We start from the raw sequence: 144,179 nt of genomic DNA on the forward strand, positions 1-144,179 counted from the left end.
CTGGGGTTATTTTCTTATTATTCCGAATGGGTCCCCAACTACTCCGACAAAGCCCGCCCCCTCTTGAAAGCATCCTCTTTCCCGCTCTCTGCTGAGGCCCACGCCGCCTTCAAAAGCATTAAGCAGGATATTGAGCGGGCCACGCTACAGGCAGTGGACGAGAACACTCCATTTCAAGTGGAAAGTGATGCGTTTGACTTCGCCTTGGCGGCCACCCTCAACCAGGTGGGGCGGCCCGTAGCTTTCTTCTCGAGGACCCACCAAGGGCCCGAGATCAGACACTCCTCCGTGGAAAAGGAGGCCCAAGCCATCGTGGAGGCAGTGCGCCACTGGCGCCACTACCTAGCCGGCAAACGCTTCACCCTACTTACCGACCAGCGGTCGGTAGCGTTTATGTTCAATAATAAACAGAGGGGGAAGATTAAAAATGATAAGATTCTTAGGTGGCGGATCGAGCTCTCCACCTTCGAGTACGACATCATTTACCGGCCAGGGGCCCTTAACGAATCCCCTGACGCCCTCTCACGAGGGATGTGTGCCAGCGCCACCGGGGATCGGCTACAGACCCTCCACAATGACCTCTGCCACCCAGGGGTCACGCGGCTGTTCCACTTCATAAAGTCCCGTAACTTACCCTACTCGATTGAGGAAGTTCGGTCCCTGACCAGGAACTGCCGCACTTGCGCTGAGTGCAAGCCTCGGTTCTACCGCCCAGATAGAGCCCACTTAATCAAAGCTACACGGCCCTTTGAGCGGCTCAGCTTAGATTTCAAGGGCCCCCTCCCGTCCGTCGACCGCAATGTTTACTTCCTGAACATTGTGGACGAATACTCCCGGTTCCCATTCGCCTTCCCCTGCCCAGACATGACCAGCGCCACGGTCATTAAATGCCTCAACAGCCTGTTCTGCCTGTTCGGTATGCCGAGCTACATCCATACGGATAGGGGGGCGTCCTTCATGAGTGAAGAGCTACGCCAGTACATGCTGTCCAGGGGGATCGCCATGAGCCGTACCACCAGCTACAACCCCCGGGGTAACGGCCAAGTGGAGCGAGAGAACGGGACAGTATGGAAAGCAGCCACTCTACCTCTAAGGACCAAGGGCCTCCCTATCTCCCGCTGGCAGGAAGTCCTCTCGGATGTGCTCCATTCGATACGGTCGCTATTGTGTACGGCCACTAATACCACGCCCCATGAATGAATGTTTGTCTTTCCCCGGAAATCCACCTCAGGCGTATCCATGCCGTCATGGCTCTCCACCCCAGGTCCGGTACTCGTGCGAAGGCATGTGAGGGGCCACAAGACGGACCCTCTCGTGGAGCCAGTACACCTACTCCACGCCAACCCCCAATACACATATGTCCGGCACGCCGACGGAAGGGAGGACACCGTGTCCATAAAAGACGTCGCCCCAGCCGGCATCGACAACAAACACGGCAATAGCGGCAACGACGATCACAGCAACTCTTACCCACCCACTACTCTTTCATCACCCCCGGAAGAACACCGACCAACGGCATCCCCACCAACTACCCCTTCAACAACCCTGGCGGCACCCCCGGCAGAGACCCAGGAGGCTACCGGGGACACCCAGCCGACACCCGCGGCACCGCAACAGCCACGTCGGTCGCAGAGGACTATCAAACCCCCGAACAGACTAAATCTATAGAAGGGGTGAATGTGATGAAATATTCATCATCATCACTGCCTGTGACTGAGATCGGTTTCAGTGCCATTTCCCTTCCCCCAGACCTCATTGTATTGTGTACTGGAATGTGCTGTATTGTATACTGGAATGTGCTGGAATGTGCTGTGTGTAGGGCTCCGCCCATACCTGGCCCCGTTTGTAGGCTGGCTCAGTCTGGCCTCAGCCTCCAGAAGGAAGACATCTCTCTCGCTTACGTGTTACGTTCTAAGTTAATAAAAGCCTTGTTTTGTTCTGCTAACTTCGAGTCTCGGAATTATTGAGGCACATCACTCCTCTTCCTTCTCCTCCCCTCCTCCTCTTCCTTCTCCTCCCCCTCCTCCTCTTCCTTCTCTTCCCCTCCTCCCCCTCCTCCTCTTCCTTCTCCTCCCCCTCCTCGTCCTTCTCCTCCTCCACTCCCTCCACCCGCTTCTCCCCTCCTCCTCTCCCCTTCCACTCCTCCACTCCTCCTCTCCCCTTCCACTCCTCCACTCCTCTTCTCCCCTTCCCCTCCTCATCCTCCATCTCCCCTCCTCCTTCTCCCCCACCTCCTTCCTCCTCCCACTCCTCCCTTTCCTCCTTCTCCTCCTCCCCTCCTCCTTACCCTCCCCATTCTTCCCTCCTCCCTCCTTCTCCCCTCCTCTGTCCTTTGCCTCCTTCTCATCCTCCTTATCCACACCTCCTCCTTCTGCCCTTTCTACTTCCTTCTCGCCCTCACCCTCCACCTCCTCAAATACAAATCAATCGTGAGGCCATAGAAGAATAAAGCAATCATTAGGTGAATTGTAAATCCAGTCAGGGACACACAGTGGCCGATGAGAGAGGATACAATTATATCATCGAGAGTCTTGAATCACTGCAATCTGGAGTAGTAGAAAGTTACATGAAGTGTACAGCACAGGAACAGGCCATTCGGCCCAACTGGTCTGTGCCAGTGTTTATGATTTCCACGATCCTCCTCCCACATTACCTCATCTCGTCCCATCATTATATCCTTCTATTCCTTTCTCCCTCATGTACTTATCTAGCTTCCCCTTAAATGCATCTATGCTATCTTTCTTTTTTAATTCATTTTTTTATGAGATGTTGGCGATGCTGGCAAGGCCAGCATTTATTGCCCATCCCTAATTGCCCTTGAGAAGGTGGTGGTGAGCCGCCTTCTTGAACCACTGCAGTCCGTGTGGTGAAGGTACTCCCACAGTGCTGTTAGGGAGGGAGTTCCAGGATTTTGACCCAGTGATGAAGAAGGATCGGCGATATATTTCTAAGTCAGGATGGTGTGTGACTTGGAGGGGACCTTGGAGGTGGTGGTGTTCCCATGCGCCTGCTGCCCTTGTCCTTCTAGGTGGAAGAGATTGCAGGTTTGGGAGGTGCTGCCGAAGAAGCCTTGACGAGTTGCTGCAGTGCATCTTGTAGATGGTACACACTGCAGCCACGGTACGCCGGTGGTGGAGGGAGTGAATGTTTAAGGTGGTGGATGGGGTGCCAATCAAGTGGGCTGCTTTGCCTTGATGGTGTTGAGCTTCTTGAGTATTATTGGAGTTGCACTCATCCAGGCAAGTGGAGAGTATTCCATCACTCTCCTTACTTGTGCCTTGTAGATGGTGGAAAGGCTTTGGGGAGTCAGGAGGTGAGACTCTTGCGACAGAATAAATAGCCTCTGACCTGCTCTTGTAGCCACAGTATTTATGTGGCTGGTCCAGTTAAGTTTCTGGTCAATGGTGACCCCCAGGATGTTGATGGTGGAGGATTCAGCGATGGTAATGCTGTTGAATGTCAAGGGTGGTGGTTAGACTCTCGCTTGTTGGAGATAGTCATTGCCTGGCACTTGTGTGGCGCAAATGTTAGCTGCCACTTATCAGCCCAAGCCTGGACATTGTCCAGGTCTTGTTGCATGCGGGCATGGACTGCTTCATTATCTGAGGAATTGTGAAAGGCACTGAACACTGTGCAGTCATCAGTGAACATTCCGATTTCTGACCTTATGTTGGAGGGAATGTCATTGATGAAGCAGCTGAAGATGGGTGGGCCTAGTACACTGCCCTGAGGGGTGTTGAGCTTCTTGAGTATTGTTCCATATTCTCTGTTATAAATCTCATCATTCAAGAAACTACTCGTGAACTAACGCTGGACGACCAGCTGATGGCACCGTCCAAGGACTATAAATACTCGGGCGTCGGCCCAGCTTCCCAGGGACATTTTGTAAGACAAGGAACTAGTGAAGTACAACTAGACCTCCATGTTCTGAAACAAGTTGATTAAAGCCTTGCTTTATACTCAAACCAAGTGTGTAGTGAGTTTTATCACATCATTCTCACCACTCTTTGGGTAAAGAAGGTTCTCCTGAATTACTTATTGGATTTTTTGTGACTTTTGTGTTACCATGGCAAATAGTTAAAAAAAAGTATATTAAAATAACAAAATACAGAATAAGAATCTTTTTTATTTGTTTATAGGATGTGGGCGTCGCTGGCAAGACCAGCATTTATTGCCCGTCACTAATTGCCCTCGAGAAGGTGGTGGTGAGCCGCCTTCTTGAACTGCTGCAGTCTGTGTGGTGAAGGTACTCCCACAATGCTGTTAGGGAGGGAGTCCCAGGATTTTGACCCAGCGACAATGAAGGATTGTCGATATACCTCAAAGTCAGGATGGTGTGTGACTTGGAGGGGAACTTGGAGGTGGTGGTGTTCCCCTGCACCTGCTGCCCTTGTCCTGCTAGGTGGAAGAGGTTGCGGGTTTGGGAGGTGCTGTCCAATCTTCCGTTACCTTGGTAAGTAGTTAAGAGTCAAAGGGAAAACATCTCACGTTACCATGATAAACACATGCGTCAAGGTAAATTAAGGAAATGTTTCCTAAGTTGGCAAAGTAAATAATGAATAAACTAAAGTTTTATGGTAAGTACTTGAGAATCTAGGCAATCCAATATAAAAAAAGAATGATGGGATATGTGTACGACTCTTTTTTCCCCAGATACTGAGCTTTTGTTTATTTTCCAAGAAAATGTCAAGTTAGGAGCAGGAATCAATATTATATGTTACTGCTGCCAACGAGGACGGAAATTTTATATTACAAACTGTCAGCAACATCTTTTACACACTTGTGTCACTTTCTCTCATTTATTGGTGATGCAATTTTCAAAAATCTACTTTTCTACTTTTATTTCATTTATCCGGTTATATATGTGTTTTCTAATAAAAAAAAACTTGCATTTATATTGCGCCTTTCACGGCCTCAGGACATCCCAAAGCGCTTTACAGCCAATGAATTACATAGGATTCCATCGGATATACAGCACAGAAACAGGCCATTCGGCCCAACCAGTCCATGCCGGTGTTTATGCTCCACTCGAGCCTCCTCCCGTCTTTTCTCATCTAACTCTATCAGCATAACCCTCTATTCCCTTCTCCCTCATATGTTTGTCCAGCCTCCCCTTATATGCATCCATTACTATTCGCTTCAACCACTCCCTGTGGTAGCGAGTTCCACATTCTCACCACTCTCTGGGTAAACAAGTTTCTTCTGAATTCCCTATTGGATTTCTTGGTGACTATCTTATATTGATGGCCTCTAGTTATGCTCATCCCAACTTTTGAAGTGTAATCACTGTTATAATGTAGGAAATGCGGCAGTCACTTTGAGGTCCCACAAACATTAATGTGACAACAACCAGATAATCTGATCTATTGATAAATATTGGCCAGGACACCAGAGAGAACTCCCCTGCTCTTCTTCGAATAGTGCCCCGGGATCTTTTACGTCCACCTGAGAGAGCAGACGGGGACCTCGGTTTAACGTCTCATCCGAAATACAGCACCTCCGACAGTATGGCACTCCCTCAGCACTGCACTGGGAGTGTCAGCCTAGATTGTGTGCTCGAGTGTGCACTTTCACAGAATTCACAGAATCACAGAGCAGATAGAGGCCATTTCGGCCCATCGAGCCTGCACCGACACATATCCCACCCGATCCCCATAACCCCACATATTTAATCCCCCTAACACTAAGGGTCAATTTATCATAGCCAATCAACCTAACCCGCACATCTTTGGACTGTGGGAGGAAACCGGAGCACCCGGAGAAAACCCACGCAAACACGGGGAGAATGTGCAAACTCCACACAGACAGTCACCTGAGGCCGGATTCGAACCCGGGTCCCTGGCGCTGTGAGGCAACAGTGCTAACCACTATACCACCGTGCTGCCCTGTGGGAGTACTTTAAAAAAAATTCATTTATGGGATGTGGGCGTCGCTGGCAAGGCCAGCATTTATTGCCCATCCCTAGTTGCCCTTGAGAAGGTGGTGGTGAGCTGCCTTCTTGAACCGCTGCAGTCCGTGCGGTGAAGGTGCTCCCACAGTGCTGTTAGGGAGGGAGTTCCAGGATTTTGACCCAGCGACGATGAAGTCGCGGGTTTGGGAGGTGCTGCCGAAGACAATCACCACACGGACTGCAGTGGTTCAAGAAGGTGGTTCACCACCACCTTCTCGAGGGCAATTAGGGATGGGCAATAAATGCTGGGCCTTGCTGGTGACGCCCAACATCCCCATGAACGAATGAAAGAAAAAGTCTCTGGAGTGGGGCTTGAACCAACTCAGAGGCCGGAGTGCTACCCACTGAGCCACACCTTGTGCTGGTTTAATGGTATACGGGGATGAGACAATTGGAATTGGAATAAGCAGCTGAAGGAAGTACAGAGGAGTAAATTTCCCGAGACTCACTAAAATCGCAAGCTATCAAGAAATCATACAGATTTGCAGGTATGTCAGCATTAAAGAGAAGCCCAGCCACAAATGATTAGGAATGTTTCTAAAATCTGTGAATTTTTCAGCAAAATCTGACAACGAAGAACTTTATATTTGTGACACACAACAGCAACAACAGCAACATGAACAATATTCTCATTCATATATAGCTCATTTAACGTAATAAAACGTTCCCAGGGCACTTCACCAGAGCGTCCATCAAACAGAATTCAGCACCGAGCCACTTAAGCAGATATTAGGACAGGCTTGGTCAAAGAGGTAGGCTTTAAGGAGTGTCTTAAAGGAGGAGAGAGAGGTAGAGAGGCGGAGAGGTTCAGGGAGGGAATTCCAGAGTTTAGGGCCTAGGCAGCTGAAGGCATGGCCACCAATGGTGGAGTGATGAAAATTGTAAGATGCACAAGAGGCCAGAATTGGAGGAGCTCGGAGATCTTGGAGGGTTCTAGGGCTGGAGGAGGTTACAGAGATAGGGAGGGCTGAGGCCTTGGAGGGATCTGAAAAACCAAGGATGAGAGTTTTAAAATTGAGGCGTTGCCGGATCGGGAGCCAATGTAGGTCAGCGAGCACAGGGGGTGATGGGTGAACGGGACTTGGTGCCAGTTAGGACACGGGGTCAGCGAGTACAGGGGGTGATGGGTGAACGGGACTTGGTGCCAGTTAGGACACAGGCAGCAGAGTTTCGGATGAGCTCAAGTTTACGGAGGGTGGAATGTGGGAGGGCGGCCAGGAGAGCGTTGGAATAGTCAAGTCTAGAGTTAACAAAGGCATGAGGTAACACGAGGGTTTCAGCAGCAGATGAAGCACAGGGAAACCCAAGGGGCAGCCACGAGTCTGCAGACAACTGAGAAATCAGCCAGGCATCCTTCGCGCAGTCTGATGGCTGATTAGGTGGTGCCATGGGAGATGATTGCAAGGACGAGATAGTCCACTGCACCATCGCCTTAGGTCCGCATTGAGCCTTGTCTGCAAGGAGGGGCCGAATGGCCTACTCCTGCTCCTATCTTCTATGTTCCTATGTTTCTATGCGATGGAGCTGAGTTTCAGGCCACAGCTGACTATTATGGTCACTGGATACATCAGCCTATCGTAGCCCGGTAGCAAAGCGGGCAAAACCTTCATATTAAAGCTAGGCCATTCAGGGGTAATGTCAGGAAATACATCTTCACACAAAGGCTAGTGGAGATGTGGAACTCTCCTCCCCATAAAGCTGCTGAGGCTGGGGGGTCAATTGAATATTTCAAAACTGAGATTGATTTTTGTTAGGCAAGGTCAGGTTACACAACCAAGGCGTGAAGATGGAGTTAAGATACAGATTAGCCACGATCTAATTGAATGGCCCGAGGGGCGGAATGGCCTCCTCATGTTCCTATGTTCCTAACATAGTAACAGGGCAAGTACTTCAAGTCCATCAATACTGCTCATTCAATTATCGCATTCCTTCCTGGTCCGGTATCCTTATATATTATTTATAAAAATTAGCAGCCATGAATCCCTTTAGCAGCAAGGAACAAGTCTATTTCCTTTAGGAGGTGGAGCTGAGTTTCAGGCCACAGCTGACTATTATAGTCACTGGATGCACCAGCCCATTGCTGGTCGCCAAAACCACTCGGCTCCAGACCTCATTACAGCCTTGGTCCAAACATGGACAAAGGAGCTGAATTCCAGAGGTGAGGTGAGAGCGACTGCCCTTGACATCAAGGCAGCATTTGACCAAGTGTGGCATCAAGGAGCCTTAGTAAAACTGAAGTCAATGGGAATCAGGGGAAAAATTCTCCGCTGGCAGGAGTCATACCTAGCACAAAGGAAGATGGTTGTGGTGGTTGGAGCTCAATCATCACAGCCCCAGGACATCGCTGCAGGAGTTCCTCAGGACATCTTCAGCTGCTTCATCAATGACCTTCCCTCCATCATAAGGTCAGAAATGGGGATGTTCACTGATGACTGCACAGTGTTCAATGCCATTCGCAACTCCTCAGATAATGAAGCAGCCCATGCCCGCATGCAACAAGACCTGGACGACATTCAGGCTTGGGCTGATAAGTGGCAGGTAACATTCACACCACACAAGTGCCAGGCAATGACTACCTCCAACAAGCGAAAGTCTAACCATCGCCCCTTGTCATTCAATGGCATTACCATCACCGACTCCCCCACCATCAACATCCTGGGGGTCACCATTGACCAGAAACTTAACTAGATCAGCCACATAAATACTGTGGCAACAAGAGCAGGTCAGAGGCTGGGTATTCTGCGGCGAGTGTCTCACCTCCTGACTCCCCAAAGCCTTTCCACCATCTACAAGGCACAAGTAAGGAGTGTGATGGAATACTCTCCACTTGCCTGGATGAGTGCAGCTCCAAAAACACTCAAGAAGCTCGACACCATCCAGGACAAAGCTGCCCACTTGATTGGCACCCCTCCACCGCCTTAAACATTCACTCCCTCCACCACCGGCATACCATGGCTGCAGAGTGTACCATCTACAAGATGCACTGCAGCAACTCGCCAAGGCTTCTTCGCAGCATCTCCCAAACCCGTGACCTTTTCCACCTAGAAGGACAAGGGCAGCAGGCGCATGGGAACACCACCACCTCCAGATTCCCCTCCAAGTCACACACCATCCTGACTTGGAAGTAGGTCGCCGATCCTTCATCGTCGCTGGGTCAACATCCTGGAACTCCCTCCCTAACAGCACTGTGGGAGTACCTTCACCATACGGACTGCAGCGGTTCAAGAAGGCGGCTCACCACCACCTTCTCAAGGGCAATTAGGGATGGGCAATATAATGCCGGCCTTGCCACATCCCGAGAATGAATACATTTTTTTTTTAAATGGTGAATGAACAGACCGTGACTTTCCATCCACGGGATACGGTCCATGACTTCCCGAGGTTCACTTGCTGCAAGGGCTTCTTCCCAGTTCAGGTGAACATCCTGTCCTATCCCTAGAAAGCCATTGAGTCCTTTGGATCTTACCCTTCCTGAATACCATTCTATCATTACAGAATCCAGTGCTGACTCTCACAAATATCCCTGTGTTGAATCAAGAGCGGGAATATTGGGATAATTGAAGTTTCAGTGCAGCAGGAATCAAGCATCAACGCAGAGCAGAGTCTCAGCTTGGCGCTGCTGAATCTCTGTCTGAACCTATTAGAATTTTCATTAAAATTTACCCTGCGCCTGCTGATCTCTACTGGACATCTTATATTTGCTGGGTAGCCTCAGCCGACTTTTAACCAATTTGTTTTTTTTCCACTGCATAGAGAATTCCAGAACCAGGGATCATATATACAAGATAAACATAGAAACATAGAAACATAGAAGATAGGAGCAGGAGTCGGCCATTCGGCCCCTCGAGCCTGCTCCGCCATTCAGTGCGATCATGGCTGATCATCCAAATTCAGTACCCGGTCCCTGCCTTCTCCCCATATCCCTTGATCCCTTTAGCCTTAAGAAATATATCCAACTCCTTCTTGAATATATTTAATGAATTGTCCTCTACTGCCTTCTGTGGTAGAGAATTCCACAGGTTCACCACTCTCTGGGTGAAGAAATTCCTCCTCATTTCTGTCCTAAATGGCTTACCCCTTATCCTTAGACTGTGACCCCTGGTTCTGGACTCCCCGACCATCGGGAACATCCTTCCTGCATCTAGTCTGTCCAGTCCTGTTAGAATTTTTAAAGTTTCAATGAGATCCCCTCTCATTCTTCTAAACTCCAGCGAGTATAAGCCCAATCGACCCAATCTCCCCTCATACGTCATTCCTGCCATCCCAGGTATCAGCCTGGTGAATCTTCGCTGAACTCCTTCCATGGCAAGAACATCCTTCATCAGATAAGGCGACCAAAACTGCACACAATACTCAAGATGTGGTCTCACCAAGGCCCTGTACAACTGCAACAAGACATCCTTGTTCCTGTACTCAAACCCTCTCGCTACGAAGGCCATCATACCATTTGCTTTCTTAACCACCTGCTGCACCTGCATGCTTACCTTCAGCGACTGGTGCACAAGGACACCCAGGTCTCGTTGCACTTCCCCTTCTCCCAATCTATTGCCATTCAGATAATAATCTGCCTTCCTGCTTTTGCCACCAAATTGGATAACCTCACATTTATCCACGTTATATTGCATCTGCCATGCTTCTGCCCAATCACCCAACCTGTCCAAATCATCCTGGAGTTTCTCAGCATCCTCCTCACATCACACATGCCCACCCAGCTTTGTGTCGTCTGCAAATTTGGAGATATTACATCTAGCTCCCTTGTCTAGATCATTAATATATATTGTGAATAGCTGGGGTCCAAGGACCGATCCCTGCGGTACCCCACTAGTCACTGCCTGCCACTCGGAAAAAGACCCGTTTATTCCAACTCTTTGCTTTCTGTCTGCCAACCAGTTCTCTATCCAAGTCAATACCTTGCCCCCAATCCCATGTGCCTTAATTTTACACGCTAATCTCTTATGCGGGACCTTATCGAAAGCCTTCTGAAAGTCCAAATAAACCACATCCACTGGTTCTCCCTTATCTTATAAGAAAAGCTAAACTTCCGCGCCCAGAGAGTGCTTGGAATGTTGGAACTCACTACCACACAGAGTAGTTGAGGCAAAAAGCGTAGATGCATTTAAGGGGCAGCTGGCAATGTTCGCTTTAAGTGGCGTGGCCGTACAGCGCTCCAGGGGTCCCGTGCAGCCAGTGAGCCAGCTTTTTAAATTGAAGAAACCTTTAATGCGCTGCGCGGCCCCAAAGAAAATTGCGGGGAACATGGTAGCTAGATAAGTACAGGAGGGAGAAAGGAATAGAAGGATGTGCTTTCGTGGAGCGTAAACACCGGCATGGAATATAAGAACATAAGAAACAGAAGCAGGAGTAGGCCAATCGGCTCCTCGAGCCTGCTCCGCCATTCAATAAGATCACAGCTGATCTGATCTTGGACTCAATGCCACTTTCCCGCTCTCTCCCCATAACTTTTGACTCCCCTATAGTTCAAAAATCTGTCTATCTCCGCCTTGAATATATTCAATGACTCCGCCTCCACAGCTCTCTGGGGTAGAGAATTCCAAAGGTTCACGACCCTCTGAGAGAAGAAATTCCTCCTCATCTCTGTTTTAAATGGGCGGCCCGTTATTCTGAGACTATGCCCCCTCGTTCTAGATTCCCCCACAAGGGGAAACATCCTCTCAGCATCTACTCTGTCCAGCCCCCTCAGAATCTTATATGTTTCAATATGATCACCTCTCATTCTTCTAAACTCCAATGAGTATAGGCCCAACCTGCATAGACCTCCCACCACTCTCTGGGTGAAAAAGTTTCTCCTCAACTGCCCTCTAATCCTTCTACTTTAAATCTGTGCCCCCTGGTTATTGGCCTGGATGGTGTCGAGCTTCTTGAGTGTTGTTGCAGCTGCACCCATCCAGGCAAGTGCGGAGTATTCCATCACACTCCTGACTTGTGCCTTGTTTCTGGAGATGTTCTTCCGCTGAGCAACACTCCTTGCTGGCAAAGCCTGGATCGTGGGATAAAGAAAGAAAAGAAAGAAAACTTGCATTTCTATAGCGCCTTTCATGACTTCCGGAGCGCTTTACAGCCAATGAAGTACTTTTTGAAGTGGAGTCTGTTGTGATGTGGGAAACGCGGCAGCCAATTTATGCACAGCAAGCTCCCACAAGCAGCAATGTGATAATGATCGGATAATCTGTTTTTGTTATGTTGTTTGAGGGATAAATATTGGCCCCAGGACACCGGGGATAACTGCACCTGCTCTTCTTCGAAATAGTGCCCTGGGATCCTTTACGTCCACTTGACAGAGCAGACGGGGCCTCGGTTTAACGTCTCATCCAAAAGACGGCACCTCTGACAGTGCAGCACTCCCTCAGCACTTCACTGGGAGCGTCAGCCCAGCTTTATGTGGTCAAGTCCCTGGAGTGGGACTCGAACCCCCAACCTTCTGAAAGCAAACTAAAATGCAATTGAGTGTTTTCGATTTGTTTTACACGTGACTCGAGGTTCCTGATCCAACGGGACAGCTGTTGCTATCTGGACGTCGAGCCTTGGTATTTAACGTCAGGCCAGGAAAGCAACGCGCGTCGGAGCTTTGGACCAGGAAACTGGCTGCCAACAACGTTTCAAGAAATTGTTACTTTAAATGAAAAACAATATGCGAGTCAATGCACACATTGGGAACTTGATCCGGTTATCTAAAAGGACCAATCAGAAGCTAAACAATCAGTGTGCCAGACTAAATATAGGGGAACAAAGGCAAAATTCTGCAGATGCTGGAGATCTGAAATATAAACAGTAAATGCTGTAAATACTCAGCAGGTCAGGCAGTGTTGGTGGAGAGAGAAACAGTTAACGTTTCAGGTCTATGACAAAAGGTCAATGACCTGAAACGTTAATTCTAAATATAGGGGAACCATTAATTATCTGCAAAGGGAGAGAGGGAAACAGCACTCCTTTACGACATAAAATTATGTTGAATTTACAGCACAGAAACAGGCCATTCAGCCCAACAGGTCCATGCCGGTGTTTATGCTCCTCACGAGCCTCCTCCCACCTTTCTCCATCTCACTCTATCAACATATCCTTGTATTGCTTTTCCCGCGTACTTATCCATCTTTCGGATGAGACGTTAAACTGAGGCCCCGTCTGCTCTCTCAGGTGGACGTAAAAGATCCCACAGCACTATTTCGAAGAAGAGCAGGGGAACTCTCCCCAGTGTCCTGGCCAATATTTGTCTCTCAATCAACATCAGTAAAAAAACACAGATGATCTGGTCATTATCGCATTGCTGTTGGTGGGAGCTTGCTGTGCGTAAATTGGCTGCCGTGTTTCCTACATTACAAACAGTGAGTACACTTCAAAAAGTACTTCATTGGCTGTAAAACGCTTTGGGATGTCCTGAGGTTGTGAAAGGCACTATATAAATGTAAGTCTTTCTTTTTCTTTTATCTAGCTTGCCCTTAAATGCATCTAATTTGCCTCAACCACTCCCTGCGGTAGCGAGTATGTGTGAGTCTTATATATAGCCTACCTGTTGGTCTTATTCTAATTGTGACGAGTATTTCACACACTCAGATTATAAATTAGGCTTCTTTTGGTGTTTCTCGATAGAAGCAACCGAGAATCTTATTCCGAATGAGAAATAAGCCCCTGATTTGCTGTGTTGCAGGTGCTGTATTATTTTTAGTGCATGATAGCAAACAGCGGTACTGCACACACTGTGCACTCAGTGATATGATCAAAGCTAAAATCGAGTGCATAATCATCACTACAATTCCTCCGCTCTGCAATCTTACAGAATGTTTTTAAAGGCTGCAGATGACCAGCTCTGTGAGAACTATCAGATTTTTGCACTAAAATGAAAAAAGAATTCAAAAATGAGGGGGGGGGCAGTCCCAGGGTTTCAGTGCTGTCATGTGCTGACATACTACATTTGGGGAGTGTTGGTGGTGCAAGTTCCACTCTGCCATTTCCCACACGGTGTATTACATCGAATGTACGGCACAGAAACAGGCCATTCGGCCCAACTGGTCCATGCCGGTGTTTATGCTCCACACCAGCCTCCTCCCACCCCTACTTCAGCTCACCCCATCAACAGAACCTTCTATTCCTTACCCCCTCATGTAATTATCCAGCTTCCCCTTAAATGCATCTATGCTATTCACCTCAACTACTCCATGTGATAGCACGTTGCACATTGTAAACACATTCTGGGTAAAGAAATTTCTCCTGAATTCCCTATCGGATTTATTAGTGACTATCTTATATTGATGGCCCCTAGTTCTGGTCTCACCTGTAAGTGGAAACATCTTCTCTCCGTCTACCCTATCGAACCCTTTAATAATCTTAAAGACCTCTAGCAAGTCACCCCTCAGTCTTCTCTTTTCTAGAAAAATGTGCCCCAGCCTGTTCAATCTTCCCTGATAGGTATAGCCTCTTAGTTCTGGTACCAGTCTAGTAAATCTTTTTTGCCAATGACTCTATTTTTTTTTATAATATGGAGTCCAGAACCGTTCACAGTTCTCCAAGTATGGTCTAACCAAAGGTCTATACACGTTTAATATAACTTCTCTACTTTGCAGTTCTATCCCTCTAGACATAAACCCTTGGTTTGCAATTTAATGGCCTTATTGACCTGCATCGCTACTTTTAGTAATTTGTGTATCTGCACCCCCAGATCCCCCTGTTCCTCTACCCCATTTAGACACTATCCAAGGAGTGTGTGCCCCCTTCTTCTTCCTACCAATATGTACCACCTCACACTTATCTATATTGAAGTTAATTTGCCAATTACACGCCCATTCTGCAAGTTTATGAATGTCTTCCTGTATTTTGTCGCTGTCCTCCTCTGTATTAACTACACCTCCCAATTTGGTGTCAGCCGCAAATATTGAAATTGTACTTCCTGTGTGTGATATTCGAGGTAAAGTCACACGGCCTAAAGTGGTGTAGAACAGAATGGACGCATTGCTTCCTGAGAAGTAGAAGGAATAAACAAGGAGAATGAGTCAATCACCTTTGTTCTGCCTCATCTACTAGAACAGCAATAAAAGCCTGGAAGAGGTTTGTAGAATCATCGAATGATACAGCATGGAAGGAGTCCTGTGCTGGCTCTTTGAAAGGGCTATCCAATTAGTCCCACTCCCCCCTGCTAGTTCCCCATAGCCCTGAAAATGTCCCCCCTTCAAATCTGTATTCAATTCCCTTTTGAAAGTTACTATTGAATCTGCTTCCACCACCCTTTCAGGCAGCGCATTCCAGATCAAAACAATTCGCTGCGTAAAACAAATTCTCCTCATGTCGCCTCTGGTTCTTTTGCCAAATAACTTAAATCTGTGTCCTCTGGTTACCGACCCTCCTGCCACTGGAAACAGTTTCTCCTTATTTACTCTATCAAAACCCTTCACGATTGTGAACACCTCTATTAAATCTCCCCTTAACCTTCTCTGCTTTAAAGAGAACAACCCCAGATTCTCCAGATTATCTCCAGATAACTAAAGTCCCTCATCCCTGGTTGCCTGCCTATCCTGGTCACAAAGCATTCCACACGGGAAGGACAACCTAAAAGCACACAAGGAAACCATTCATGGGGAAGGGAGGGGCACAATATCAATGAAATATTGGCCCAGAAAATCGGGTCGGAAGCTTCCCATGGGTGCAAGCCTCCGACCTGCACTTACCTTGCACGCCGGCCGTTGTGCTGTGGGCCCGCGTGGGATTCTGATCCTGGGCCTCCTCCAACTGCCGGCGCGCAGTGCTTGCGTATCCCAGGGGCGCAGTTAGTTCAAAGCGTCCCCTGGGATCGTGTGGGCTACGGAGAGCCAATGGTAGCAGGGAATCTGTATTCATAGATTTGACAGGAAGAGCTGTCAAACCTATGAATACAATTCAGCCCCAAAACATCACCAAAACTTCAAATAAATTTTTAAAAAACCCACATTTTTAAAATAACTATAAATTACATAAAATAACTATTTTAAACAATAATTTAAATATTTGAAAAAATTAATTACAGTTTCTAACGGGGCTAAAAATAAACTTACCTTTCTTTAAAGTATTTAAAAATAATAAACCTGTGGAAAAAATGTTTTAATTTAACTTAATTCACCACTTAACTTGTTAAAAGCAGGCCTTGTGATTGCTTTTTACAAGCGTAGCTCCTGGAGACTTACCCTCCCGAAGAAACCTGCAAAAAAAACAGAAGTTCCAGGCGTACGCGCTGCCTCTCCGGCGCACGCGTTCGACCTGTGAACCCCTTCCTTTAAGGGAACGGAAGTTCCGGTTTCCCGCGCATGTGCAGTGCATGCACGAAACTGGCACTTTCGTTGGGCCTACGCGTGAGTACCCAGCGCGTACTCACCCGTGGGGACCTGAATTTCTGGCCCATTATTTGTTAGTAAAATCAAGGTGAAATAATATTTAGTTATTGTTGTTACTTCTCCAATCCTACTATATTGTGTGACATTTAAAATTGATGTGTTTGATTGTAAATATGGAAAAGAAAAAGAAATACCATCACAGGACGTGGTGAGATGTTGTGACCTGGAATGCCTGAAAGGGCGGTGGAAGCAGATTCAATAGTAACTTTCGAAAGGGAAATGGATAAATACTTGAAAAGGAGAAATTTGCAGGGCTTTGGGGGAAAGAGCAGGGCGAGTGGGACTAACTGGAGAGCTCTTTCAAAGAGCCGGCACAGGCACGATGGGCCGAATGGCTTCCTCCTGTGCGCCGTATCGTTCACAGGTTTGCAGTTTGCCAAGTGCGATAGGTTTACAGATGCTTATCTGTTGCTGCTGCACTCCTTGCTTTTTCCTGGTCTGTGCATCCATCAGATCTGATACTTCTCAAAGAGGCAAGCAAACGAGGTTTCCTAATTGCAGATTATTTATAGCATGGAGCGTGGCAGCTGTTTGAGCATTTGATAACAGGCTGATTGACTTTAACCTCCTTCTTTGCCCCTAGCAAAAAGTTAATTACAAAAACGTATGATTCTGTTACCACTACCTGATCCAGAGCACTTTCAGCGACACAGACGGTACATCTGAGTTCTTCCGGTGGGGCCGATTTAACAGAACCCAGTTCCAGCTAGACCTTAATAAAATAGCAAAAATACTGCGGATGCTGGAATTCCAAAATAACAACAGAAAATGCTGGAAAAACTCAGCAGGCCAGGGCAGCATCCGTGGAGAGAGAAACTGAGTTAACGTTTCAGGTCGAAGACCCTTCGTCGGAACTGGAAAAAAAAGCAGGAAAAGGGATAGATTTTAAAGCAAGTGGGGGGCTGGGAAAAGGGGGAGCCTTTCCTGACTCTAAGACGCTCCTTAAAACCTATCTCTTTGACCCTCAGCTCTGCAATTCCCTCCCTAAACCTCTCCACCTCTCTCTCCTCCTTTTAAGGCACTCCTTATAATCTACCTCTTTGGCCAAGCTTTTGTCCCAATATCTCCTTATGTGGCTCGGCATCAGATTGTGTTTGATAACCGCTCCCGCGAAATGCCCTGGGACTACGCTAAAGGCGTTATATGAATGCACATTGCTGCTGTTAGGATAAGAGGGAGAGAATTCTCAGGGGTAAAGTAAAGGGGTGTCCCTTGTGGGTGATGGGGGCATGACACATGTAATGAATTGAGCCGTCACATTATAAAGGTAATTCTAATGAGTTTAAACAATAGGCAGTCTGGATTCAGCAAGATTAGCAGGCATGTTTGTGTTGCTGGAATTTAAACAGGAGAAATAATATAATTACCGGTTCGCAACAAGGTTAATAATCAGTAATTAAACTATTTCTCCTGTTTAATAATCAGCATCAGCATTAAAGTAGAATTACTAACAATGCTCTTAAATCTTAAAGACCTATTATAGAACGTAAATTTAATTAAATATTCATACAGCCAGATACAGAAGCTAAACAGTCAAAGGTTTACTGTGGATTTTTTAATAAGCCTACCAACATGGCAACATAGAGCTAATTCATAACTACTGAAATCTGATCGCTATAAATCTGCACCAACTTTGTTTAAAGAGTTCCATAGGATTACTTTCATAGGCTTTTAAATAATGACCGTATTGGTTGATTCCCCGAAGCAACTCATCACTTCATCTACTCAATGTTCTTTTTCTCCTGTGTTTACACCTTCTCTTTGCTCCTGAAGGCACTGACTCACGCTGGGAAACTGGGGGTGAAATTGGTATTCAGCAGTGGTCCTGGCTCAGTTGAAAGCACCCTCACCTCTGAGCCCTGTAGGGGGTGGCGGGTGGCGCGTGCGCCCAGTCAGTTGTGCCCCTGACTGTTGGTGAGTGGTTCGAATCGCTCCCACGCCCCTGGGTTCCAGACACCGACTTAGGTGCAGGCGGCGATACAGAAAAATCGAGTAGACAAGTGGTTTGGTGTAAGAAAACCAAGATTTTATTAAAACAGAAAATAAAAACACAGTCTTATGAGAAATTACTGGTAAACGATTACAGGCATAAACAAATAACTATACTTAAGCAGGGAATGGGGAACACACGGCACATCGAGGGAAAAACAATTACTTTAACAATCCCCTTATCCTTATCCCACCTCCTGTACCTAACTAGATTAAGCTATGAGGGGCCAGGAATTCATGCTCACCAATTCAAGGCCTGTTGCTTTAACAGTTGCGAGTATTGAGGTTTAGTCTCCTGTCCTTTGGGGTGCTCCATCACCACATGGTCTCAGGGCGCGGTGCTGGAGCTGTTGCTGCGGCACACCTTTCCTCTCCTCGGCTACCGTCGTCGTCTCGTCGCGATAGGTTCTCTTCTTCTTCTCCCTCGGGAGGTCGTCAGTGGTAACGTTGCGTTGGCAGTCTTTACTGCTTAGATTTTTCTACCCAAGCGTTAAAACGCCAGCATGTTCATATAGATTCTTCCCCAAGTGCCAGCTTATAACTCGGCGCTCGGTCTTTATCAATGCGTCTTTGCTGCCCTTCTCTGCTCTTGTCGGGTCTCTACCTTGTTCTTCATCTCGTTTTGTTTCGCCTCGTTTCTTCTGCCCTCTTTCGTGGCCCGGGTGTCCTGGGTAACTTTGGACTCGGGTCTCGTTCCCCTCTCCGCGATTGGTATGGATGTCCTTGGTTGTTAAACAAATGCGGAGAGCGAGAAGAGAACCCGCCACGAGGCCAGGGCACGAGTACGGGCAGCAGCAGCCCAAGAGGTCAGAGCAGAACAAGAGACAAGAGTCAAGCGTCAAGAGAGCGATTGTCACTAAGGGCCTACAGTTATACTCCTTCGGATGGCCCTTAATCTGCGCACCAAATCAGGTCAGTCCATTGTTGAACTTTTGGCAGGCTGTTTTAATCTAAACTAACTGGCTTTAGATGGCCGTTTATCGCACCTGATGGCCCCGATGTCCGAGTTGTATTGTCATTAATGCATTTTAATCGGCCTGTCCAGCCTTGGTGGCTCCCTTAAGCTGTTTCCGATTATTTATGTGGACAAACTAATGGTCTTATGCTTAGGCTTAACTGGGTTGATCTGTTCCAATCTGACGAAATGCATATTCAGTGTTTGCCTAGCTGTCTGGTCTTTCAAACACAAAGTCCCTTTCACAGAAATGCATTTTAAGTTTCGATTTCCCAAACTGCCTGGTCTGTGCTGCAGAGTCCAAGCTTTTAAAAGTCTTACAGGCTTTTGGTCATGAGGTGCGGACGCCATCTTTTGGGTACCCTTTTTAAAATTGTCCATGCAGGGTCCCTTTATTAATAACCTTGGGGGAATGTGGGAATTTTGCGAATCTTATAGACTTGAGCACAAAAATCTAGGCTGACACTCCCAGTGCAGTGCTGAGGGAGTGCTGCACTGTCGGCGGTGCCGTCTTTTGGATGAGACGTTAAACCGAGGCCCCGTCTGCCCTCTCAGGTGAACGTAAAAGATCCGACGGAACTATTTCAAAGAAGAGCAGGGTGGGGGGGGGGAGTTCTCCCCGGTGCCCTGACCAATATTTATCCCTCAATCAACATCACTAAAAAACAGATTATCTGGTCATTATCACATTGCTGTTTGTGGGAGCTTGCTGTGCGCAAATTGGCTGCTGTGTTTCCCACATTACAACAGTGACTACACTTCTAAGAAGTACTGGCTGTAAAGCGCTATGGGACGTCCGGTGGTCGTGAAAGGCGCTATATAAATGCAAGTCTCTCTTCTTTTTCGCGCGATCGCGAGTTGGTAGCCAGTTTTACACCCCGCCTGATTTGAAGTCAATGGAGAAGAAAATGGGACTGGGTGTAAAACTCTCTGCCGACTCATGATCGCTCGATTTGCGCTACTGCTGAAGACCAATTTCACCCCCACTGGTACTTTGCCTGACTGGCCACTCTCCGTCTGTGAGTGAGGGCTTAGATTGTCCCCTTGTAATCAGTGGCGGGAATTGGAGCATCATGTTAGACGCTTTCACACTTTTGAGCCCACCCAGCATGATTTCTGGCAGCCAGATGAAGCACTGACTAATTTTGGATGGAGGCAATGCAGATGAGGCAGTAATAATGTGTTGTTGTCCCATCACTTCTGCCCACTCATAAACAGCATCCAGGACTACTGGACTGTACCGTAAAGGCAGAAGTAAGTTACTGCACTGGGGTGTCAGCCTAGATTTTCTGCGCAAGTTCCTGGAGTGGGGCTTGAGTCCGCAATCGCCTGACCCAGACATGAGAGCACTGAACACTGAGCCACACTCTGAATGACTCAACTCTTAAAAACTAATGCTGTGCTTCTGCTAGGTACCAACTGAGCAGCAAGAGGAAGTGAGGAGGCTTTCTGTTGCGTTCCTCTGTGAACCTCTTGAGACTGAAGTGGCCCTTTTCTCCTGGAAACAAAGTCCTGTAGGCTACATTTCTTGTGCAGGCGCATGGGGCTGCTGGTCAGGCATTGGATTGGAGGTGGCTGCGGTCTGTGTTTACATCCAATGAAAATGACAATCGGGAGAGATGTGAAACGGGCTGCCGACTCGTTATCACGCGTTTTACACTATCGCACAAAGTCAAGATAGAATATACAGCACAGAAACAGGCCATTCGGCCCAACTATTCTGTGCTGGTATTTATGCTCCGCATGAGACTCCTGCCATTCTATTCGCCTCGTCTCAGCCTTTCAGCATATCTTTCTATTCCCTTTTCTCTCGTGTGCTCGTCCAGTTTCCTTTTGAAACCATCTAAGCTATCTATCCCTTTGGAGTGAAAAAACACTTCCAGGTGAAGGCTGCAGATGTACAGGGCATCACACAGTCTCCTGGGCATTGATCATATTCAATTCAAGACATTTGGACAGAATGTGAGGGAGGGAGAGACAATTTTCAGTGGTGGGCATGCCTGGTATCGTGCATTCTAGGCAGATGTGACTGGCTCCTTCCACCTTGCCTGCCTGATGGTACTGAGACGCTGTGTGTGGTCATGGTCAAGTTGGCACTGACTGCCCCGGCCATCTTCTACCATCCCTCCTGCGCTGGTAGTCTTGGGGCCCACATTGCGCCGTGCAAACGATCCCTCCCACCTCTGCCTAACTTCAAGTCAAAGCACTTTTACACCTTCAACCGTGGACCGTGGGGTATTTCTTCTGGTGCTTTTGAAGAGTCAAACTCAGAAGCAGAAGAGCTAACATAACACGTGAGAGAAATTTGGCACAATACCACAGCAGGGTAGATCTTCACTTTGGGTAGGCTTCGGCCAGCCAGCTGGATGTGCTGTGGTGCCATCTGCCCAAAGTCCCCTTGCAGAGATGCCCAAGACCGCCCCCGCCCCACCCCCCTTTGAGGTCCGGGCCTCATTTCCAAAATGGCGGTAAGCTGCGGGCACCACTCAGACGCTCACAGCAGCTTGCTGGTCGGAGAGGGGGGGGGCGAGGGACAGGAATTGTGGCCGCGCAGCTGGGCTGGAGACCACCGTGTGGGGGAGGCTTGGCCCAGACGGACTGGCAAGCATTGTTCAGCTACACAGGAAAAGCATTCTTTTCACAGGAAAAGCCTCCACATTCAACGCATCATCCTCCGCCATTTCCGCCACCTCCAACGTGATCCCACCACCAAACGCATCTTCCCCTCCCCTCCCCTTTCAGCATTCCGTAGGGACCGCTCCCTCCGAGACACCATAGTCCACTCCTCTATCACCCCCAACACCCCTTCCCCTTCACCCGGCACCTTCCCGTGCAAGCGCAGGAGATGCAACACCTGCCCTTATAGCTCTCCCCTTCCCACTGTCCAGGGCCCCAAACACCCCTTCCAGGTGAAACAGCGATTTACTTGTACTTCTTGCAATCTAGTATACTGTATTCGCTGCTCACGATGTGGTCTCCTCTACATTGGGGAGACCAAACGCAGATTGGGTGACCGCTTTGCGGAACACCTCCGTTCAGTCCGTAAGGGTGACCCCGAGCTTCCGGTCGCCTGTCATTTTAATTCACCGCTCCATTCCCACTCGGCCCTCACTGTCCTTGGCCTCTTGCATTGTTCCACGGAAGCTCAGCGTAAGCTCGAGGAACAGCACCTCATCTTTCGATTAGTCACATTACAGCCTTCCAGACTCAATATCGAGTTCAACAATTTCAGATCATAACCTCGGCCCCTATCATATTTTTACGTATTTTTTATCCACACCTTTCGTTTGTGCCTTTTCCTTTTTTTCTCTCCCACATGGCAGCTGTCTCTCATTCTGCCAGCGTATTTCACACTTCATCTAGAGCCATCCTTTGTTTCTCTACCTGCCCTATTACCATCTCATCTCGCCTTGAATATCTCTTAATGTCTCTTCACCTCTCCCAGACCTTCCACTTTGTTCTTTCATCCCTTCCCCCATTTCCCAGCCCCCAAACTTGCTTTTTCATCCGTTTCATTTCCTGCTTTTTTCTCAGTTCTGACGAAGGGTCTTCGACCTGAAACGTTGATTCTGTTTCTCTCTCTCCATGGATGTTGCCTGGCCTGCTGAGTTTTTCCAGCGTTTTCTGTTTTGTTATAAAAGCATTCTTTTGTTCGGTGCTTCCTTTTAACATGCGTTTCTGAATTGACATGAAATACCAAAGCTAGAAGTCTTCACAAACGCACTGGCCGTGCTGCTCACATGGTGACCGTGTGAATTCTTACCCTCCTAGTTTTTCTCAGTGCTCATTCAAGTTTATTATTAAAAAGAAAAATACTGACTATCGTTTGTCTCTCACCAAAGTTCTCCTCCAGATGGCCTTCCCTTCCCTTCCCTCCTCTCCTGAACATGTTGGCTTCTTCCTGGGGTCGCTATGGTTCCACGAGAGCTGTTACTCTGATATCTCGCCCCCGTGCCCCATTATCCATGTGTGAGTTTCCACGTCGAGGCCGAATGTTTCTCTCTGGTTTGGCACCATTTCTGGGGGGGAAGAGAGAGCAAGATTGGTCACAGTTGGTGGCCTCTCCTTCCTCTAACGTCCCAACCCTATGAGGACAAAGCCACGGATCTCCTGCGGGAGACTGACAGCAGGAGGCAACCGGGAGTGAGTGGCTCACCATCAGCACGTTCATCACGACTTTCTGCTGCTCTTCCTTCCTGACGTAAGAAAACTACTAGGCACTTGGTCTAAGCATTAAACAAAGCTTTAATCAACTGTTTTACAACATGGAGGTCTAGTTGTGTCCTTCACTAGTTTCTGTAAAAGAATGTCCTGAGTAAGCTGGGCCCATGCCCGAGTATTTATACTCTCCCTGGACAGCGCCACCAGCAGACCACCCAGTATTATTTCTTAAGTCATTTCCACATGAATGGCTGATTCATGTCACTTCCCACGCCACGGGATCCCCCCTGTCAGAAAGTTATGGCATAAACCAGATGAGGAGAAAGATCTGCCAGGACCCTCCTGCTTCAAGCTCCGTTGTGCACTTTCTCACATGCCAAACCTTAGCCCAGAGATGTCCGCCCAAGGGGCATCGGAACCATGAGCCCGAGAGGAATACAAAAGGGTGACGCACAGAGCACAAGTTTTTCTTTTGGGCGATTTATTTGGTGTACGAATGCGGGTGATTGTTTTTAGAATGGAATGGCTTTCTAGGCTATTTTAGAGTTGTACTTGGAGGGGTAGAGCTTCCGCTCTGGGTGCAATCGGGAAATAGTGCCCAAAATGCGCTTGACATTGCGCTGGTTAGGTTAGAATCAGAGAATGGTTACAGCACAGAAGGAGGCCATTCGGCCCGTCGAGCCCGTGCCGGCTCTCTGCAAGAGCACTTCAGCTAGTCCCGCTCCCCCGCCCTTTCCCTGCATCCCTGCAAATGTACTTATCCAACTCCCTTTTGAAAGCCGCGTTGGAATCTGCCTCCATCACCCTTTCAGACAGTGCATTCCAGATCCTAACCACTCGCTGCGTGAAAAAGTTTTTCCTCACATCGCCTTTGGTTCTTCTGCCAGTCGCCTTAAATCTGTGTCCTCTGGGTCTAGACTCCCCATTATTCTGCAAAAATTCATTTGCATCTTCACAAATGTAAAATCTTCCTTGAACCAGCGTAATCGGGCAGCGTAATGGGACGCAATCCTTTCTTTTTTTTTCTTTCCACTAAAAAGTATTCCTGGAGGTGTTTAAAAGCGGTGAGCAATGTCCCCCGAGGGGAGCAATGTCCCCCGCGGGGAGTAATGTCCCCCGAGGGGAGCAATGTCCCCCGAGGGGAGCAATGTCCCCCGCGGGGAGTAATGTCCCCCGCGGGGAGTAATGTCCCCCGAGGGGAGTAATGTCCCCCGAGGTGAACAATGTCCCCCGAGGGGAGTAATGTACCCCGCGGGGAGTAATGTCCCCCGAGGGGAGTAATGTCCCCCGCGGGGAGCAATGTCCCTCGAGGGGAGTAATGTCCCCCGAGGGGAGTAATGTCCCCTGCGGGGAGTAATGTCCCCCGAGGGGAGTAATGTCCCCCGCGGGGAGCAATGTCCCTCGAGGGGAGTAATGTCCCCCGAGGGGAACAATGTCCCCCGAGGGGAGTAATGTCCCCCGAGGGGATTAATGTCCCCCGCGGGGAGTAATGTCCCCCGCGGTGAGCAATGTCCCCCAAGGGGAGTAATGTCCCCCGAGGGGAGTAATGTCCCCCGCGGGGAGTAATGTCCCCCGAGGGGAGTAATGTCCCCCGCGGGGAGTAATGTCCCCCGCGGTGAGCAATGTCCCCCAAGGGGAGTAATGTCCCCCGAGGGGAGTAATGTCCCCCGAGGGGAGTAATGTCCCCCGCGGGGAGCAATGTCCCTCGAGGGGAGTAATGTCCCCCGCGGGGAGCAATGTCCCTCGAGGGGAGTAATGTCCCCCGCGGGGAGCAATGTCCCTCGAGGGGAGTAATGTCCCCCGAGGGGAGTAATGTCCCCCGAGGGGAGTAATGTAACCCGCGGGGAGTAATGTCCCCCGAGGGGAGTAATGTCCCCCGCGGGGAGTAATGTCCCCCGAGGGGAGTAATGTCCCCCGCGGGGAGCAATGTCCCTCGAGGGGAGTAATGTCCCCCGAGGGGAACAATGTCCCCCGAGGGGAGTAATGTCCCCCGCGGGGAGCAATGTCCCTCGAGGGGAGTAATGTCCCCCGAGGGGAACAATGTCCCCCGAGGGGAGTAATGTCCCCCGAGGGGAGTAATGTCCCCCGCGGGGAGTAATGTCCCCCGAGGGGAGTAATGTCCCCCGCGGGGAGCAATGTCCCTCGAGGGGAGTAATGTCCCCCGAGGGGAACAATGTCCCCCGAGGGGAACAATGTCCCCCGCGGGGAGCAATGTCCCTCGAGGGGAGTAATGTCCCCCGAGGGGAGCAATGTCCCCCGAGGGGAGTAATGTCCCCCGCGGGGAGCAATGTCCCTCGAGGGGAGTAATGTCCCTCGAGGGGAGTAATGTCCCCCGAGGGGAGCAATGTCCCCCGAGGGGAGTAATGTCCGCCGAGGGGAACAATGTCCCCCGTGGGGAGCAATGTCCCCCGAGGGGAACAATGTCCCCCGCGGGGAGCAATGTCCCCCGAGGGGAGCAATGTCCCCCGAGGGGAGCAATGTCCCCCGAGGGGAGCAATGTCCCCCGCGGGGAGCAATGTCCCTCGAGGGGAGTAATGTCCCCCGCGGGGAGCAATGTCCCTCGAGGGGAGTAATGTCCCCCGGGGGGAGCAATGTCCCTCGAGGGGAGCAATGTCCCTCGAGGGGAGTAATGTCCCCCGAGGGGAACAAAGTCCCCCGCGCGGAGCAATGTCCCCCGAGGGGAGTAATGTCCCCCGGGGGGAGCAATGTCCCTCGAGGGGAGTAATGTCCCCCGAGGGGAGCAATGTCCCTCGAGGGGAGCAATGTCCCCCGCGCGGAGCAATGTCCCCCGAGGGGAGTAATGTCCCCCGAGGGGAGCAATGTCCCCCGAGGGGAGTAATGTCCCCTGAGGGGAACAATGTCCCCCGCGGGGAGTAATGTCCCCCGAGGGGAGCAATGTCCCCCGAGGGGAGTAATGTCCCCCGAGGGGAGCAATGTCCCCCGAGGGGAGTAATGTCCCCCGAGGGGAGCAATGTCCCTCGAGGGGAGTAATGTCCCCCGCGGGGAGCAATGTCCCTCGAGGGGAGTAATGTCCCCCGAGGGGAGCAATGTCCCCCGAGGGGAGTAATGTCCCCCGAGGGGATTAATGTCCCCCGCGGGGAGCAATGTCCCTCGAGGGGAGTAATGTCCCCCGCGGGGAGCAATGTCCCTCGAGGGGAGTAATGTCCCCCGAGGGGAGCAATGTCCCCCGAGGGGAGCAATGTCCCCCGCGGGGAGCAATGTCCCCCGAGGGTAGCAATGTCCCCCGAGGGGAGCAATGTCCCTCGAGGGGAGCGATGTCCCTCGAGGGGAGCGATGTCCCCCGAGGGGAGCGATGTCCCCCGAGGGGAGCGATGTCCCCCGGGGGGAGCGATGTCCCCCGCGGGGAGCGATGTCCCCCGAGGGGAGCGATGTCCCCCGAGGGGAGCGATGTCCCCCGCGGGGAGCGATGTCCCCCGAGGGGAGCGATGTCCCCCGCGGGGAGCGATGTCCCCCGAGGGGAGCGATGTCCCCCGGGGGGAGCGATGTCCCCCGAGGGGAGCGATGTCCCCCGCGGGGAGCTATGTCCCCCGGGGGGAGCAATGTCCCTCGAGGGGAGCAATGTCCCCCGCGGGGAGCAATGTCCCCCGAGGGGAGCAATGTCCCCCGGGGGGAGCAATGTCCCCCGAGGGGAGCAATGTCCCCCGGGGGGAGCAATGTCCCTCGAGGGGAGCAATGTCCCCCGCGGGGAGCAATGTCCCCCGCGGGGAGCAATGTCCCCCGAGGGGAGCAATGTCCCCCGAGGGGAGCAATGTCCCCCGCGGGGAGCAATGTCCCCCGCGGGGAGCAATGTCCCCCGAGGGGAGCAATGTCCCCCGGGGGGAGCAATGTCCCCCGCGGGGAGCAATGTCCCCCGAGGGGAGCGATGTCCCCCGAGGTGAGCGATGTCCCCCGAGGGGAGCGATGTCCCCCGAGGGGAGCGATGTCCCCCGAGGTGAGCGATGTCCCCCGAGGGGAGCGATGTCCTCCGAGGGGAGCGATGTCCCCCGCGGGGAGCGATGTCCCCCGCGGGGAGCGATGTCCCCCGCGGGGAGCGATGTCCCCCGAGGGGAGCGATGTCCCCCGAGGGGAGCGATGTCCCCCGCGGGGAGCGATGTCCCCCGAGGGGAGCGATGTCCCCCGGGGGGAGCGATGTCCCCCGAGGGGAGCGATGTCCCCCGCGGGGAGCGATGTCCCCCGCGGGGAGCGATGTCCCCCGAGGGGAGCGATGTCCCCCGAGGGGAGCGATGTCCCCCGCGGGGAGCGATGTCCCCCGCGGGGAGCAATGTCCCCCGAGGGGAGCAATGTCCCCCGAGGGGAGCAATGTCCCCCGCAGGGAGCAATGTCCCCCGAGGGGAGCAATGTCCCCCGGGGGGAGCAATGTCCCCCGAGGGGAGCAATGTCCCCCGCGGGGAGCAATGTCCCCCGAGGGGAGCGATGTCCCCCGAGGTGAGCGATGTCCCCTGAGGGGAGCGATGTCCCCCGAGGGGAGCGATGTCCACCGAGGGGAGTAATGTCCGCCGAGGGGACGCGGCTGCGCATCAACCGGGAGGTCCAGCGCAGGCCGCTCACAAGCTGCGGCCGCTGGAAGATACTGCACCTGCGTGTCCACGCAACAACTTTAAAGGGACTGCGCACGGAAAAAAATTAGAGGGAACATTGGTGGCTACCTAATGCAATTTTATTGATACAGCTGAACATGGATTTATCACCAAAAATTAGCACTTTTAATAACAGTCTACCACCTGTGAGTAACCCGATTTAAAATGACAGAAAATGACTTTTAAAAAAACCCATCCTGAACCGTTTAATAGTTTCATTGGTGTGCACTGGTCAGTTTCTTAGTAAAGGTTCACTAATGTCCTTTAGGGAAGGAAATCTACCGTCCTTACCCGGTCTGGCCTATAAGTGACTCCAGATCCACAGCATCGTGGTTGACTCTTAACTGCCCTCTGAAATGGACCAGCAAGTCACTCAAGGGCAATTAGGGATGGGGCAATAAATGCCGGCCTTGCCAGCAATGCCCACATCCCGTGAACGAATTTTTAAAAATATAATACTTATTGATATGAAAAAAAATGTTTAAAACGTGCCGACTGGAACCTGTGCGCCTCAGACAATGAGCGCAATTTGTAGAGCCTTCCCGAACCAGCGCTATCGGCGGAATCTCGCAATGTCCGCCTGGTGGGGGGTGGCGTGACCGGTTCTGTGGGCGGAGCCTGATCCGGGCGAATTGTAGGTTGAACCAGCGGAAAAGGTCGCAGAAAACACAGGCATCAGTGGTTTTGGGCGTAACTCACTCACGTTTCAAATTCGCTGGTGTGGCCGGTTCCGCCTGGATTGAGCTGATTCAACAAGCGGAAACGAGCAGAAACTTGAACCCTGTATTCCTGACTATTTGATGAGGTGGGTGGAGGGGGGGGGTGGGGGCGTCACAACGGAGGCAGGTCCATTCTCACTATGTGTCCACTTTCCAGCAGGCTTCACTGTTTTTGCAGTTAGGCCTAATTTGTCACTTCCTGCTACTTGCCAATTCACATAGAAACATAGAAGATAGGAGCAGGAGTAGGCCATTCGGCCCCTCGAGCCTGCTCCGCCATTCAATGAGATCATGGCTGATCATTCAAATTCAGTACCCTGTCCCTGCTTTCTCCCCATATCCCTTCATTCCTTTAGCCTTAAGAAATATATCTAACTCCTTCTTGAATATATTTAATGAATTGGCCTCTACTGCCTTCTGTGGTAGAGAATTCCACAGGTTCACCACTCTCTGGGCAAAGAAATTCCTCCTCATCTCTGTCCTAAATGGCTTACCCCTTATCCTTGGACTATGACCCCTGGTTCTGGACTCCCCCGCCATCGGAAACATCCTTCCTGCATCTAGTCTGTCTAGTCCTGTTAGAATTTTATAAGTTTCAATGAGATGAATCAATTTGAATCGCAAATTTGTCAACAACCAAGGATATATTTCGGTCAAGCTTGATTGGGTTTCCAAGTGAACTTTAGCTTTAGGTTCTTTCAACAGAAAATGCTGGAAATACTCAGCAGGCCAGGCAGCATCTGTGGAGAGAGAAACAGAGTTACCGGCTGGAATTTTCCGGGGTGGTAGCGGGCCCGATCGGTGGCGGGTCGGGTGGGAAAGTTGTTCCTTTTTGACAGTGGGTCGGGAACCCGCGATCATCTCGCTCTCATGTGCATTTCCCCCAGGCATGTCTGTGATCGCACAGCCGACCCGACCGGCAGCAGCGGGCGACCCAACTGAAATCATTATCAGGTAGTTTACAGGCATTTAAGAGCACCGATACAGTCATCAATGTACCAGAAAAAGAGGTGAGGGAGGGAACCTGAGTAGGACTGGAACAAAGAATGTTCCACATATCCCACAAAAAGGCAGGCTCCCTCCACGACACATTGGTCTAGTCCTCTATCAATCCCAACACCCCTTCCCCTTCACCCGGCACCTTCACGTGCAAGTGCAGGAGATGTAACACCTGCCCTTTAACCTCCTCCCTTCCCACTGTCCAGGGCCCCAAACACCCTTTCCAGGTGAAACAGCGATTTACTTGTACTTCTTGCAATCTAGTATACTGTATTCGCTGCTCACGATGTGGTCTCCTCTACATTGGGGAGACCAAATGCAGATTGGGTGACAGCTTTGTGGAACACCTCCGTTCAGTCCGTAAGGGTGACCCCGAGCTTCCCGTCGCCTGTCACTTTAATTCTCCGCTCCGCTCCACTCCCACTCAGATCTCTCCGTCCTCGGTCACTTACACTGTTCCAATGAAGCTCAATGTAAGCTCGAGGAACAGCACCTCATCTTTCGATTAGGCACTTTACAGCCTTCTGGACTCAACATTGAGTTCAACAATTTCAGACCATAACTTCTGCCCCAATCTTTTAAAAAAAAAAAATTCTCTCTCCCACATGACAGCTGTCGATCATTCTGCCATTCCCATTTACACTTCATCTAGACTCATCTTTTGTTCCTTAACTTGTCCCATTACCATCTCCTTTTGCCTCACACCATCATCCCTTTTGCTGTGGGGGAGGGTTTAAACTAAAATGGAAGGGGGTTGGGAACCTGAGCAGGGAGACAGAGGAAAGGAAAACAAGGATAAAAGCAAAAGATAGGAAGGAGAAAAACAAAAGTGGCAGTCAGAGAAATCAACGGTTTAAATCAAACGTGGCCACAGTAAATAATAATCCTAATAGGTCTAAGAGCTTTAAAAAAACAAGCCTGAAGGCTTTGTGTCTTAATGCAAGGAGCATTTGTAATAAGGTGGATGAATTGGCTGCGCAAATAGAGGTAAACGAATATGATTTGGTTGGGATTACGGAAACGTGGCTCAAGGACGGCCAAGACTGGGAACTCAACATCCAGGGGTATTCGATATTCAGGAAAGATAGGCAAAAAGGAAAGGGAGGAGGGGTAGCATTACTGGTTAAAGAAGGGATTAACACAATTGTAATGAAGGATATTAGCTCTGTGAGGTGGAATCTGTATGGGTAGAATTGAGAAATACTAAGGGGAAAAAAACATTAGTGGAAGTGGTATATAGACCTCCAAACAGTAAGGTGGAGGTTGGGGATGGCATTAAAAGGGAAATTAAAGAAGCGTGCAATAAGGGCACAGCAGTCATCATGGGTGACTTTAATCTACATATAGATTGGGCTAACCAAATTAGTAACAATACTGTGGAGGAGGAATTCCTGGAGTGTTTACGGGATGGATTCCTGGACCAATATGTCGAGGAACCAACCAGAGATCAGGCCATCTTAGACTGGGTATTATGTAACGAGAAAGGATTAATTAGCAATCTTGTTGTACGAGGCCCCTTGGGTCGGAGCAATCATAATATGATTGAATTCTTCATTAAGATGGAGAATGAAGTAGTTGACTCGGAAACTAGGGTCCTCAATTTAAATAAAGGAAACTACGATGGTCTGAGGAGCAAGTTGGGTAGGATTGATTGGGGAATGGCACTCAAAAGGTTGACGGTGGATAGGCAATGGCAAACATTCAAAGACCGAATGGATAAATTACAGAAGTTGTTCATCCCAGTTTGGCATAAAAATAAAACAAAAAAGGTGACTCAACCGTGGCTAACAAGGGAAATTAGGGATAGCATAAGATCCAAGGAGAGGACATACAAATTGGCCAGAAAAAGCAATAATCCTGAGGATTGGGAGCAGTTTAGGATTCAACAAAGGAGGACAAAGGGATTAATTAAGAAAGGGAAAATAGAATATGAGAGTTAGCTTGCAGGGAACATAAAAACTGACTGTAAAAGCTTTTATAGATATGTAAAGAGGAAAAGATTGGTGAAGTCAAGCGTAGGTCCCTTGCAGTCAGAATCGGGGGAATTTATAATGGGGAGCAAAGAAGAGGCAGACCAACTAAATACATATCAACTACTCATAAAAGACGGAGCGTTAGGAGAGTAACTAAAAGGCTTTTATTAGCAAAGAACAGAGCATGCCTCTCGTGGTTGACTGGGTTCCAAGAAGGCAGGGGGCTGCAGAGCGGTCACCTTTATACCTGGGCCTGTGGGTGGAGCCAGCGGCGGAGCCAGCAGAGACATGCTGAGGCATGCATAGGTACAACAGTGTGCAACAACAACAACGGTGAACAACAATAACAGTGGTTTACCACATTCACCCCTTGTTTAAAATTGAGTCCGGCGGGGTGGAGTGTACTAAAGGTTCATGTAAGTAAGTCTATCAGGTGGCCTTGTATGCCGCCTGATCGTCGTGGTGGCGGCGGTGATGGTGTAGCATCCAACGTTGAATCTGGCATCTCATTGAGTGGTTGGGTGGTCAATGACGGGTCCTGGGGCTGCGGCATGCCGTCTAGCGGGGTTGGGTTGTGGGTAGTGGTGGATGGCAATGGTAGTGTTTCAGGGGCACCCGAAGGTGCGAGACCTCGTGTGGAGGCTGTGTCCTCCCGCCCGTCCGGGTACGCTACGTAAGCGTACTGGGGGTAGGCGTGGGTAGTGGTGGGTGGCGAGGGAGGTGTTTCGAGAGCACCCGAAGGTGCGAGGTCTCGTATGGAGACGGTGTCCTCCCGCCCGTCCGGGTACGCCACATAAGCATACTGAGGGTTGGCATGGAGGAGGCTCACCCTCTCGACCAGGGGGTCCGCCTTATGGGACCTCACGTGCTTCCGCAGTAGGACGGGTCCTGGAGAAGTCAGCCATGTCGGTAACGAGATCCCCGATGTGGACTTCCTGGGGAAGGAGAACATTCTCTCGTGAGGGGTAGCATTGGTGGCTGTACAGAGCAGTGACCGAATGGAATGGAGCGCCGCAGGGAGGACCTCCTGCCAGCGAGAGGTCGGAAGGCCCTTAGATTTCAAGTTTAAAAGGACTGCCTTCCAGACCGTCGCATTCTCCCTTTCCACCTGACCATTCCCCCGGGGGTTGTAGCTGGTGGTCCTGCTTGTAGCAATACCTCTCGCGAGCAGGTACTGCCGAAGTTCGTCGCTCATAAAGGATGAGCCCCTGTCGCTATGAATATAGCTAGGGAAACCGAACAAGGCGAAGAGGTCATTCAGACATTTAATGACCGTGGTACTGGTCATGTCTGAGCAAGGGATGGCAAACGGGAAACGGGAGTACCCGTCAATTATGTTGAGGAAGTACACATTGCGGTCGGAGGAGGGGAGGGGCCCTTTAAAATCGACGCTCAGCCGTTCAAAGGGGCGCGTGGCTTTGATCAGGCTTGCTCTGTCTGGCCTATAAAAATGCGGTTTGCACTCGGCACAGATTTGGCAGTTCCTGGTCATGGTCCTGACCTCCTCGATGGAGTAGGGCAGGTTACGGGATTTGATGAAGTGAAAAAACCTGGTGACCCCCGGGTGGCAGAGGTCATTGTGGAGGGTCTTCAGTCTATCAACCTGCGCATTGTCGCATGTACCACGTGATAGGGCATCTGAGGACTCATTGAGTTTCCCGGGCCGGTACAAGATATCGTAATTGTAGGTGGAGAGTTCGATTCTCCACCTCAAGATCTTGTCATTCTTGATTTTGCCCCTCTGCTTATTATTAAACATAAAAGCTACTGAACGCTGGTCAGTGAGCAGGGTAAATCGTTTTCCGGCCAGGTAATGCCTCCAATGTCGCACAGCTTCCACAATGGCCTGGGCCTCCTTTTCGACAGAGGAGTGTCGAATCTCGGGGCCCTGGAGGGTCCTTGAGAAAAAGACCACTGGTCTCCCCGCCTGGTTAAGGGTTGCAGCTAGGGCAAAGTCGGATGCGTCGCTCTCCACTTGGAAAGTGATGGACTCATCCACTGCGTGCATCGTGGCCTTTGCAATATCTCTTTTTATGAGAGTGAAGGCTGCACAGGCCTCTGCTGTCAGGGGGAAGGAGGTGGACTTGATGAGGGGTCTGGCTTTGTCTGCATAGTTGGGCACCCACTGAGCATAGTACGAGAAAAACCCTAGGCATCTCTTCAGTGCCTTTTGGCAGTGGGGGAGGGGGAGCTCCATAAGGGGATGCATTCTGTCGGGGTCGGGGCCGATGACTCCGTTCTCCACTACACAGCCAAGAATGGCAAGGCGCATGGTACGAAACATACACTTGTCCTTGTATGTTAGGTTCAGCCGCTGGGCCATACGGAGGAATTTCTCTAGATTAACATCATGGTCCTGCTGGTCGTGGCCGCAGATGGTGACGTTGTCTAGATAGGGGAAAGTGGCCTGGAGCACGTTCTGGTCAACCATCCGGTCCATCTCCCGTTGGAAGACTGAAACCCCGTTGGTGACGCCGAAGGGAACTCTGAGGAAGTGGTAGAGACGACCGTCAGCTTCAAAAGCTGTGTACTGGCGGTCCTCAGCCCTGATGGGGAGCTGGTGGTATGCCGACTTCAGATCAATCGTCGAGAACACCCGGTATTGTGCTATCTGATTGACCATGTCAGATATGCGGGGGAGTGGGTATGCATCTAGCTGGGTGTAGCGATTGATCGTCTGGCTGTAGTCAATAACTAGGCGCTGTTTTTCGCCAGTCTTCACTACCACCACTTGTGCTCACCATGGGCTGGTGCTACTTTCAATAATCCCTTCCTTCAGGAGTCTCGCTACCTCGGATTTAATGAAGCTCCTATCCCCGGCACTGTAACACCTGCTTTTGGTAGCGATGGGCTTACAGTCGCGGGTGAGGTTAGCGAACAAGGAGGGGGGGGGACTTTAAGGGTGGAGAGGCTGCAAATGGTGCGCGGCGGGCGATTTAAAAGCTGCTGGCTGCAGACTGTGAGTGGGGGGAGGGGTCCGTCGCATGCTAATGTGACACTCTTAAGGTGGCACTGAAAATCCAACCCCAGTAGAACGGCAGCGCAGAGATGTGGCATGACCAGAAGTTTAAAATTTTTGTCTTCTGTGCCCCGTACTGAAAGGGTCACTACACAGTAGCCAACGACGTCCGCTGACTGGGCTTTGGAAGCCAAAGAGATCCGATGGCGCGTCGGCAGGACCGGGAGAGAGTAACTGCGCACCGTGTCGGGGTGGATAAAGCTCTCCGTGCTCCCGCTGTCAAAAAGGCAGGTAGTGGCGCGGCCGTTTACCTTAATGTCCATCATGGACCTGGACAGTTGATGAGGGAGAGATTGGCCCAGCGTCATGGAGGCCAGCGTATGGTCGAGCGAGTCGATGTGGTCATCAGATGAGGCGGTGGTTGAGTCCGGGTCCCCCGTGGTTGAAGTTGGAGACGTCCAAGATGGCGGACAAAATGGCGGCGCCCATGATCCCGATCCCCACGCGGCTGGGGGAGCCCAAGATGGCGGACAAGATGGCTGCCCCCACGGTTCGCACGCGGCGCTGCTGGCGTTAGCGGTTTTACCTTTGCAGGCGCTGACATAGTGTCCTTTCTTCCCGCAGCCGGAGCAGGTAGCGTTTCTCGCCGGGCAGCGTGCTCTGGGGTGTTTTGCCTGGCCAGAAAAATAACATTTCTGTGCCTTGGACATCGCAGCAGCAGTTGAAGGTGGCGGTCCCATGACCCAAGGTTGTGGCATCCACGTTGCGGAGCGGTTAGGGGAGAAGGCGTCCATATTCCTGTGGGCCGCGTCGAGCGAGAGCGCGAGGGACACTGCCTTTCTCAGGTCCATTTCTCCCTTTTCCAACAGTCTCTGCCGGGGGTAGTCGGACCTTAGACCCGCGACGAAAGCATCTCGGATCAGTCCCTCCGTGTGTGCTGCGGCTGATACTTCTTTGCAATCGCAGCCTCGGCCGAGTATCCGTAGTGCCCGTAGGAAGGCCTCCACCGATTCCCCGGGCTGCTGTCTGCGGGATCTTAAGAGGTGCCGGGCATAGACCGTATTTACCGGGCGTGCGTATTGCCCTTTTAGCAGATCGATAGCCGCCGCATAGGTCGTCGCGTCCTGGATTATTGTATAAACTTGGTGGCTCACCTTTGAGGCCAGGATTTCCAGCTTGTTTTCGTCCAGGGTCACAGTTGAGGCTTGCAGGTAGGCCTCGAAGCAACGCAGCCAATGCGCGAATTTGGTAGCCGAACACGCTTCTTGGGGGTCTAGGTCCAGGCATGTTGGTCTGAGGGCTCACAGCAGCTCCTGCTGCTCAGCGTTTGGTGCAGCAGGCTGCTGCTCAGCGTTTGTTGTCGACATTTTGTTTTTGCTAATAAAATTGATGCGCTATCAATTACTCATAAAAGACGGAGAGTTAGGAGAGTAACTAAAAGGCTTTTATTAGCAAAGAACAGAGCATGCCTCTCGTGGTTGACTGGGTTCCAAGAAGGCAGGGGGCTGCAGAGCGGTCACCTTTATACCTGGGCCTGTGGGTGGAGCCAGGGGCGGAGCCAGCAGAGTCATGCTGAGGCATGCATAGGTACAACAGTGTGCAACAACAACAACAACGGTGAACAACAATAACAGTGGTTTACCACAGTTCTGTCTTCACAAAGGAGGACATAAATAACCTCCCAGAAATACCGTGGAACATAGGGTCTGATGAAAGGGTGGAACTGAAAGATATCAGTATTTGTAGGGAAATGGTGTTAGGAAAATTGATGGGACTGAAGGCCGATAAATCCCCAGGGCCTGATAATCTACATCCCAGGGTACTTAAGGAAGTGGTCCTAGAAATAGTAGATGCATTGCTGGTCATCTTCCAGAACTCAATAGACTCTGGAACAGTACCCATGGATTGGAGGGTAGCTAATGTTACCCCACTATTCAAAAAAGGTGGCAGAGAAAAAGCGGGGAATTATAGACCGGTAAGCCTGACATCGGTAGTGGGGAAAATGCTAGAGTCCATTATAAAAGATGTAATAGCAGAGTACTTGGAAAGCAGTGACAGGATCGGACAAAGTCAACATGGATTTACAAAAGGTAAATCATGCTTGACTAATCTACTGGAATTTTTTGAGGATGTAACTGGTAAAATAGATAAGGGAGAACCAGTGGATGTGGTGTATTTGGACTTTCAGAAGGCTTTCGATAAGGTCCCGCATAAGAGGTTAGCGTGCAAAATTAAGGCACATGGGATTGGGGGCAAGGTATTGACTTGGATAGAGAACTGGTTGGCGGACAGAAAGCAAAGAGTCGGAATAAACGGGTCGTTTTCCGAGTGGCAGGCAGTGACTAGTGGGGTACCGCAAGGATCGGTCCTAGGACCCCAGCTGTTCACAATATATATTAATGATCTGGATGAGGGAATTGGATGTAATATCTCCAAATTTGCAGACGACACAAAGCTGGGTGGGAGGGTATGCTGTGAGGAGGATGTCATGAAACTCCAGTACGATTTGGACAGGTTGGGTGATTGGGCAGAAACATGGCAAATGCACTATAATGTGGATAAATGTGAGGTTATCCACTTTGGTGGCAAAAACAGGAAGGCAGATTATTATTTGAATGGCAATAGATTGGGAGAAGGGGAAGTGCAAAGAGACCTGGGTGTTCTTGTGCACCAGTCGCTGAAGGTAAGCATGCAGGTGCAGCAGGTGGTTAAGAAGGCAAATGGTATGTTGGCCTTCGTAGCAAGAGGGTTCGAGTACAAGAACAAGGATGTCTTGCTGCAGTTGTACAGGGCCTTGGTGAGACTGCACCTTGAGTATTGTGTGCAGTTTTGGTCACCTTACCTGAGGAAGGACGTTCTTGCCATGGAGGGAGTGCAGCGAAGATTCACCAGGCTGATACCTGGGATGGCAGGAATGACGTACGAGGAGAGATTGTGTCAATTGGGCTTATGCTCACTGGAGTTTAGAAGATTGAGAGGGGATCTCATCGAAACCTATAAAATTCTGTCAGGTCTGGACAGACTAGATGCAGAAAGGATGTTTCTGATGGCCGGGGAGTCCAGAACCAGGGGTCATAGTCTAAGGATAAGGGGTAAGCCATTTAGGACTGAAATGAGGAGGAATTTCTTCACCCAGAGAGTGGTGAACCTGTGGAATTCTCTTCCACAGAGGGCGGTGGAGGCCAGTTCATTAAATATATTCAAGAAAGAGTTGGATATATTTCTTGAGGCTAAAGGGATCAAGGGATATGGGGAGAAAGCAGGGACAGGGTACTGAATTTGGATGATCAGCCATGATCTCATTGAATGGCGGAGCAGGCTCGAAGGGCCGAATGGCCTACTCCTGCTCCTATCTTCTATGTTTCTATGTATGTTGTCTGTTAATCTCCCCTGCCTTCCATCCTATCACAGACCGTCCCTTTTGTTCTTTCCTCCCCTCCCCCCTCTCCCTGCCCCTACACTTGCTTAAAAACCTGTTCCATCTCCAACGTTTTCCAGTTCTGACAAAGGGTCCCAGACCAGAAACGTTAACTCTCTTTCTCTCTCCACAGATGCTGCCTGACCTGCTGAGTATTTCCAGCATTTTCTGTTTTTAAGCCACTTCCAAAGGTGCACACAAATCAGTCCAAGAGTGCCCCAAAAAAGTTAGCGCCACCGCGCCCGAAATTCACTGGTAGTACCCCAAGAGAGGCAGGGCGCTACTGGAAGTTCAGAATTTCGCGGGAGGCGTTAGTGGCGCCGCGGCCGGGCGCTAGTTGCTTTGCACCCCGTTAGCGCCCTCTTTAACGGGAGGTGCAAATCAACCGAATTTTCCCCCCTATAACTATCAGGAAAGATTGAACAGACTGGGGCTCTTTTTTTGAGACCTGATAGAGGTCTTTAAGATTGTGGAAGTGTTTGATAGGGTCGACGTAGAGAAGATGTTTCCACTTGTGGGGGGGGCCAAAACTAGGGGCCATGTAGGGTTCTCAACATTCCCACATTCCCCAAAAGTTATGGAAAAAGGGACCCTGTACGGACAAGTTATTAAAAGGGGTACCCAAAAGAAAATGGCTTCTGAAACTTCGTGACCAAGGCTTGCAGGATTTTTAAAAAAAACAAGGCCCTGCAGAAGGCAGGCCCATTCAAATCCTGAAACGAAACCTAACATGCATGGATCTGTGAAAGACTTTACCATTTTCTAAAGCCAGACAGCTAGGTAAACACAGAATATGCATTCTTCACCTTGGAACAGATCAAGTCAGGATGGACCTAATCTTGAGGCCATTCACTTTTCGCATAAATAATCGGTAACAGCTCACAGGTAGCTGCCAAGCCAGGAAAGACGATTAAATTTCATAAATAACAAACAGCCAGGATACCGAAGCCAATAAATAAGGAGACAACCGCCCCAGAAGTCGCTAAAGTAAATGACTGCAATCATTTTAGACGAGCCCGCCAAAAGTTAGACAAAGAACTGACCTGATTTGGCGCGCAGATAAGGGGTGAAGAACCGGGTATACTTGTGGGCCCACCGGTAGTGCTCACTCTCTTGCCTCGTGCCCTTGCCTCTCCCGACGCCCAGGACGCCCATTACAAAACCGGGGGCCAAACACGGGGAGGAGAACGGAACCGAATCGAACACGCACAAGACACACAGGCCGCAAACGGGCAAACGAGACGAGACGAAAGGTAAAATCGATAAGGCAGAGAAGGGCAGCGAAAAAGGAGCATTGGGGACGAGCGGGTACACACACCCCGGCCTAGTTATAAGCTGGTGTTTGAAGCTTGGGTAGTAAAATCAATCAACGATAAAAACCGCCAACCGAGCCCCAACCGCAACAAAACCATCGGCGACCAAACTGCCACCGGAAGAAGAACCATTGCTGCAAAGTAAAGTAGCCAAAGAAAGACTTTACACCGTATTTCTAATGGAGGGAAAAGGAGGGTACTTTACACAGACGACACCATCGCCGCGCCCTGCGACCACGTGACGACGGCAGACCCCAAAGGACAACAGGAGCGAACCCCTAAACTACAACCGGCTTGATCAACAGGTTTTGAATTGTCAAGGAAACTCCATTGGTGAGCATGAATCCCTGGCCCCTCGTAGCTTAATCTAGTTAGGTATTGGGGGTGGGACAAGGATAAGGGGATTTTTAATGTGTTTGTTCCCTCGATGTGCCGTGTGTTCCCCATTCCCAAATAAGTGTAATTTTATATGCCTGTAATTATTCCAGTAATTCTCAGTATTGTGACTTTATTGCGCCTTCAATAAAAATTACAGTTTTCTTGCACCAAACCAGTTGTCTACTCGAGTCTTTCTGTATCGCCGCCTGTACCTAAGTCCGGTGTCTAGAACCCAGGGGTGTGGGAGCGATTCGAACCGCTCAGAGACAGTCAGGGGCAGAGCTGACTGGGCACACGCCACCCCCTACAGCCATAAATATAAGATAGTCACTAATAAATCCAATAGGGAATTCAGGAGAAGCTTCTTCACCCAGAGAGCGGCGAGAATGTGGAACTCGCTACTACAGGGAGTAGTTGAGGCGAATAGTATAGATGCATTTAAGGGGAAGCTGGATAAACGCTTGAGGGAGAAAAGAGTAGAAGGATATGCTGATAGGGTGAGATGGAGTAGGGATGGGAGGAGGCTCGTGTGGAGCTTAAACACCGGCACGGACCAGTTGGGCCGAATGGCCTGTTTCTGTGCTGGACAATATATGCCATTCTGTGTAAGAATCATAGAGGTTACATCGCACAAATCACAGTGGAGCTGCAAGGTGGTGGAAGCTGATTCCATAAATAATTTTAAAAGGGAGTTGGTCGGGTACTTGAGGATGGGGAGCTCCCAGGGTTATAGACAAGAAGCGGGGGGGGCGGGGACTAAGCACGGCTGCTCCTTCGAAGAGCCAGCACAGGCATGACGGGCCGAATGGCCTCCTTCCGTGCTGTAAGATTCAATGATTCCATGATCACAGTATCTTCTCTGATCCTCCCAGCTGAAGGAAGAATGTGTGTTGGGGGGAGGTGGGGTGGTGGGTGGTGGGGTGGTGTTGAGCCTTTGATGATTCCATTACACTCAGCTTACAGCTTTCCACTGTATTGACAGTAAAGTACTTCCTGATGATAAAGGGCTTTGACATACTTAGAATGTAATATACATTTTGCATGACTCCATAAAAATGAAAACACATTAAAGAGTGCTTTATAATAGACACCTTGCTCAATATATTTGTGTATGCTTTGAAAGATAGCAGGCTACAGAGACTGTCGACTAATCTTGAAATAAATTGGATTTCTACCCAAATGCAAGGAGTATATAGTGTGCGGTTGTTCTTTATGTAGCAACTGAATTACAAATCTGAAGACCTAACAGCCATGACATGTTAAACAAAGAGAGGAATAAAACACTCAGATGATCCTTTTAGGATATATCTGCCAGTAAAGCCAATAGTGCCGTCACAAAAATCTCTTAACTCTGGGTCAGAAGGTCGTGGGTTCAAATCCCCCTCTAGAGACTTAGGGGGAGAAATTCGGTATCGCCCCATTTGGGGCACAATTATCGGCCGGGAGCAAAGTCTAGCGCCCGGCGCTAATTATTGTCTCCGACTGCAAACTTGGCCTCTATCACCCCTGGAGGTGGTTTGAATGCTAAATCAGGCGCTACACACCTGTCTTAAGGCACTAAGGCCGAGGAGTGAGGCACTACCTCAGGGCGCTGGCGAAGCTCACGTAATGTCAGTCAGCAATGGAACACAGACACACTGGCGCCGGCCAGTTCTTAAAGGGGAGGGTCGATCTTGCTCTCCAGCCACACCCTGCTCATTGCAGCCTTGAATCTCGGCCTGGAGAGACCTGTACATCAAATCTGCTGGAAAGAACAATGGAGAGGCCCAGGGAAAGAGCTCAGACTGCAGCCATCATAGTCTCTTCTAAATCGATGCAAGGAAGGTCAAATCAAAATGAACCTGCAAAGTGCTGCTCAGTACCCAAAACTCCTTCACACAGCGTTGAATCTCTCCAGAAGTCTCTCTCTCTCTCTCAGAATGCATGGTACAAAAATGTCGCCGACAAAAAAAGGCAGGAAGCGGTCGCCTTTAAATAGCGCTCCCCCAGTCCCTACCCGACTGCAAAATGCTCCCCTCAACCTGTTGTTACTAGCGGCAGGTGGTAAGGCACTCAATATTTGGTCCAGGGCACTACCGGGGCGTTGCACGCTCGACTGACGTCATGATCTGTGGGCGCAGGAGATCGTGGCGGTAGTGTTTAGCGCCGCCGCAAAATGTCTGGTCAATTTCGCGAGCGGCACAAACATCGCTGTGCCCGGCCTCTAGGTGCTTTGCGACCCATTAGCGCCCCCTTAGGGCGCTAACGGGAGGCGCAAAGCAACCAAATTTTTCCCCCTTAAGCATTAAAATCGAGGCTGACACTCCCAGTGCAGTACTGAGGGAGCGCTGCACTGTCGGAGGTGTCGTCTTTCAGATGAGACGTTAAACCGAGGCCCCGTCTGCTCTCTCAGGTGGACGTAAAAGATCCCGTGGCACTATTTCGAAGAAGAGCAGGGGAGTTCTCCCCGGAGTCCTTGCCAATCTCTCAATCAACACCACTAAAAAACAGATGATCTGGTCCTCATCACATTGCTGTTTGTGGGAGCTTGCTGTGCGCAAATTGACAGGTAAAGTACTGAAGATGCCCCTCCCTTCCCCACAGCACTGTTTCCTACATTACAACAGTGACTACATTTCAAAAAGTACTTCATTGGCTGTAAAGCACTGTGGGGTGTCCTGAGGTCATGAAAGGCGCTATATAAATGCAAGTCTTTCTTTCTACTGTGGAACTCCACTAATGACCCTGCTGAGGTTTGTGGGATTGGGGCCAGGACCTGGGCCAGACCTCAGAAGCAGGTCTTCAGTGCTGTGGGGAAGGGAAAGGGATCTTCAGTGCTGTGGAGAAGGGAGAGGGATCTTCAGTACCTCATCCCCGCTCCCCCCCACCCCACCCCCGCCACCCCGCCTCGCTGTCCTAGTGACAACTTGGGATGACTGTGACCAACCAGGTTTGTGGGGGGGTGCTGGCACACTGGGACGCTCCCCATAGAAAACGGAGGACTATGCCTCCACAGCCCCCTGTTTTGGAGGAAGGTTTAAACATTGTTTTTCAAACTTTTTGCCCAATGCTGCACTGTCGGAGGTGCCGTCCTCCGGATGAGACATTAAACCAAGACCCCGTCTGCTCTCTCAGGTGGGCGTAGGAGAGCAGGGGAGTTCTCCCCGGTGTCCGGGCCAATATTTATCCCTCAACCAGCATCACTAAAACAGATCATCTGGTCATTATCACATCGTTGTTTGTGGGAGCTTGCTGTGCACAAATTGGCTGCCATGTTACCTACCTTACAACAGTGACTATAAAGCTGTATCTATAACGACTATCATTGGCTGTAAAGCGCTTTGGCACGTGAAAGTCATTACAGAAATAAAGAAAGAAAATAAAGACTTACATTTCTATAGCGCCTTTCACGCCACCAGACGTCCCAAAGCGCTTTACAGTCTATTAAGTACTTTTGAAGTGGAGTCACTGTTGTAATGTGGGATACGCGGCAGCCAATTTGCGCACAGCAAGCTCCCACAAACAGCAGTGTAATAATGACCAGACAATCTGTTTTAGTGATGGTGGTTGAGGGATAAATATTGGCCAGGGCACCGGGGATAACTCCCCTGCTCTTCTTCGAAATAGTGCCATGGGATCTTTAACGTCCATCTGAGAGAGCAGATGGGGGTCTCGGTTTAACGTCTCATCCGAAAGATGGCACCTCCGACAGTGCAGCGCTCCCTCAGTGCTGCGCTGGAGTGTCAGCCTAGATTTTTGTGCTCAAGTCTCTGGAGTGGGACTTGAACCCACAACCTTCGTGACTCAGAGGTGAGAGTGCTACCAACTGAGCACTGCACCCCTGTGTTTCTAAGTTCCATTTTTTCAGGCAATTGATGACGTTTTGATTCAATACAGTTTGGTGAGGATTTGTGAGGCCGTGTAACCATTGAGGATCAATTGACCTCTACTGTTGCAACTCTTGTTTTAAATCTCTGGCGGGCTGGTCACACATTGACCACTTGTTCCAAGTTCAGTGTCTATTACAGATATTCGCCACGGAACCCGGCGCAGCCACCAACCCGTCGGACTACTTTTGTCATAAGCGTCGAGCAGAATCGGCCACATTTCTGTCGGCCAAATCGGAGCAGCGGAGGGAGAGGGTTCCTCGGCTCGGTCCTGGACCGTGCGTGCTGCGGCAGATGGTACACCTGCAATTTGGAGACAAGCTCTGTGGGGATTGATGACTGATGCTGATTCTGCCGTGGAAAACATGCTCCTGGGGGAGGGAGAGACCTCACACGCTGCAGTATTTGAAATTGAAACTCCCCGCTGGGCTCTGCAGCACCTTCATCGCAAAAACAAATCAATGCCCGCAGAAAGATTCTGCAGGAATTATCTTCAGACACTTTAACATCGCAGAAAATAGAACACCAAAAGTCTCCATATTGACTTTCACTCTGTCTGGTTTTGCTACTGTCAAAAACAAAATCAAAGTTTACTGATTTGTCTCTGTCTTATATGTTTATACCAATGTTGGCATCCAAAACTCGGCTGCCCGTGTCCTCACTCGCACCGAGTGCCGTTCACCCCTCACCCTCTGTGCTCGCTGACCTACATTGGCTCCCGGTCATGCAATGCCTCGTTTTATAAATTCTCATCCTAGTTTGCAAATCCCTCCACAGTCTCGCCCCCTCCCCATCTCTGTAACCTCCTCCAGCCCCACAACCCCTCCAAGATCTCTACCATCCTCAACTTCTGGCCTCTTGCGCATCCCTGATTATCTTCAGACACTTTAACATCGCAGAAAATAGAACACCAAAAGTCTCCATATTGACTTTCACTCTGTCTGGTTTCAAGAAGGAGTTAGATATATTTCTTAAGGCTAAAGGGATCAAGGGATATGGGGAGAAAGCAGGGACAGGGCAGTGAATTTGGATGATCAGCCATGATCTCATTGAATGGCGGAGCAGGCTCGAGGGGCCGAATGGCCTACTCCTGCTCCTATCTTCCATGTTTCTATGTTTCTATGTAATGGCTCCACCATTGGTGGCCATGCCTTCTGTTGCCTGGGCCCTCAGCTCTGGAAGTCCCTCGCTAAACCTCTCCGCCTCTCCACCTCTCTCTCTTCCTTTAAGACGCTCCTTAAAACCTACCTCTTTGACCAAGGTTTTGGTCACCTGTCCTAATATCTCATTATGTGGCTCGGTGTCAAAATAACGTTCCCGTGAAGTGCCCTGGAACGTTTTACTGCGTTAAAGGCGCTATATAAATACAAGTTGTTGTTGCTGCTGCTTGCATACCTAATAACTATGTTGGTAGTATGAGGGCTATTGTAAAACGGTACCACAGATTAAAGAGATGCAAATAAACAAAGTACAACTACATTCAACAGCAACAGTAACAACTTGCATTTATGTAGCCCCTTTAATGTAGAAAAACATCCCAATGTTTTAAAATCATTGGCAAAATATCTAGAGGGGAGATAAGGAGATTTTTTTCACTCTGAGAGTTGTCGGGCTCTGGAACGTTCTATCTGAAAAGGTGGTGGAAGCTGATTCCATAAATCATTTTAAAAGGGAGTTGGACGGGTACTGGAGGATGAGGAAACTACAGGCAATCATGTCTACTCTTTCAATGAGTGTGACGGGCCGAATGGCCTCCTGCTGTGCTGTAAGTTTCTATGGGCTATAAATTGGCCTCCTTAGCACCTCCCGTTAGCGCCTCCGGGGGGCGGTAATGGGGCGCTAACGACTTACCGCCCGGGCGCGGCGAGGTGAACGACGCCTGCTGACTTGGCCGGGAGGTTTGCGACGGTGGTAACACTTTGCGCCATGGTCTCTGGAGATCATGGAGTCATTGCCGTGTGTATCGCACCCCCCCCACCCCCGTAGCGCCCCAGACCCTAACTTCGGTTCCGCCCGCCCTGCAGCATCGCCAGACGAAAACACGGACAGCTGCAGGAGGCTTTGTTCGGGGGGCCGGGCGTTCCGGGGGTGCAAGTTAAAGGGGAGGCTGCCAAGGTCAGTAGGAACATTTCTGAAATGGATTTTTTTCAATTCTCCCGGGACGCGATCGATCAGGCCGGCACTCTGCTGGAGTGCAATGGGGCTGAACAGGCCGGATGGCAGCTGTCGTCGGGGACCAGCTAACTGGTCCCAATGCAGAGCCTTTTTTAAAATTAATTTATGGGATGCATTTATTGCCCATCCCTAATTGGTGGTGGTGAGCCGCCTTCTTGAACCACTGCAGTCCGTGTGGTGAAGGTACTCCCATAGTGCTGTTAGGGAGGGAGTTCCAGGATTTTGACCCAGCGACGATGAAGGATCGGCGATATACTTCTAAGTCAGGATGGTGTGTGACTTGGAGGGGAACTTGGAGGTGGTGGTGTTTCCCATACGCTGCTGCCCTTGTCCTTCTAGGTGGAAGAGGTCGCGGGTTTGGGAGGTGCTGCCGAAGAAGCCTTGGCGAGTTGCTGCAGTGCATCTTGTAAATGGTACACACTGCAGCCATGGTACGCTGGTGGTGGAGGGAGTGAATGTTTAAGGTGGTGGATGGGGTGCCAATCAAGCGGGCTGCTTTGTCTTGGATGGTGTCAATGGCCCTTCCTGCAGCGATGGCCCTTCCCTTTAAGGGAGGTAAGGGGCCTCGGATCGCCACAGCGCTGCGCCCCTCCTGCCCCACCTGGGTCCTTTAGAGCTCCAGGAAAGAAGACACTGCAGCCACGGTGCGCCGGTGGCGGAGGAAGTGACTGTGTAAGGTGGTGGATGGGCTGCCAAACCATTTGTATGCATTATATACACATCAGAGTCTCTGCTGGACAAACAGGTGCCATTTAGTATTTATGAGTGTTTATACTACGCAACAAAATGATTCAAATGGCTTATTACCTTGGTCTGACCTGGTATTACAGTTAACAAAACTCTTCAGTCCCAATTACACAGAAGCAAAATTGCGTTCTTAAACCAAGGCGCCACTCTTCCCTGCATTCCTTTCTCTTCATTGTAATAGAAACGTCTGGAGGCAGAATCTGAATACATGCAAGTGACAAGAGAGAAATTAGTATGGAATTACTAGGTAACATCTGTTTAGAGGGAAAATGAATCAGACTGAACCGTAAAAATCGCATGGGCGAATCGGAACCTATGAGTGTAAAAATGAGGCCAGGTTTTAATAAAAAATACACATTACCGCTAAGTGATAATCAAATTGTGATAACGCTGAAACATATTCTTACACCGCCTATTTGCTCCTGTCGGGGGGAGACTGACCTCCGCACATTGTTCCCACTGCTATATTTGTAAATTCAGACAGCTTTCAGGTGCCAAGGCATTTACATATAAAAGGATTGTATTGTTCCCTATAGATCTCTTGTGCAGCTGTGCATTTAAAGACGTCTTAACTATTGTACCAGGACTCACTCAGGAGCCTGCCAGTAATTCCGTAACTGTATCCTATTGTCTGCAATTCCAAAGAACATACTCGTCCTCAGTTCACGGCAAGCATGAATCCATACAACTCATGTATTGTTATCTCCAGCAACCCACAGCGGCTATTATACTTTCCCTTGTTTTTATTTCAGATACTGGGAGATTCGGTTCCCATTTATACTGATAAATCCAGCTCCTTATCTCAGCATTAGGCTTGTTGGCCTGGTTCTTATTGTGGGCCTGCGCCTCGGCTGCTGGGAGAATAGAGCCGAGGTATCGTCACGTAAAGAGCGGGAGGGAGCCAGCAGGTGGACGGACGGTCTCAGCCGTGGCTCAGTGGACAGCACTCTCGCCTCTGATGTCAGAAGGCGGCTGTGGGATCAAGCCCCACTCCAGAGACAGGTAGTGCATGATACAGTCTGCCTCTCTCAGTGCAGTAGTTAGGGAGCGCTGCACTGTCAGATGTGCTGTCTTCCAAGTGAGACGTTAAACCGAGGCCCTGTCTGCCTCCCTCGGAGGGCTTGGCACTAATTCGAAGAAGAGCAGGGGAAGGGTTCCCTGGCCAATACTTAACACTCAACTAACGTCACAAAAAAAACAGATTATCTGGTCATTATCACATTGCTGTTTGTGGGAGCTTGCTGTGCGCAAATTGGCTGCCGCGTTTCCGACACTACAACAGTGACTACACTTCAAAAGTACTTCATTGGCTGCAAAGCTCTTTGGGATGTCCTGAGGTTGTGACAGGTGCTGCAAAAATGCAATCCTTTCTATTTTCTTACAGACTCTGCACAACAAACTGCAGATGTTTTCAGCAGCCACTTCTCGCTCGGCTCTCCCTTCACACTGAAAGCTAACCCACGTCCCCGTCTTTCATTTCAGGTGCTAAGGATGTGGGCGCCCCTCTGCCACTTGAGGAAGAGGAGGCCAGCCTCGCTGAAGATGTACCGTCACCCGATCTGACCCTGGCGAGCATCAGTTCAGAGACTGGCGGCATGCGTACTTTAGAGGCTTGCTCCCAGCGAAGAGACTCGAGGTGTTCGGCGCCTTCCCGGATGCTTCACCTCCACTTTGTGCGGTCTTGGGCCAGGGATTCCCAGGTGTCGGTGGGGATGTTGCACTTTTTCAAGGAGGCTTTGAGGGTGTCCTTGAAGTGTTTCCTCTGCCCACCTGGGGCTCTCTTGCTGTGTCGGAGCTCCGAGTAGAGCGCTTGTTTCGGGCATGCGGACGATGTGACCCGTCCATCGGAGCTGATCGAGCGTGGCCAAAGCTTTGATGCTGGGGATGTTGGCCTGAGCGAGAACACTGACGTTGGTGCGCCTATCCTGCCAATGGATTTGCAGGATCTTGCGGAGGCAGCGTTGGTGGTACCTCTCCAGTGCTTTGAGGTGCCTGCTGTACATAGTCCATGTCTCTGAGGCATACAGCAGGGCTAGTAAGCAGCCAAGCGCAAGGAGCACACATCAGCCCAAGCACCCCACCCACCCGCCCCTTCAACCATCATCTGCCCCACCTGTGACAGAGACTGTAGGTCCCGCATTGGACTCATCAGTCACCTGAGAACTCATTTTTAATGTGGAAGCAAGTCATCCTCGGTTCCGAGGGACTGCCTAAGAAGAAGGCTTTAGAGGCTAGGCTAGAGGAGAGGGTTTTCAAGTGGTGAATTACCGGGCACAAGTGTGCAGGCGCTGGAGCAAGTGGGGTAGGGTGGCACAGGTGCCAGCTGACAGGAGGACGAGATCGTATACTAGATCTGCTGCAGAGGACTCAGATATTAACTTCGAGGGGCCCAGCTTTTTTGGTATGAGTGATAGGACCAAGGATCTAAACCACAAGAGGATACTGACAACCACAAAGCCTGGGGCTGTATCTGTGAGCCTCTTAACCACAGATAATGTGGCCTTGGCTGCTGGAGTCATAAAAGAATAATAAAGCGAGAGCTTCGAGCCGCTCATTCACTAAGCATTAACTTGTTAGTATAACTGCAAAGGGGAGTAGATCTGTTCGGTGAAAGCAGAGCTCCCTTAAAGGAGTACTTGAAGTCATAGGGGGAGAAATTCGGTATCGCCCCACTTGGGGCGCAATTATCAGCCAGGCGCAAAGATTAGCGCCCGGCGCAAATTATCGCCGCTGACTGCAAAATTCGCCTCTCTCATCCCTGGAGGCGATTGGAGCGCTAAATCAGGTGCTTCACATCTGTCTTAAGGCGCAAAGGCCAAGGAGCGAGGCGCTAACTCACAGCGCTGGCGAAGCTCATGTGATTTCAGTCAGCAATGGAACACAGACACACTGGCACCGGCCAATTCTTAAAGGGGAGTTCTGATGAATGGTCATCGACCTGAAACGTTGGGCCAGTAATTCTGGTCCCAACGCGTGAGTACGGACGGTGTACTCACGCGTGGGCCCGTTGGAAGTGCCGGATTCCAGCATGCACAGCGCATGCGCGGGAAACCGGCATTTCCTCTCCATTGAACTAAGGGGTTAAGAGGTCCAACACGTGCGCCCAGGACTCTGCGCGCACGCATTGAACTTCCTTCGTTTAGACAGGTTTGCGCGTGTGCAAGGGACTGAACTTTTTGGAAATGAAAAAAGGAGGCGTAAGCAGTGGATTCTTGAAGGTAAGTGGTCTATTATTTAAAATTATTAAATTTTTTCCACAGCTTCATTGTTTTTAAGGACTTTACAGTAAGGTAAGTTTATTTTTAGACCCGAATTCGTAAAAAAAAAGTTTCAAAAATGTAATTAATTGTTTTAAATAGTTTTTTAAAGTTATTTATAGTTTATTTAATTATTGGGATGTTTTTTAAAATTTTAATTAAAGTTAAACTAGTCTTTTGGGCGCCCGTACTTTTCATGAGTTTGACAGTCTTTACTATCAAACTCATGAATGAGTTTCCCCTCCCCTGATTGGCTGCAGAGTGCTCACCTGATCCCAGCCGGCACATCGCACTAACTACGCCGCTGGATCAGGTAAGCACATCGCGCCGACATCTGAACCGGGCCAGTGACAGGAAATGTAAGCAGGCCCGGGCTTCAGATGTCAGCGCTCAGGGTGAGTGCAGATCGAGGGCTTGCACGCGCGGCAAGCTCCCGATCCTAATTTCTGGCCCGTTAACTCTGTTTCTCTCTTCACAGATGCTGCTTGACCTGCTGAGTTTCTCCAGCATTTTCTGCTTTTATCTTAAAGGGGAGGGTTTATCTTGGTCTCCATCTACATCCTGTTCATTGCAGCCTTGAGTCTCGGCCTGGAGAGACCTGTACATCAAATCTGCTGGAAAGAACAATGGAGAGGCCCAGGGAAAGAGCTCAGAGTGCAGCCCCCACAGTCTCTTCTAAATAGATACAAGGAAGGGCAAATCAAAATGAACCTGCAAAGTGCTGCTCAGTACGCAAAACTCCTTCACACAGTGTAGAATCTCTCCAGAAGTCTCTCTCTCTCTCTCTCAGAATGCGTGGTGCAAAAATGTCACCAACAAAAAAAGGCAGGAAGCAGTCGCCTTTAAATAGCTCCCCCAGTCCCTTCCCGACTGCAAAACACTTCCCTCAACCTGTCGTTGCTAGCGGCAGGCGTTAAGGCAGGGGGCACCACTCAATTTCCAGTCCGGGGCGCTACCGGGGCGTTGCGCAATCGACTGACGTCACGATCTGCCGGCGCAGGAGATCGTGGCGGTAGTGTTTAGCACCACCGCAAAATGTCCGGTCAATTTCGCAAGAGATGCAGATATCGCCGCGTCCGGGCTCTAGTTGGTTTGTGCCCCACTTAGCGCCCTCTTAAGGCACTAACGGGTGGCGCTTCCAACTGAATTTTTCCCCCATAGAGTCATAACGGCACAGAAGGAGGCCATTCGGCCCATCAAGTCCGTGCCGGCTCTCTGCACAGCAATCCAGTAGGTCCCATTCCCCCGCTCTATCCCCGTAGCCCTGAAAGTTTATTTCCCTCCAGTCTCCCCTTGAAAACATTCTGTCTCCGCTTCCACTACTTCCGTTGGCAGCGAGTTCCAGGTCCTCACCACTCGCTGCGTAAAAATGTTTTTCCTCACACCCCCCCCCCCGACCGTATATCTTGCCTAAAACCTTAAATCTGTGTCCCCTAGTCCTTGTACCATCAACTAGTGGGGACAGCCTTTCCCCATCAAGCCTATCCAAACCCGTCATAATCTTGTCCACCTCTATCAAATCACCCATCAACCTCCTTTGCTCTAATGAAAACAAATCCAGCTTCTCCAACCTGTCTTTGTAGATAAGATCCCCCATCCCCGGAACCATTCTGGTAAATCTCCTCTGCACCCTCTTAAGGGCCTTCACATCCTTCCTAAAGTGTGGTGACCAGAACTGGATGTAATACTCCAGTTGTGGCCTAACCAGCACTTTATAAAGGTTCAGCATAACTTCTCTACTTTTGTACTCAATACCTCCTTTTATGAAGACCAAGATCCCATATGCTTTGTTAACCACTCTCTCAATATGTTCTGCCACCTTCAGGTACCTATGCACATTAACTCCCAGGTCCCTCTGTCCCTGCATACTCTTTAAAACTGTGCCATTAAGTGTATATTGCCCCTCCCTGTTCCTTCTGCCAAAATGCATCACCTCACGTTTCTCTGTATTAAATTCAATCTGCCACTTGTCTGCCCATTCTGCTAGCCTTTCTATGCCCTGCTGCAGTTGATTAGTCTCCTCCTCACTGCTGGCCACACCCCCAAATTTGGTGTCATCGGCAGATTTAGCAAGTGTCTCAGATCGAGCTGTTGCAAATGTAAATGACAATGCAGTACATTGTGAGGCCAGGAGAATCGTTCGAGTGATGCAACAGTGGATTGCGCCATTCACAAGGATGCGCAATTACGCAAAAATGGCCGTAATGCGAAGGAGCGCAAGATTAGGTGTGCAGCACAATGCACAGAAACTGTGAGGAAGTATCCACTAAATTCAGAGGCACATCACCTTTAGCATAATAAAGTATGGCGGCACCGCAGTTACAGTATCTGCCGACAGTTTCATTTGTACTGTGGCTGTGGGGAGCGCAGTGAAGAAGAGATAAATAAGGGCAAGAGTACAAGTGGTGAAGATGGTGATTGAATGGAGAAGATGCAGGGAGGATGCTGACTCAGAGACAGCGGCCTCTCTGAGTGTCTGCTGGGCGGCTCTGGCAGCTGTCGAGAGTGCTTGTGCTGCTTCATCCGCTGGTTCCTCAAGCTCCCCAGAAATGTCTCCGACCTGCTCTTCAGAGGCCTCCTGCTCCAGCTGCGTTGTACGGACATCTCGTTGCATCGTGAAGTTCTGGAGGATGCTCCCTGGCATGTCAAGGTATTCGAATTATTGCTTGAGTGGACTGACATGAATCTTGTCATTCCTGTGGAAATGACTTATGAAATAATAATGGGCGGCCTGCTGGTGGCGCTGTCCAGGGAGAGTATAAATACTCGGGCACGGGCCCAGCTTGCTCAGGACATTCTTTAACAGGAACTAGTGAAGGACACAACTAGATCTCCATGTTGAAAAACAGTTGATTAAAGCTTTGTTTAATACTTAGACCAAGTGCCTAGTAGTTTTCTTATGTCACGGACTATGGTGAATTTGATGGTGGAACTGACCTCATTATACCTGCTTTCCTGCTCTTTGTGGATGCAACAGAGAGTTCAATGACCCAATGCTATAGCGGTTTCCTAGAATCCAGATGTTTACTTTCTGGCTATTAGCAAATAATGGGACGCCTGGTAGACTGCTGTTGAATAATGGTGTCATGATTCCCACTGGGAAATCAGGCCAACACCCGCACTGTCCTGTGCTGATGCTACACAGTTATACGGTGATGTGGAAGAGACTGACTGTGGTTGCAGACCTCCCCGTTGGCAGCCTGGAAGGAGCCCAAGGCAAAAGGAACATCAAGGCTGCTGTGATATTCACTGCCGCCAGCAGTGCTTTGCCTGCCCTGCAGGCCCTCTTGGAGGAGGATGCACAACTGCATCACCACTGCCCTGATGCATCTGAGCTTTCGCAATCATCGCTCCTCCAGCAAACCGAGATCATTCCACCGCAGTCGGTACACTCAGTTTGCAGTGTTATGGCGAGGATGTGTGCTCCTCCTGAAATGTGTCTGTGCATCCCTGGCACTGAAAATGTCCTCCTCTTTCTCCAGGTAACACAAACTTACCTCTTTGACCAAACTTTTGGCCACTTGTCCTAATATCACCTTATGTGGTTCGGTGTTATTTTGCGTCTGATTACACTCCTGCGACGCACCTTGGGAGGCTTTACTGCGTTAAAGGCGCTGTATAAATGCAAGTTGTTGCCGACCATCGTACAAAGGGGTGTGATGGGCGTGGTGATCTATGAACCCCAAAGGCGGCCAAACAGACCCTGAACTCACACACATGGAGCACTAAAGAAGCTTGAAATTCACTGGGGAAAAAAACTCGGCAAAAAAATGCCCTTAAACTCAAAACCAAAGCTGTCGTCTGCCCCTTTGAAGGCCTTTGGCCTAAAGGCAGAGCCCAACATCTCAGCTGGGTGTTCATAGAAGCTGCACCAAGTCAGGAAAGCAAGGCAGAAGGCATTATTATGTGGTTTCTTTGTCATTTACATTTTGTTTGTCAGCTTCCATCTGCCCCTTTTACCCATTGTAAATGCACACATGGGGTACAATGACAAGAAAATGCACCAGTGCAGTGTTACTGTATCACAACAAGGTGGGTCATTCTCTTTGAGTGAACCAGATATTGAACCTCATCGGTAACAGAACGAAGGAAGCTAATACCATGATACATCACAGAGAAAATTTGCTTCATTTTGGTCGCAACTTCTACCTCACAATTAGGAACATATGAACAGGATGAGGCCATCCAGCCCCTTGAGCCTGTTCCGCCATTCAATTAGATCATGGCCGATCATGTATCTTAACTCCATCTACCCGCCACCTTAGTTCTTTTTTTATCCATTCACAGGATGTGGACGTCGTTGGCAAGGCCAGCATTTATTGCCCATCCCTAATTGCCCTTGAGAAGATGGTGGTGAGCCGCCTTATACAACTGAGTGGTTTGCTGGGCCATTTCAGAGGGCAGTTAAGAGTCAACCATCTTGCTGTGGGTCTGGAGTCACATATAGGCCAGACCAGGTAAAGGCGGCAGATTTCCTTCCCTAAAGGACATTGCTGAACCAGATGGGTTTTTACGACAATCCGATAGTTTCATGGTCACTGATACTACTGAAGGAGCACTGCACTGTCAGAGGGGCCGTCTTTCAGATAAGATGTTAAACTGAGGCCCTACTTGTCCTCTCAGGAGGGCGTAAAAGATCCCATGGCACTACAGTATTTGGAAGAAGAGCTGGGGAGTTCTTCCTGGTGTCCTGGACAATATCTTTTCCTTATCCAACATCACTAAAAACAGATTATCTGGTCATTATCACGTTGCTGTTTGTGGGAGCTTGCTGTGCGCAAACTGGCTGCTGCAACTGGGCCTATACTTCAAAAGTACTTAATTGGCAGTAAAGCGCCTTGGGTCGTCCTGAGGTCGCGAAAGGCACGATACAAATGCAAGTCTTTCGTTCTTTAAATGCTCCTCTACTGGAATGGGTGCCCACTAGTCCCAATTAAAGGACCTTACCTTGACCCTGCAAGCTTTGGTGTGGTCAGTGACAGAGCTCATGGCCGGGCCATTCTTGGCACCTACATCTACACCAGGACGCACCCCTTCTGTGGATTTTTTGGCCCTGTGCGTTATATTGAGCAGTCACTCGCCTCCAAGCACACAGCAGTGAAATGTGGTGTGTTGGATAAATCATTGTCGCCACTCGATTCTGTCACTGAGCAAGAGCAATACCTGTTGGCAATTGCCGTGGGTCACCTTAGCATCGTACACACAGTAGTAGAAGCACCTCTCAAAAGTTTACAAATAAGTGCAGATGAAGGAGCTTATTCTGTCTACCTTAGCTCATGCCTCCAAAAGAAACTTCTACTCCTTCTATCTAAGTGAAGGCCACTCCAGGCGTTGATTACTCTTTGTGTGAGTATGTTCTTCCCATCATTTGTCCCAAATTGTTCTTTTAGCAGTTTTAGCCTACGTCCTCTTGTTCTAATATCTTGACTTACCTTAAATTGCTGCTCTGAGCTCATCATATCGAGGCCTTTTAATATATTCTGTATTCTATCAGTTTCCCACTCAGTTATCTCCTTTCAAGATTAAAGAGCCCCAAATTCTTCAGAAATTTCTCATAGCTTAATTCTTTGACAATAGGAATCAGCCTCCTTGCTCGTCTCTGTATCATCTCCAGCGCGTAAATGTTTCCAGCGTTATGGACCGAAAACCATCTTTCCATCGTTATTAATGGCAAATTGTAGGGACCGGGGTCACCCAAATTCACCTCCTCTCAGGTTGCGTGTACACTGCTCCTTGTAGAGAGAGTGCCTGAAGACCCAAAAAGGGACACCCTCCTTTCCTCACTTTAATAGCCATTTCATTGGTAAGCGTCCATTTCTGCAACAAAACTTTCTGGCCATGTTTCCTGGCGGCCCCTTTAAGTAGCAGGTGCAACCCTTTAAGAGCTGCTGTTGCACGCAATTTCCTAACCGCTCACTAGGAGGGAGCTCCACAAGTCAACTTATTCTGTCCTTATGAAGATACGATCACGCTGTCGTCAGGAAACAAGTGCAAGGTCTGCCGTGCAGCATCCGACTGTCACCAGAGCACCGCCCGCAATGTCTTCTCTTCCAGTCCTTGCACCGTTACCTTGGTGACCTCCAAGGATCTATCCTTGGCCTCCCCTCTTCTTCCTCATCCGGAGGCGATGCCACCCCTACCTCGGCTAACCTCCTGTTAAAACCCTCATCCATGCGTGTGTCACTTCCAGACTCGACTATTGCAATGATCTCTTGGCTGCCTTCCCATCATCCAGTCTTTACAAACCTCAGCTGATCCAAGCCTCTGTAGCCTGTATCCTATCTGACAGCAAGCCCTGCTCACTGTCATCTCTGATCCCCACATTGATTCCCGGTTTCCCAGTGCCTCCAATTTAAAATTCTCATCCTCGTTTTTAACTCCCTTCATGAGCTCGGCCCCTCCCTATCTCTGTAATCTCCTCAAGCCTTACAGCACCTCCTCAAACACTCTGGGGGAAAAATTGGGTGGTGCCCCTTTCGGGGCGCTAACGTTGCCAGGGCACCGAAAAAGTTAGCGCCCCTCCGCCGGAAATTCAGTAGTAGTGCCCCAAGCAGGAGGCGCGGCGCTACTGGTAATGCTCCACCTCCTTCTTGGGGCGCTACTACTGAAGATCGCGACGCTACGTGCAACAGCGCCACGCAGGTCGGCAGGTAGCACCACGTCATTGCAGGCCTCCCTCTCCTGCTGGACCACCGGGGAGCCGGGAAAACAGCCCGGCGCGCAAAAGTGAATTTCGCGGGAGGCGTCAGCGGCGCCGCGCCCGGGCGCTAGGGGGTTTGCACCCCGCAAATGAACCCAATTTTTCTCCCCTTTGTCCGTCAACTCTTGTGTATCATCCCCCCTCCCTTCGACCCACCACTGGCGTTTTGCCTTTAGTCACCTAGGCCCCATACTCAGAGACTCCCTCCTTAAACCCCTCTGCCTTTCCACATCCATTCTCCTCCTTTAAGGTTCTGCTTAAAAACCTACCTCTTTGCCCAAGCTTTTGGCCACTCCTCCCAATATCTCCTCCGCTGGTTCAGCATTCACTTTTTGATGCCACCTCTGTGAAGCACTTTGGGCTGCCGTTAAAGGCACGATATAATTGCAAGTTGTTATTTTGCCAATAGTGCAGAAAATATGCGCATCTATAAATTTGCTGTGATTTTTCCTATTTTTCTCCTAATCACAGTGTATTGTTAACAACTAAAAGTAGCTTCTATTTTGTACTATTTATATCAGTGCTGATTTACTCCACTGTGGCTCAGTGGGTAGCACTCCCGCCTCTGAGTCAGAAGGTTTGTGGGTTCACAGTCCCACTCCAGGGACTTGAGCACAAAAATCTAGGTCGACACTCCCAGTGCAGTGCTGAGGGAGTGCTGCACTGTCGGAGGTGCCGTCTTTCTGATGAGACATTAAACCAAGGTCCCCATCTGCTCTCTCGGGTGGCTGTAAAAGATCCCACGGTCACTATTTCGAAGAAGAGCAGGGGAGTTATCCCCGGTGTCCTGGCCAATTTATCCCTCAATCAACATCACTGAAACAGATTGGCCCAGAAATTCGGGTCGGAGGCTTCCCGCGGGTGCAAGCCCCAGACCTGCACTTACCTAGCGTGCCGGCCGTTGAGCTGTGGGCCCCCATGGAATTCCGATCCTGGGCCTGCTCCAACTGCCGGCGCGCAGTGTTTGCGTATCTCAGGGGCGCAGTTAGTTCGATGCGTCCCCTGGGATCATGTGGGCCATGGGGAGCCAATGGTAGCAGGGAATGCTTCATTCATAAGTTTGACAGGAAGGGCTGTCAAACTTATAAATACTACAAGCCCCAAAACATCACTAAATCTTCAAATAAATTAAAAAAAGCATCACATTTTTTAAATAAACTATAAATTACATGAAATAACTATTTTAAACAATAATTTAAATTTTTGAAAAAAATAATTTTATTTTCTAACAGGGCTAAAAATAAACTTACCTTTCTTTAAAGTATTTAAAAATAATAAACCTGTGGAAAAAATGTTTTAATTTTAAATAATTCCATACTTACCTTGTTAAAAAGCAGGCCTTGCGACTGCTTTTTATATGTGTAACTTCTGGAGACTTACCCTCCCGGGAAAACCTGCAAAGAAAACGGAAGTTCAATGTGCACGCGCAGCCTCTCCTGTGCATGCGTTCGAACTCTGAACCCCTTCTTTCAGGGGAACGGAAGTGCCGGTTTCCCGCGCATGCGCAGTGCATGCAGGAAACCGGCACTTCCATTGGGCTTATGGGTGAGTACCCAGTGAGTACTCACCCGCGGAGACCTGAATTTCTGGGCCATTATCTGATCATTATCACATTGCTGTTTGTGGGAGCTTGCTGTGCGCAAATTGGCTGCTGCATTTCTGACATTACAAACAGTGACTCCACTTCAAAAAGTACTTCATTGGCTGTAAAGCGCTTTGGGACGTCCTGAGATTGTGAAAGCTGCTATACAAATGTAAGTCTTTCTTTCTTTTTTTACTGAGTACTAGAACATGAATTCAACCAGAAGTTCTTGCACCAATATAGCAATTCCGAGACCATTACCAAGACCTGACACAGTAACTGGAATAATAAGCACAGGTAAGTTCATAGCATCCTACCTTATTGTGTATTCCCCTATCTGCAAAGGTCTTGCATTCAGTTTCTGAAAGAGAAAACCTAAGGTTATTTTGTACAAGCACAATGGCATATCTTCTGAAGAGATTTTCCATCCGTTCAAAAATCCCCAATTAATCTTTTGTCAGACAAAAAATTAAGCCAGTTGCTATTTATTCCCTTATTGTTTTCTGGCTGGCAGAATTATTAACATTTTTGATGAATTTAGCACCTAAGCCCATTAAATAAATCCATCACTCCACTGCATGATTTTTCTGACACGGAGTCTGCATAATCCTTTCAATCATTTCATTCCTGTGTATCCACCATGACAATGAGTTCTGGTGCCGAGCCCTTGCAGAGATCTGGCAGCTTCCTTCGAGGACCCACTTCTCAATCAGTGTAGCAAATTGACTTTGAAAATGTCCTACTCCAAATTAATTAGCTCTACATGTGGTTCATTGAAATGGGAAGAACCCCATCCCCATTCCCAGTTTGCATCCGAGTAATTGTTTAATTACACATTTCAAGAAAGAGGTTCAAAAGCCAGAATCCCAAAAATGAGTATCACAAGAATGCAGATTTTTTTTTAAAATGTCGATCTGAATTTTCAGCATGTTTGTTTGATGTACATTCACGTCTTTGCTGCGGTGTTGGCAGCTGTGGCTCAGTGGGTAGAGAGCTCACGTCTGAGTTCATGAAGGTTGCGGGTTCAAATCCCGCTCCAGAGACTTAAGCACAAACTCTCGGCTGCTGACACTCCCAGTGCAGTGCTGAGGGGAGTGCTGCACTGTCGGAGGTGCCGCCTTTCGGATGAAATATTCATCGGTTGAAATGTTAAACCGAGGCCCCCCGTCTGCCCTCTCAGGTGGATATTAAAGGTCCTATGGCATTGTTTCGAAGAAGAGCAGCGGAGTTCTCCCCAGTATCCTGCCCATCATTTGTCCCTCAATCCAGATAACAAAAACAGATTATCTAGTCATTATCACATTGCTGTTTGCAGATTGGCTGCTGTGTTTCCTACCTTACAACTTCTAAAGTGCTTGAGGTTGTTCGCTATAAAAATGCAAGTCTTTCTTCTTTCTTAACTGTGTAATCAACTCACCCCAGTATGAAATGTATTTGTGCAGAAACTAGGTTGAATTATCTTGCATCTATATCATATAAAATAAGACATGATTAGAATACAAATATTAGAGGTGTATGGGTTCCTAACTGATGCTTGCATGTACCCTGCTTTAGGGAAAATGTCAGGGCCATGGAAATAGTAGAGAGGATGAGGCTTTAGCTATGAGGAGAGACTACAAAAATTGGGATTTTTAATTAATTATAACAATTAGAAAAATGAGAAACTGTTTCCACTGGCAGGAGGGTCGGTAAGCAAAGGACATAGATTTAAACATAGAAACATAGAGGATAGGAGCAGGAGTAGGCCATTCGGCCCCTTGAGCCTGTTCCGCCATTTAATGAGTTCATGGCTGATCATCCAAATTCAGTACCCTGTCCCTGCCTTCTCCCCATATCCCTTGATCCCTTTAGCCTTAAGAAATATATCTAACTCCTTCTTGAATATATTTAATGAATTGGCCTCCACTGCCTTGTGTGGTAGAGAATTCCACAGGTTCACCACTCTCTGGGTGAAGAAATTCCTCCTCATCTCAGTCCTAAATGGCTTACCCCTTATCTTTAGACTGTGACCCCTGGTTCTGGACTCCCCCGTCATCGGGAACATCCTTCCTGCATCTAGTCTGTCCAGTCCTGTTAGAATTTTATAAGTTTCAATGAGATCCCCTCTCATTCTTCTAAACTCCAGCGAGTACAAGCCCAATCGACCCAATCTCTCCTCATACGTCATTCCTGCCATCCCAGGTATCAGCCTGGTGAATCTTCGCTGCACTCCTTCCATGGCAAGAACATCCTTCCTCAGATAAGGCGACCAAAACTGCATACAATACTCAAGGTGTGGCCTCACCGAGGCCCTGTACAACTATAGCAAGAAATCCTTGCTGCTGTGCTCAAACCCTTTCGCTACGAAGGCCAACATACCATTTGCCTTCTTAACCGCCTGCTGCACCTGCATGCTTACCTTCAGCGACTGGTGGACAAGGACAATTGGCAAAAAAGGCGAGGGCAGGCTGGTTTTTTTTTTTCCGCAGCGAGGTGTTAGGATCTGGAACGCACTGCCTGAAAAGGGGGATGGAGGCAGGTTCGGTAGTGGCTTTCAAAAGGGAGTTGGATCTCTACTTAAAAAGGGACAACAAGGTGAGGCAATCACCCAGTTTTGGGGGGGCCGGGGGGGCCTCGGGCCCAGTTGGAGCAGGCTCTGTCGGCACGCTGTTGGTTATGGGCTGAAAACGGGCCATCAGCAATTTTACCTTCCACATCTCTTTGCATTTCACTCACTCGGCAGGTTGAGCTCCCACCATTAATGAGTTCCTACGTCTGCCCAAATCTACCCCAGAAGCTGTAAGTAATTATTGAAGTGGACTGCCCCATAAAAATTGAGCGCTATTACTCTCTTTCCACCCTGGAGAGATATGCACCAGTTCTTAACTATTTGGAACTGACTTAGCCCTGTGTCTGAAAATTGGCCGCACAGTGATTCTATAAATTTCTCATTTCTATTGCATCTCCTTGCATTAATAAAGAATTGAGCAGCATGATATGATTTATTTATTTCTAATAAGATGGGAATGGAAAACATACTGAAAGGAAGGTGAATGTCTCAAGGCCATGTAGTAACGTTGTATGGTGCTGGGTGCTTGCATGATATGAATCTATAAATGTTGAGATTATTTCTCCGCAATATTCTATCTAGATGTGAAATGACAACCCAATTTAACTGAGCGGTATTAAGCACAACTCTGACACTCTGAACTTGGACCTGTCCATTGACATTGCTACAAAGTTTATTTACAAATTAGTGCAAATTCTCTCTCTCTCTCTCTCATGCATTTCTTTAAGGAGCATTTTATATGCCATCATTGGTCGGATTTCAAAGGATGAAGAAACATCTATGATTTCAGAGCTGCTCAGAAAGCAAACTACTTAAAGCTAATACGATAGCAAAATACTGCGGATGCTGGAAATCCGAAATAACAACAGAAAACGCTGGAAAAACTCAGCAGGCGAGGCAGCATCCGTAGAGAGAGAAACAGAGTTAACGTTTCAGGTCGAAGACTTTGACCTGAAACGTTAACTCTGTTTCTCTCTCTGCAGATGCTGCCTCGCCTGCTGAGTTTTTCCAGCGTTTTCTGTTGTTACTTAAAGGTAATGTCTGTCTCAGGATACCATCGCTTATTAAAATGTCTCTCACAGGTAGAGGAGTAAATGAGATCTCTGTATAGGTCACCCAAACCCAATATGGCCCTAGAAGTGAGTTTCCACCTGTTTCCTGTGCTTCCATGGATCTACGTACAGCAGGATAACCGTCTAATAGAAACCGTCGAAGGGACCGCTCCCTCCGCAACACCCTGGTCCACTCCTCAATCACAGCCAACAGCCCCTCCCCTCCCCACGGCACCTTCCCCTGCAAGCGCAGGAGACGCAACACCTGCTGTCCAGGGCCCCAAACACCCCTTCCAGATGAAACAGCGATTTAGTTTTACTTCTTACAAATTAGAATACTGTACTCACTGCTCACGATGCGGTCTCCTCTACATTGGGGAGACCAAACGCAGATTGGGTGACCGCTTTGCGGAACACCTCCGTTCCGTCCGTAAGAGTGACCCCGAGCTTCCGGTCGCCTCTCACTTTAATTCACCGCCCCATTCCCACTCTGACCTCTCCATCTTCGGCCTCTTACACTGTTCCAATGAACCTCAACATAAGCTTGAGGAACAGCACCTCATCTTTCGATGAGACACTTTACAGCCTTCTGGACTCAACATTGAGTTCAACAATTTCAGACTATAACCTCGGCCCCTATTTTTTCAGGCGGCAGCTGTTGATGATTCTGCCATCCCCATTTGCAACATTTAACAACTCCTGTCTGCCAACCTTTCACAGATTGTCCCTTTTGTTCTTTCCTCCCCTCCCCTCCTTTCCCTGCCCCTACACCTGCTTAAAACCTGTTACATCTCTAACTTTTTCCAGTTCTGACGAAGGGTCACAGGCCTGAAACGTTAACTCTGTTTCTCTCTCCTCGGATGCTGCCTGACTTGCTGAGTGTTTCCAGCATTTTCTGTTGTTAATGGAAACACCATCTCATTTTATCAGTCCTTCAACATATTTCTCACTGGCGTAGCTGAGTGAAAAGATAAGCGAAAGTTATTTGGCCTGTTCCACACTGGGCTATAATGGAGGACACCCTCACTCGATTTCATTCACTCATGTTTGTCTACTTTGTATTTCTGAATTTTGAAGTCAGCACCATGTCGTGCCATACAAATTAAATCATTATCTTGCATTGCAATTTGTAAGTTCTTTGTTTTTTTCTCCCAGCATTAGGATTGGAGTGAACCTCTCTGGGCGGATTTCAGTGTTGAATTTGTTCTTTGAGCGCTGTGATGTTAGGTCTACTGGTAGAAGGGTCGGCAACCAGCGGACACAGATTTTAGATAATTGGCAAACGAGCCAGAGGCGGGATGAGGAATTAAATAATAGTAACTTTCAAAAGGGAATTGGATAAATACTTGAAGGGGAGAAATATGCAGGGCTGTGGGGAAAGAGCAGGGGGAGTGGGACTAATTGGATCGCTCTTTCAAAGAGCCGGCACAGGCACGACGGGCCGAAAGGCCTCCTTCTGTGCTGTATGGATCGATTAAATCACCAGCCCTCTGAAAAAAATTGGACCATTGTTGCACAAAAATAGAAATCAAGAACAAATATCTGAAAAAGAAAAGGTGCAACCACAAGAAGAAGCTCTGCTAATGACAAGTGTAGTGATAGCCAAATAGTGCTCAGTGAGGGATACCTGAAGAGAGAGGTGGAGAGGCGGAGAGGTTTAGGGAGGGAATTCCAGAGTTTAGGGCCCAGGCAGCTGAAGGCACGGCCTCCAATGGTGGAGAGATTAAAAAATGGGACTGCACAAGAGGCCAGAATTGAAGGAGCGCAGATATCTCGGAGGGCTGGAGGAGGTGACCGAGTTAGAGTGGGGGGGGGGGGTGGGTGGGTGGTGGGGGGAGCGAGGCCATGGAGGGATTTTGAAAACAAGGCTGAGAATTTTTAAATCTAGGCATTGCCGGACCCGGGCGCCAGTGTAGGTCAAGTTGCACAAGGGTGATGGGTGAACGGGCATCACATCCCTGAAACTATCCTAATTCAGTAAGTGATGTCTGATCGGCACTCCAGCTTTTCTTCCTCTACTGCTGAAAATCAAGTACAGCACACGATGCAAATCTATCCCAATGCTTCTACCTATGTTGAACAGATAGCTTTCTTTCTGTCAGTTTCTTTGCCCAATGTCTACATTCCGCTTTTTCTTTCGACCAGTGTCCTTGTCCCTCCTCCATGGACCGTTCTCCATTCCCATCGCGTGCATAGGTCAAAGCCCTGCCTATTGACCCTCTTTGTTAAAGTTTCTGGAAGCGTTCTATCATTCATGGAGCTCTCTTAGATCCTGCTTCCATTATTACTTTTATGTCAAATGTGGCTGGGGGCTTGTGTTCGTTGCAAAATACTTTTTCAGCAAAATGTTGCCTTTGAATATGTCTCCTAAGCAGCCATTCAGAACAATGCACGCACTTAATGTAATGCACATAGATTTACTGCACACAAATTGACTAAGAAAAATTTTAGATTATACATTAGTATTGCTTCATGATGCACCAGTGGGATGGATGCATAGAAACATAGAAGATAGGAGCAGGACTAGGCCATTCGGCCCCTCGAGCCTGCTCCGCCATTTAATGAGATCATGGCTGATCATCCAAATTCAGTACCCTGTCCCTGCCTTCTCCCCATATCCCTTGATCCCTTTAGCCTTAAGAAATATATCCAACTCTTTCTTGAATATATTTAATGAATTGGCCTCAACTGCCTTGTGCGGTAGAGAATGCCACAGGTTCACCACTCTCTGGGTGAAGAAATTCCTCCTCATCTCAGCCCTAAATGGCCGACCCCTTATCCTTAGACTGTGAACCCTGGTTCTGGACTCCCCCGGCCATCGGGGACATCCTTCCTGCATCTAGTCTGTCTAGTCCTGTTAGAATTTTATAAGTTTCAATGAGATCCCCTCTCATTCTTCTAAACTCATTCATTTAATGTAGTAAAATGTCCCAAGGCATTTAACAGTAGCGATTATCAAATGAAATGCGACACCGAGCCATATAAGGAGCTATTAGGGCAGGTGACGAAAAGCTTGGTCAAAGAGGTAGGTTTTAAGGAGCGTCTTGGAGGAGGAAAGAGGTAGAGAGGCTTAGGGAGGGTGTTCCATAGCTTGGGGCCTAGAGAGCTGAAGGCACGGCCGCCAATGGTGGAGTGATGAAAATCGGGGATGCGCAAGAGGCCAGAATTGGAGGAGCGCAGAGATCTCAGAGGGTTGTAGGGCTGGAGGAGGAGGTTACAGAGATGGAAAGGGACGAGGCCATGGAGGGGTTTGATAACAAGGCTGAGAATTTTTTAATCGAGGCATTGCCAAATGTTGGTCAGCGAGTAGAGGGGCGATGGGTGAATGTGATTTGCTGCGAGTTAGGATATGGGCAGTTACTGAAGTAAACAGCAAAAAAAAACTGTCCTGAAATCTAAGGGTGGAACAGATGGTAGAGATTAACATGGGAATAATGTAATGAAGATTAAGAAATTTGTCAGTGAAACTAATATAGAAAAAGAGATTAAAGATTGCTAGGAATTTGGAATGCAATGTGAAAGCTTTAATAATTATATTGGTAGCAAACAGGCTGTTAAGTAAACAGTATGATGTCTGAGGGATTCCAGAAACAAAGGTGTTGTGGCGGAGCCACGAAGAGACTCAGAACATTTGAGAATAATCTCTTTAACTGCATTGTAGTGCAGCCAGGTACTGCACCTTTAAACTGTTTGTTAACTATACTGTATGTACCTTCCTATCCTCTGCATGATGATGTCATGACGCCGATCACGTGACCGCCAGTGGCGCGAAGAACGCGATGACGTCATGACGTCAGTTTCCAGAACCTTCCAGTAGTCTTCGAGTGCCTTGCAACCTGAACAGACCTGTATACATCTTCTCCTGTAGTTTACTAGTTAACCTCGTTGTTATTAAACTTTGTTGTTTTGATTTACTGAGTCGAACTGCAATTATTCAGATAGGAACTACCGTTCCTACATTGGTGACCCCGATCTCCTCGAACAACTTTTGTTGAGATTCAAGAATGAACACGAACGCCGTCGCCCTCAAACTTCCACAGTTCTGGGAACAACAGCCATCAGCATGGTTCTTCCAGGCAGAAGCCCAGTTCTCACTCCGAGAGATTACAGCGGATTCGACCCGTTATTTTCACGTGGTCTCCGCTCTCGACAGCACCACGGCCTCGCGGGTCATCAGCCTCCTGGGCAATCCACCAGAAGAGGGCAAGTATGAGGCTCTTAAAACTCGTTTGCTACAGGTGTTTGGTCTCAATAAGTCGGAGCGTGCACGCAGGCCTTTTGCTATGCCCGGCCTCGGGGACTCAAAACCTTCTGAACTGATGAGCCAGATGCTCACTCTTTTGGGTTCGGAGCCCCAATGTTTTTTGTTCCGCGAACTTTTCCTTAACCAGCTACCAGACCCGGTTCAGACGGCCCTGGCCGATTCTCCGATCACGGACTGTGTAGAACTTGCGGCTGAGGCAGACAAGTTTTTTCTGTTGCGCAGCAGTATTGTGTAGCCACGAGGCGCCCTTCCCCCACGCGGGCGCAGCCCAGCCCTCCTTCTGCAGGCTGGTGTGCATACCACGCCCGTTTTGGCGCCAAAGCTCGATGCTGCCGCCCGCCCTGCAGTTTCTCGCCAAAAAAAAAAACTTCACCAAGCCCGCGCCCTTCGGCAAAACTGACTGGGTCTAAAAAAAACGTCCACTTCACCATGGCGGTTGGTTCGGCGGAAAAGCTGCTGTACATCACGGATTCCACGACAGGGCGACGATTTTTGTGCGACACTGGATCCCAGTGTAGTATTCTGCCAGCTTCAAGGCTAGATCTGCAATCCGGCGGGCGCAGTCCACCCCTCGAGGCAGCTAATGGCGTGGATATCCGCATGTTCGGAAAACGGACAGTCAATTTAACCTTCAGCGGTCAGAGATTTGTTTGGGACTTTACTGTTGCTAAAGTTTCACAGGCTATCCTGGGGGCCGATTTTTTCTGCTCCAACGGCTTTCTGGTCGACGTCCAACACTGCCGACTCATAAATGCGTCCACCTTCCACGCACTGCCGTGCCATCGCAGCACCACCATGTCCTGGTCGATTGCCTGTATGCTTGCAGCACAGGACGGGTTTACACGCCTGCTCGGGGAGTTTCCAGAGCTCACCAGGCCTACTTTTTCGGCAGCAGTCACGAGGCACGGAGTGGTGCATCACATCACGACGAAGGGACCGCCGGTTTATGCCCGGGTACGTCGATTGGAACCAGGCAAGCTCGCAGCGGCAAAAGCCGAGTTTCACACCATGGAATGCCTCGGGATCATCCAACGCTCCAATAGCCCTTGGTCCTCCCCATTGCATATTGTCCCCAAACCAGGCAGTGGCTGGCGACCTTGCGGGGATTACCGACGTCAAAATGAAGCCACTACACCGGACAGGTATCCAATACCTCATATTCAGGACTTTTCGGCCCATCTGGCTGGCAACTCCATTTTCTCCAAGGTGGATCTCGTCCGCAGTTACCACCAAGTCCCTGTACACCCGCAAGATGTCCCCAAAACGGCAGTCATCACACCGTTCGGACTTTTCAAATTCCTCCGAATGCCTTTCGGGTTGAAAAACGCAGTGCAGGCCCTCCAATGGCTCATGGACTCTGTGTTACGAGATTTGCCCTTTCTTTTTGTTTACTTGGATGACATTCTCATCGCCAGTAGAGATTCGCAGGAACACCTACAGCATTTGCGTACACTTTTTGCCCGTCTCAGCCAGCACGGCCTCATCATCAACCCCGCCAAATGCCAGTTTGGATTATCCAGCATCGATTTTCTGGGACACAAGATCACTTTGGACGGCGCCGTCCCACTAGCTACCAAGGTAGAAGCAGTTACAGCATTCCCACGGCCTCACACAGCCAAATCCCTGCAAGAGTTTCTGGGGATGGTGAATTTCTATCACCGGTTCGTCCCCAAGGCAGCCCAGTTGATGCAGCCGCTGTACGAAGCGCTCAAAGGGAAGTCGGGAAAGGACGCTATCACTTGGACGCCGCCGATGGACCAGGCGTTCCTTAACACCAAGGCGGCGTTGGCAGACGCAACCATGCTTGCTCACCCGTTACCGGGCGCGACCATCGCCCTCACTACAGATGCCTCCGATTATGCTATCGGGGCGGTTCAAGAGCAATGGGTCGATGGTGCGTGGCAGCCGTTAGCATTCTTCAGACGTCAGCTTCGCAAGAACGAGCAAAAATATAGCACTTTCGACAGGGAGTTGTTGGCCCTGTTTTTAGCCGTCCGACACTTCCGTTCTCTCCTAGAAGGGCGTCTGTTTACTGCATTCGTGGATCACAAGCCACTTACGTTCGCAATGGCAAAAACGACAGAGCCTTGGTCAGCCCGCCAGCAGCGCCACCTCACCTTTATATCCGAATTTACGACGGATCTAAGGCACGTGCCCGGCAAAGATAATCTCGTGGCCGATTGTCTCTCCCGTTCTCCAGTCCAGGCAGTCCACCTGGGTATTGATTTCGTTGGGTTGGCAAAAGAGCAACTGGCAGATCCCGAAGCACTGGCATACCGGACCACGCCTTCCAGTTGGCAGGTGGCCGATGTTAAGTTCCAGGCGGCGGGAACCACGCTTTTGTGTGACACATCCATGGGAGTGCCCAGGCCCATCGTGCCATTGGAATGGCGTAAGAAAATTTTCCAGGCCATACATGGTTTATCGCATCCAGGGGTGCATGCTTCACAATGGCTAATGTCCCATAAATTTGTCTGGAAAGGAATGCATTTGGACGTCTGGGACTGGACAAACCATTGCGTGGATTGTCAAAAAGCAAAAGTTAATCGCCATGTCAAAGCTCCACTGGCCGAATTTCCGGTGCCAGAATGCCGTTTCGACCATGTACACGTGGACTTAGTGCATCCTCTTCCCGTTTCGCGAGGTTTCACACATCTCCTGACGGTAGTGGACCGTACCACCAGGTGGCCAGAGGCGATCCCATTGAGTGCTACTACTGCATCAGACATCTCCAGGGTGTTCGTTTCATCGTGGGTAGCTCGGTTCGGGGTACCATCCGACATCTCCTCTGACAGAGGCCCACAATTTACGTCAGAGTTGTGGACGGCAGTTGCGCAAGGTTTGGGTGCCAAGCTGCACCGCACCACTGCATACCATCCGCAAGCGAATGGCCTGTGCGAGCGGTTCCATCAGTCGCTCAAGGCGTCACTCCGGGCCAGCTTGCGTGGTTCCAACTGGGTGGACAGGCTCCCCTGGGTGTTACTAGGCCTTCGAACAGCCCCCAAGGATGATCTCCAGTCTTCATCGGCCGAGTTAGTCTACGGCCAGCCACTTCGGGTACCAGGTGACTTTATCCCTTCACACACGGAATCGTGGTCTGTGGCTCAGCAGCTCCTCCAGCATCAGGAGGTGGCCAAGAATTTTCTGCCTATTCCAACCTCGAATCACAACCTACAGAGGCCTCACGTCCCGGCAGAGCTCATGAGCTCATGAGCATGTTTTTATTCGGCAGGACGCTCACAGAGGCCTGTTAAAACCATCTTATGCTGGACCGTTTCGTGTCATCTCATTGGGTGAAAAATTTTTCACGGTGGACGTCGGTGGCAAACCAGATACCATCTCTATCGACCGACTTAAACCGGCCCATCTCGATCGGAGTGAACCAGTCATTGCTGCTCAACCGCCTCGCCGTGGTCGACCTCCGTTGACCGCCGGACCAGCTCGGCGCCAGCCCACCAGTGAACCGCCTGCATCGGTTTCCACGTCGCTTACAGTAGCACCTCTTGTTTCCTCCACGCCTGTCGTGCCGCTCCAGATGCAGCCAAGAACCGACTCATCCTTCAACGCTCCATTCCCGCTGCCTGAGTTTCGCCGTCGCTCGACCAGGCTTATCAAGCCTCCTGTTCGATTGACACTGTCTGTTAAAGAGCATTCTGGGGGGGCGCCTGTGGTGGAGCCACTAAGAGACTCAGAACATTTGAGAATAATCTCTTTAACTGCATTGTAGTGCAGCCACCTTTAAACTGTTTGTTAACTATACTGTATGTACCTTCCTATACTCTGCGTGATGACGTCATGACGCCGATCACGTGACCGCCAGTGGCGCGAAGAACGCGATGACGTCATGACGTCAGTTTCCAGAACCTTCCAGTAGTCTTCGAGTGCCTTGCAGCTTGAACAGACCTGTATACATCTTCTCCTGTAGTTTACTAGTTAATCTCGTTGTTATTAAACTTTGTTGTTTTGATTTACTGAGTCGAACTGCAATTATTCAGATAGGAACTACCGTTCCTACAGTGTCTTAAATACTCTGATGATACCAAGCTGAAAAAAGTGAGCCATGAGGGAAGGGTTGGGTGCAAATTATAGGATGCAACTAGATAAAATACAAGTGGATAGATTGGGAAACTAAAATGAAGTGGTAATTTTTTTTTTAAAGATGATTCCAGGATTCTATAAAGATAATTAACTATGGAATGTTAAGATTCAGAAAAGGAATAATGTGAGCTAAATGGTATTAGTGACAGAGCATAAGATAGGAACAGGATGTGGGGTTACTGGTAAATCGTGCTTGATTAATTTACTGGAATTTTTTGAGGATGTAACTGGCAGAATAGATAAGGGAGAACCAGTGGATGTGGTGTATTTGGACTTTCAGAAGGCTTTCGATAAGGTCCCGCATAAGAGATTAGCGTGTAAAGTTAAGGCACATGGGATTGGGGGCAAGGTATTGACTTGGATAGAGAACTGGTTGGAGGACAGAAAGCAAAGAGTTGGAATAAACTGGTCTTTTTCCTAGTGCAAGGCAGTGACTAGTGGGGTACCGCAGGGATCAGTCCTTGGACGCCAGCTATTCACAATATATATTAATGATCTAGACAAGGGAACTTGATGTAATATCTCCAAATTTGCAGACGACACAAAGCTGGGTGGGCGTGTGTGCTGTGAGGAGGATGCAGAGAAACTCCAGGATGATTTGGACAGGTTGGGTGATTGGGCAGAAGCATGGCAGATGCAATGTAACGTGGATAAATGTGAGGTTATCCACTTTGGTGGCAAAAGCAGGAAGGCAGATTATTATCTGAATGGCAATAGATTGGGAGAAGGGGAAGTGCAACGAAACCTGGGTGTCCTTGTGCACCAGTCGCTGAAGGTAAGCATGCAGGTGCAGCAGGTGGTTAAGAAGGCAAATGGTATGTTGGCCTTCGTAGCGCGAGGGTTTGAGTACAGGAACAAGGATGTCTTGCTGCAGTTGTACAGGGCCTTGGTGAGACCACATCGTGAGTATTGTGTGCAGTTTTGGTCGCCTTATCTGAGGAAGGATGTTCTTGCCATGGAAGGAGTTCAGCGAAGATTCACCAGGCTGATACCTGGGATGGCAGGAATGACGTATGAGGAGAGATTGGGTCGATTGGGCTTATACTCGCTGGAGTTTAGAAGAATGAGAGGGGATCTCATTGAAACCTATAAAATTCTGACAGGACTGGATAGACTAGATGCAGGAAGGATGTTCCCGATGGGCGGGGAGTCCAGAACCAGGGGTCACAGTCTAAAGATAAGGGGTAGGCCATTTAGGACAGAAATGGAGGAGTTTCTTCACCCAGAGAGTGGTGAACCTGTGGAATTCTCTACCACAGAAGGCAGTAGAGGCCAATTCATTAAATATATTCAAGAAGGAGTTGGATATATTTCTTAAGGCTAAAGGGATTAAGGAGTATGGGGAGAAAGCAGGGACCGGGTACTGACTTTGGATGGTCAGCCATGATCGCATTGAATGGCGGAGCAGGCTCGAGGGGCCGAATGGCCTACTCCTGCTCCTATCTTCTATGTTTCTGTTTACTGAGAGATGGATCGCTGAAACTAGACGCAGTATAGAGAGTAAACAAGATCCTGGTGTGTAATTAGAAACATAGAAACATAGAAGATAGGAGTAGGAGTAGACAATTCGGCCCCTCAAGCCTGTTCCGCCATTTAATGAGATCATGGCTGATCATCCAAACTCAGTACCCTGTCCCTGATTTCTTCCCATATCCCTTTCCACCATCTACAAGGCATCACTAAAACAGATTATCTGGTCATTAACACGTTGCTGTTAGTGGGAGCTTGCTGTGAGCAGATTGGCTGCCGCGTTTCGTGCATTACAACAGTACTTCATTGGTTGTGAAGCGCTTTGGGATGTCCTGAGGTTGTGAAAGTCACAATATCAATGCAAGTCTTTCTTTCTTTCTTTCTTTCCTCACTCTGTTCGTACAGTGCCCCATTACCAGATTATGTTGTGGTGTGCTCTCCACTGGAGCTTTCCCATCTATCCCCTGGACATGGGGGGCGATTTTCTCAGCCCCGAGGAGACGGGTATGGAGGCAGGACTGCTGGGAAAATGGCAGAATTTGGGGGTGGGCTACCCGCCTCCATGCCATTTTCCCAGGAGGCGGGTAGCCGTCCCGCGCCGGGTCCCATCTCCTTGGAGGTGGGAAGGGATTAAAGCCATTTAACTGCCTGTTAACAGGTAGTTAACAGGCAGAAAATAGGATTATCCCCTTTTTGCCCTCACAAGTGCGGGCTTCCCGACGGCTCCAAAACCCGCCAGCTCAGCGAGACGAGTAGGGGATCTGCGGGGGTCGGGGGGGTGCAAAGTGTGGTGTGAAGGTAAGTAATGGGTGCAAGAGTGGAGAGGTGAGTATCTGAGTCCCAAGTGTTTTTAAAAGTGTACTTACCTTTGTTTCTTCCTGCAGGCTTCATTCAGTTTCTATACGGAGAGTCTCGCACCTCCGTGTTGCAGATGAGAGATGTCCGTTGCATTCTCAGATACAAACATCTCATTTCTGTAATAGAAAGAAGGTTGATGGGGTCTTGTATGCAAGACCTCATCAAACTGCAGAGATTGTCACTGTTTGACAGCTTCACAGAGCTGTCAAACGCTGACAATTCATCTGTCAAAAATTTTTGACAAATGATACGTCATACGTTGACGTGCTCTGCAACCGGCTTTCCCTTAATTGTCCTGCTGAGCCCACTGGGCGTGCTTAACAAGGTCAATCAAGGGAAAATAGCGTGGGTTGGCCACAATTCGATGGAGGCGGAACTGAAACCCGACAAGCAGCAGTCTCGCCTCCAATGCACCTCCATTCACAAAATCTCCCCCATGGAATCAGTGTAGTATGTGGGTCCTGAAATATGGATAGACAACCTCCACTGCCACATCCTTGTCCACCAGACCTGTAACCTTCCTCAGGAAAGGTCTCTGGATGCGATACTGATTTTGGAGGGAGCCCAACCTGGAGAACTGTGTCCAATTCTGGCCAACAGAGGGAACATCATGGCTTTGGACCAAGCACGGCAAAGGCAATTAAATGGATATTTGGGATAAGGCAAAAAATCCACGAGAGGGGGGAGACATGGAGAATTTCTTTTACGCAGCGAGTTGTGATCTGGAACACGCTGCCTGAAAGGACGGTGAAAGCGGATTCAATCGTAACTTTCAAAAGTGAATTGGATAAATACTTGAAAAGGAAACATTTGCAGGGCTATGGGCAAAGAGCAGGGGGAGTGGGACTAATTGGATCGCTCTTTCACAGAGCCGGCACAGGCACGATGGGCAGAATGGTCTCCTTCTGTGCAGTATGATTCCATGATTCTATGTTAAGGCATCAGACCTATGAAGGGAATCTACAGGAATTTAAATTTAAGAAGAAAGGGCTCAGAGAAAGAAAAGACCTTGTCAAAGTATTCCAGAACTTAGGTGGTAGAGAAAACTGAAGCTTAATAATATGCTGAACAAAGTGACATGGACTCAAACTCAATGCGGAAAGGTGATGAAGCTAATTTACCATGTCCTTAACTAAATGGGGATGCTGTCGGTCATTAGTAACTCGACATAACAAAGCAGCCCGTCTTGGGGACGGGAGGGTTTGTCGGTTTAAACCTCTCTTGATAAAAGCGGTTATCGCACAAAGGAATTACTTGTGCTTTTGAGAGGAATCGGCAGTGATGCTACGACTGCCTTCAGCCATCTGCTGCTAATGGCTGTTTCAGGGCCAGCTACTAACACCAGTCACCTTTCAGCATGAGCGAGGTAAGGGGTCATTCCATCAACATCCAGACATTAAACGAAAGCGAATGGTTTGAGCTAATTATATATATATCTAAATGCAATCAGGGCATCGGTCTGATTTAATTGCAAGAGGTGTTGAGATGATGGAATGTAACTGTAACTGGGGATGGGTTGGCTGGTTACATTGTTTTTTTATTCGTTCCTGGGATGTGGGTGTTGCTGGCAAGGCCAGCCTATATTGCCCATCCCTAATTGCCCTTGAGAAGGTGGTGGTGAGCCGCCTACTTGAACCGCTGCAGTCCGTGTGGTGAAGGTACTCCCACAGTGCTGTTAGGGAGGGAGTTCCAGGATTTTGACCCAGCGACGATGAAGGAGCGGTCGATATACTTCCAAGTCAGGATGGTGTGTGACTTGGAGGGGAACTTGAAGGTGATTGGGTTCCCATGTGCCTGCTGCCCTTGTCCTTCCAGATAGTAAAGGTCGTGGGTTTGGGAGGTGCTGCTGAAGAAGCCTTGGCGAGTTGCTGCAGTGCATCTTGTAGATGGTACACACTGCAGCCACGGTATGCCGGTGGTGGAGGGAGTGAATGTTGAAGGTGGTGGATGGGGTGCCAATGAAGCGGGCTGCTTTGTCTTGGATAGTGTCGAGCTTCTTGAGTGTTGTTGAAGCTGCACTCATCCAGGCTGTGCAGTTTCAAGTCTGCATTTCCCATTTCCTCCCGACCTCTGACACCTCCCCCCATACCCTGAAAATTAGAGCTAGGTCGTTCAGGGGTTATGTCAGGAAGCACTTCATAGAGCAGGCTGAGGGGTGACCTAATAGAGTACTGTAAGATTATGAAAGGTTTTTGAGAGGGTAGATGTAGAGAAGATGTTTCCACTTGTGGAGGGGAATCCAGAACTAGGGGCCATAAATATAAGAGAGTCACGAATAAATCCAATAGGGAATTCAGAGGAAACGTCTTTACCCAGAACGCCGTGGGAATGTGGAACTCGCTATAACAGGGAGCGGTGGAGGTGAATAGTGTCGATGCATTTAAGGGGAAGCTAGATAAACACATGAAGGAGAAAGGAATAGAAGGAAATGCTGATCGACTGAGATGAAGTAGGGTGGGCAGAGGCTCGCATGGAGCCAGCATAGACCAATTGGGTCGATTGGTCCGTTTCTGTGATGTTAATTCTATGTTATTAGATTTAATTAATTTACCTTGCAGGTGGTGAATGTGTGAAATGGACTGCCTTGAGGGAGACAGTGGAGGTGGATTGTGCTGATAGGTTCAAGAGGGAGTTTGCATGAATATTTAACAAGGGAAGTGATCAAAGGATATGAGAGCGCGATTATATGATAGTTTTCAGACTTTGAGACTGGCTTGATGAATCACAATAGTCTTTGCAGTCCTGGACATCCATAACATTTGTTAATTCATTATAAGGTGCTAAGAATCATAGGAGAAACACTCAGGTTTGAATGATCTGTTAGCACTTTGTCTCCCAGATCCTAGCATTTTTTTTAATGAACATATACATATATACATATATACATATACAGTACATAGATTAAACTGCGGTATTTTGTGCGCAAAGATTTAAAAAAAAGTTAAACACCCAATTTTCCCAGCTACTCATTATTAAAATAAGGTATAATAAAAACAGAAAATGCTGGAAACACTCAGCAGGTCAGGCAGCATCTGTGGAGAGAGAAACGGAGTCAACGTTTCAGGTCGAAAACCTTTCGTCAGATAAGGTAATTCATACGGAGGTTAAAAAAATTTAGGGGGCGTATTTGGAGCAACTCAATGGGCTGGATTTTCATTGAGGAGGCGGGTAGCAGGCAGGACGACAACTTTCGGGGTTGTAGTCCCGCCTCCATCGAGTTGTAGCCAACCCACGCGATTTTGGCTTGATTGACCTTGTTGAGCCCGCCCAGCTCCTTCAACAGCACCTTCCAAACCCGCGACCTCTACCACTTAGAAGGACAAGGGCAGCAGACGCATGGGAACATCACCACCTACAAGTTCCCCTCCAAGCCACACACCATCCTGACTTGGACCTGTATCGCCGTTCCTTCACTGTCGCTGGGCCAAAATCCTGGCACTCCCTTCCTAACAGCATTGTGGGTGTACCTACACCATGTGGACTGCAGCGGTTCAAGAAGGTGGCTCACCACCATCTTCTCAAGGGCAATTAGGGATGGGCACTAAATGCAGGCCTAGCCAGCCAGCGACGCCTACATCCCATCAATGAATAAAAATGTAAATCGCCCTGTTGTTAGCAGATAGATACGTCAGCATGCAAATAATGTTGCCCAGTGAGTTAATCACTGTACACCTATTTTGCAATATTTCTATAATGGTAACTCTATTATTTGTTTATTTTACCTCCTAACACCACATCCGTGTCCTTAATTTCTTTTGATACCATTTTAATTCCGGTTCTACCCTAGCTTATTGGCTGTGAGAGGCGGCTTAAAAAGTGAGTCTCACTCACCAGTGCCTCCTTCAAAAATCAAAACAGCTGCAACATTTGCTGATTAATTTGAACATCCCTGGCTTTGCTTTTATGATTTTGCCTTAAAATTAAGTCTTTCTGAAGAAAGAGAGACTTCCATTTATACAGCGCCTTTCACAACCTCAGGATGGCCCAAAGCCCTTTACAGCCAATGAGGTACTTGTTGAAGTGTAGTCACTGTTGTAATGTGGGGAAACACGGCAGCCAATCTGCGCACAGCAAGCTCCCACCAACAGCAATGTGATAATGACCAGATCATCTGTTTTTTACCAATGTTAATTGAAGGATAAATATTGGCCAGGACACCGGGGATAACTCCCTCTGCTATTCCTCGAAATAGTGCCGCGGGATCTTTTACGCCCACCAGAGAGAGGAGACGGGGCCTCGGTTTAACGTCGCATCTGAAAGACGGCGCCTCCGACAGTGTAGCACTCCCTCAGTTCAAATATTAGCGTGCACGCGTTTGCCTGCTCACATAAATATCCTTCGCCTGGCATTTTAAAGGAGTCATTAACCAGTTAGCAGCACTCTTAAAACTGCATAGAAAAGTATTTCATACGGATTTGTGAAGGGTTTATACACAGAAATTCGAAGTAGCTGATTTCAAGGCACTTACCTTTTTCGGAATATTTTTGTCCCTTCTAATTTGGGATAAGAACTTGAGGGCATGGCAGTGAGAGCTAAATTCGCACACACAATAGAAATGATGGTCTGGAATATCTTGGGAATATGCTCCATCATATCTATGTTGTACGGCCCAATTTGCAGTGCAAAAGGCAGAGGAAATTACGACGCAATGTGCTTATGCCATTACTTACGCCATGCCGTTACTCTCACCAAAACAGCACTTAAATAAATTGTCATAGCTCCGCCACCCGCCCAATTAAAATCAACGGCCAAAGTGAGTTTCCTGACTGGACACTTGTTTTTCCGCCACTGCCACTTACGATTCAATAATAATGGCGCTGGAGTCTTGGATTTATTGCTCCAAGATCGATTGCAACATCCTAGCCAGCTGATTGAATTTTTTTTTAATTTGTTCATGGGAACGTGGGAGTCGCTGGCAAGGCCAGCATTTATTGCCCGTCCCTAATTGCCCTTGAGAAGGTCATAGAGTCATAATAGAGTCATAATGGCACAGAAGGAGGCCATTCAGCCCATCGAGTCTGCACCAGCTCTCTGCAGAGTAATCTAGTCAGTCCTGTAGTGTATGTATCTTTAAGAGGAGAACTACTTTTACAGCTCCTGTATACTGTAGTACCGGCAGTGACCACACACAGAATCACACACAGAAATCCCCACAGTGCAGATAGAGGCCATTTCGGCCCATCGAGCCTGCACCGACACATATCCCACCCTATCCCCGTAACCCCACGTATTTAATCCCCTAACACTAAGGGTCAATTTATTACAGCCAAATCAACCTAACCCGCACATCTTTGGACTGTGGGAGGAAACCGGAGCACCCGGAGGAAACCAACGCAGACACAGGGAGAATGTGCAAACTCCACACAGACAGTCGCCCGAGGCCGGATTTGAACCCGGGTCCCTGGTGCTGTGAGGCAACAGTGCTAACCACTATGCCACCGTGCCCCCCCACACCTGTATATAAACCCTGAGTAGGGATCTGTACTGTTAGTTTTTAGAATACCCTCATCCAGTAAACACCTGTTGATTGTTAATCTGCAGTCTCCGTCTATTTATTGAAGAACACCATACCTTAAGATTCATGGATTTAACAGTGGCGACGAGGCTGATTCGAAACTACCTGCAACTCTGCATTTCCTCCCAGGGATTCGCTCCTGGAGAACAGTGGAAGAAAGTCGAGGCCAAAAGCACGGGCGTCGACCACGAGCAACCGCCAGTCATCCAGCAGAGAGTGAGCATCGCAGGGGAGGCTGTTGAGAGCTGGGCTTGGTTCTCGAGTTACGACGATCCAGCGCAACAGGCTGGCAACAGGCACGGCGCAGACCCTTCCCGGACAGCGGTGGCTGGAGCCGACCGACGGCACAGAAAAGGCCGAGCAGTGTTGACAGGGTAAGAGAGAGGGTAAAGCGCACAGGGCGCAGCCGGGGGTTGAAGACCGAGCGGCGTCGACGGAAAACAAAAGGAGAGAGAGGGTAAAGCACAGCTGGGTTTCAGGACCGAGCGGCGGCAATGAGAGAGGCGCGCAGGAAAACGCGCAGAGCGCAGCCAGTGCTCAAGGGCTGAGCAGCATCCACGGGGGAAGAAAGGAAGCGCGGGAGACGCCATTTGAGCCGCGGAGAAGAAGGGAGAGCGCGGGAGACGCCATTTTTGAAGCCGCAGCGGAGAAGAAGGAAGAGCGTGGGAGACGCCATTTTAGCCAGTCTAACCACACCCAGGGATGCCGAAGAGTGGCAGTGTCACAGCGTTCGACAATGAAGTCGAAGATTGGGCGACATATGTGGAACGCATTGAAGTGTACTGCAAGGCGAATGAAGTGCCAAATGCCAGGAAAGCACTGGTATTGTTGAATTCCATGGGTGCAAAAATGTATGGCTTACTGCGAAATCTAGTAACCCCAGAGAAGCCAGTGGATAAGGATTTCGAAAGCATAGTGGCAATCCTACAGGACCACTTAAACCCCACACCGCTGCTGATAGCGGAAAGATTTAAGTTTCACAAAAGGAACCAGCATAAAGACGAAAGTAATGCTGAGTATTTAACGGAACTGCGCAAGCTATCGAAACACTGCCAGTTTGGAATGGGACTAGCAGATACGTTAAGGGACAAGTTTGTGTGTGGGCTTCAAAGTGAAGGAACCCAGAAACGGCTTCTATCAGAAAAGGATCTTACGCTGGACAAGGCTTTCAGCATGGCAGTATCACATGAAGCAGCCCCACAGGGCGCTGCAGAGATACAACGGAGACCGCAAGAATATGGCACCAATGAAATGTCATATGAAGCAGTGAAGTGTTATCGCTGCGGCAGAACAACACACGAACAGAAGGATTGTTGGTTCAAGGACCAAGAGTGCAGACAGTGTGGAAAAGCAGGACACATAGCAAGAGTCTGCAGGTCGGGGAAGAAAACCAGCAGCAAGAAATCTCCACAGGAGAAGTACAAAAAGGTACATAAGGTGATGGAGAGTAGTTCAGACAAACAGAAAAGTGATACAGACTCCGGAAGCAAGGAGCTGGGTTGTCTGAAACTACATAATGTACCAAAATGGAGGATCACCAAACTTTCTGGGTCACGCTCAAGATAGACGGAGTCCAAGTGAAAATGGAATTGGACACAGGATCAGCCCTAACAGTCATAAACCGAAGGGACTACAAGCGGCTATTCTCACATATACCCTTGAGAGATACAGAGATTGTCTTGACGACGTACACGGGGCAAAAAAGTCTACCCCAAAGGAAAAATAAGGGTGAACGTGATATACAACGGCAAGGAAACATCAAAAATGGACCTATATGTATTGCCAGATGGAGGACCACCACTACTAGGACGTGAATGGATCCGGAAGATACAGTTAGATTGGCATTCCATGCAGGCACTGACGGTAGAGGCCGAAAAGGATGACGACGTCACACCTGGACGACTGTCAAAAATGCTAACTGACGCACAAGAAGTGTTCCAGGAGGGACTCGGAACACTAAAAGCCATAACAGCGACGATTAAAATAGAGGAAAATGCAAGCCCAAAGTTTTTTAAGGCCTTATGCGATCCGCCCAGCCGTCGAAGCAGAGCTGGAAGAGTTGGAGCGTTCAGGAGTACTGTCCAAAGTGGACTGGAGCGAGTGGGCTACACCCATCGTTCCTGTAATGAAGAGGTCGTTGAGTAATACGCCTGGGGAACCAAAGAAGGTTCGCATCTGTGGGGACTTTAAGGTGACAGTGAACCCAGTCCTTCACACGGTACAATATCCGCTTCCACGGATTGAAGATATTTTTGCCTCGCTATCTGGAGGAAAACGCTTCACTAAGATTGATCTCGCCCAGGCATACCTGCAAATGGAGGTAGAAGAAGCCTCGAAACAATACCTCACGATCAACACTCACAAAGATCTCTACCAATACAACCGGCTGGTGTTCGGGGTAGCATCAGCTCTGGCTATTTGGCAAAGGGCTATGGATCAAGTCCTGCAAGGGATTCCAGGGACCCAGTGTTATTTGGACGACATCCTGGTCACGGGCGAAAATGACAGTGATCACCTCGCCAACCTGGAAGAAAGGGAACGGGTGACCAACAGGCAGAGTACTAGGCGCAGGCAGGTAGTGCAGGGGTCCCCTGTGGCCATCCCCCTCTCCAACAGATACACCACTTTAAGTACTGTTGGGGGGGATGGCTTATCAGAGGAAGGCAGCAGCAGCCAACTTCCTGGCACCAGGGGTGGCTCTGCTGCACAGAATGGGAGGAAAAAGAGGGGTAGAGCTATAGTAATAGGGGATTCAATTGTAAGGGGAATAGATAGGCGTTTCTGCGGCCGCAAACGAGACTCCAGGATGGTGTGTTGCCTCCCTGGTGCAAGGGTCAGGGATGTCTCCGAGCGGCTGCAGAACATCTTGGAAGGGGAGGGTGAACAGCCAGTTGTCGTGGTGCATATAGGCACCAACGATATAGGTAAAAAGCGGGATGAGGTCCTAAAAGTGGAATATAGGGAGTTAGGAGGTAAATTTAAAAACAGGACCTCAAAGGTAGTAATCTCAGGATTGCTACCAGTGCCACGTGCTAGTCAGAGTAGAAACAGAAGGATACTTCAGATGAATACGTGGCTAGAGGAATGGTGCCAGGGGGAGGGATTCAAGTTCCTGGGACATTGGAACTGGTTCTGGGGGAGGTGGGACCAGTTCAAACCGGACGGTTTGCACCTGGGCAGGGCTGGAACCGATGTCCTAGGGGGAGTGTTTGCTAGTGCTGTGGGGGAGGGTTTAAACTAAAATGGCGGGGGGTTGGGAACCTCAGCAGGGAGACAGAGGAAAGGGAAACAAAGATAAAAGCAAAAGATAGGAAGGAGAAAAACAAAAGTGGCAGTCAGAGAAATCAACGTTTTAAATCAAACATGGCCACAGTAAATAATAATTCTAATAGGTCTAAGAGCATTAAAAAAACAAGCCTGAAGGCTTTGTGTCTTAATGCGAGGAGCATTTGTAATAAGGTGGATGAATTGGCTGTGCAAATAGAAGTAAACAAATACGATTTGGTTGGGATTACGGAAACGTGGCTCAAGGAAGGCCAGGACTGGGAACTCAACATCCAGGGGTATTCGATATTCAGGAAAGATAGGCAAAAAGGAAAGGGAGGTGGGGTAGCATTACGGGTTAAAGAAGGGATTAACACAATTATAATGAAGGATATTAGCTCTGATGAGGTGGAATCTGTATGGGTAGAATTGAGAAATACTAAGGGGAAAAAAACGTTAGTGGGAGTGGTTTATAGACTTCCAAACAGTAAGGCAGAGGTTGGGGATGGCATTAAAAGGGAAATTAAAGAAGCATGCAATAAGGACACAGCAGTCATCATGGGTGACTTTAATCTACATATAGACTGGGCTAACCAAATTAGTAACAATACTGTGGCGGAGGAATTCCTGGAGTGTTTACGGGACCAATATGTCGAGGAACCAACTAGAGATCAGGCCATCTTAGACTGGGTATTATGTAACGAGAAAGGATTAATTAGCAATCTTGTTGTACGAGGCCCCTTGGGTCGGAGCGATCATATGATCGAATTCTTCATTAAGATGGAGAATGAAGTCGTTGACTCGGAGACTAGGGTCCTCAATTTAAATAAAGGAAACTACGATGGTCTGAGGAGTGAGTTGGGTAGGATTGATTGGGGAATTGCACTCAAAGGGTTGACGGTGGATAGGCAATGGCAAGCATTCAAAGACCGAATGGATGAACTACAGAATTTGTTCATCCCAGTTTGACATAAAAATAAAACAAAAAAGGTGACCCAACCGTGGCTAACAAGGGAAATTAGGGATAGCATAAGGTCCAAGGAGAGGGCATATAAATTGGCCAGAAAAAGCAATAATCCTGAGGATTGGGAGCAGTTTAGGATTCAACAAAGGAGGAAAAAGGGATTAATTAAGAAAGGGAAAATAGAATATGAGAGTAAGCTTTCAGGGAACATAAAAACTGACTGTAAAAGCTTTTATAGATATGTGAAGAGAAAAAGATTGGTGAAGTCAAGCGTAGGTCCCTTGCAGTCAGAATCGGGGGAATTTATAATGGGGAACAAAGAAATCGCAGACCAACTGATATACCTATCAATTCATTCCATGAAAAGCGACGAGTTAAGATAGTAACTATAGGTTTTTATTGGCTAAATAACAGAGACCACCCTCGTGGGTGATCGGTTCCAACAAGGAAGAATACTAGCCAAGCGGTCACCTTTATACCTGGGCAAGCAGGCGGAGCCATGGGCGGAGTCAGCTGAGGTATGCCTAGGTATAACAGCGTGCGTGGCAAGAGGTAACCTTGTGTAGTGATAACAACAGTGTAAACAGTGCTAACAACAGTGTAACAATAGTGAACGGTTGTGAACGGTAACAGTGGTTTACCACATTCACCCCTTGTTTAAAATTGAGTCCGGCGGGGTGAAGTGTACTACCAGTTCGTGTATGTCAGTCTCTCAGGAGGCCTCGTAAGCCTTTCTGATCGGCGCAGCAGCGGCGGCGGTGGTGCAGTGTCCAATGTTAATGCTGGTGTCTGCGTGGTCGACGAAGGCTCCTGGGGTTCCGGCATGCCGTCTACAGGAGCTGGATTTGGGGGAGTGGTGGGGGGTAACGGTGGTATCTCAGGGGTGCCCGAGGGTGCGAGGTCTCGCAAGGAAACAGTGTCCTCCCGCCCGTCTGGGTATGCCACATAGGCGTACTGGGGGTTGGCGTGCAGGAGGTCCACCCTCTCGACCAGGGGGTCCATTTTATGGGTCCTCACGTGCTTCCGCAGCAGGACGGGCCCCAGAGAAGTCAGCCATGTTGGTAGCGAGGTTCCCGTAGTCGACTTCCTGGGGAAAACAAACATTCGTTCATGGGGGGTGGCGTTAATGGCAGTGCAAAGCAGTGACCGGATGGAGTGGAGCGCTGCCGGGAGGACTTCCTGCCAGCGAGAGGTTGGGAGGCCCTTAGACTTTAGGGCTATGAGGACGGCCTTCCAAACTGTCGCGTTTTCTCTTTCCACCTGGCCGTTCCCCCGGGGGTTGTAGCTGGTGGTCCTGCTCGCAGCAATACCTCTCGCGAGCAGGAACTGGCGAAGTTCCTCGCTCATGAAGGATGCGCCCCAGTCGCTATGTATATAGTTCGGGAACCCGAACAAGGCGAAGAGGTCGTTCAGGCATTTGATGACTGTGGTACTGGTTATGTCTGGGCAGGGGATGGCAAAGGGGAAACGGGAGTACTCGTCAATAATGTTGAGGAAGTGCACATTACGGTCAGAGGACGGGAGGGGCCCCTTAAAATCGATGCTCAGGCGCTCGAAGGGGCGGGTGGTCTTGATCAGGCTTGCTCTGTCCGGCCTATAGAAATGCGGTTTGCATTCGGCACAGGTTTGGCAGTTCCTGGTCATGGTCCTGACCTCCTCGATGGAGTAGGGCAGGTTGCGGGCCTTAATGAAGTGGTAAAGCCTGGTGACCCCGGGGTGGCAGAGGTCGTTGTGGAGGGTCCGCAGTCTATCAACTTGCGCGTTAGCGCATGTACTTCGTGATAGAGCATCTGGGGGGTCGTTGAGTTTACCAGGCCGGTACAAGATATCGTAATCGTAGGTGGAGAGCTCAATTCTCCACCTCAAGATCTTGTCGTTCTTGATTTTGCCCTTCAGCTTGTTATTAAACATAAAAGCAACCGAACGCTGGTCGGTGAGGAGGGTAAATCGTTTGCCTGCCAGGTAATGCCTCCAGCGTCGTACCGCCTCCACAATCACCTGGGCCTCCTTCTCGACAGAAGAGTGTCGGATCTCAGGACCCTGGAGGGTCCTTGAGAAGAAGGCCACAGGTCTCCCCGCCTGGTTAAGGGTTGCAGCTAGGGCGAAGTCGGATGCATCGCTTTCCACTTGGAAAGGGATGGACTCATCCACTGCGTGCATTGTGGCCTTCGCAATGTCTCCTTTTATGAGGGAGAAGGCTGCGCCTGCTTCTGCTGTCAGGGGGAAGGAGGTGGACTTCATGAGGGGTCTGGCTTTGTCCGCATAATTGGGCACCCATTGGGCATAGTAAGCGAAGAGCCCCAGGGTTCTCTTCAGCGCCTTTGGACAGTGGGGGAGGGGAAGCTCCATGAGGGGGCGCATTCTTTCGGGGTCGGGGCCGATGACTCCGCTCTCTACTACGCAGCCGAGGATGGCAAGGCGCGAGGTGTTAAACACACATTTCTCCTTATTGTAAGTGAGGTTCAGCCGTTGGGCCGTACGGAGGAATTTCTCCAGATTCACATCGTGGTCCTGCTGGTCGCGGCCGCAGATGGTGACGTTATCTAGATAAGGGAACGTGGCCTGCAGCGCGTTCTGGTCAACCATCCGGTCCATCTCCCTTTGGAAGACCGAAACCCCGTTGGTGACGCCGAAGGGAACCCTAAGGAAGTGGTAGAGGCGGCCATTTGCCTCGAAGGCGGTATACTGGCGGTCCTCAGGGCGGATAGGGAGTTGGTGATAGGCCGACTTGAGGTCGATGGTGGAGAATACCCGGTACTGTGCAATCTGGTTGACCATATCAGATATGCGGGGAAGGGGGTATGCGTCCAGCTTGGTGTAACGGTTTATGGTTTGGCTGTAGTCGATGACCAGGCGGTGTTTATCGCCGGTCTTAACGACTACGACCTGGGCACGCCAGGGGCTGGTGCTCCCCTCGATGATGCCCTCCTTCAGGAGTCGCTGCACTTCAGAGCTAATAAAAGCTCTGTCCCCGGCGCTGTACCGCCTGCTCTTGGTAGCGACGGGTTTGCAGTCACGGGTGAGGTTAGCGAACAAGGAGGGGGGCGGGACTTTGAGGGTGGAGAGGCCGCAGGTGGTACGCGGCGGGCGGTTTAAATTTTGCTGGTTGCAGACTGTGAGTGGGGGGAGGGATCCACCGTAAGCCAAAGTGACACTTTGAAGGTGGCTTTGGAAATCCAGCCCTAGTAGGACGGCAGCGCAGAGCTGGGGCAGGATGAGAAGTTTAAAGTTTTTATATTCCGTGCCCCTAACCGACAGGGTCACCACACAGTAGCCGCTGATGTCTGTTGAATGGGACTTCGCTGCCATCGAGATCCGATGGTGCGTTGGCCGGACAGTGAGGGAGTAGCAGCTCACCGTGTCTGGGTGAATAAAACTCTCCGTGCTTCCGCTGTCGAACAGGCAGGTCGTGGCGTGGCCGTTTACTTCGATGTCCATCGTGGACTTTGACAGATGATGCGGGAGAGCTTGGTCAAGCATGACGGAGGCCAGTGTATGGCTGAGTGAGCTGCTGTAGTCTGCAGGTGAGGCGGTGGTCGGGTCTGGAGACAAAACGGCGGCCGAGTGCGGCGAACAAAATGGCGGCGCCCATGACACGGATCCCCACGAAGTTGGACAAAATGGCGGAGAAGATGGCCGCCCCCACAACTCACATGAGGCACTGCTGGCGTCTGTGGCCTTGATCAAAGATGGCCGCCCCCACGACTCACATGATGCAATGCTGGCATCTGTGGCCTTGATCAAAGATGGCCGCCCCCACAACTCACATGAGGCACTGCTGGCGTCTGTGGCTTTCCCCCTGCAGGCGTTTACGAAGTGGCCTTTCTTTTTGCAGCCGGAGCAGGTCGCGTTCCTTGCAGGGCACCGCGCCCTTTGATGTCTCGCCTGGCCACAGAAGAAGCAGCTGGCGGCCCGATCGCGGAGGTCCGCTGCCGCAACAGGTCCCGGGGGTGGCGGTCCCGATCGATTCCGGGACACCGATGCCGTAGTAGGTTCCAGGGGCGGCGGTGCGAGGGGTATTGCGGCCGGAGTCGGGCCCGAGTCCCAGGGTCGCGCAGCACTGTACCTGGAGTACGCCTCGAGGTCCCGATGGGCCACTTCCAGGGAGCGAGCGAGGGCTGCAGCTGTTTTCAATTCGAGGTCCTTTGATTCGAGCAGTCTTTGCCGTGAGTAGTCGGACCGAAGGCCTTTCACGAAGGTATCGCGGATATTTCCTTCAGTATTTTCTGCAGCCGTTACAGCTTTAAAGTCACAGTCCCTGCCGAGTGTTTGTAGCGCCCGTAAAAATTCATCTACAGACTCTCCTGGCTGTTGTGAGCGGGATCTTAGGAGATGTCTGGCATACATTGAATTTACTGGGCTCCGGTACTGCTCTTTTAGCAGGTTGAGGGCGTCCTCGTATGTAGCAAGGTCCCGGGTGAGTGCAAATACTTTAGGGCTCACCTGGGCGGTCAGGACTCTTAGTTTGGATTCCGGAGGCACGCCGGAGGCTCCCAGGTAGGATTCGAAACAGCTCAGCCAGTGTTCGAAGTCGAGGGCTGAATTCGCTGCCTGTGGGTTTAGATCCAGGTACGGCGGTCGGAGGGCTCGCAGCCAGGTCGGCTGCTGGGGCTGTTGTAGCTGGCCGTTTGGCTGGTCGTTTGGCTACTCCGATCCACTCATTTCAAAATTTAGCCAATAAAATTGATATACCTATCAATTCATTCCATGAAAAGCGACGAGTTAAGATAGTAACTATAGGTTTTTATTGGCTAAATAACAGAGCCCACCCTCGTGGGTGATCGGTTCCAACAAGGAAGAATACTAGCCAAGCGGTCACCTTTATACCTGGGCAAGCAGGCGGAGCCATGGGCGGAGTCAGCTGAGGTATGCCTAGGTATAACAGCGTGCGTGGCAAGAGGTAGTCTTGTGTAGTGATAACAACAGTGTAAACAGTGATAACAACAGTGTAACAATAGTGAACGGTTGTGAACGGTAACAGTGGTTTACCACACCAACTAAATACATATTTTGGTTCTGTCTTCACAAAGGAGGACACAAATAACCTCCCAGAGATGCCGGGGAACATAGGGTCTGATGAAAGGGTGGAACTGAAAGAAATCAGTATTTGTAGGGAAATGGTGTTAGGAAAATTGATGGGACTGAAGGCCGATAAATCCCCAGGGCCTGATAATCTACATCCCAGGGTACTTAAGGAAGTGGCCCTAGAAATAGTAGATGCATTGCTGGTCATCTTCCAGGACTCGATAGACTCTGGAACGGTACCCATGGATTGGCGGGTAGCTAATGTTACCCCACTATTCAAAAAAGGTGGTCGAGAAAAGGCGGGGAATTATAGACCGGTAAGCTTGACATCGGTAGTGGGGAAAATGCTAGAGTCCATTATAAAAGATGTAATAGCAGAGCACTTGGAAAGCAGTGACTGGATCGGACAAAGTCAACATGGATTTACAAAAGGTAAATCATGCTTGACTAATCTACTGGAATTTTTTGAGGATGTAACTGGTAAAATAGATAAGGGAGAACCAGTGGATGTGGTGTATTTGGACTTTCAGAAGGCTTTCGATAAGGTCCCGCATAAGAGATTAGCGTGCAAAATTAAGGCACATGGGATTGGGGGCAAGGTGTTGACTTGGATAGAGAACTGGTTGGCGGACAGAAAGCAAAGAGTTGGAATAAACGGGTCGTTTTCCGAGTGGCAGGCTGTGACTAGTGGGGTACCGCAAGGATCGGTCCTAGGACCCCAGCTGTTCACAATATATATTAATGATCTGGACGAGGGAATTGGATGTAATATCTCCAAATTTGCAGACGACACAAAGCTGGGTGGGAGGGTATGCTGTGAGGAGGATGTCGTGAAACTCCAGTACGATTTGGACAGGTTGGGTGATTGGGCAGAAACATGGCAAATGCACTATAATGTGGGTAAATGTGAGGTTATCCACTTTGGTGGCAAAAACAGGAAGGCAGATTATTATTTGAATGGCAATAGATTGGGAGAAGGGGAAGTGCAAAGAGACCTGGGTGTTCTTGTGCACCAGTCGCTGAAGGTAAGCATGCAGGTGCAGCAGGCGGTTAAGAAGGCAAATGGTATGTTGGCCTTCGTAGCAAGAGGGTTCGAGTAGAAGAACAAGGATGTCTTGCTGCAGTTATACAGGGCCTTGGTGAGACCACACCTTGAGTATTGTGTGCAGTTTTGGTCGACTTACCTGAGGAAGGACGTTCTTGCTATGGAAGGAGTGCAGCGAAGATTCACCAGGCTGATACCTGGGATGGCAGGAATGACGTATGAGGAGAGATTGTGTCGATTGGGCTTATACTCACTGGAGTTTAGAAGATTGAGAGGGGATCTCATCGAAACCTATAAAATTCTGTCAGGCCTGGACAGACTAGATGCAGGAAGGATGTTTCTGATGGCCGGGGAGTCCAGAACCAGGGGTCATAGTCTAAGGATAAGGGGTAAGCCATTTAGGACTGAAATGAGGAGGAATTTCTTCACCCAGGGAGTGGTGAACCTGTGGAATTCTCTGCCACAGAGGGCGGTGGAGGCCAGTTCTTTAAGTATATTCAAGAAAGAGTTGGATATATTTCTTAAGGCTAATGGGATCAAGGGATATGGGGAGAAGGCAGGGGCAGGGTACTGAATTTGGATGATCAGCCATGATCTCATCGAATGGCGGAGCAGGCTCGAAGGGCCGAATGGCCTACTCCTGCTCCTATCTTCTATGTTTCTATGTTTCTAAGTTTCTCAATAGATTGAAGGAATATGGGCTACGAGCTAATCGCCACAAATGCGAGTTTTTCCAGAAGCAGATCTCGTATTGTGGCCACGTTATTGATGAAGAGGGGTTACATAAGTCCCCTGAAAAGATTGAGACAGTAGTCAAGGCTCCAGCACCGGAAAATGTGTCACAACTGCGGTCGTTCCTCGGGCTGGTGAACTGCTACCATAAGTTCTTACCAAATTTGTCTACAGTATTACACCCACTGAACACCCTACTGCAAACGGGGGTACCATGGAAGTGGAATGACGAATGTAAACGAGCTTTCCAGAAGTGCAAAGAATTGATCACATCAAAAGAGGTGTTGGCTCATTTCAACCCAGCACTACCAATTCGGTTGGCGTGTGATGCATCACCCTATGGTATTGGAGCGGTGCTGTCGCACAAATTCCCAGATGGGTTGGAGAGGCCAGTAGCCTTTGCGTCTCGGTCACTAACCTCAGCCGAGCGCAACTACGCCCAGATTGACAGGGAGGCCCTCAGCCTAGTATGGGGAGTAAAAAAGTTCAACCACTATCTGCACGGGCAGAAGTTCACCTTGCTGACTGACCACCAACCACTTGTCTCCATCTTTAATCCAAAGAAGGGCGTTCCGGTGATGACTGCACAACGGTTACAAAGATGGTCCCTTTTTCTAGGGGCGAACCAATATGAAATAGAGTATAAGGGCACGAAACAGCATGGAAACGCTGATGGGCTATCACGCCTGCCACTGCCTACTGCGGAGGAAGTACCAGCAGTGGACCCTGTCGAAATATTTTATTCAACTATAATTGAACGCTTGCCAGTAACTAACGCGGATATAGAGAAGGAGACCCGAAATGACCCGACACTGTCTCGGGTATATGATTTGACGCTGAAGGGATGGCCCACACATAGCGACTCGCTGTTGCCAGCATTCTCATCCAGAAGAGAACAGCTGTCATTATGCCAGGGGACATTGATGTGTGGATCCCGAGTGGTAATTCCACCCAAGTTAAGGGAGAGACTGCTCAATGAGCTTCACGAAGGCCATCTGGGAGGGGTGAAAATGAAAAGCCTTGCTAGGGCTTATGTGTGGTGGCCGGGAATCGATCAACAAATCGAGGACCTAACAAAGAGCTGCTCAGGATGTCAGAAGGTCCAAAATGCACCACCACATGCCCCTCTACACCCATGGGAGTGGCCCTCCTCTCCATGGCAACGGGTGCATATTGATTTTGCTGGTCCATTCATGGACTCAATGTTCTTAATAGCAGTGGATGCGCACTCGAAATGGCCTGAGGTGATCAAAATGTCCTCCACCACTACGGAGAAAGCGATTGCAGTCCTACGGACCATATTTGCCAGGAACGGCTTGCCAGAACAGATTTGCTCTGATAACGGACCACAGTTTGTGTCCGAAGAGTTTCGGAAATTTATGAGAAGGAATGGGGTAAGGCATTACACATCCGCCCCGTATCATCCAGCCACAAATGGATTGGCTGAGAGGTTCGTACAAACCTTTTAAAAGGCAGTAAGGGCCATGTGCGATGACGACATTCCACTGCAGCATAAGGTGGACAATTTCCTGTTAGCCTACAGAAATGCGACACATGCAGTTACCAACCAGACCCCAGCCATGATGTTCTTTAACCGAAGGTTGAGATCTCGTCTGGATTTGTTCAGACCAAATGTACGAAGAAATGTTGAGAATAAGCAATTCCAGCACATCAATGAGAAGCCGACAAGAAGCTTCAATGTAGGACAACCAGTCTTGGCCCGCGACTACCGAACAGAGAAATGGCAACCAGGAATGATATGCACACAGCAGGGGCCACTATTGTACACAGTGGATGTTGGGGAGTACATTGTGAGACGCCATGTCGACCAGATCCTAGCGTCACAGGAACGAGTCAACCCCATGTCTCGCGTACCTGGTGATGAACCCGACATACCGGTAGCATCTACCCCAGAAACAGTAGCATCGGAAGCTGATGAACTAACTGACGACAGGGGGCCAGAATCGCCTCCGCACCAAGAACAAGACACTCAGGAAAGGCGCTATCCAGAAAGGATCAGGAAGCCGCCCCAAAGACTGAATCTATAAATGGACTATTTCAGTTGATGTGCATGTTAAAAGTGTTAACTGTTATTTGAATGTTATGGTACTGTTAATCTAAAAGGGGAGGAATTGTAGTGTATGTACCTTTAAGAGGAGAACTACTTTTACAGCTCCTGTATATGGTGGTACCAGCAGTGACCACACCTGTATATAAACCCTGAGTAGGGATCTGTACTGTTAGTTTTTAGAATACCCTCATCCAGTAAACACCTGTTGATTGTTAATCTGCAGTCTCCGTCTATTTATTGAAGAACACCATACCTTAAGATTCACGGATTTAACAAGTCCCATTCCCCCGCTCTATCCCCATAGCCCTGCAAGTTTATTTCCCTCAAATGACTATCCAGTCTCCCCTTGAAAACATTGAGTGTCTCCACTTCCACCACTTCCGTCGGCAGCGAATTCCAGGTCCTCACCACTCGCTGTGTAAAAAAGTTTTTCCTTACATCCCCCCTGTATCTCTTGCCCAAAACCTTAAATCTGTGTCCCCTAGTCCTTGGACCATCAACTAGTGGGAACAGCCTTTCCCCGTCTAGCCTATCCAAACCTGTCATCATCTTGTACACCTCGATCAAATCACCCCTCAACCTCCTTTGCTCTAATGAAAAAAATCCAGCTTCTCCAACCTGTTCTTGTAGCTGAGATCCCCCATCCCCGGAACCATTCTGGTAAATCTCCTCTGCACCCTCTCAAGGGCCCTCACATCCTTCCTGAAGTGTGGTGACCAGAACTGGATGCAATAAAGTGGTGAGCTGCCTTCTTGAACTGCTGCAGTCTGTCAGGTGAAGGTACCATGAGGTAATGTACAAAATCTAACTCGTTCATATTAAGAACCAAGAACGCAGCTGTACTGAATATCGACTGTTGGGAAGCTTTTGGACTGAGGACTGCGGGCACCAAGTGCTTCAAAAAATTAACAGAAGTGAAATGTTGGTAAGACTGCTGAATATGGATATTAATAAGGCTCCTTCATGCCGCAGCGTTGAAGAATTGCGTCAAACCCAGTTCCTTTGGTAGTGTCGCCAATCTGAATGAAAATATATTAAAGATCAACAAATGTAGAAAATAATACTAATTGCTGGACACTTAAAGGGACGCTGGTAGTGAGATTGGACCACTCGTGGCAATAATTGGTTTTGTGGTTGGCTACAATAGGTGAATATTCCTCTGTGAATTCACGATGAACTACTCCATTATAACAATTGTCAACAAATTAATCAGGATAAAATATAACACTTTGTGCAACTCTGAGAAAAAGGGCTCTAATAACAAGAAAGAAAGAATGAACTCCTATTTCTGTAGCACCTTACACAACCTCAGGACGTCCCAAAGCACTTTACAGCCAATGAAGTACTTTTGAAGTCACTGTTGTAATGTTGAAAACGCGGCAGCCAATTTGCGCACAGCAAGCTCCCACAAACAGCAATGTGATAATGACCGGATAATCTGTTTTTAGTGATGTTGATTGAGGAATAAATATTGGCCAGGACACCGGTTAGAACTCCCCTGCTCTTCTTCGAAATAGTGGCCGTGGGATCTTTAACATCCACCTGAGAGGGGGCAGACGGGGCCTTGATTTAACATCTCATCTGAAAGAGGGCACCTCTGGCAGTGCAGCGCTCCCGCAGTACTGCACTGAGAGTGTTGGCCTGGATTACGGGCTCGTGTTTCTGGATGGGGACTTGAACTCACAGCCTTGAATGGACTTGGAGTGCGAGAGTGCTAGCCCACTGAGTCACAGCAGACACCACACCCCAACTGTTGACTCCCACTTTTTTGGGATATTTTATGTCCACCTGAGAGGTTAGACGAGGCATTGGCCTAACATAGAAACATAGAAGATAGGAGCAGGAGTAGGCCATTCGGCCCTTCGAGCCTGCTCTGCCATTCAACGAGATCATGGCTGATCATCCAAACCCTAGCACCCGGTCCCTACAGCGACAGCCATCCCACCCAAGCCCTATCCCCGTAACCCCATAACCCCACGTATTTAATCCCCCCTAACACTAAGGGCCAATTTTTATCATGGCCAATCAACCTAACCCGCACATCTTTGGACTGTGGGAGGAAACCGGAGCACTCGGAAGAAACCCACGCAAACACAGGGAGAATGTGCAAACTCCACACAGACAGTCACCCGAGGCCGGATTTGAACCCGGGTCCCTGGCGCTGTGAGGCAACAGTGCTAACCACTATGCCACCGTGCTACCATTACAACGTCTCATCCGGAAGTCATAAACATTGAGATCTGTGTTGACTATGGTATGATGCTGTGGAAGCATAAAAGAAATAAAATAACTTAACCGTACCATTCTAGTTCTCCGGGCATTCTGTTTTCTGACAAAGAATAATTCTTTCACATATCCTCGAATGATAGCTGGGGGTGTTTTGTAGTTTTGCTTTGCTTTTGCTAAATGATTCAGAGATGAACCATCATTTGCTGCAGCTTTCTGATTTTTTTTGATTAGCCATACTTTTCCTAAACCACCCCAAAGGCTCAAATCCTGACCTCGGCAAAATTCTAGCTTGCCCGTGTCAGCAGCTGTGGGAGAAATCAATACCAAACGGACGAACAGTGCACTTACTGATGTAGTTCGGATTGGCTCGTGCACGTTTGACAACTGCTGGCTTCCTAAACTGCCGCTAACCGGTATCCAATGTAGCTCTTGCTTAAATTGAGGGGTGAATGGCAATTGAAGTGAAAGGCTCCAAAACACATTGAAAAGGGACTCAAAATAGAGGAATGGAAGAAAAATGTGAAGAATTTTTAATCGGAGGCAATAGTAACCCAGGGAACCTGCTAGCAATGTAATGTGTAAAAATGAGCACATCACCTGGAGCTAGCTAACCAGCTCTTTCACAGCCCATACATCATCCCACTGGAAAAGATAAACAACACATTAATCTACCCTCCCACTAGTGCAATAAGGCTATTTACAATACTGCGCTATGAAGTCATGTTTCCTCTCATATACAATTTGCACCCCTTATTTTCCTGCTGGCTTTTACATATAATGATAAGAACATAAGAATACAAGAATTAGGAGCAGGAGTAGGCCATACAGCCCCTCGGGCCTGCTCCGCCATTCAATAAGATCATGGCTGATCATCGACCTCAACTCCACTTTCCTACCCGATCTCCATGTCCCTTGATTCCCCTAGAGTCCAAAAATCTATCTATCTCAGCCTTGAATATACTCAATGGCTCCACATCCACAGCCCTCTGGGGCAGAGAATTCCAAAGATTCACAATCCTCTGAGTGAAGAAATTCCTCCTCATCTCGGTCTTAAATAGCCGACCCCTTATCCTGGAGACTATGCCCCCTAGTTCTAGACACTCCAGCCAGGGGGAAACAACCTCTCAGCATCTACCCTGTCAATCCCCCTCAGAATCTTAAAAGTCAACGATGCAATATGACCGACAATTAATGCAACATTATGCCATCTGTGACAGATGTGCAGAAAACAACGACTTACATAATGATTAACCAACCAATGATTCAAGTACCATTCACTGTGCAGGATCCACAAGTCAATTTATTTGAAGGAAACTAACTCAACCTGCTCATCTTCCACATGCCTATATCCACTGCCACATTATCTGCCAGAATAATGGCCCTGAAATTAGGATCGGGGGCTTGCCGCGCGTACAAGCCCCCGATGTGCACTCACCCGGTGCGCCGACATCTGAAGCCCGGGCCTGCTCACATTTCCTGTCACTGGCCCGGTTCAGATGTCGGCGCGCTGTGCTTACCTGATCCAGCGGCGTAGTTAGTGCGATGTGCCGGCTGGGATCAGGTGAGCACTGTGCAGCCAATCAGGGGAGGGGAAACTTCATTCATGAGTTTGAGAGTAAGAACTGTCAAACTCATGAAAAGTATGGGCTGCCAAAACACTACTTAAACTTTAAATAAAATTTTAAAAAACATCCCACTGATTATATTAACTATAAATAAGTTTTTAAAAATATTTTAAACAATTAATCAAATTTTTGAAAAAAATAAATTTTTAAAAAATAGGGTCTAAAACTAAACTTACCTTACTGTAAATTCTTTAAAAATAATAAACCTGTGGAAAAAAAATGTCTAAATTGTACTAAAAGACCACTTACCTGTAAAACTAAGTACTTACGTCTGGTTTTTCCACGCGTAAAAACCGGAGGCCTTTACACTCGGGCAACTCTGAAAAAAAAAAGGAATTTCAGCGCGCACGCGCTGCATCACAAGTCGCAAGCGTTCTGCCTCTTAACCCCTTGGGTCAGAGGACAGGAAATGCCGGTTTTCAGCGCATGCGCTGTGCATGCTGAAAACCGGCAATTCCTCCGGGCACACGCGTGAGTACCCCATCCGTACTCACGCGTTGTGACAGGAATTACTGGGCCAATGTTGCAGTGATAATCACAGGCATGAAGATATTCACCTAATGGTTACACTAGAAAAAATAAATTCTGTGCCTGAACAGCCCATTTATGTATGTTGACTGAAGGAAAATCTATTTTAAACATCCCGGACGATGAGAACTTTAACACAAAGAAGAACTTCTAATGATAGCTAATGTAAGAAAACTACTAGGCACTTGGTCTAAGCGTTAAACAAAGCTTTAATCAACTGTTTTACAACATGGAGGTCTAGTTGTGTCCTTCACTAGTTCCTGTTAAGAATGTCCTGTGCAAGCTGGGCTCGTGCCCGAGTATTTATACTCTCCCTGGACAGCGCCAGCCGCAGGCTGCTCAGTATTATTTCATAAGTCTTTCTTTCATGAATGACTGATTCATGTCAATAGCCATACCACTTTAAAATGCAAGTTGAGAACAGGAACATGGAGGAACATTTTTAACAGACATCACTAAGACAGAAAAAGCAGTTGTAGCCAAGGACAACCCTGGAGTTGCTACGGAACCAGCGGAACTGACCAGCACTGTCTTGAGATAAGACCCTCATTAATCTGCAACAAGTGACATGCATGATGAAGTAACCCAACTAAACATTGAACCAACCATGAACAAGGGGGTCTTGTTGTCAGGGATGTTTAAAAGAGATTTTCCTTCAGTCAAAACATACTGTACATAAATGGGCCATTCAGGCACAAAATTCATTTTCTCTAGTGTAACCATGGACAAGGGGAAAATCCATGCTTGAATGAGCCAATCATTGAGGTGTACACGTGAGAGCCACGAGAGAAGTTTTGAACATAAAAAATAAAAGAACTGACACAATACCTAGTTTTTTACTGCAGTTGGCCAGGATAAGCGTCTGTTGTTCTAACGAAGAGAAGATGTCTCCAGGACAGGTTCAATTGGCTTCCTATATAATCCATGTGTTAATCTTAAATGAATGCTTGGCTTGGAAAATGTTTGATATTACGTGGTTTAGTAAGTCAACCTGATGCTGTGCTATTTGAAAAGTCAAATGAGATGCTATTGTTTCCACATATACCCATAATATGCATGTAGAAATGCAATATCTTGGTTGACTAACCCTGCACCGAGTACGTTACCTAGCTTTGCCACATAGACTGACTTCAATTGGTTTGCGTCAGTTAAAGTTACAGCTTTTTATTTTCAAATCAATCTGTCGATGTTATTGTAATGAGTTGTGTTTTAAATATAATACTTTGAAAACATGTGCAGAGAAAATGTTGAAGAATATACTTTAGATAATTTTAGTTGGGAAGTGAGAGAGATTTCTACGATAGCAAAATACTGCAGATGCTGGAAATCGGAAATAACAACAGAAAACGCTGGAAAAACTCAGCAGGCCAGGCAACATCCGTGGAGAGAGAAACAGAGTTAACGTTTCAGGTCGAAGACCTTTCATCAGAACTGGGAAAAAGCAGGAAATGGAACGCAGGTTTAGGGGCTGGGAAAAGAGGGAGGGGATGAAAGACCAAAAGGGAAGGTCAGTGATAGGATAGAAAGCAGGAGAGATTAAGAGACATTGAGAGACATTAAGAGATATTCAAGGCGAGAGGAGATGGTAGTGGGACAGGTTAAGGAACAAAGGATGGCTCTAGATGAAGTGTGAATTGCGCTGGCAGAATGAAGGACAGCTGAAGGACAGAAACTTCTGTTGTGCTCCGTAATATTTGTGCAGGCAATTGATGGACAAAGGTGGGGAGGGGGGGGGGAGATTCCTATCCAAGTTGATTAACGGAGGAGGACAGTGAGGTCCATTCCGAGTTCCCCTCGCCTCACCCCAGCATGGGGTCAGTAGCCTTACTGCCCCGTTAACACCAGCATTGCGGCCGGCCCCACTTTGTCATCTCTGGTCAGCTGCCTGAACTCCAGAGAGACTCGAGGAACAGCACCTCATCTTTCGATTAGGCACTTTACAGCCTTCCGGACTCAATATCGAGTTCAAAAATTTCAGATCATAACCTCGGCCCCTATTATATTTTTATATATTTTTTAGCCACACCTTTGGTTTGTGCCTTTTCCTTTTTTCTCTCTCCCACATGGCAGCTGTCTCGCATTCTGCCAGCGCATTTCACACTTCATCTAGAGCTATCTCTTGTCTCTTTACCTGTCCTATTACCACCTCGTCTCGTCTTGAATATCTATTAATGTCTCTTCGCTTCCCAGACCTTCCACTTTGTTCTTTCATCCCCTCCCCCATTTCCGAGTCCCCAAACTTGCTTTTTAATCTTTTATTTCTTGCTTTTTTCTCAGTTCTGACGAAGGGTTTCGACCTGAAATGTTGACCCTGTTTCTCTCTCCACGGATGTTGCCTGGCCTGCTGAGTTTTTCCAGCGTTTTCTGTTGTTATTTCGGATTTCCAGCATCCGCAGTATTTTGCTATCGCTCCAGAGAGAAAATCCTCCCTCCTGTTTTGTCACATCTAATCAATTGTAATCCAACCTGGTCTCTTAAGTCTCTCAGTGTCATCATCATTTCCACAGCTGAGAGAACAGGCAAGGAACGTGCTGCCCCCCCAACTGTGACGTCCCCTTCCTTTGGCTGCGGGGAGATGCTCGAGATTGTCACCAGCTGATTCATTCTTTGTTGTTTACCCACCCTTTGAAATCATTTGATCACAAACTGCCTGTGTAGAGAATTGGATATCCCACTCCGCGAAAGAACAACATGCGAATGAATATGCTTTGCCACTGTTTCATTAATAAGCAGAGATTTTGAAACCAGAAAAAAATACTTAAGGCTGTGCGCCAGATCTCCGCTGTTTTTTTTTGAAGGGGGGTTGGATGGGGGATTAACGTCAATCTCCCACCAGACTTATGACAGGAGTCTGAGAAAACTTCTGTGGAATTTCAGGGCTGTAAACCTGATGTGGGTAATCGGTCTCACCAACCCCAGCTGAAACAGATTCAATGATACTTGTGAACATAGCAGCCAGTTTCACAGTTCCAACTTTCCAACAGCTAGGACTGAGAAGACACAGAGGGATATTGTATCAGCTGTGGCTCAGTTGGGAGTGTTCTCATCTCTGAGTCAGAAGGTGCTGGGTTGAAGTCCCACTCCAGAGACTTGAGCACTGAAATCTAGACAATGTAATGATCAGGAAAGAGGTTTATGAGAGGTGTACTCAGACAGTAAAGTAAGGGGCCTCTTTTGATTTGTCCAAGGACTTGAGCACATAGCTTAGGCTGACACTCCAGTGCAGTGCTGAGGGAGTGCTGCACTGTTGGAGGTGCTGTCTTTTGGATGAGACGTTAAACCGAGGCCCCGTCTGCTCTCTCAGATGAACATAAAAGATCCCGCGGCCACGATTTCGAAGAAGAGCAGAGGAGTTATCCCTGGTACGATAGCAAAATACTGCAGATGCTGGAAATCCGAAATAACAACAGAAAATGCTGGAAAAACTCAGCAGGCCAGGCAACATCCGTGGAGAGAAATTAGAGTCAACGTTTCGGGTCAAAACCCTTTGACAAGACTGAAGAAGCACAGGAAATGGAACAGATTAAAAGGCCGGTTTGGGGGCTGGGAAAGAACAAAAGAGAAGTGAAGAGACATTAAGAGGTATTCAAAACCAGACGAGATGGTGATAGGACTAGTGGAGACAAAAGATGGCTCTAGATTAGATGTGAAATGCGCTGGCAGAATGGGAGACAGCTGCCATGTGGGAGAGAAAAAAAGGGGGGGAGGGCCAAAACAAAGGTGTGGATAAAAAATATATGTAAAAATGTAATAGGGGCCGAGGTTATGATCTGAAATTGTTGAACTCGATATTGAGTCCGGAAGGCTGTAAAGTGCCTAATGGGACAGGTTAAGAAACAAAGAATGGCTTTAGATGAAGTGGTGTAGGATTCGCAAAATTGGACTTTGTATTATAAAGGGTCAAATGGCAGAAGAGGCCATGATTTTAAAGACTGTTTTAAAAGAAGCCCAGAAAAAGGGGCATACAAAATGGCCACCATACCATGTGACCAGCTTATTGGGACACTTTAAAATGGTTCCTGCGCAACCGCAGACAGCTTTGTGGATTCAACCCACAGTAAGTTCTGGAAGCCGTTTGAGAGAACGAAACCAGACCCACACATATACATATGGATTAGATGCAGATCCAGTCAAGATCGGCCTGGAGACAGAGGCCATCAAAATGTTGACCCAGACAAAAGGGGACAATTTCATATTCATGAGAACAGCACCCAGGACTAGACAACGAGATCAGCAGGACATTAAAAACAATGAAGGTCATTCCAGACCAGAGATGGGCCTTTACCGGCCGTTTAAAACATTTTAAAATATAATAACTACCCCGCTGTGCTCCCAGCCCGCCAAAAGTTAAACAAAGACTAACCTGATTTTGGGCGGGAGACGGAAGTTTCTGGAAGAAAGGTATATCTGGAAGACTTTTCGGCAGTTGGGGCAAGCTTGAACACAGACACAGCTTCGGAGAGAGAACTGGTGGGTGAGGAAGAGTCGCTTCGGGAGAAGATCAGCAAACTCCTCTCCACCATCGGAGGAGGAAGAAGAACCAAGCCAACATCAAGAAGGCCGTTTCGAAGCCGGCGTCCCGCCCCGGGGAAACACATCGGGAGATCATCGACCATCCCCGGGCTGTTGCCGGAACGAGAGGCCATCGACCCAACTTGGGAGAAGAAACAAAAAAAATAAAGCCCCAAGAGAAGAAACCTTCCAGCCACTCCGGCTCGAAAAGAGACAGTAACGAACCAAGGAAATCTAAGGGAGCCAGCCCAAAGCTCCTCTGACCAGGGTCGAGCCGACGATCCTCGACCCCGCCAACATCCAGGCCCGCCGGTGTCCAGCCGCCCCCGACCCCCACCTCAGGAGAGAGGTGTGGCGCAGCTCGCAGGGGCTCCACGATCCACGTGGAGACGGAAAGCCTGAAAGGATCAAATGCAGACTGGTTCAAAACCTTGCACTTCCTAGTGGGATTGGTGAGCATGTTTCTGGCCCTTCTCAATCAGATCTAGATAGGTTTAATAAGGGGGTGGATTTAAGGGTACAATTAACATGAGTTGTTGTCCCTCGATGTTCCGTGTGTTTCCTTATTTCATGATGATCTTTGTAGAGTATAAGATGCCTGTATTTGCCTTAGTTAGTATTGTGTCGTTATGATTTGTTTGTGTTTTTCCCTCCCATGTACTCCCTTATCTGCTTGCATTTGATTTGATGTTTTTCCCTTATGCAATAAAATTTCATTTTGTTTCATCAAACTTGGTTTACAAGAGTTTTCTCTACATTGTAGTTCCTGCCCCAAAGTCCAGAGTACAGAATCTAAGGGGCGAGTGGGTCGAACCACTCAAGGTTTTACTGTGCAAGAGAGAGAGGCCTCCAGAGAGAGAAACCTCAGGGACATCTCTCAAGGAAAACCCCTTACAGTGTGAATTGCGCTGGCAGAATGAAAGACAGCTACCATGTGGGAGAGAAGAAAAAAAGACACAGACAAAAAGTGTGGATAAAAAATATATATATATGATAGGGGCCGAGGTTATGATCTGAAATTGTTGAACTCTATGTTGAGTCCAGAAGGCTGTAAAGTGCCTATTCGGAAGATGAGGTGCTGTTCCTCGAGCTTACGCTGAGCTTCCGTGGAACAATGCAAGAGCCCGAGTACGGCGAGGTCTGAGTGGGAATGGGGCGGTGAATTAAAATGACAGGCGACCGGAAGCTCAGGGTCATCCTTAGGGACTGAACAGAGGTGTTGCATTTTCTGTTGTTAGTTCTGTGGTATCTTGAGGTGGCCATAGATGGAGACAGACACAGGTTAACTCCGTAACATGGTTTAATCAACACTTGCACATAAAAGCTTCTGCCATGAGGCAGCAAAAACAAAGAGTACAACCAGTACAGATCAGACTTAACTCAGGAGAGCCATTGCCACAGCACCACCTGGTGGATCAGGTTACACATAACCTCCCAGGTTACTACAGTTCTCCCCGGTGTCTTGCTAAATATTTATCCCTCAATCAACATCACTAAAAACCAGATTATCTGGTCATTATCACACTGCTTTTTGTGGGAGCTCGCTGTGTTAAAGTTGGCTGCGGCGTTTCGAGGACCTGGTGTCCACTGCCCTGAGGGTCTGTTACCAGAAATCTGACTTTGTGCTCAGCCAACGGGACCACATATAGGAAATGTGAATGTGTGCTGCACACAATTTTCCAACTATTAAATTTAAATGGATCAGAAAATCGCATGTAGCATGCACTTGAATTTCCTACTTGCCTTCCTGCTGGGCCTGGAATGGTGAAGCCAAGAAAGTATTCCTCTGGCAGCTTCACGCTAACCAAACCTTTCTCTTTTACAGCAGGTTGCAGACTGAGAGAGGTGGTGGCGGCTGCTCAGGAGATCTGTATCAGGCTCAGGAAGGTCCTCCAGAGACTTGCGGGAGTTTACATCTTCAATAATTGAAGCAAAGCGACGGCTTCTCACTGAAAGACAGCTTGGGGCAAAGTCACATTTGAAAAAATTCCTGGGGAATCTATTGAACCAACTAAGTTCTTTATGAACTTAATTCTAAATGCTGTTAACATTAGTAGAGAGCCTACAGCCATAACTCTCTGATAGCATTACAATTGAACTGACATCAGGATGCCAGTCAGTATTTACTCTGTCGTTGAATGAGCTGGCAGCGTAACTTGACGTGCTGGCCCCTTGTTCCTCTATACAGGTAACAGTATAGGGGAACAACAGCCATAGTTCCTGTGGACAATGCAGATCAATGCCAATGATTTGCTTTCAATGTATTTCCATCTCGAGTTTTATCCCTCCACCACCCAGATACCTCCTACTTCTCTAACTTCAAACATCAGGGAAATATTGATGGGAATGACTTCATTCGTCTCCATCACCATTGTCAATGCCTGATCGGCTGACAGGAAATGTGCTTCCCTGGGGCAGGCAGGGCCTACCAGTATTTCTTCTCGCCAGTATTAGATCCGTGATTCTTTAAATAGGATGTTTCCCCAAGAACTACACGGAGGCTGTAACTTAACAATCAACAGGTGTTTACTAGAGTAGAGTATTCTCAAGACTGAAGTACAGAAGCCTGCTCCGGCTTTATATACAGGTGTGGTCACTGCCGGTACTACAGTATACAGGAGCTGTAAAACAGTTCTCTCTTAAAGGTACATACACAACAATTCCTCCCCTTTTAGATTAACAGTACCATAACATTCATTTAACAATTAACATTTTTAACATGCAACATTAACTGAAAATAGTCCATTTATAAATTCAGTCTTGGGGCGGCTTCCTGATCCTTTCTGGATAGCGCCTTCCCTGAGGTTCTTGTTCTTGGTGCAGAGGCGATTCTGGCCCCCTTTCGTCGGTTAGTTCATCAGTTTCCACTGCTACTGTTTCTGAGGTAGATGCTACCGGTATGTCGGGTTCATCCCCAGGTACGCGAGTCTTGGGGTTGACTCGTTCCTGTGACGCTAAGATCTGGTCGACGTGGCATCTCACAATGTTCTCCCCGACATCCACTGTGTACATTAATGGCCCCTGCCGTGTGCATATCGTTCCTGGTTGCCATTTCTCTGTTCGGTAGTCACGGGCCCAGACTGGTTGTCCTACATTGAAGCTCCTTGTCGGCTTCTCATTGATGTGCTGGAATTGTTTATCCTCAACATTTCTTCGCACATTTGGTCTGAGCAAATCCAGACGAGATCTCAACCTTCGGTTAAAGAACATCATGGCCGGGGTCTGGTTGGTAACTGCATGTGTAAGAGCCATAAAAGCTTAAGAAAATACTTTAAAATAGTGGTTAAATGGCATAATACAGTTAATTTACCTGACCGACTTATTGTATTAAGAAACCCCCTATTTTCTTGCTCCAGTAGTATAGTCCGAGACACCCCCTTCATTCTTGCCACAATGGAACAGTCCCTAAGCCACACATGGGTGCAGCCATTTTACAGTTTAAACTGCACGTGGTTGAAGGAGGCAGAAGTTGTGAGGTTTGGAGCAGTACAGTTTTTGATCGTGTTCGTTTATACGTGTTTGCTTTGTAATTCCGTTTGTTAAGTGTTATAGTAAACAGTTTAAAAGACAAAGCTACGTTTGGGAACGTTTTATTTCGACACGCGTCTACTCGTTGTTAAAAACCCCACAGCTCAGTGGCTGCCTGTTTGGAAACTAAGAAGCGCCACTACAGCATGTGTCGCATTTCTGTAGGCTAACAGGAAATTGTCTACCTTATGCTGTAGTGGAATTTCATCATCGCCCATGGCCTTTATCGCCTTTTTAAAGGTTTGTACGAACCTCTCAGCCAATCCATTTTTGGCTGGATGATACGGGGCGGATGTGTAATGCCTTACCCCATTCCTTCTCATAAATTTCCGAAACTCTTCGGACACAAACTGTGGTCCATTATCAGAGCAAATCTGCTCTGGCAAGCCGTTCCTGGCAAATATGGTCCGTAGGACTGCAATCGTTTTCTCTGTAGTGGTTGAGGACATTTTTATCACCTCAGGCCATTTCGAGTGCGCATCCACTGCTATTAAGAACATTGAGTCCATGAATGGACCAGCAAAATCAATATGCACCCATTGCCATGGAGAGGAGGGCCACTCCCATGGGTGTAGAGGGGCATGTGGTGGTGCATTTTGGACCTTCTGGCATCCTGAGCAGCTCTTGGTTAGGTCCTCGATTTGTTGATCAATCCCCGGCCACCACACATAAGCCCTAGCAAGGCTTTTCATTTTTACCCCTCCCAGATGACCTTCGTGAAGCTCATTGAGCAGTCTCTCCCTTAACTTGGGTGGAACTACCACTCGGGATCCACACATCACTGTCCCCTGGCATACTGACAGCTGTTCTCTTCTGGATGAGAATGCTGGCAACAGTGAGTCGCCATGTGTTGGCCATCCCCTCACCGTCAAATCATATACCCGAGACAGTGTCGGATCATTGCAGGTCTCCTTCTCTATATCCGCGTTAGTTACTGGCAATCGTTCAATTATTGACGAATAAAATATCTCGATAGGGTCCACTGCTGGTGCTTCCTCCACAGTAGGCAGTGGCAAGCGTGATAGCCCATCAGCGTTTCCATGCTGTTTCGTGCCTTTATATTCTATTTCATATTGGTTCGCCCCTAGAAAAAGGGACCATCTTTGTAACCGTTGTGCAGTCATCACCGGAACGCCCTTCTTTGGATTAAAGATGGAGACAAGTGGTTGGTGGTCAGTCAGCAAGGTGAACTTCTGCCCATGCAGATAGTGGTTGAATTTTTTTACTCCCCATACTAGGCTGAGGGCCTCCCTGTCGATCTGGGCGTAGTTGCGCTCGGCTGAGGTTAGTGGCCAAGACGCAAAGGCTACTGGCCTCTCCGAGCCGTCCGGGAATTTGTGCGACAGCACCGCTCCAATACCATAGGGTGATGCATCACATGCCAACCGAATTGGTAGTGCTGGGTTGAAATGGGCCAACACCTCTTTTGATGTGATCAATTCTTTGCACTTCTGGAAAGCTCGTTTACATTCGTCATTCCACTTCCATGGTACCCCCATTTGCAGTAGGGTATTCAGTGGGTGTACTACTGTAGACAAATTTGGTAAGAACTTATGGTAGTAGTTTGCCAGCCCGAGGAACGACCTCAGTTGTGACACATTTTCCAGTGCTGGAGCCTTGACTACTGCCTCAATCTTTTCAGGAGACTTATGTAACCCTTCTTCATCAATAATGTGGCCACAATACGAGATCTGCTTCAGGAAAAACTCGCACTTGTGGCGATTAGCTCGTAGCCCATATTCCTTTAATCTAGTGAGCACCTTCTCTCTCTCTCTGCTTGTTTTTCCTCGACGCCGCTCGGTTCTTTAACCCCCGGCCGCGCCCTGTGCGCTTCACCCTCTCTCTTACCCCGTCGACGCTGCTCGGCTTTTCTACACCGTCGGTCGGCTCCCGCCGCCGCTGTCCGTGAAGGGTGTGCGCTGCACCTGTTGCCAGTCTGTTGCTGGATCGTCGTGGCTCTCAACAGCCACTCCTGCGATGTTCACTTGCTGCCGGATGACTGGGTGGTTGCTTGTGGTCGACGCCCGTGCTTCTGGCCTCGACTTTCTTCCACCGTCCTCCCGGAGCGACTCCTTGACGGGAAATGCAGAGCTGCAGGCAGATTCGAATCAACCTCGTCGCCACTGATAGATCCGTGATTCTTTAAATAGGATGTTTCCCCAAGAACTACACGGAGGCTGTAACTTAACAATCAACAGGTGTTTACTAGAGTAGAGTAGTCTCAAGACTGAAGTACAGAAGCCTGCTCCGGCTTTATATACAGGTGTGGTCACTGCCGGTACTACAGTATACAGGAGCTGTAAAACAGTTCTCTCTTAAAGGTACATACACAACAGCCAGAGATCAGGCTGCGTCACAGCGCTCCATTTATAGGCTTAGCTAACACCTGGTGAAATCTGCGTATTGAGGGCAAATGAGTTGAAAGGTTAATTAAAGCTGGAATTGCAATGCACATGAGGTTCCAGCATTGGACCGAATCCCACCTGCTGCCACTCACAGCCATTAGAAAAAAAGGACTTGCATTTCTGTAGCACCTTTCACAACCTCAAGATGCCCCAAAGTGTTTTACAGCCAATTAAGTACTTTTGAAGTGCAGTCACTATTGTGATGTGGGAAACGTGGCAGCCAATTTGCACACAGCAAGCTCCCACAAACAGCAATGTGATGATGACCAGATAATCTATTTTTTTAGCGATGTTGGTTGAAGGATAAATATTGGCCCAGGACACCGGGGATAACACCCCTGCTCTTCTTCAAAATAGTATCATGGGATCTTTTACGTCCACCTGAGAGAGCAGGCGGGGCCTCGGTTTAACGTCTCATCCGAAAGACGGCACCTCCGACAGTGCAGCACTCCCTCAGCACTGCAATGAAGTGTCAGCCTAGATTTTTATGCTCAAGTCTCTGGAGTGGGACTTGAACCCATGACCTTCTGACTGAGAAACAAGAGTGCTGCCCACTGAGTCACAGCTGAAAGTTAAGGCAGACTGTTGGTTATTGATGTCCAACATTGTCCCTGCAAAAAATTAGATTTATGCGATAATTTTGATCCACACATACACAGGTGACAACAAAACAATTCTCACATAAAGGTTTATAATTGTACATTATCAGCACCAATTCTTTTGGTACAGTCTCAAGTTTATAAGCTGCAGGGTCAACATTAAAGTGACATTGCACTGATATATATTCGGAGCAATACAAACATGCTGTTATTGATAAAGCCATTGGAACTTCAGGTTTATTCAACTGTGAATGGCATTTTTATGGCAGCTTGCGATCATGTCCACCTGAGGGAGCACAAGGGCATCTCATCTGAAAGACGGCACCGCTGACAGCGCAGCACTCCCTCAGTACCGCACCAAAGCATCAGCCTAGATTTTTGTGCTCAAGTCACTGGAGTGTGACTTAAGGGAATCAAGTGATATGGGGATAGAGGGATATGGGGATAGCGCGGGAAGGTAGAGATGAGGTAGAAGATCAGCCATGGTCTGATTGAATGGCGGAGCAGGCTTGAGGGGCCGTGTGGCCTACTCCTGCTCCTATGTTCTTATGTTCTCATATTGCCCATCATTAATTGTACTTGAGAAGTTGGTGGTGAGCCGCCTTCTTGAATACAACTGAGTGGCAGAGGGAAGTTAAGAGTCAACCACATTGCTGTGAGTCTGGAGCCAGGCCGGGTAAGGACAGCAGCTTTCCTTCCCTAAAGGACATTAGTGAACCAGATGGGTTTTTACGACAATCTGGTATTTTCATGGTCACCATTACTGATACTAGCTTTTTAATTCCAGATTTATTTAATTAACTGAATTTAAATTCCCCAGCTGCCGTGGTGGGATTTAAACTCATGTCCCCAGATCATTAGTCCAGGCCTTTGGATTACTAGCCCAGTAACATAACCATGAGAAACCCTTGTCACAGTTAAAAAGTACTTGGATATGCGCTTGAAGTGCTGTAACCTACAGGGCTACGGACCAAGAGCTGGAAAGTGGGATTAGGCTGGGTAGCTCTTTTTCGGCCGCCACACACACGATGGGCCGAATGGCCTCCTTCTGTGCCGTTAATTTTTATAATTTTTATGATTCTATGATTATGCCAGCGGACCCCTGAAATTGTTTCCCATAGTTTTGCTCCAAGGCACTGAAAGGCTAAGGCCTACTCCTGCTCTTAATTGTTATGATCTTATGAACCCACGACCTTCTGACTCAGAGCCACGGCTGACTCTCCCGGCTCCACAGTCCTCGTGATCTGTTGCCGCTCCAAGCCCTCTCCCGAGAGTTACCTTGGGGGGCCGCTGCCGGTGAGGCAAGTGGCTCGAAAGCTCCTCAGCGAGAAAGCGCGAGCGGCCTGCGGAGGTGTGTGAGGAGCCAGCAACTTCCACAAAGAAAAGTGTTCACGGGGCCCTGGGGACCCAATCTCAGGCTGTCCTCCGGCTTCCCGATCATCCTGTCTGCGGCCCGAAAATGGACCATATCTGATTTCCACCCCACGATCTTCCACCCACACAAATGACAGGAGACATGATTTATGTCGTATCCTGTCACTTGTATCTAACTACAGCGTGCCCATGTTTTACTCTCCCACCACCAACATCGATGGCAGGACTAAAGAGGAAATCTGGCCCCTAAATGTATCCAAGTTTGCTGATGATACAAAGCTAGGTGGGACAGTAAGCTGTGAAGGGGATGGAAAGAAACATAGACACATAGAAGATAGGAGCAGGAGTAGGCCATTTGGCCCCTCGAGCCTGCTCCGCCATTCAATGAAATCATGGCTGATCATCCAAATTCAGTACCCTGTCCCTGCTTTCTCCCCATATCCCTTAATCCCTTTAGCCTTAAGAAATATACCTAACTCCTTCTTGGATATATTTAATGAATTGGCCTCCATTGCCTTCTGTGGTAGAGAATTCCACAGGTTCACCACTCTCTGGGTGAAGAAATTCCTCCTCATTTCTGTCCTAAATGGCTTACCCCTTATCCTTAGACTGTGACCCCTGGTTCTGGACTCCCCCACCATCGGGAACATCCTTCCTGCATCTAGTCTGTCCAGTCCTGTCAGAATTTTATAAGTTTCAATGAGATCCCCTCTCATTCTTCTAAACTCCAGCGAGTATAAACCCAATCGACCCAATCTCTCCTCATATGTCATTCCTGCCATCCCAGGTGTCAGCCTGGTGAATCTTCGCTGCACTTCTTCCATGGCAAGAACATCCTTCCTTAGATAAGGCGACCAAAACTGCACACAATACTCAAGATGTGGTCTCACCAAGGCCCTGTACAACTGCAGCAAGACATCCTTGTTCCTGTAGTCAAACCCTCTCACTACAAAGGCCAACATACCATTTGCCTTCTTAACCAACTGTTGCACCTGCATGCTTACCTTCAGCGACTGGTGCACAAGGACACCTAAAGCGCCTGCTAAGGGATATAGATAGGTTAAGCGAGTGGGCAGTAAGGTGGCAGATGAAGTATAATGTGGGGAAATGTGAGGTTATTCACTTTGGTAGGGTGAATGGAAAAACAGAATATTTTTAAGTGGTGAGAAACTATTAAATGTTGGTGTTCAGAGAGATTTGGGTGTCCTCGTACAGGAAGCACAAAGAATTAGCGTGTAGATACAACAAGCAATTTAGGAAGGCAAGTGGTATGTTTGCCTTTATTGCAAGGGGGTTGGAGTATAAGAGTAAGGAAGTCTTGCTACAATTGTACAGGGCCTTGGTGAGACCACACCTGGAGTACTGGGCACAGTTTTGGTCTCCTTACCTAAGGAAGGATATACTTGCCTTAGAGGCGGTGGGATGAAGGTTCACTCGATTGATCCCTGGGATGAGAGGGTTGTCCTATGAGGAGAGATTGAGTAGAATGGGCCAATACTCTGTGGAGTTTTGAAGAATGAGAGGTGATCTCATTGAAACATATAAGATTCTGAGGGGGATTGACAGGGTAGATGCTGAGAGGTTGTTTCCCCTGGCTGGAGAATCTAGAACGAGGGGCATAGTGTCAGGATAAGGGGTCGGCCATTTAATACCGAGATGAGTAGAAATGTCTTCACTCAGAGGTTTGTGAATCTTTGGAGTTCTCTACCCCAGAGGGCTGTGGATGCTGAATCGTTGAGCATATTCAAGGCTGAGATCGATAGATTTTTGGACTCCGGGGGAATCGAGGGATATGGGGATCGTGCGGGAAAGTGGAGTTGAAGTCGACGATCAGCCGTGACCTTATTGAATGGCGGAGCAGGCTCGAGGGGCCGAATGGCCTACTCCTGCTCCTGTTTCTTATGTTCTTATATCTTTTTGCACCTGTGCAATTTCTTGCTTCTTGGCATCTAGAAAGATCATCCACGGGGTCAATGGCAAGGAGAAGCGGAGTAACAGCCAAAGTAGCACGCGGGACTGACACAATAATAGTACCATGAAATGACTCCAAAACGTTCCAACCAGTAACATCACTGAGCTGTGCGAAAGAAAGCAGATAACTGACGCCGCTCATCAGCAGATTGGTGGGGGGACCAATGTAGTTTGCTAACTGTCCCCACTGAACGTGAACTGTTGGATGGAAGAAGCTAAGCTGCACATCAGCAGAAGCATCTTCAATGCTTTGGGGCCTCGCCTCGCACACTGTTGATAACTATTTCAAAGTGTATGATGGGTGAGTGGAATGGAAAATTCTTAACCTTCATGGTTTTAGCTGCAAGCAAGAATGGCATCATCCTTTACAAAGTGTTTCTAGAGAGCGTTCTACAAATGAGGTGATATATTCTAGGTTTGCTATCATTAATGATCAACTATTATTCTCCATAGAGAGACGCAAAAGGGGTTCCTTTGGAATCAATGTGTGTCCAGCTGGCAGTAGAAGTTTAGAATTGCCAACTCTCCTTGGTAAACGCGGTAATCTGGTATTTCAGCCAGCCTGGTCCGCAGTACTCTCTGCCACTGTTAATGATCGACCTGTAAACCTGGCTCGCTAAGTTGAGTGGGATTCTACTCACTCAGCTCCAGGTAACTCCCCAATGGACAGGATGGTCCAAACTAGGCAAGCATCATCGTTTGAGCTGGTTAAATTCTAGCAGTATCCATCACACACTTGGGCTTCACTAAGATTTGGATCTGCCACTCTCCAGTTAAGCCCTCTGTACTGGGTTCAGTGGGCCAAGTTCATACAGGGAGAGAGTGCACACTTCATATTGGGCAAACAGAGACTTTACAGGTTGGTGTCAATTTTGCAGTAGCTTAAATTGGAGATTCCTGAACATGCCAAACATGCCGAATTGGCAAAATAACCAGAGGCAAATTGAGGAGATTTTTTTTACGCAGTGAGTTGTTGTGATCTGGAATGCGCTGCCTGAAAGGGCGGTGGAAGCAGATTCAGTAGTAACTTTCAAAAGGGATTTGGATAAATACTTGAGGGGGAAAAAATTGCAGGACTGTGGGGAAAGAGCAGTGGAGTGGGACTAATTGGAAAGCTCTTTTAAAAGAAACGGCACAGGCATGACGGGCCGAATGGCCTTCTTCTGTGCTGTATCATTCTGTGATTCTATGCCATGTGTCAGATACCTGGTTTTCTACTTTGCTGGCTGTTTTGTGGTCTTTTTTCCCTCCATTGTTAAATATCATACAGTTGCCCGCAATCATTCTGCAAGCGTTGGCTCACAGCAATGGCTGGCTCAAAGACCTGAGTGTGTTGTCTTGTTTCCCTGATTATACCCAACTTCTTCTGGCACCTGCCAAGGCAGGGCAAGAACGATGCAGTTCACGCTGATTAGCAGAAATTGTTTTAGGCGATAGCCCAAATCCCTCACAGCTGCCTCACGGTGAGTTGTCATGTTTAAATCCGCAGCCTGACACTACTACATATTGATTCATGGTAGAGTAATAATGCATGCACGACCCTTCATTGCACCTGGCAGATCACTTGCTGATTGATTGAATGAGAACCTTTGCAGCTGATGTAAGCCATAGATTTGAGTGTGGACACCCTTAACTTAAAGAATGTATTTACAGAACAGGAACAGGCCATTCGGCCCAACTGGTCCATGTCCTAGTTTAAGCTCCACACGAGCCTCCTCCCACCCTTCCTCATCTCACGCCATCAACATAAACCTTCTATTCCTTCCTCCCTCCTGTGCTTATCTAGCTTCCCCTTAAATGCACATTGTCGACACACCCAAATCCTTGGGGAAGCCAGCAATGGAATACAATTGTTTTTGTCACGGCAACTGTTGCTCCCTACCTCTGTTGAAATCAATGATAACTGAGACCCTTTTAGAACGGTGCATCAGTCATTCTTTGAATGTAAATGGACATCCTCTGTTTGTCTAACTCCTCACCTGAAAGGGTGCTGCTGGTAGCCAAGATTACCACAAAAGGCGTTTAGTGAATCGTAGAATGATACAGCACAGAAGGAGGCCATTCGGTCCATTGTGTCTGTGCCGGCTCTCTGAAAGAGCAATCCAATTAGTCCCACTCCCCATAGCCCTGCAAATTTCTCTTTTCAAGTATATATCCACCTCCCTTTTGAATGTTACTATTGAATCAGCTTCCACCACCCTTTCAGGTACTGCATTCCAGATCGTAACAACTCGCTGCGTTAAAAAACCTCTCCTCATTTTCCCCCTGGATTTGTTGCCAGCTACCTTAAATCTGTGTCCCCTGGTTATCGACCTTCCTACCAGTGGAAACAGTTTCTCCCTATCTACTCTATCAAATTCTCCCAATAATTTTGAACGCCTCTATTAAATTTCCCCTTAACCTTCTCTGCTCTAAGGACAACAATTCCAGCTTCTCCAGTCTCTCCACATAACGGAAGTCCCTCATCCTTGGTACTATTCCAGTCAATCTCCTTTGCACCCTCTCCAAGGCCTTGACATCCTTCCTAAAGTGTGGTGCCCAGGGCGAAGCAGCGATTTATAAATGTTTACCATGTCTTCATTGATAAAGCCAAGGATCCTGCATGCTTTTTTAACAGCATCTTTATCACTGCGAAGAGTTAATTCCGTCAACATCAGCTCCGGGAACTCACCAGCAGCCTGTATCATTTCCTTTAAATTATCAAAATTTGCAAGGCGACCTACTTTAACTGGATCAGCAACCCCCAAATGAAAGATTTTTATTAGTATCTGGCTGCAGGTTCTCCAACCTGTTTCTAACATAAACCTTAGTCAGGAACTGGTAATGTCAGAACACAGCAGATGACAGATTTGGTGCTCATGTCACAGGCGTTTTTGAATGCTGTTAGATCATCGGAAATGTCATCTGGCAAACTCACCATCTTGATATACGACTGGCACCTGCAACAATATCAATCTATATTGCGTATGATAGCTATTATTAAAGAGTGGATCAAACTGCACAGAGTGTTAAAACGTAGCAGAATCGGAAGTGTAGGCAAGTGCGCTGTCCTTGGGACGTTTTACTACTTTAAAAGATGCTAAATAAATGCAAGTTGTTGTTGTTGTTGCCCTCCTCACTGATAAAGTGCAAAAGCACGTTTATTACCCTGACTTTATAGACTTTTTTGTGGGTTATACCTTTAGCAAAAAGGTCATGGGTCTAAGTCCCACTCTGGAGACTTGAGCACAAAAATCTAGGCTGACACTCCCAGTGCAGTACTGAGGGAGCGCTGCACTGTTGGAGGTGCCGTCTTTCGGATGAGACGTTAAACCGAGGCCCCGTCTGCTCTCTCAGGTGGACGTAAAATATCCCATGGCACTATTTCGAAGAAGAGCAGGGGAGTTCTCCCTGGTGTCCTGACCAATATGTACCCCTCAACCAACATCACTAAAACAGATTATCTGCTCATTATCACATTGCTGTTTGTGGGAGCTTGCTGTGCGCAAATTGGCTGCCGCGTTTCCTACATTGCAACAGGCACTACACTTCAAAAAGTACTTAATTGGCTGTAAAGCGCTTTGAGACATCTGGTGGTCGTGAAAAGTGCTATATAAATGCAAGTATTTCTTTCTTTTTTGAAGACTCATGCAATCCACAGTAAGGCCGGAATTTTACCGGTGCTCAGAGTGCGGGTTTGAAGGCGGGACCGCTGTCAAAATTACAAAGATCGACAGCGGGGTCGGTATCCTGCTGTAAACCCGCCTTCTTGTCAGTTTCCCAAATGTCGGGTCGGTCATCCCTGAACGGACCCGACACCAAGCGGCGGGTCATAGAAACATAGAAGATAGGAGCAGGAGTAGGCCATTCGGCCCCTCGAGCCTGCTCCACCATTTAATGAGATCATGGCTGATCATCCAAATTCAGTACCCTGTCCCTGCTTTCTCCCCATATCCCTTGATCCCTTTAGCCTTAAGAAATATATCTAACTCCTTCTTGAATATATTTAATGAATTGGCCTCAACTGCCTTTTGTGGTAGAGAATTCCACAGGTTCACCACTCTCTGGGTGAAGAAATTCCTCCTCATCTCTGTCCTAAATGGCTTACCCCTTATCTTTAGACTGTGACCCCAGGTTCTGGACTCCCCTGCCATCGGGAACATCCTTCCTGCATCTAGTCTGTCTAGTCCTGTTAGAATTTTATAAGATTCAATGAGATCCCCTCATTCTTCTAAACTCCAATTTAGATAGTTAGAAGCTTGTTAAAAGGTAGTTAAGCACCATTTTCCCATGTACTTACCACTTTGCCAGGTTTTTAAAGAGGTTCCCAGAGAGCGGGTATCACGTCAGGTAAGCGTGTCGTGCTCTCAATGACTCTCCATTGCTCTGAATAGGTGAAAGCTGCAAATGTGGTCTAAAACCTACCATTTCACAGCTGCTCACTTCCCAATCTTCAAAGCTGGAGCATTAATGATTTGGAACCCACTTTTGAGCTTTATGCAGTTTTGAAGTGTTTCGAGTAAACTCTCTATCCACTGTTACCTCCTTGGAGCAAGCTCTCTCACCATTGACAGATCGCTTCTGTCATCTCAACTTCAGCTGCCATCTATTCCAGCAACATCGATACCCTTGAAAATATCTCAGCTTGGTTCTCGGAATCCCAACACAATCCGCCCCAACACCAACATCACCAGGCACACCAGCAGCACCAACATCCACACCAACCTTCTCTGCAATCACCTGATGATTCACAGGACACAGGGCATCAGCACCTGACCACATTGCTGCCAGGGATGGCCTCACCATGGCCAGATTTACTTCACTTGACACTGTACACCCTGGCTGCCACATGATGCACCAGGTTAGCACCACCCCACACCAGCAGCATAAAGCATCCCTACAATGTCCAAGCCATTCCTTTCACACCCTTCACCATTGCGGGAGGTACTGTTATGTCTCACCATTCACTGCAACTCACTAAGCCACTTCCAATGGTGCACACAAATCTGTCTAAGAACACAAAGTGTTGAAAATAAAGATTTCAATGTTTGACACCAGATTACCAGAAACTTCACATGAACATTGGATAATACCCAAGTGCCTACCCTTGTGTGTTGTTAGTTGGTATGCTTGCAGTAGGATGAGGGTGAGTGCAAGGGGTGGCTAGTGAGATGGGGAAGTGATAATGTAGATAGAGAGGGATGGGTGGAGGTGCAAGGTAAGTTGGTGTGAGTAAGGATGGGCAGGAGTAGGGTAGGGAAGGCAGAGTGATGGAGATGTGATGAGTGGCACAGCAGGATGAGGTTAATTGTGACTTTGCAGTAACGTTTCGGGATCTACTGAGATCATTGAAAGGTTTGCGCCACTGCAGCCTGGTCCTCCTGACCACATCCCTGCTTGTGCCCTCCTGTGCAATGTGCAACCAGGCTGTGTTGGTCTCCTGGGGAGGTCTCTTCCGCCCATTGGAAGGGAAGAGAACATCCTTGCATGCCGTGACTCCCTCCATAAGCATATGGAGGGAATCATGGGACAGCCTGGGTGCAGCTGTGTGCCTCTGTGCAGTGCTTGTCAGTGTTTGCAGCACCTCAATGCTGTAGAACACTGTCAGCGCAACTGTCAAAATCAATTTGGACACGGCCCCTTTAAGGAAACTGGCTGATGATGTGTCATCAAATGGCGTCACCAGACCCGCTTCCTTTTAATTGGCCGGGAACCTCGCAGGGCGGGCTTAACAAGCCCAATCAATGGAAAATTCTTCTCACAGAGCGGGCTGGAACCGTCCGGCACCTACCTCAGCCGCACTTAGCCCGCCTCAGTAGGCGAAATCACGGCCTAAAGGTTTGTAAAGTGGGGCCTGTAACCCTCTGAATCTTCCTTCATTTATGAAATTTCATGTATTTTGCAGCCTGGAATTTTGACGCTCACTCCCTTGCAGTTTTTTTAAGACCTTCATTTTTTTTTTTAAGAAGGTAAGAATTAGGAGCAGGAGTCGGCCATACGGCCACTCGAGCCTAAGCTGCCATTCAATAAGATCATGGCTGATCTTCAACTCCATCTTCCCGCCCGATCCCCTATATCCCTTGATTCCCTTAGTGTCTGGAAATTTTCTCCACTTAATGAATTTTCACTGGAATAGGAAGCTCATGGGATCATAATAAAAGTCCATTTGACGACGTGCCATTCAGCCTACCCAACTCATCTCGCTGGCATTCCAACTCTCTCTGTCTAGCACCAGATGTATACTGAGCAGTTCTAAAGTCTGCCTCTTTCTTGTCCTGCCTGTCAGATTATTTCAGACACTCACCACCCAGTGTGTAAAATTCCATACGATATAGAGTCATAAGTCATAGGGGGAGAAATTCGGTATCGCCCCGTTTGGGGCGCTAGTTCTGGCGGTGCGCAAAGATTAGCGCCAGGCGCAAGTTCTCGCCACCTCGAGCGATATTGGGTTGCATCGCCCCTGGAGGTGATTGCGGCACTAAATCAGGCGCTGCACGGTATTCTTAAGGCGCTAAACCGGCGGCGCGACGCAATTTCTCCGCAGGTGGGTGCAGCGCAGGTGCCGTCTGTTAAGTCTGTGAGTTGTTCAAGTAATTAATACTCAGACTTAATCAGTAACAATAAAACAGGTCTTTACTGGTTGGAGGTAGGGACTACACTGAATACAAGGTTACTGCACAGTGCTTATATACCGGTGTGTTCACCCCCGGTATTACGTCTACAGCAGCCTGAGAAAGTAGTACATCTCTTAAGGTGGAACAGGCTTAAGCTCTCTTAAGGTGGAACAGGTTACATACACAACACTCCTCCCTTCTTAGCTTTATAGTCATCGCCCCCATTTAACATAACGTAATAACATATATACATATATAACTTCATGTTTAACGTAACATATCACAGATTCAGTCTCTGCGGAAAACAGTTCACAGATTCAATCTCTGTGGTGTAGTCGGTTCACGTTACTCATTCAATAGTCCTTTCATGGATTTAACAGCTTGAACTTCCGAACTGATTTGGCTCCATTCGGAGGGACCACGTGTGTGATCTGGTAGAGGTGATAATGGTTCAGATGGGTCATCTTCTGTTTTTACTTTTCCTTTTCTGCTTCTTGGAGACTCTCTGGGCTCCATTGTCAGCTGCCACAACTGCCAGCTGCATGCGCAGTTCCTCCTTCTCTTCCTCCTTTTTTCGTAGTAGAGCCACCTTCTCCCGATGTTCCGTAGACTTTCGGTGCTCCTCCATGATTTCTGTATGGTGGGAGTCGAAGTTACAAGTTGGGCAGGACAGGACATAATAATATTCGGAGTCGTCCGACAGGTCAGCGAGAGGGTCGTCTATTTCCTCCATACCCAGCTGGACATTAGCCAGCTCTTGTTCCAAATCCAGACATCTTTCCTGAAGAGACTTCTTCATGTGTACCTCTGCATCCAGCTTTTTCTGGGCTTTCAGCAAGTCGTTTACTAGTGACCTCATTTGTGATTTTAATACTTCAACTTCCTTTGGAGATTGATTGATCGGACTATGCAATCCCTCTACCGGAGCAGCTGTTTCAGCGGTCTGTTGTTCTACATTGACGTGAGTCAGCGTACTTTTGGCATCCAATGGCTGCTCTGTTGCAGTCGTTTCAGTCTGTGTCATCACATCAGCCATCTCAATGACTTTTGAGAGCTCCGAACCCTTTTCCTTTGAAGATCGCAGCTCGTGTTCAAGTTTTTCCCATTTCAGAGTCTTGTCCCTCAGCATATGAAGGAGTTGGCTGACCGTTAACTCTTCTGACACCAGATTATGGCACGCACCTTCAGAACCTGAATCAGCTTTGATTCGTTCGGCTTCCTCGCGCAGATGGTTGGTGTGCTCCTGCTCCATTTTCTCCATCAGTTGCTTCTGTTGCCTTTCCAGATTCTCCCACTCTGTCACAAAGAACTTTTTTATTTCATTCATCTCTTGCTCAAAACGGCGAATCATTTGTTCTAATTGCTGTTGTAGTTTGAAATGGAGTTGAGTTCGAGCCCAGTGTCCCTCAAAAATGTGCATATCAGTAGACTTGACAGACTCAGAATTCTCTGTTAAACTATGTTGTTGTTGCTCAGTGGAATTCTGTGCTGAAACTTTGTCTTTTGCACATGGGTTGGTCTTACCATCATCAGTTCTAGAGTCTGGGCTGATTATCTGCACCGAGTTCTCACTCTTTATGGCTTTTAGCGAATGCCAGTCCATATTTATGTTTCTAAACCACTCCCGGCCTAGTAGTGGTGGACCTCCCTCCGGTAGCACATATAAGTCCATTATTTGACTTCCTTCGCCCTTGTTGGCCACTGCAACCTTTATTGTCCCGATGGGGTACACTCTCTGCCCCGTGTAGGTTGTCAATATAATCTCCGTATCCTGTAGGGGAATATGTTGGAATAACCTTCTGTAATCTTTCTTATTCATGACCGACAATGCCGATCCAGTGTCCAATTCCATTTTTATTTGGACTCCTTCTATCTGAAGAGTGACCCAAATTGTCTGGAGGTCTGCACCCTTACCAACGTTGAGTACCCTTAAGCTAGCCAGTTCAATACTGCTTAAGCCAGCCAGTTCATTACTGCTAGCGTCTGAATCGGACTCCTGTTCGGCCACCTTGTGTACTTTTGCGTATTTTCCTTGCGGTGACTTCTTGTTGCTGGTCTTCTTCCCTGACCTGCATACTCTAGCTATATGTCCAAGCCTACCACAAGTTCTACATTCTTGGTTTTTAAACCAACACTGGTTCTGATCATGCGTTGTCTTTCCACAACGATAACATTTGCCAGAACTCACACCCAATTTGTGTGCACTGAGCTCCGGTGACCGTAGCTGCATTACTGCCGTGCCTCTCGCTGCGGCTTCGTGTGCTGCTGCCATAGTGACCGCCTTCTCAAGCGTCAGCTCATTCTCCTCGAGCAGTCGCTTTTGTGTATCCTGTTTAAATAAACCACACACAAATTTGTCTCGTAGTGCATCTGTCAGTCCCGTTCCAAACTGGCAATATTTTGCTAATTTACGCAATTCCAGCAAATATTCAGCATTGCTTTCATGCTGTAGCTGCCTTCTGTCGTAAAATTTAAATCGTTCCGCTAGCATCAGCGGCGTGGGGTTTAGATGATCTTTCAGGACAGTAACAATCTCATCGAACGTCTTATCCGCCGGTTCATCTGGTGATAACAGGTGTTTCAATTGCCCGTATGTCTTCGCACCCATTAAATTTAATAATGTTAGTGCTTTATCAGCCTCACGAATTTTATTGGCCTTACAATAATTTTTAACTCGCTCAACATATATGGCCCAATCTTCGATGTCACTATCAAAGTTGCTAATATTCCCGTGTTTAGGCATTGTAGTACTTTATCAGATTTGCAATTTCTCAGATTTTTTTTTTTACTGCTATCCAAGATGGTGGCTTCCCGCTCTTGCCGTCGTCCTCCGCCCACAAAATGGCGGTTTTCCCGCGCTTGGCGGTCTTCACCCGTCCCCCGACGCCGTCTCCCTTCAGCCCCGAGTACGGCCCTTATCTCCGCCGCGATCGATGGCCCGCGCTTTTCACCGCGGCTCTCGCGCCTTCAGTGTCTGCCGACGCTGCACCTTTCAGCCCGAGTGCGGCCCTTATCAGGGATTGCGATCGATGGCCCTTGTACCTCCGACTTCCCCCAGCCCTGTCTTTGCAGCCAATGCTGCTCGGCTTACCCACCACCGAGGTTGAAAAAGAAGCTGCAGGATGTCTTCTGTCCTCCAGTTTTCAGTCGCTGATGGAGGCTTCAGGGTCCTAATGCCTGTCTCTTCCAGTGGGGTGGTGAGATTTGAAACCTCTCTTCAACGTCCTGTCTGTGGACGAAGCCGCCGTGGAATAACTGCCGCAGGGTAAGAACCTGACTCGTCGCCAGTGTTAAGTCTGTGAGTTGTTCAAGTAATTAATACTCAGACTTAATCAGTAACAATAAAACAGGTCTTTACTGGTTGGAGGTAGGGACTACACTGAATACAAGATTACTGCACAGTGCTTATATACCGGTGTGTTCACCCCCGGTATTACGTCTACAGCAGCCTGAGAAAGTAGTACATCTCTTAAGGTGGAACAGGCTTAAGCTCTCTTAAGGTGGAACAGGTTACATACACAACACCGTCAATTATCGAATTCACCCAGACATGCTGGCGCCGGCCAGCTCTTAAAGGGCCGGATCGATTCTCTTCTGCAGCCACACTCTGTGCCTTGTAGGCCTCAAAATCAGCGGTAACCTACCTGTGGCGGCCAAAACTTCACCCACATGGAGAGGGCCAGGGAGAGAATGCAGCGCTTCACCGAGGGGGCATTGGATGCACTCGTTGATGCGGTGGCGCGCCGGCGAGCTGTGCTGTACCCAGAGAATGGCAGGAGGCCTCATCAAACCGAATACCGTAGAGTTTGAGGGAGGTTTCCCAAAGAGTCACCTCCAGCAGCATGGTTCCGAGGACTCCTGTGCAATGCAGGAAGAAGTTCAACGACCTCACTCGGGTCGTCAGGGTGAGTGCCTTTTCCAGAATCATCTTCATCCCTCCATCTGCACCTCACTTTATGGCCAGAGGGTCTGCAAAGCCCCAGTGGCCAGCGGTCATCCAGAACCCATGGCCCTTTCTGGAAACACACAAGCACATTCAGCTCAGTGCATAATGTAAGGGCTATTCGACCATGGGAGGCATGTGATGCCAGATCAGGGCAGCATAATGTAAGGGCTAATCGACCATGGGAGGCATGTGATGCCAGATCAGGGCAGCATGTTTCATCACACCCCATCCTTTCTCTTGCAGGCCAAGCTGGCGAGTAACCACAGACAGCAGCTTCAGACCGGAGGAGGCCGGCCTCACCTGCAGACCCTTACAGACCTGGAGGAGCGAATCCACCAGATCGTCGCAAGCCGGATGACTGGCCCCGTCGCCTCTGGAGGTGCCGGCCCCATTGTGGAAAGCATGTTGTTCCCCACACCAGCATGCTTTTTCACTCTCAACCCAATTCAGAGCATTGCAGCACTCATGCATCCCTTGCTGCCACCCTGTCCTTTCGCTAAAGCCACTCTTGAACCTCCCTGCTTTCAGATGCTGCATCACCAGCTCGGGAGGCGGGCCCTCAAGCTGCCACTGCGACTGACTCTGGAGGCGACGAGGAGGAGGAAACTGGAACATCTGCTCAACCCTCAGGCGAGCCAGCCCATCTCCAGACTGGGGAGACTCCTTCCCTGGAGGGGAGCGGGGGAGAATGCTCTGAGGAGGACCCAGCTCCAGGAACCAGCGGCCTGTAGCAACGCGAGGGGGGTAGGGAAGCTCGGGGGCCGTCTCTCCGGAGGGCGAGTCGGGCCGCGAGTCCTGCTGCACAGAGCGCAGAGGAGGTGCGTGCCCTCGCTGAAATGAGCGCCCAGGCTGGGCTGAGGCACACTGAGCTCATGACTGCAGTGGGAAGGATGCCCGAATCCATTGAGACACTGGCAAGGAGTGTCCAAGACTTCAGCACAGCACAGGCAGCGAGTGTGCAGGACTTCGGCGCAGCACTTGCAAGGAGTGTGCAGGACTTCAGCGAAGCACTGGCAAGGGTTGTCCAGGGCTTCAACGAAGCAATGGCACCTGCCACGCAAGTGCTGAGTGCTGCCACGCAGTCACTCGTTGGTCTCATGCAGACGCAGATTGAGGCCACGCGAGCACTGACTGCTGCCACCCTCGCTGGATCGGGCAGGATTCCCCGGAGCCCTTGCAGCACCACAGCAGGCCAGCAATCTGTGCACCAGCCGATTGCTGCGCATGCTGCGGTGCTGGCCCGTCAAAGTGCCAGTGTGTCGGCCGACCAGGGAGCTGCTGTCCGCTCTCAGGATGACAGCATTCCTGATGCCACCACTGGCACTTCTCCACTGCAGCTGCCACCACCTGCAGGACAGACTGCTTCCGCCCATGAAGAGTTGGAGGAGTCAGGAGCCGGGCCCTCTATGCCAGAGCTCGTCCAGGCCATCCCTCAGGGGCATCTGCGGTTTCGGACAGTCAGCAGGCCTCCACCAGCCTTGTTGCAGCCATTGGGGTCCCATTACGGAGGAGCTGCAGGGCGGGAAGGGGCCAATGCCGAAAGGGAAGCAGATCACCATCGAGGGGGTGCTGCTGATTCCTGTTATTTGTTTCATTCAAGGCAGAGGATGCTGGTCTGAATGTTAGTTATGTTTTGGACAGTCTCCCGGGTATGAGAGCCACTTATGTTTTGGACAATCTCCCAGGTGTGAGAGTCACTTATGTTTTGGACAGTCTCCCGGGTGTGAGAGTCACTTATGTTTTGGACAGTCTCCCGGGTGTGAGAGTCACTTATGTTTTGGACAGTCTCCCGGGTGTGAGAGTCACTTATGTTTTGGACAGTCTCCCAGGTATGAGAGTCACTTATGTGGCGGTCTGTATGTTTTGCTTTCTGTTGCCATTGCTTTGTCAAGTGGGAAGGAAGCACATTTTGTACAATAAACAACTTTCTTTATTCACAATGGCCACGTCTGTTCTTTGGACAAATTTTGCCCTTGACCGGCTTAGGGGTAGCAGAATGGTTCCATTCATGTTCTTGGAATGGCAGCAAGCATTCCCTGAGAGGGGCCTAGAAGCGACTTGCTATAAGCCTCTGACGGACGGCCCTTGCAGTTTGTTCCTCCCTCCCATCTTGGTGCTGCTGCTCCTCCTCCTCCTCCTCCTCCTCTGCTGGTGCTTCAATGTCTGGTGGCATTGGCTGGGTCCTGAGGATTGCCAGGCTATGCAGCATGCAACACACAACGACAAAGTGGGAGACTCGCTCAGGTGAGTACTGACAGCGGAACCGTTGCTTCAGCACGCCGATTGTGTGCTCCACGATGTTCCTGGTCGCTTGATGGCTCTCGTTGTATCATTCTTCAGCAGGGGTGCTGGGCGAACGGACCGGGGTCATCAGCCAGGGGCACAGAGGATAGCCCTTGACCCCGAGAAGTCAGCCTCCTGGGTGAGCCGGGACCTCGAAAAGGTCTGCCACAGAAGTCTGGCGCAGGATGAAGGCGTTGTGGCTGCTGCCTGGAAACTGGGCATTCACAGCGAGTATCAGTTGTCGGTGGTCACAGACCAGCTGCACATTCAAATTATGGATCCCCTTTCGGTTGCGGAAATCCTCCGCATTCTCTAGAGGCGCCCGCAAAGCCACATGCGTGCAGTCAATGGCGCCCTGCACCATGGGGAAGCCCGCTATCGTTGCAAAGCCCTCTGTGTGCTCTCGCTGCTTGTCCGGGGTCATTGGGAAGGAGATGTACTGCCGTCTCCTTCTAAAGAGGGCATAAGTCACTTGACGGATGCAGCAATGCACCGCGAACTGTGAGATGTTGGCAATGTCTCCAGTAGCGGCCTGAAAGGAGCTGCTTGCATAGAGGTTTAGAGCCACAGTGATTTTCACAGCCACCGACAGAGATGTCCTGCACCTTAGTTGAGGCTGCAGATCTGGCTGAAGCAGGTGGCAGAGCTCAGTGACCACCTCCTTACTGATGCGCAGCCTTCGGAAACACTGCTCCTCCAACATGTTGATATATGAAAACTGCTGGCGGAAAACCCTGGCAGCGTAAGGTCTCGTGGGGCAACGTCTGTAGGCCCTCCTCCGTCTGGCCATGCCTGCCACTCTATCCCTGCGTCTCTGTGCCCTGTCCAAATGATTGAGAAGCACGACGTTCGCATCCAATGCAGCCCCCATAGTAAGAGCGCACTGAAAGTTATGCCGGTTGAGAAGCTCACCAACTGCAAAGTGATGTTCAGAAGGCTAAAGTTCCTCTGCCAGCACTGGCTCACTGCAGAAATGGCTCTCTGTTTGTCTCTGAGCAACTCTCTCTCTCTCTCCCTCCAAGAAGTTGTGGTCCAAAAATGGCTACCAAGAATAATCCAGAACAGTCCCCTTTAAATAGCGCCCCCCGAGCCCGACAGCAACTGGGAAACGTGCCAGGTAACCTGTCCTTGTTAGCGCCAGGCGGAACGGAAGGGGGTGCCACTGAATTTCCGGTCCAGGGTGCCCCAAAGGCGTTGCAAACTGAAATGACATCATGATCTGCGTGCGCTGGTGAGCGGGCGCTACGGTTTAGCGCCGGCGCTAAATGTCCGCTCAAAATGGGAAGAGGCGCAGGGTTCGCTGCGCCCGGGCGCGAGTTGGTTAGCGCCCCACTTCTCGGCCTCTTTAGGCGCTAATGGGTGGCGCAGCCAACCGAATTTTTCCCCCATAGAGTCATAACGGCACAGAAGGACGACATATCTGACCTTAATTTATTTTTCATTTGTTTATACTTGTGATCGCTGGCCAGGTGATTTAAAAATAATTCTCAATTTTTCAATAAGATTAATGTTACAAATTTTTACAGTTCTCCACGAGATAGTCTCCTGTTCAGCATCACGAGGCGTTCACATAAGTGCACCTCACATGCCCTATGATTAGGAATGCATTTTACTGCACAATATATGGTTACACAATAGCATGACTCAGGGATCATAACAGAGAAAACGAGCAGAACCAAAACTGTCCACTGCCCCCCTCCTTTGACACTGTGGGCTAGTATTTCCCAGGGCCGTGGAGACAGGATTGGAGGCATGTGGGGTGTTAAAATTGCGAAATCGGGGAGCACGAACCCATCCCGCCCCCAACCCGCCTCCGTGCCCATTTCCCAGGGGGCGGGTACCCGACCTGCGCTGGGAGCCGCCTCCCTGAGGCGGGAAGGGGATTAGTGCCAATTAACTGCCTGTTAACAGGTAGTTAACAGGCAGTTTTTAGCCTAATCCCTATTTTTATCCCTGAAGTGTGGGCTTCCCGACGGCTCCAAACCACGCCAAGTTAGCGAGGTGGACCGTCGGGCTGAAGGACTTGGAGGGTTCGAGATGTCCGGTGTTCAGGTGAGTGATGGGTGCTTGAGTGCAGAGGTAAGTGTGTTTGGTGTGTGTAAAGTGTTTAAATAAGTTTTACTTACCTTTACTTACTAATACAGGCTTCCTTCCTTCAGGTCTCGGGAGTCCCTCAGCCCACCGGCACAGAAAGCAGAATGGCCGCGAGCTGTCAAAAGTTGCAGCATTCAACTTTCTGTTCTGGAGAGATCTCTAAATCAGCCTGAGAGGAAGGAATTAACTTAGAGTACAGATTGTCAGTGTTTGACAGCTTCAAAGAGCTGTCAAACGGTGATATTTCATCTGTCAAAAGCTCTTGACAGATGAAATGTCAATCTGTGACATCACCTGTTGCCGGGTGGCCCTTAATTGGCCTGCCGAGCCCGCTGGGTGGGCTCAACAAGGTCAATCAAGGGAAAATCGAGTGGGTTGGCCGCAACTCAATGGAGGCGGGACTACAACCCCAAAAGTGGGAGTCCCGCCTCCTACTCGCCTCCATTGATAAAATCCAGCCCTGTGTTACTGTTAGATCCGTGGTTCAGTGGACAAATAATCACACGGATGCTGTACATTAACAAATAACAGGTCTTTACGGGAGGAGGGTAGTTTCTAGACTGGGGGTACAGAGGCATGCGCAAAGCTTATATACCGGTGTGGTCACTGCCGGTACTACAGTATACAGGAGCTGTAAAAGTAGTTCTGACTTAAAGGCACATACACTACAATTCCTCCCCTTTTAGATTAGTAATACCCCCTTAATATTCAAATAACAATTAACATTTCATCATGTACATTAAACAACAAAAGTCCATTTATAGATTCAGTCTTTGGGGCGGCTTCCTGACCCTTTCGGGATAGCGCCTTTCCAGAGGTTCTTGTTCTTGGTGCAGATGCGATTCTGACCCCTTTTCATCGGGTAGTTCATCGGGTTCCACTGCTACTGGGTCTGAAGTAGATGCTACCGGTATGTCGGGTTCATCCCCAGGTACTCGAGACATGGGGTTGACGCGTTCCTGTGACGCTAAGATCTGATCGACGTGGCGTCTCACAATGTTCTCCCCGACATCCACTGTGTACATTAATGGCCCCTGCCTTGTGCATATCGTTCCGGGTTGCCACTTCTCTGTTCGATAGTCATGGGCCAAAACTGGTTGCCTTACATTAAAGCTCCTTGTCGGCTTCTCATTGATGTGCTGGAATTGTTTGTCCTCAACATTTCTTCGCACATTTGGTCTGAGCAAGTCCAGACGAGATCTCAACCTTCGGTTAAAGAACATCATGGCCGGGGTCTGGTTGGTAACTGCATGTGTCGCGTTTCGGTAGGCTAAAAAGAAATTGTCCATCTTATGCTGTAGTGGAATTTCATCGTCGCACATGGCTTTATCGCCTTCTTAAAGGTTTGTACGAACCTCTCAGCCAATCCATTTGTGGCTGGATGATATGGGGCGGATGTGTAATGCCTTACCCCATTCCTTTTCATGAATTTTTGGAACTCGTCGGACACAAACTGTGGTCCATTATCAGAGCAAATCTGCTCTGGCAAACCGTTTCTGGCAAATATGGTCCGTAGGACTGCAATCGTTTTCTCTGTAGTGGTTGAGGACATTTTTATCACCTCAGGCCACTTTGAATGAGCATCCACTGCTATTAAGAACATTGAGTCCATGAATGGACCAGCAAAATCAATACGCACCCGTTGCCATGGAGAGGAGGGCCACTCCCATGGGTGTAGAGGGGCATGTGGTGGTGCATTTTGGACCTTCTGGCATCCTAAGCAGCTCTTAGTCAGGTTTTCGATTTGTTGATCGATTCCCGGCCACCACACATAAGCCCTAGCAAGGCTTTTCATTTTCACCCCCCCCAGATGACCTTCATGTAGCTCATTTAGCACTCTCTCCCTTAACTTGGGTGGAATCACCACTCTGGATCCACACATCACTGTCCCCTGGCATACTGACAGCTGTTCTCTTCTGGATGAGAATGCTGGCAACAGTGAGTCGCCATGTGTTGGCCATCCCCTCACCGTCAATTCATATACCCATGACAGCGTCGGATCATTGCGGGTCTCCTTCTCTATATCCAGTTTGGTACTGGCAATCGTTCAATTATTGATGAATAAAATATCTCGATAGGGTCCACTGCTGGTGCTTCCTTCACAGTAGGCAGTGGCAGGCGCGATAGCCCATCAGCGTTCCCATGCTATTTCATGCCTTTATATTCTATTTCATATTGATTCGCCCCTAGAAACAGGGGCCATCTTTGTAACCGCTGCGCAGTCATCACCGGAACACCCTTCTTAGGATTAAAGATGGAGACAAGTGGTTGGTGGTCAGTCAGCAAGGTGAACTTCTGCCAATGCAGATAGTGGTTGAATTTTTTTACTCCCCATACTAGGCTGAGGGCCTCCCTGTCAATCTGGGCGTAGTTGCGCTCGGCTGAGGTTAGTGACCGAGACGCAAAGGCTACTGGCCTCTCCAACCCGTCTGGGAATTTGTGTGACAGCACCGCTCCAATACCGTAGGGTGATGCATCACATGCCAAACGAATTGGTAGTGCTGGGTTGAAATGGGCCAACACCTCTTTTGATGTGATCAATTCTTTACACTTCTGGAAAGCTCATCTACATTCGTCATCCCACTTCCATGGTACCCCTGTTTGCAGTAGGGTGTTCAGCGGGTGTAATACCGTAGACAAATTTGGTAAGAACTTGTGGTTGTAGTTTACCAGCCTGAGGAACGACCTCAGTTGTGACAGATTTTCCCGTGCTGGAGCCTTGACTACTGCCTCAATCTTGTCAGGGGACTTATGTAACCCCTCTTCATCGATGACGTGGCCACAATACGAGATCTGTTTCTCGAAAAACTCGCACTTGTGGCGATTAGCTCGTAGCCCATACTCCTTTAATCTGGTGAGCACCTTCTCCAAGTTGGCGAGGTGATCACCGTCATTTTCGCCCGTGACCAAGATGTCGTCCAAATAACACTGGGTCCCCGGAATCCCTTGCAGGACCACACCCATCACCCTTTGCCAGATAGCCGGAGCAGAGGCTACTCCAAACACCAGCCGGTTGTATTGATAGAGACCTTTATGAGTGTTGATTGTAAGGTAATGTTTCGAAGCTTCTTCTACCTCCATTTGCAAGTACGCCTGGGCTAGATCAATTTTGGTGAAGCGTTTACCTCCAGATAGTGAGGCGAAAATATCCTCAATTCATGGAAGCGGATATTGCACCGTGTGAAGGACTGGGTTCACTGTCACCTTAAAATCCCCACAGATGCGGACCTTCTTTGGTTCCCCAGGCGTATTACTCAACGACCTCTTCATTACAGGAACGATGGGTGTAGCCCACTCGCTCCAGTCCACTTTGGACAGTATTCCTGAACGTTCCAACCCTTCCAGCTCTGCTTCAACAGCTGGTCTGATCACATAAGGCACTGGTCTGGCCTTCAGAAACTTTGGGCTTGCATTTTCCTTTATTTTAATCATTGCTGTTATTCCTTTTAGTGTTCCTAGTCCCTCCTGGAACACTTCTTTTGCGTCAGTTAGCATTTTTGACAGTCGTCCAGGTGTGACGTCATCATCCTTTTTGGCCTCAACCTTCAGTGCCTGTATGGAATGCCAATCTAATTGTATCTTCCGGATCCATTCACGTCCTAGCAGTGGTGGTCCTCCATTTGGCAATACATATATATCCATTTTAGGTATTTCCTGGCCTTTATATGTCACTTTCACTCTTATTTTTCCTTTGGGGTAGACTTTTTGCCCCGTATACGTCTTCAAGACAATCTCTGTAGCTTTCAAGGGTATGTGTGAAAATAGCCGCTTGTAGTCTCTTTGATTTATGACTGTTAGAGCTGACCCTGTGTCCAATTCCATTTCCACTTGGACTCCGTCTATCTTGAGTGTAACCCAGATAGTCTGGTGATCCTCCATTTCGGTTACCTTATGTAGTTTCAGACAACCCAGCTCCTTGCTTCCGGAGTCTGTGTCACTTTTCTGTTCATCTGAACCACTGTCCATCACCTGGTGTACCTTTTTGTACTTCTCCTGTGGAGATTTCTTACTGTTGGTTTTTTTCATAGACCTGCAGACTCTTGCTATGTGTCCTGCTTTCCCACACTGTCTGCACACTTGGTCCTTGAACCAACAATCTTTCTGGTCATGTGTTGTTCTGCCGCAGTGATAGCACTTCCCTGTTCCATAGGACATTTCATTGGTGCCATATTCTTGCGGTCTCCGTTGTATCTCTGCAGCGCCCCTTGCGGCTGCTTTGTGTGATACTGCCATACTGAAAGCTTTGTCCAGCGTAAGGTCCTTTTCTGATGGAAGCCGTTTCTGGGTTCCTTCACTTTGTAGCCCACACACAAACTTGTCCCTTAACGTGTCTGCTAGTCCCACTCCAAACTGGCAGTGTTTTGATAGCTTGCGCAGTTCCGTTAGGTACTCAGCATTGCTTTCGTCTTTGTGTTGGTTCCTTTTATGGAATTTAAATCGTTCTGCTATCAGCAGCGGTGTGGGGTTTAAGTGGTTCTGTAGGATTTCTACTATGCTTTCAAAATTCTTGTTTACCGGCTTCTCTGGGGTTATTAGATTTCGCAGTAACCCATAAGTTTTTGCACCCATGGAATTTAACAGAACCAGTGCTTTATTAGCATCTGGCACTTCATTCGCCCTGCAGTACACCTCAATACGTTCCACATATGTCGCCCAATCTTCGACTTCATTGTCGAACATAGAGATACTGCCACTCTTCGGCATCCTTGGGTGTGCGTTAACTATCACAAATGGCATCTCCCGCGCTTCCCCTTCTTCTACGCTGGCACAAAATGGCGTCTCCCGCGCTTTCCTTCCTTCCCGCGCTCGCCCTTCTTCTCCGCTGCGGCTTCTAAAAATGGCGTCTCCCGCGCTCTTCCCTCTTCTCCGTGGCTCAATGGTGTCTCCCGCGCTCTCCCTTCTTCTCCGCGGCTCAATAGCGCCTCCTGTGCTCTTCCTTCTTCTCCGCGGCTCAATGGCGTCTCCCCTTTCTTCGCCCCGCGGACCCTGTTCAGCCCGTGAGCACTGGCTGTGCTCTGCGCGTTCTTCTTTTTATATTTTTCGACGCCGCTCAGTCTAGAACCCAGCTGTTTCTTACCCTCTCTCTCTCCGGTTTGTTTTCTTTTCCTCGACGCCGCTCGGTGTTCAACCCCCGGCTGTGCCCTGCGGTCTTCACCCTCTGTCGTACCCCGTCGACGCTGCTCGGCTCTCTCTCCGCCGTCGGTCGGCTCCAGCCACCGCTGCTCGGGAAGGGTCTGTGCTGGACCTGTCGTCGGTCTCTTACTGCTCGTTGTGGCTGGGGAACCAAGCCCGGCTCTCCACAGCCTCTCCTGCGAAGTTGGATCTCTGCCTGACTGCTGGGCGGTTGTTCGTGGTCGACGCCCGTGTTCCTGGCCTCGACTATTTTTTTTTTATGTTGCAGGTAGATTCGAATCGACACTTGTCGCCACTGTTAGATCTGTGGTTCAGTGGATAAATAATCACACGGATGCTGTACATTAACAAATAACAGGTCTTTACTGGAGGAGGGTATATTCTAGACTGGGTTACAGAGGCATGCGCAAAGCTTATATACCGGTGTGGTCACTGCCGGAACTACAGTATACAGGAGCTGTAAAAGTAGTTCTGACTTAAAGGCACATACACTACAGTTACCACCTGGAATGAAACTATCTCCCCCTTGGTGTGGAAGCTCACTGCATCTGCATTAGCTATTCGACAAAGCCCCTCCCGCAACCAGGCATACTGAAGAAAAACTTATCCCTCCTAATTTTAGAATACAAATCGCTTGGGATGTGCTCAGCAACTTCTCATTGTCTCAGTGTTGACGTAAACAGTTTAATGGCTGCCCTATTTCCCTTCAAGGTGGTTCATTAACAATCCTAACCATCTCATTTGTCCAGTGGCTACAGGCTTTCTACTATTGAGTGAACACAAAGAATGCTGAATTCTTGAAAATTCTCCCTTCCTAAACTGAACTTAATATCACATCAATATCAGAACATAAATTGAAAAGTCCCAATATGTTGCAATCAGTGAGCGGAGGTAAATAGTATTCATTGAGTGCAATTTTGTGCAGCTATTTTTAAAAGAACACAAACTTGTTGACGAGGATTCGGAGAAGGACACCAGGGGTGATATCAGGATGCGAGGGTATAATTTATGAGGAAAGATTCATGGAATAAAACTCATTTTCATTGGAGTAATGAAGGTTAATAATGAAGGTTAAGAGAATATGCATTCTTGGCATTTTTAAACTGCTGAACTAAATGAACGGTGTCGATGCAAACAGGTTATTTACCTTAGACTGCGGGCACAGAACTAAACAAGGTGGGCCCAGTGAAGCTGCCGCTGTGCAGAGTACAGGCTGTGATGTAAATGAAAAAGAAAGACTTGCATTTCTATAGCGCCTTTCACCACCTCAGGACAGCCCAAAGCGCGTTGCAGCCAATCAAATACTTTTTGAAGTGTAGTCACTGTTGCAATGTAGGAAACGCAGCAGTCATTCTGCGCACAGCAAGCTCCCACAAACAGCAATGTGATAATGATCAGATAAACTGTTTTTTAGTGATGTTGGTTGAGAGATAAATATTGGCCAGGACACTGGGGAGATCTCCCCTGCTCTTCTTCGAGATAGTGCCATAGGATCTTTTACGTCCACCTGAGAGGGAAGAACTCGGTTTAGCGTCTCATTGCAAGACGGCGACCCTGACAGTGCAGCACTCCCTCAGTACTGACCCTCCGACAGTGTGACGCTTCCTCAGTACTGCCCCTCCGACAGTGCAGCGCTCCCTCAGTACTGACCCTCCGACAGTGCAGTGCTCCCTCCTCCGACAGTGCAGCGCTCCCTCCTCCAACAGTGCAGCGCTCCCTTCTCCGACAGTGCAGCGCTCCCTCCTCCGACGGTGCAGCGCTCCCTCAGTACTGACCCTCCGACAGTGCAGCGCTCCCTCAGTATTGACCCTCCGACAGTGCAGCGTGAATTGATTTCTTTGTGAGTTCAATGACGAGACATTTATGAAAGAGAATGAGTTTTTATCTAAAGTATGTTCAACTCTTGTTAACAGCATTTACAGGAGACATCAAGTTAGAAAATCATCTAGAACAAAACTGAAACTAAACCAAACTGCTTGTCTCTCACATGACCTCTGCTGGTCAGGCATAAGTAATCAATACATGCAAACATGCTGGTAAGACATGATAATCAAACAGGCAAATAACATCACTATTTGCTGATATCATTACATCTCCTTTTCTTAAAACAAAAGTATTTTACTTTTAACTAACAACATGTTTTCTTTGTATTAATCTGCATTTTAACTGTAACACTTAATGAACTTACATTATCATTATCATGATCAAGGTTTTTTAACCTTGCTTTGTGTGTTCACATGAAATATGTCAATACACTAGAACTTGAAGAAAGAATAAGATAACATTACTTCCTTCTATAACAATAGTCCTTAAATTTGCTCAATGAGTCTCTCAGGAGGCTTCACGTGTCTTGAGGATTTTCTGATTGATTGTCCTTGAATCTGAGTTGTTGCCTCAGATGATTGGTCTCAGCTGTGTGATCAGGTTGTTCAACAGTATCAGTCTCTTGACCTGCTGTGGCTGGTCCCATGAGAAGATCCCTACGATTTCTTCTCAGAACAGCACCCTCATCTGTCTGAATGCTGTATGATCTTGGTTGAACTTCACTCAGGACAGTTCCCTTCTGAGTCCATGTGTTTGTTTTGTCTTTCAACCTTACTTGGTCACCAGTGTGGAGTTCAGGTAGGTTTTGTGTTCCTCTGTCATAGTAGTACTTTTGCTTTTCTTTCTGTTGCTCTTTGAACTTCCTCACTTTCTCCCCCTCTTTTGTTTTCAGGAGGTTCTCCGGGATGGGTAGGTTTGACCTTAGCCGACGTCCCATCAGGAGTTGGGCTGGTGACATACCACACTCGAGCGGCGTTGTGCGGTATACAAGCATGCTCTGGTAGAAGTCAGTTCCACTGTCTTTTGCCTTGTACATCAGTCTTTTCACTGTCTAGACCGATTTTTCCACTAGACCATTGGACTGTGGAAAGTGAGGACTTGACGTTGTGTGGACAAAGTCCCACTCTTTGGCAAAGTGTCGGAAACTTGCATTGTAAAACTGGGGTCCGTTGTCTGTGAAGACCTCGCTTGCCACGCCATGTCTGGAGAATATGGCTTTCATACATGTTATCACAGCATCTGCAGTGGTGGTGTACAGTCTACAAACCTCTGGATACAGGGAGTAATAGTCTGTGACTACAAGATAGTCCTTCCCTTGACATACGAATAGGTCAGCGCCTACCTTCTGGTAAGGTCTGTCTGGCACTGGGTGTGGCTTTAGTGGTTCTACCGGATTGCTTGCTCGATATTTCAGGCATATTGTGCAGTTTGACACCTCATTTGTCACATCTTGGTTCATTCGTGGCCAGTACATCACCTCTCGTGCTCTTTTCTTACACTTTTCGATTCCCAGATGTCCTCCATGGATCTTTTTTAACATCTCTTTTCTCAGACTCTTTGGGATAACTATTTTACTTCCTTTGTAGATGATGTCTTCGACCACTGATAGTTCCGCCCTGCAGTTCCAGTACTCTGCCATGTCAGGTGAGCAGTCTTGCTTCATGTTGGGCCATCCATCCAAGATGCTTTTTCTCAGTCGTCTCAATGTTTCATCTTTGTTTGCCTCAGTCTTTATGAGCTCCATTTTTGCATTTCCTGTGGGCAGTGCACTTGTGATCATGTCCACGTAGGCGTTCACTTTTTCATCCATTGTGGTGTTTGCGGGCTCACTTGGGTCAACAGCTCTGGACAACGTGTCTGCTGTATACATCAGTTTACCCGGTGTGTACGCAACATTCAGTGTATAGTGTTGCAGCCTGATCATCATTCTTTGTATTCTAAGCGGACAGCTATTTAGTGGCTTTTGGAACAATGCAATCAAGGGCTTATGGTCAGTCTCTACACTGATTGCTTGTCCTGCCACAAACTGGTGAAATCTTTCACAGGCGTATGTGATGCTGAGCAGCTCCTTTTCTATTTGAGCATATCGCGTCTCCGCGTCTGTCATTGAGCGCGATGCATATGCAATAAGTTGCCAGTAGTCATATTGTTGCAGAAGAACGGCACCGAGCCCACTCTGTGATGCATCTGATGATATCTTGATGGGTCTCGCTGGGTCATAAAACCTCAGAACTGGTTCCTCTGTGAGCAGTTTCTTTAGATCGCTCCATGACTTCTCATGCTCATGATTCCATTCCCATTCTATGTTCTTTTCAGTTAGTCTTCTCAGTGGCGCCATCTTTTCTGAGAGGATGGATATGAATTTCCCCATGTAGTTGATCATTCCATTAAACCTCTGCACGTCCTTTTTGCATTGTGGCTTTGGCATATTCTCAATGGCGGACACCTTTCTGGGATCTGGTCTGATGCCCTCACTGCTAAAGATATCTCCCACGAATGTCAGTTCTGTCACCCCGAGCTGGCATTTCTCTCTATTCAGCTTCAGGTTTGTTTTCCTTGTTGCTTCCAGCACTTTTTTCAGTCTCTCGTCATGCTCAGTTCTCGTGGTTCCCCATACTATGATGTCATCCATTGATGTATCAACTCCCTCCAGGTGCTCATAGATCATATGGATAGTTTTGTGATACACTTCAGGAGCTGAGGCAATGCCAAATGGTAACCTTAGGAATCTGTATCTGCCAAATGGACTGTTGAACGTGCACAGTCTTGAACTTGCTTCGTCCAATTTCATCTGCCAAAATCCTGATGATGCATCTAACTTGCTGAAATACTTTGCATTTGTAAACTGTGCCATGATTTCCTCACGTGTAGGAAGCTTGAAGTGCTCTCTCTTTATTGCTCTGTTTAGATCTCTTGGATCCAGGCAAATTCTGAGCTTTCCATTCTTTTTGTCCACTACGACGAGGGAACTCATCCACTCAGTTGGCTCATCTATCTTCCAAATCACGTTCAGGCTTTCCATCCTGTCCAACTCTACCTTCAGTTGCTTTTGAAGAGCAAACGGGACTTTTCTGCATGGATGTATGACCGGTGTCATACTTTTATCTACACTGATCGTGTGTTCTCCTGGAATGCAGCCTAGACCCTTAAATAGGTCGTTGTACTCTTTCATGAGTTCATCATAGACTGTCTCTCCTTTGCTTTCCACAACGAGGACTCTCTTTACCAGGTTCAGTCTCTCAAAGGCTTTTAAACCTAGTATGGCTTGCACATCCTTTGGCACCACGATTAATGCTAGCGTGTGCTCTCTGTCCTTGTGTGTTACTTTGACAATGCATCTTCCTTTCACTGGTATATCAGTACCTGAGTATCCTGTCACTTTCACTTTTATTCCATGTATCTTTGGTCTGGGTCTAATTTTCTTAAAATCAGTCTCTGATATCACATTAACTTGTGCTCCAGTATCCAATTTAAATGGAATGTGTATGTCATTCGCTTTTAGTGTCAACATCCAGTCTCTTTCTTCTTTTTTGTTTTCAGACACAACATCCACATTGAACTCCTCTATCTCGCTTTCATCTACTGTATGGACCTTGCTTTGTTGCGCTTGGTTCTTACAGCAACGGGCATAATGGTTGTTCTTGTTGCAACTATTGCATGTTTTACCATATGCTGGACACTTTCTTGGTGGATGCTGTGTACCGCATCGACTACATGACTTTCGATTGTCCCTTTCATTTTCGTTCGCTGGCCACGCCTCTTTTTTCACATTGGTGCTCTTTTTGTTAAACGGTTTGTGTCCGTTCTTACTCACTGCATCCACGTTGCAGCTATTGTCACTGAACAGCTCCTTTGCCTGCAACTTCACAGTCTCTGTAGCCCTACACAGTGCTATGGCTTTTCCCAGGTCTAGTTCTTGCTCTCTTAGCAGTCTTTCCCTTAGACCATTATCTGGAATACCACACACCAGTCTGTCTTTTATCAGCGAGTCTGTCAGTCCCCCAAATTCACATGTTTTGCTTTGGTTTCTCAGTTCAGTCACATACTGATCAATAGTCTCTCCCGTTTTCTGTACACATGTGAAAAATCTGTGCCTCTCAAACGTCACGTTACGTTTAGGTATGCAGTAGGCCTCAAACTGTTCCATTATTTTATCTAGCTTCATTTTGTCTCCATTAGCAGCGAATGTGAAGTTATTATTCACCTCCAGCGCTTCATCACCCACGACATGTAAGAACAGTGATGATTTCTTTTTATTACTTTTCTCGTCAGCTCCGATTGCCGCTAAATACAACCCCACACGTTGTTTGCATCTCCTCCAATTTTCAGCCACATTACCTGTCAACTGAAGCATCGCTGGTGGGTGTAAACCTTCCATTTTTTCACTTCGTTAGCTATTCTCCAATGGTAAGCAACGATGTTCTCTTTTGGCTTGCTAATTTGTGGAGAGCTGATTTACCTTCAGATTTTTTCTCTTCATCTCTTTCAATCACTTCTGACACCATGTATTGATTTCTTTGTGAGTTCAATGACGAGACATTTATGAAAGAGAATGAGTTTTTATCTAAAGTATGTTCAACTCTTGTTAACAGCATTTACAGGAGACATCAAGCTAGAAAATAATCTAGAACGAAACTGAAACTAAACCAAACTGCTTGTCTCTCACATGACCTCTGCTGGTCAGGCATAAGTAATCAATACATGCAAACATGCTGGTAAGACATGATAATCAAACAGGCAAATAACATCACTATTTGCTGATATCATTACACAGCGCTCCCTCAGTATTGACCCTCCGTCAGTGCAGCGCTCCCTCAGTACTGACCCTCCGACAGTGCAGCGCTCCCTCAGTACTGACCCTCCGACAGTGCAGCGCTCCCTCAGTACTGACCCTCCGACAGTGCAGCGCTTCCTCAGTACTGCACTGGGAGTGTCAGCCTGGATTATTTGGTCAAGGCTGTGGAGTGGGACTTGAACCCATAACCTTCATGACTCAGAGGCGAGAGTGCCACTGACCGAGCCATAGCTGACGTAAGTCTCGCCCTGTAAATAGAAAAGGGCCGCTGGATGTGAAAATCTTGTCTGAGAGCTTTGCTGGTAGCTCACTTGCCCAAGAGATGTAAAATCCACGGAGGCTGCAGCTCATCAAGGGATGCAGCTCGCCATTAAAGGAGAAGTTGTGGTGGTGGCCGCGAAGTGGAGCAATTGTTCCTGAGACCTCGGTGCCTCCCTTTGCTGATTAAGTTTTGGAGAGCCTACAGCAGGTGACAAAGGCTTGGCTTCCTGGCCACCCGGCAGATTGCGGGTTTAGGTTTACGCTCCTGAGAATGACGAACTACCATAGGATCCACCAGTTCTTCCTTTCCATTTGACTTCAAAAGTTCTCCTGATACGCCTGCTGGGTACAGGCTTTGTTCCCATAGTGGGTCTAAAGTGAAGGTCCAAGGGAGAACAGCATCGGGTCCTAGATCCAAGTGGCCCTCTAGTGGCTTTGTCTCCTGGCCTCAGGCTCCAGCCCCGCCTCCCACCTCACAGCAGTAAGGTGGCACTCGTCACACCGTCTCTTGTGATCGGGTGCCCATGCTGTACCATCCCAGGCAGAAGATTTTTGCCCCAGCTTTCTGCTTTCTCGGGAGGCTTTCTGTGGGATTTCTGCCGCCGACGTTCCCATTAATTTTCAGGAATTTCCATATATTTTAGATGTACTCATTACCTTACAACATGCATGGTTAGTGTTAGTTAAGCAGGAAATTTATTCCACGTGCAAAGATGGAAATAAGCAGACCGTAAAGCTTGAATTGAATTCCAGGCCATCAGTTGGCAGACTCCAATTATTTATTCTTTACTTATCTTTTTGCAGGATTGAATCAGTTAGAATTTATATTGGAAATAAAGGTGTTTAATCGTAAAAGAGCAAACAATAGCTGTTAAATGGACGGGCCTTTCTTTTAAAATAATAAATAAATTGAAGTCGCTGAACTCAAATGAATTTTATTGTCAACAACTAGGCTAATTTAATAAATATCCATAAAAAGATACTTTGCATCTGATTGGCATGTTTTCACTTCGCCTAATTTGTTAAACTCTGAACTACAGACTTCAAGTAGATTAAAAATCTAATTATAACAGTGTCTTTGGGACAGCGTTAATTTATTTCACAGTCCATTCAAATCTAACATTGAATATCATGCGGTTAACAAACAGAAAACAAATGTATTCCTGTTTAGTTTAAATTAAATTAATTTCATAAATACTTAAAACAGTCGCAATTTAATTTTCTCTCAGATGTTTGCCAATTTGGGAGTTCATTTTATGAATTCAAAATCAAGCAAGTCATGGAGACCAGCAAACTTCTGTTTCCTTTACCTCCGAATGGGCACAATTTTCCTGTTTTCTCACTTTTTCCAAGTGTTAATTTGAGTTCTGAATGGTGCAACCGGGCAGCATGATTGGGAGAAGGGGAAGTGCAACGAGACCTGGGTGTCCTTGTGCACCAGTCGCTGAAGGTAAGCATGCAGGTGCAGCAGGCGGTTAAGAAGGCAAATGGTATGTTGGCCTTCATAGCGAGAGGGTTTGAGTACAGGAACAAGGATGTCTTGCTGCAGTTGTACAGGGCCTTGGTGAGACCACATCTTGAGTATTGTGTGCAGTTTTGGTCGCCTTATCTGAGGAAGGATGTTATTGCCATGGAAGGAGTTCAGCGAAGATTCACCAGACTGATACCTGGGATGGCAGGAATGACGTATGAGGAGAGATTGGGTCGATTGGGCTTATACTCACTGGAGTTTAGAAGGATGAGAGGGGATCTCATTGAAACTTATAAAATTCTAACAGGACTGGACAGACTAGATGCAGGAAGTATGTTCCCGATGGTCGGGGAGTCCAGAACCAGGGGTCACAGTCTAAGGATAAAGGGTATGCCATTTAGGACAGAAATGAGGAGGAATTTCTTCACCCAGAGAGTGGTGAACCTGTGGAATTCTCTACCACAGAAGGCAGTAGAGGCCAATTCATTAAATATATTCAAGAAGGAGTTGGATATATTTCTTAAGGCTAAAGGGATTAAGGGATATGGGGAGAAGGTAGGGACAGGGTACTGAATTTGGATGATCAGCCATGATCACATTGAATGGCGGAGCAGGCTCGAGGGGCCGAATGGCCTACTCCTGCTCCTATCTTCTATGTTTCTATGTTTCTATGGCCCAGTGGCTGCAGCCCATCGCTCAAAGAAAAACAGAAATTCTCATCTGTTTGTTTCGCCCCGTCATTTCTAACGATATCCAGGTAGCAGATGAATAAGAACATAAGAATTAGGAGCAGGAGTAGGTCATTCGGCCCCTGAAGCTTGCACCGCCATTCAATAAGATCATGGCTGATCTTCGATCTCAACTCCACTTTCCCGCCCGATCCCCATATCCCTTGATTCCCCATGAGTCCAAAAATCTATCGATCTCAGCCTTGAATATATTCAACGACTCAGCATCCACAGCCTGCTAGGGCAGAGAATTCCAAAGATTCACAACCCTCTGAGTGAAGAAATTCCTCCTCATCTCAGTCTTAAATGGCCGACCCCTTATCTTATGCCCCCATATACATGAATCACAAAAAGTTAGCATGCAGGTACAGCAAGTAATTAGGAAGGCAAATGGAATGTTGGCCTTTATTGCAAAGGGAATGGAGTATAAAAGTAGGGAAGTCCTGTTACAACTGTATAGGGCATTGGTGGGACCACACCTGGAGTACTGCGTACAGTTTTGGTCTCCTTATTTAAGGAGTGATATACTTGCATTGGAGGCAGTTCAGAGAAGGTTCACGAGGTTGATTCCTGAGAGGAAGGGGTTGTCTTATGAGGAAAGGTTGAGCAGGTTGGGCCTATACTCATTGGAGTTTAGAAGAATGAGAGGTGGTCTTATTGAAACATATAAGATTCTGAAGGGGCTCGACAGGGTCGATGCAGGGAGGATGTTTCCCCTCGTGGGGAATCTAGAACTAGGGGGCATAATTTCAGAATAAGGGGGCACCCATTTAAGTCGGAGATGAGGAAGAATTTCTTCTCTCAGAGGGTTGTGAATCTGTGGAATTCTCTTCCCCAGAGAGTCGTGGAGGTTGGGTCATTGAATATATTTAAGGTGGAGATCGAGAGATTTTGGAAAGGTAACGGAGTCAAGGGTTATGGGGAGTGGGCAGAGGAGTGGAGTTGAGGCCAAGATCAGATCAGCCATGATCTTATTGAATGGCGGAGCAGGCTCGAGGGGCCAAGTGACCGACTCCTGCTCCTACGTCTTATGTTCTTATGTTCTTATGTTCTTATGTAATTCTAGACTCTCCAGCCAGGGGAAACAACCTCTCAGCATCCACCCTGTCAATCCCCCTCAGAATCTTGTATGTTTCAATGAGATTGTGGTAAACCACTTTTATCGTTCACTATCGTTACACTATGGTTATCACTGTTTATATCGTTACACTATGGTTATCACTGTTTACACTGTTGTATCACTACACAAGGTCACCTCTTGTCACGCTGTTATACCTGGGCTGACCACAGCTGACTCCGCTCATGGCTCCGCCTGCTTGCCCAGGTATAAAGGTGGTCGACTGGCTGGTATTCCTCCTTGTTGGATCCGATCACCCACGAGGGTGGGCTCTGTTATTTAGCCAATAAAAACCTATAGTTACAAACTTAACTCGTCGCTTTTCATGAACTGAATTGATAGGTATATCAATTTTATTGGCTAAATTTTGAAACGTCTACAACGGAGCAGCCAAACGACCAGTCAGATGTACAGCCTCAGCCAAACGGCCATCTACAACAGCCCCAGCAGCCGGCCTGGCTACGAGCCCTCCGGCCGCCGCACCTGGATCTAAACCCACAGGCTGCGAATTCAGCCCTCGACTTCGAACACTGGCTGAGCTGCTTCGAAGCCTACCTGGGAGAATCCGGCGTGCCTCCGGCATCCAAACTAAGAGTTCTGACCGCTCAGGTGAGCCCTAAAGTATTTGCACTCATCCGAGACATTGCCACATACGAGGACGCCCTCAACCTGCTTAAAGAACAGTATCGGAGCCCTGTAAACTCAATGTACGCCAGGCATCTCCTAAGATCCCGCTCGCAACAGCCAGGAGAGTCGGTTGATGATTTCTTACGGGCGCTGCAAATACTCAGCAGGGACTGTGACTTTAAAGCCGTAACAGCTGCAGAACATACAGATGGAAACATCCGAGATGCCTTCGTGAAAGGCCTTCGGTCAGACTACTCACGGCAAAGACTGCTGGAATCAAAGGACCTCGACCTGAAAACAGCTGCTACCCTCGCTCGCTCCTTGGAAGTGGCCCATCGGGACCTCGAGGCGTACTCCAGGTACTGTGCTGCGCGACCCTGGGACTCGGGCCTGACCCCGGCCGCAATACCCCTCGCACCACCGCCTCTGGGACCTACCACAGCGTCGGTGTCCCGGAACCGATCGGGACCACCACCCCCGGTACCGGCTGCTACATCGGAGCCCCGCGATCGGGCCGCCGGCTGCTTCTTCTGTGGCCAGGCGAAACACCCGAGGGTGCGCTGCCCTGCAAGAAACGCGACCTGCTCCGACTGCCACAAGAAAGGCCACTTCGTGAAGGCCTGCAGGGGGAAAGCCACAGACGCCAGCAGTGCCTCATGCGAGTTGTGGGGGCGGCCATCTTTCATCAAGGGCACAGGTGCCAGTATCCCCTCGTGTGAGTCATGGGGGCGGCCATCTTTGATCAAGGCCACCGACGCCGGCAGTGCCTCATGTGAGTTGTGGGGGCGGCCATCTTCTCCGCCATCTTATTCAACGTCGTGGGCGCCACCATTTTGTTCACCACACTCGACCGCCACCTTGTCTCCAGACCCGACCACCGCCTCACCCGCAGACTACAGCAGCTCGCTCAGCCATACACTAGCCTCCGTCACACTTGACCAAGCTCGCCCGCATCACCTGTCCAAGTCCATGATGGACATCAAAGTAAACGGCCACGCCACGACCTGCCTGTTCGACAGCGGAAGCACGGAGAGTTTCATCCATCCAGACACGGTGAGCCACTACTCCCTCACTGTCCGGCCAACGCGCAACCGGATCTCGATGGCGTCGAGGTCCCATTCTACAGACATCAGCGGCTACTGTGTTGTGACCCTGTCGGTTAGGGGCATGGAGTATAAAAATATTAAACTTCTCGTCCTGCCCCAGCTCTGCGCTGCCGCCCTACTAGGGCTGGATTTCCAATGCCACTTCCAAAGTGTCACTTTGGCATACGGTGGACCCCTCCCCCCACTCACAGTCTACAACCAGCAGCTTTCAAACCGCCCACCGCGTACCACCTGCGGCCTATCCACCCTCAAGGTCCCGCCCCCCTCCCTGTTCGCTAACCTCACCCGCGACTGTAAACCCGTCGCTACCAAGAGCAGGCGGTACAGCGCCGGGGACAGAGCTTTTATTAGCTCTGAGGTGCAGCGTCTCCTGAAGGAGGGCATCATCGAGGGGAGCACCAGCCCCTGGCGTGCCCAGGTCGTAGTCATTAAGACCGGCAATAAAAACTGCCTGGTCATCGACTACAGCCAAGCCATAAACCGGTACACCCAGCTGGACGCATACCCCCTTCCCCGCATATCTGATATGGTCAATCAGATTGCACAGTACCGGGTATTCTCTACCATTGACCTTAAGTCGGCCTATCACCAACTCCCTATCCGCCCTGAGGACCGCCAGTATACCGCCTTCGAGGCGAATGGCCGCCTCTACCACTTCCTTAGGGTTCCCTTCGGCGTCACCAACGGGGTTTCGGTCTTCCAAAGGGAGATGGACCGGATGGTTGACCAGAACGGGCTGCATGCCACGTTCCCTTATCTAGATAACGTCACCATCTGCGGCCGCGACCGGCAGGACCATGATGTTAATCTGGAGAGATTCCTCCGTACGGCCCAACGGCTGAACCTCACCTACAATAAGGAGAAATGTGTGTTTAACACCTCGCGTCTTGCCATCCTCGGCTGCGTAGTAGAGAACGGAGTCATCGGCCCCGATCCCGAAAGAATGCGCCCCCTCATGGAGCTTCCCCTCCCCCACTGCCCAAAGGCGCTGAAGAGAACCCTGGGGCTCTTCGCCTACTATGCCCAATGGGTGCCCAATTATGCGGACAAAGCCAGACCCCTCATGAAGTCCACCTCCTTCCCCCTGACGGCGGAAGCATGCGCAGCCTTCTCCCTCATAAAGGGAGACATTGCTAAGGCCACAATGCACGCGGTGGATGAGTCTATCCCTTTCCAAGTGGAGAGCGATGCATCCGACTTCGCCCTAGCTGCAACCCTTAACCAGGCGGAGAGACCTGTGGCCTTCTTCTCAAGGACCCTCCAGGGCCCTGAGATCCGACACTCTTCGGTCGAGAAGGAGGCCCAGGCGATCGTGGAGGCAGTACGACGCTGGGGGCATTACCTGGCAGGCAAACGATTTACCCTCCTCACCGACCAGCGTTCGGTCGCTTTTATGTTTAATAACAAGCTGAGGGGCAAAATCAAGAATGACAAGATCTTGAGGCGGAGAATCGAGCTCTCTACCTACGATTATGATATCTTGTACCGGCCTGGTAAACTGAACGAACCCCCAGATGCTCTATCACGAAGTACATGCGCCAACGCGCAAATTGATAGACTGCAGACCCTCCACAACGACCTCTGCCACCCCGGGGTCACCAGACTTTACCACTTCATTAAGGCCCGCAACCTGCCCTACTCCATCGAGGAGGTCAGGACCATGACCAGGAACTGCCAAACCTGTGCTGAATGCAAACCGCATTTCTTTAGGCCGGACAGAGCAAGCCTGATCAAGGCCACCCGCCCCTTCGAGCGCTTGAGCATCGATTTTAAGGGGCCCCTCCCATCCTCTGACCGTAATGTGTACTTCCTCAACATTATTGATGAGTACTCCCATTTCCCCTTTGCCTTCCCCTGCCCAGACATGACCAGTACCACGGTCATCAAATGCCTGAACAACCTCTTCGCCTTGTTCGGGTTCCCGAACTATATACACAGCGACCGGGGCTCATCCTTCATGAGCGAGGAACTTCGCCAGTTCCTACTAGCGAGAGGTATTGCTGCAAGCAAGACCACCAGCTACAACCCCCGAGGGAACGGCCAGGTGGAAAGAGAGAACGCGACTGTCTGGAAGGCCGTTCTCTTAGCCTTAAAGTCTAAGGGCCTCCCAACCTCTTGCTGGCAGGAAGTCCACCCGGCAGCACTGCATTCCATCTGGTCACTGCTTTGCACTGCCATTAACGCCACCCCCCATGAACGAATGTTTGTTTTCCCCAGGAAGTCGACTATGGGAACCTCGCTACCAACATGGCTGACTTCTCCGGGGCCCGTCTTGCTGCGAAAGCACTTGAGGGCCCATAAAATGTACCCCCTGGTCGAGAGGGTGGACCTCCTGCACGCCAACCCCCAGTACGCCTATGTAGCATACCCAGACGGGCGGGAGGACACAGTCTCCTTACGAGACCTCGCACC

This window comes from Somniosus microcephalus, chromosome 7, assembly GCF_052327205.1.
Source record: "Somniosus microcephalus isolate GS21.2 chromosome 7, FLI_Smic_1.0, whole genome shotgun sequence".
Classification (NCBI taxonomy): domain Eukaryota; kingdom Metazoa; phylum Chordata; class Chondrichthyes; order Squaliformes; family Somniosidae; genus Somniosus; species Somniosus microcephalus.